General features: G+C 44.9%; 1 protein-coding gene across 1 annotated transcript; it reads left to right on the top strand.

Moving 5' to 3' along the window:
- Window positions 1-39,578: 39,578 nt before the first annotated feature.
- Window positions 39,579-120,435, top strand: LOC138580012 (olfactory receptor 51G2-like). Its single transcript, XM_069650244.1, has 4 exons — window positions 39,579-39,633; window positions 47,547-47,610; window positions 118,806-119,763; window positions 120,388-120,435. The coding sequence occupies exons 1-4, from the start codon at window positions 39,579-39,581 to the stop codon at window positions 120,433-120,435; spliced, it is 1,125 nt and encodes a 374-aa protein (XP_069506345.1).
- Window positions 120,436-144,179: the final 23,744 nt, after the last annotated feature.

Here is a 144,179-nt window from a genome sequence, read left to right as displayed (position 1 = left end):
TGAGTGGGGGCCTGGTGGAGGCTGCCCCTGCACTGCTGGGGGGTGGGGGCAATAGGGGACATGAGTGGGGGCCTGGTGGAGGCTGCCCCTGCACTGCCGGGGGATGGGGGTGGTGGTAGACATGGGTGGGGCCCTGGTGGAGGCTGCCCCTGCACTGCTGGGGGGTGGGGGTGCAGGGAGACAGGAGTGGGGGCCTGGTGGAGGCTGCCCCTGCACTGCTGGGGGGTGGGGGTGATGGGAGACATGAGTGGGGGCCTGGTGGAGGCTGCCCCTGCACTGCTGGGGGGTGGGGGTGGTGGTAGACATGGGTGGGGCCCTGGTGGAGGCTGCCCCTGGTGGCTGGGGGGTGGGGTGATGGTAGACATGAGTGGGGGCCTGGTGGAGGCTGCCCCTGCACTGCTGGGGGGTGGGGGTAATAGGGGACATGAGTGGGGGCCTGGTGGAGGCTGCCCCTGGTGGCTTGGGGGGTGGGGGCGCTGGGAGACAGGAGTGGGAGCGTGGTGGAGGGTGCCCCTGACTGCTGGGGGGTAGGGGGTGCAGGGAGACAGGAGTGGGGGCCTGGTGGAGGGTGCCCCTGACTGCTGGGGGGTGGGGGTGGTGGGAGACATGAGTGGGGGCCTGGTGGAGGCTGCCCCTGGTGGCTGGGGGGTGGGGGTGGTGGGAGACATGAGTGGGGGCCTGGTGGAGGCTGCCCCTGGTGGCTGGGGGGTGAGGGTGGTGGGAGACATGAGTTGGACATGAGTCGGGGCCTGGTGGAGGCTGCCCCTGCACTGCTGGGGGGTGGGGGTAATAGGGGACATGAGTGGGGGCCTGGTGGAGGCTGCCTCTGCACTGCTGGGGGGTGGGGGTGGTGGTAGACATGGGTGGGGCCCTGGTGGAGGCTGCCCCTGCACTGCTGGGGGGTGGGGGTGCAGGGAGACAGGAGTGGGGGCCTGGTGGAGGCTGCCCCTGCACTGCTGGGGGGTGGGGGTGATGGGAGACATGAGTGGGGGCCTGGTGGAGGCTGCCCCTGCACTGCTGGGGGATGGGGGTGGTGGTAGACATGGGTGGGGCCCTGGTGGAGGCTGCCCCTGCACTGCTGGGGGTGGGGGTGGTGGGAGACATGAGTGGGGGCCTGGTGGAGGCTGCCCCTGGTGGCTGGGGGGTGGGGGTGGTGGGAGACATGAGTTGGACATGAGTGGGGGCCTGGTGGAGGGTGCCCCTGACTGCTGGGGGGTGGGGGGTGCAGGGAGACAGGAGTGGGGGCCAGGTGCCTGGTGGAGGGTGCCCCTGACTGCTGGGGGGTGGGGGTGCTGGGAGACATGCATTGTTGATCAGTAGTGCAAGGTGACATGTGGGTTGGCTGGGGGGCATGCCCATGGTGGATGGGCTGCCTGCGAGACATGAGCAGGGGTGCAGGGTAGTCCCCCGTGGTGTGGGCTGCCTGCAGGGGCCGTGGAGGTTGTAGAGCGAACACCTGGGAGGACCCACACGGCCAATTCACGGGTAGTACTCCCCAGAACCCCTGAAATACACGTACCCTACTGAAATCTCGTGTGGAACTTCCTGCGCACCCCTGAAATACACGTACCCTGCTGAAATCGCGTGTGGAACTTCCCACGCACCCCTGGAATACACGTACCCTGCTCGCACTGGGCCAATCGCGTGTGGAACTTCCCGCGCACCCCTGAAATACACGTACCCTGCTCGCACGGGGCCAATCGCGTGTGGAACTTCCCGCGCTCCCCTGAAATACACGTACCCTGCTGAAATCGCGTGTGGAACTTCCCGCGCACCCCTGAAATACACGTACCCTGCTGAAATCGCGTGTGGAACTTCCCGCGCACCCCTGAAATACACATACCCTGCTGAAACCGCGTGTGGAACTTCCCGCACACCCCTGAAATACACGTACCCTGCTCGCGCGGGGCCAATCGCGTGTGGAACTTCCCGTGCACCCCTGCAATACACGTACCCTGCTGAAATCGTGTGTGGAACTTCCCGCGCACCCCTGGAATACACGTACCCTGCTCGCACGGGGCCAATCGCGTGTGGAACTTCCCGCGCACCCCTGAAATACACGTACCCTGCTCGCACGGGGCCAATCACGTGTGGAACTTCCAGCGCACCCCTGCAATACACGTACCCTGCTGAAATCGCATGTGGAACTTCCTGCGCACCCCTGGAATACACGTACCCTGCTCGCACGGGGCCAATCGCGTGTGGAACTTCCCGCGCACCCCTGAAATACACGTACCCTGCTGAAATCGCGTGTGGAATTTCCCGCGCACCCCTGAAATACACGTACCCTGCTCGCACAGGGCCAATCGCGTGTGGAACTTCCCGCGCACCCCTGCAATACACGTACCCTGCTGAAATCGCGTGTGGAACTTCCCGCGCACCCCTGGAATACACATACCCTGCTCGCACGGGGCCAATCGCGTGTGGAACTTCCCGCGCACCCCTGAAATACATGTACCCTGCTCGCACGGGGCCAATCGCGTGTGGAAATTCCCGCGCACCCCTGAAATACACGTACCCTGCTGAAATCGCATGTGGAACTTCACGCGCACCCCTGTAATACACGTAACCTGCTGGAATCGCGTGTGATACTTCCCGCGCACCCCTGAAATACACGTACCCTGCTGGAATCGCGTGTGATACTTCCCGCGCACCCCTGAAATACACGTACCCTGCTGATTTTGCGTGTGATACTTCCCGCGCACCCCTGATGCACACGTACACAGGACAATCGCGTGTGGAACTTCCCGCGAACCACTGAAATACACGTTCCCCGCTTGGCGTTTGCTCTTTGCCAGCCCTGTGAACTGGTCCAGGGTTAGCGCAGCCCTTTGCAATTATTTGGGGATTTTGAAGGCTTTTCCTTGCGCGAGGGCGTTCTTGGGGGCGTAACTGGCGCTGCTGAAGGGTCGCTGCGCCACGCTGCGCCACGGCTGGTTTTGGATGCGAAAATCCATGAATACGCTGTGCGCGGAAATCGATTTAAGCGCACGCGGCTGGCGCAGACATTCGCACGGGCACGCTGTGCGCCAGTCGCGTGCGCCACTTTTGTGCGAATTTCTATGAATTACCCTGCCAATATCACAGTTGATTCACAAATTTGACCGGGAGAAATCACCAGACTGGATTGTAAAACAGGGGAATAAACTGTATGAGGTAATATATTGTCAGAGTGAAGAGGGAGCTAGAAATAAAGAGACAAAATCAAAATCTAGAGAGTCCACCCCATCGGTAATGGAGATAAAATCTGCAAAAATACCACTTGAATCGGCCCACATGCCGGTCTGGAATAATATGACATCTGATCAAAGGGGCGCGCCACAGAGGATGCCACCCCAAACACCTATGTTCCAGTCACATGATCTGAGCAATAGATAAAATGATATTAGTGCTAGATACATGGGGGACAGACCTAGGGTAGAATATGTCAGGCATGAATAACAATCAAAATCAAAAACAAAATCAGAATCAAAATCAAAGACACAATGGGCCTCATTCCGAGTACGGCGCTAACCAATGGCGCTATTAACACCTTGGTTGACGCCGTACCCGGACCGGCAGCGTCTTGGTGGATGGCGGAATTACCGCCCCATTCCAAGGTTGGCGGGGCGGTAATTCCCCAATCCCCATTTACCCTTCCCCATTCCCACTCTTGCCCCATAGGGCATAATGGGAGTGGGGAAGGCGTTAATTACGCCACCGTAAATTACGGTGGCGTAATTAACATCAAGGTCCCTTAGCGCCATGGATTTTAACACCTGCTAAAAGCAGGTGTTAAAACCTCCATGGCGCAAAGGGAACTCGGAGTATGGCGGTAAGGGATTACCGCCACCGCTCTCGTTAGCGGTGGCCGCTATCCCTTACCGCCATACTCGGAATGAGGCCCAATGGTCCATACCAGACGCTGGGGGCACAGAGCAGATTTGACCCCAACACTATGGTGTATCGCAATCAAGACAGACCACAATATGTGGATCGGTTAATTGAAAATGGAAATCAGCATAGGGGACAGTTCCCACAAATGAAAGAGAAAGCATGAACTATGTCCTGTGCCATTATAATCAGTCACCACCACCAGTCGACCACTGTAAAAGGATGGCACCTCTGCGCTCTCCACCTCCTATGAACCAAGAGTTCAGAAACTCAAATAGAAATCAATCTCCTGAGAGATACCAGAACAGATCCAACTAGGGTGAATTTAACCAGTACCGGCATAGTCCGCAAAGAGAAGATTCCAGGGAAATTGACAGATTACAATGCCTTGAGGCCCAAGTTAAAATGTTGTCTGAGCAAATAGGAAAACGTTGTGCAGTTCAAAAGCAGCCACAAAGTGAGGGTGCAGAATTTCAAAGGAGTGATCTTGTGCGCTCTGACAATAGGTGACTATATGTAGTAGTCTTTGCAATGTTATAAGTACAGAATCCCATGAACCAGTTTTGTGCAACGGTCCTGAATTGCTTGCTGATTCAAACATGAGAATACCTATCAATGAAAGTGAAATAAACAGTACACAAACAAACAAAAAGGAAGTGTGGTTCAATTTGGAGTTGAACCAGACCATCGGAGTGTGCGCAAATGAAAGGCAGAAAGGAGGAAATAAACAAGAAATTCCAAAGGAGCAGAGAGACAGAGTCAAAAAGGCCATCATATACCATGATAAAACACCAGATAATGAGGTAGGATTAGTTGTTAAAACACCCTCCCTTGATAGCCAGAATACTGATGAAATGCAAACAGGAAAAATAAGTGCTCAAAAGGAGTGTACAGGCCAGTCAACTGAAGAATATTTTGAGCCACACATGTTCCAAGAGGGCAAGAAAACAGGGACTATACAAGATACAAATGGGTGTTCTAAGCCAGAAAATGGCAAGCTACCACATGATTTTTGTGATGATGTTCAGTCAAGAAACTGCAGTTTGAACGCTGATGGTCCCCGATCAGAGGGGCGAACAGTGGCTACACTCCAGATGGCTTCTGAACATGGAAAAATAGACAAAGATTCCCAAAATGAAATGTGCGATAAGGAGAGTAAGGTATCCTTTCACTTGCCCCTGTGTTTGACAAAAAGTGAAAAGGGTCTGAGAAAAGTGAGTCCTGAAATCAGTAAGAGCTCGCACTTTTTGTATGTCCTGGAAGAAGTTGAGGACAGATATTATGCTCCTACCACTGTCAAAGAGAAGTGCAATGCATTTGCAATAATTGACACGGGTGCACAGGCCACGATCATGTCCGAAGAGTTGGTAGAAAGTATCAACAAAGGGAGATCCCCACAAAATCATATCAGGGTGACATAAAATGAAGGCCCAGTGCATCATTTCAATGGTGAGGAGATACCTATCTAAAGTGTCGCTGAGGTTGACATAAAGATAGGAAAACACAGGATGAGACAGGAAGTGTTGATCACATCTCTCCGTAAAATTCCATTCTTGATGGGAACAGATTGCCTGAAGAGGTTGGTGCCCCTCACTGATGGGATACATGATTTTATGGTACCTAGCCAAAAAGCCATTGAGGGCTAAAAAAGTGAGGTCACAAAACAACAGTATAAAAGAATGCCATATTGTGGCTAAATCAGATGATGCAGTGGAGGTGTACCTTCAAAATGGCTGTGTGCCTAGTGTCACTGTCACCCTGATGTGTCAGGGTGAAATGCGAGGTGAGGAAGAGAAACAATCTCTAGAGATTTGTTTGGACCCCAAGACAAAATGGCAAACCGAAATAGATGAGTAAACATTACGCTTTTTCTTAAAAGAAGAAAAATGCAAGCCACCTGTCATTTCAGAAATGAACCCAGAAAAACACATTTCAACCCTTTCTGAAATGCACATGGGAGATGGGCAGCAACGGATCACTGTTGGTGTAAGTGGTCATTCTGAAGTGATAAAAGCCACATTAATACTTGAACAAGAAAGAAGTTTTATTAATGAGAAAATACTTCAGCGAATAATTGAAAGGGAGGAGATCCCAAAATTCAGAATTAACAACCAACAGGTTTTCGGATTAGATGAGCCGGACTTAGGGAATAGAATTGTAGGTAGATGCATCCTAAAAATTACCATTGGCCCGAAAACTATCTGTCACAATATGTGGATAGTGAGTGGGAAACAGAATGATTTTTATTTGGGAAATGACATTATGCACAGAATGTGTATGGTGTTGGACTTCATTGTTAAAAAAAGTGTGGTCCCGGCAAGGGGGACCTGCGCCTGAGTTTGAAGACAAGAGACAGGCTTATCATTGTGCGCAGTTGGTGCCATATGCAATTGAGCTACAGCTGAAAAAGGATGTTACCATTCCTGCATTCACCAAACAAGTTAATATGACATTAAAACACAGAAATGGGCAGCAGATGAAGGACGTTGATGCATTTGTGTGCATAAATGAATGCATGAGTCAGCAAGGAATAGAGTGTGAATATACACCACTGGTGGAGATTGGGGATGGGCCCATTAAGATACTGGTGGATAATAAATGATGTCAGAATATTCATTTAGAAGAGAATTCAGCATTAGGTATGGCGATACAAAAATCACATTACACTGCAGATTTCAACAATACAGTGATTGGGAACATCCCTGAGAGATGTGCGAATGCACAGGGTGAGTTGCCAGAGTCTCTGGATTCCCAACTTAAAGGGATATTTAAAATTTAGTCTGTGTACCCTTATGACTCAAGTGAGACGGTGTGCTGTCACCAAGAGAACTGCATATTATTTGATTTAAACAAAAGTGAAATAGAGAAACGTGTATTGAAATGGAAGCGGATGTTCCAAAACATTTAAAAGTGGCAACCCTACAAAGAGATACAGCCACACGGTTAGAGGAGATCACCGAGGTTCCTCCATTGGAGGATTTCCCAGAATCCTCAAAAATGGTGGAGGAACAGGTTCAGACTGCAGAGAATGCACAAATGAAGAGTAAAGAAAGGAGTTGAGAAAAATATTCATGGATTTTAATGAGGTTTTTGCCAAAGATGCATATGATTGTGGCCTAACTGATTTGCATGTTGCCACTTTGCCAGAGGGACATGGTAGGGAACCAGTAATTGTGCGTCAATATCGGTTGCCATTAGCATGCTTTGAATCATTAGCTGAGATAATAAAAGAAATAGCCGATCCCATACCAGTACCCATAGGTGTCCCGCCTGGCTCCTGCTTATCCCCTACCCTTTACAATGCTTATACTAAGATACTCTTCGCAGCATTGGATGCCATGGGTGTCATCTACACTAACTTTGCAGATGACACCCAGATCCTCATTCCACTGTCAGGCAACCACGAGCAAGATTATCTGCTTATTAATAAAATGTATTCACTAATCCAAAACTCGATGTCTAACAATAGCTTATGCCTCCATGATGACAAAACAGAGCTACACATAATAGGATCTTCCTCCAAAATGGACTCACGACAGACCGCCTACACATCTTTCACCATTGATGGCACCACTATCCCAGTGCTCAAACAAGTCAAGACGCTCGGTGTGTACTTAGAAGCCACCCTTACCATGTCTAAACAAGTCAATACCTTAGCTTTATCCACATCCCACACATCCAAACTCATCTCCCTAAGCCGTAAATTCCTCAATCCAAAAAACTGTGTTACACTAGCAAGAGCGCTAATACTCTTCAAGCTCAATTACTGCAACATCCTCTTCCTTGGTACGTCCAACACTAACCTAGCCAAACTCCAACTCATGCAAAACAAAGCCCTCCGAGCTGCACTAGGATTAAAAAAGTATGATCACATTTCCAATGTCAGGAGAGACAACCACTGGCTCCCCATCAAAGCTAGGATTATCTTCAAAACTCTCAGCATCACTCACAACTGCATTAATAATAAAGCCCCCAAATACCTTATCAACACCATCATGAAGAAATCCCACACCAGAACCCTTAGATCCAATAACAATGCACACCTTGATATCCCAAGATACAAAAGAGAAAAAGCGGGGCACAGCAGTTTCAAAGTACTCGCCCCAAGACACTGGAATGCCTACCTACCAATATCAAGAACGAGCCATCCTACCCACAATTCCAAAAAACGTTCAAAACTTGGTTATTCAACCAATTCTAACCTATACCTATCCCCCACTTACAACTATCTGATCTCCACCTTCACTTGCATATAAATTGTATGTAATTTCACTTATATTCTTTATTATTGTCCATTTTTAATTCAAGATTGCATTACCCATTGTCTGTAACTACACCGTGATACCTCCGGGTCTGGGCGTACAATAAATGTAATAAATAAATAAATAAATAAATAAATAAATAAATAATAAAAATGTAGATTCCCGAGGAATTATTAGGCCCATTAACTGTACCTCAAACACTCCCATTTTGGGCGTGTTAAAACCAAATGGTCAATGGTGTTTGTGTGCAGATTTAAGAGAGTTAAATACAAGGGTGCCTGTTTCTAGGTGGCCACTTCCATTTATTGACCAAGATCTCGCACTGGTCCATGGGTCAAAGGTGTATACCACATTGGATCTTACAGCTGGATACTGGTGTATGCCACTGACTGAAGACATACAAAATTTGATTGCATTTTCTTTTGATAAAACCCAATTAGGCATGGTCCAGAACACCCTTTGGGTATGTTAATAGTGGAAGTTTATGTGGATGATGTTCTAATTAAAAATGAAAACCTAAAGAGTCCTTTTAATGAGATTAGACATGTGCGTGGCCAGTTACAGAAGGCGGCAGCCAAAGTATCATTGCAGAAAGCAAAATGGTGCAAAAAGAAAGTGCATTTTTTAAGCCATGAAGTGACTGAGCATCGATTGAGGAGCTTGTTAGGGATGACAGGAGATAACAGGAAGTTTATTGAGAATTACGCAGAGATCACTCAACCCTTAACCAAATTGCTGAAGCAGGGTGTACCCTGAATATGGGAAAAAGAGCAATGTGAAGCAGTGGCTAAATTGAAAGAATGTCTCATGAAGGCGCCGTGTTTGGCCTATCCCATAAAAAAACTGTATTTCTTTGGAGAAATAGGGTTCACTGACCAATGCATGTCAGCTGTGTTATCTCAGAGGCATGATTTAAATCACAAAAATATTGCCTATGCAAGCAAGGCGTTATCTCAGGTTGAAACTAAATTCAGTGAATGTGAGAAAGCACTTCTGACCACTGTTTGGGCGTTACAGCATTTCAGTACCATCATTCAAGGAGAAAAAGTAATTATTGAAACAAATCACCAACCTCTACAATTTTTGCAAAGTAAAAGAATTAGGTCAGGTAATTTGGCACAGTCCAGAATTACTTCTTGGACATTGGCATTACAGGGGTTCCCTGTGGAGGTAAAATATGGTCAGAATAAAAAGAGCCTGGTTGCTCAAGGACTAGCGGATCTGCATGATTGCACAGCTAAATGCATGCCTAATGAAACAGAAATAGAAACCAATTTGAATGCATTTGAACAATCTCCACACAAAGCTTTTAATGAGGAGGTGTGTGGAGGTTTGCCAACAGTGTATGTGGATGGATGCGCATATCATGTGGAAAATAATGAAGAAAGGCAACTCGTGGCAGGAATAGGAAATATTTGGTTCAAATGTGACAATATTCCAAGAGCGAGTCTGAGAATTGGAGCTAGGAGTAGCCAAATAGCAGAGCTGGCTATCATTTATAAGGCAATTGCTACTGCCGTTGAAAATAAATTCAAAGAGATAGTGTTAATGACTGATTCTGATAATGTGCAAAATAGTTTTGTAGAGTATTTACCTGGCTGGAAGGCAAAAGGGATGCTCACATATAATAACAAACCCCTTAAACGTGGTAAGATGATTCAAGCCATAGATAAACTAGTATCAGAAAATGATTTAATAGTACACTGGAGAAATATCTATGGCCATTTAAAGGCACCAGGTGAGGACAAGGAGGGAAATGACAAAGCAGATAAATTGGCCAAAATTGGTGCAGTCATGGGAGAGTTGTTTCCCATCAAACACCTACTTGGTGAAATACAGGTAGATGCAACCACACACTCCAAATCTCCAAAAGAAATTGAACAGCCTGTAGTGCAATGGAGTTATGATACCCAGGATGAGGATATGATCAAAGCACAAAAGAAGATCCAATTTTAGGCATGTTTTATAGTCATTTGATAAATCCAAAACAAAATCCTCTGTCTGAAAATGATTCCAAAGGAAAAGAAGAATTGAGGGTACTATTTAAGAACAAAAAGAGAATTAGACTTCAAGATGGTTTGATGATTAGGGAGTCTGTAACAGGTCAGATTCAGTGGGTAGTGCCTTTGTCGTTTAGGGTACTGATGTTACACCATGCGCATGATGCAATAACTGTAGGACATAGGGGTTCACAAAAAACTTTGTAAATATTGAAAGTCTATGCGTACTGGCCACATATGTCCCAAGATATTGAAGTGTACACCAAAGGGTGTCTGGTATGTGCACAATTTGAAACCTGCTTCACATGTGCATAGGGCTCCATTAAGAAAAAGAGGTTTGACCCTTCCATGGTCAGATTTGCAAATCGACTATGTTGGGCCTGTAAAAAGATCAGCCACAGGAAATAAATATTTATTAACTGTCGTATGTCTGATGTCCAAGTGGGTGAAATGTATTCCTGCACCGGATTGCAGTGCACAAACAGCAGCCACATTATTAGTGAATCATATATTTTCAAGATTTGGGTTACCTCAAAGGATAGAATTAGACCGGGGGAAGTAATTTCACTAGCGCATTAATGTGTAAAATTTGGCAGATAATTGGTGTGAAAAGGAAACTGCACATTGCCTATCAGCCATCTTCCTCAGGGGGTGTAGAGAGAAGCAACAGGTCTATAGTAGACATACTAAAAATGTTTGTAGCTGAGGCAGGATCTAGTTAGGATTTTCGGTTGCCCATCAATAGGCCATTAGATCAACTCCCGCTAAGGCGACAGGTATCAGCCCTCATGAGATATTGACAGGAAGAAAAATGGTATTCCCACATTTGCTGTACAGGACGCATGAGCAAACACGTGTGAATGCCTCCACGATTCATGAATATGTATAAAAATTAAAGAAGCACTTACAACACGCATTTGCATTTGTGCCGTGAAATCCGGAGATAGCTGCTGATAGTGCAAAGACATATTATGATAGGAAGACATCTGTAAGAGAATACAAGATAGGTGATCAGGTGTATAAATACCACTTTGGGAAAAGCAGGCATAAAAACCCAAAATGTCTTGCAGCATAGCAAGGGCCGTTTGAAATTATAAACAAAGTATCCCCTGTGGTATATAAAATTGTCAAAAAGGAGGGCGAAGTGGCCACAGAGCACTTTGTACATGTAAACCAAATAAAGCCTTGCCACCCAAAGCACGAGGTGAAAAGGCTTGAGCAAGTTGAGACTGGATGAATGAAAATAGTAGATGCAGTGAATATAGAGCTAACAGAGGAATTAGGGTAAGCATGCCTTATAATGATATAATGAGATCATGAAAACACATAGTAGTTTGGTTTGCTAGCATGCCCATTAAACAGAGAATGATTCATAGTACATGTAACACAGTGATATAAGAGCGAGTGTGATATATATACATGAGGTTTCACACCATAAGTAAAGAAACGCAAGGCCTGTTGAGCAAGAAGTGAATAAAGCCACATGTAACATTTAAAAATTATCCTTTCTGTTCATGAAGAGGCGCTGAACCAAACTGGGCTTTCCTAATATTGTGTAGTAGGATCTTTTTGCATGGGTTTCAAGCAATTGATGGGAAATGGTAAGCGATGTTAGAAATTTGAAATATTATGGAGCTGTGTGTATTTTAAAAAATTATTTTGAGTGCATGGTGTGAAATATTGTTTGTTTTTATATAACTATGAATTTAATTTCAGGTGTTCCAGACAGGCAAATCCAGGGAGCCACTGTGTTTTAATCAGAATTCCAATTTTATTTTCAGGCCTTGCAGCAGAAGAGGCAGAGAAAATAGTTGCATGCTAAGTACTTAAGCTGTTATTTTTCTATTCACTCTAGAGATTACTAAACTCTTACCCCAGCAGGGCCGGATCCATGGAGCGCTGGACCCTTGGAGGATACCACGGGAAAGGAGCCCCTGGCCAAGCCCCCGGCCAGAAGAATGGGGGTGAAGATAAGGCGCCTGAAATGCCAAAAAAATTACATCCATGGGAAAGATTCTATGGAGTGCCAAACTGGAAGAGTTCTGATAATGACAGAGTTATGTGCAGTGTTGGGGCGGAGACTGATAGGCAGGATATCCTGGAGGCGTGATCCTGTGTATTCTGGGTACCAGGAACTGAAATTACATAATCTTCATTTTGTCTTGTTCATCTTCACTTTTGTTAATTTTTCATTTATTGCTTATGGAGCATACTACTGTGCTGTGTTCCACCAAAATGGACTTGAACTGTGGACAAAAGATGTTGTTTATTTAAAAAAAATGAAAATAGAAAAAAAAGGGGGTTTTGTACATACATACTGATATTGATATTATATTCTGTGGGAGAGACTGCTTATTCCATGGAATGCGTACATATGTGATGACTATGTGATTCGAAGTCTATGGTGTTTATTTTGGAATATTAACTTTCCATTTCTTCATGGATATGCATATATGGACTTCAGTTTGGAGTGCACGTTTTATTTTATTTTTTGTTCTTTCCATTTACATATGGACATTTAAATATGGACGTTTCAGTCGCGAGTGCACATATATTTTATTTTATTACATGTGGACATTTCAGATGTGGACACTTAAATGGAAGGTACACATATTTTTGTTTTTATTACTGTATTATTATTTTCAACTGTTGTTTTTATTATGGTCTATGGAAAAGGAGGGTGAAAATATTTGAATTCTCCCTAAGAGATTCATTTTTATTGGGACACATGCATTCTGGTAAATTTGGTTGTTGTTCCTCATGTAGTGGTTGTCGCAAGCTTTCCATAAATGAGCAAAAGGAGGGAGATGTAGAATAATGCATGACAACACAAAGATCCTATGTGGAGTAGTACATGACATTACATTATTTCAATGGAGACAGTCAGTAGAAATAAGTGCAAATAGAGACAGTGAATTAGTTAGTGCAAGTGGAGACAGTATATTAAAAGGTAATGCAGTGGGCCCATGGGTGCTGTGAACTAGGCTTCAATGGAATCAGCAAAATGGATGCAAAGACAGCAGATTTAAATGCCGAAGCATGTGTAAGAATGATTCATATTACAAGTGAATTCTCCATCTGTGTAGCTGCATTGAACAAACTAACCCAGATTAATCAATTAACAAGTCCCTATTAAATAAGAGTGAACCCTATTTAATTAGTACTCCTTTTAACATTGAAATGCAAAGTGACTCAGATGGAAAATTCTGTTGTTCATTTGGCAGAAGTAAAACGTGCAAGAGGATGCATTTGCTGTTTTCCATTCAGAAAAGGCTATTGTCCTGTGCAGGAAGCAAAGTTGATACATGTAAGCTCTCGCTGGGTGATTGGACAGAGAAATGCTATGGTTCTAGAAACTTACTGGGGTGATAGAAGACGTCAGAAAAAAGGCAGGACATAGTTTTGATTGACAGGGCTGATCTATAAATGTAGGGGGTAGAAAGGGTGTGAGGTACTTTTTACTTCTGGGTGTCCGGAGAAGAGAGGGAAAGCAGCAGACCGACAGAGGGAGCCAAGCTGTCCAGGCCTTAGATGCAGCTGGGGCTGTTTGTTGACCTTTGGGGGTAGCGAAAGCAGCATGGAATCTGCAATACTTTTTGTGCTGATAATACACAGCAGAGAGGGGGCTTTCCAGATAAAGAGCAGGGACTTCACAGATTAATGTGAGTATCTGTGGAAATTGAGGAGCGCGAACGATTGCATGTGCGTTTCCATCAGATAGTCAGGACAAATGTTTATTTTTAACAAAGTGTTTGCTGTTTTTCTCTCACATGTTTAATGGTCTTACAAAATCTGATGAAAGAAATATGTCCATGTATTGTGCTGTGTTTCATATCTCTTCTCTTAGATAACTGCATCAGTTTCGAAGCGTTGGTAAGAACAAACAAATGCTTTCATTGTAAACCGAAATAAGATGTTTTATTGTAACTAGTGTTATTTTAACACATGAATAAAAACGGCAAAAGCTGAGCTGGTGGGATTGTTTTATTGTGTCTCTGGTGATTATTTTTAAATAAGGGGAAGTAACAAGGAAGTTCCTTAGTGCATGTACCACAGTGGTAAAATATTTACCGCAGATGATAGAGTAAAAAGTATAAATTGGAGAACTATATAGCAAGCTAGAAAGTCTGTGATGCACGTGTGTGTGTGTGTGTGTTAACCTATGCATGCTGGAAGCTGAACAGAAACGTTAAATATGGTAGGCTGATGTTGTATATAAGTCATCAGCATAACAGATGGTAATGTTATGTTCCCATAAGTGTAAGGTTTGGTGATTTGTACTTACAGTCAACCCTAAAACAGAATACAAATACAAAAGAGGGAAGGGTTTGTCTCATCATATAGGGCAGTTCTATAAATATGCTCACCACCATACCACAATACTAAATTACCACCAATTTACTGCCAATTCACCACAAAACTAAAATATCTTCAAAGTTATGTAATAGCTCTTAACAAACCCCCTAACATTGTGTAACACCTTCTAATGAACAGCTAGTTTTTGTTCTGTTAAAATAATCTATGCATAATGGACACTAGGATGGCATGGCACTTATGTTTGTTGCAAGAACAAGTGTGTAGCACCAATTCTTTTTCTATTCCTGATCAAATGTAACATGCACTTTGACTTCACGATGTTTAAAAATGAAACCTTGCTAATTACAATCTAATAGCAGCCTGATGAAGCCCCGGCAGCGGTGGAACGCACACGGTTTTGCTCAAGGAGTTTTTGTTGACCTTGCCATGGTTTTGTGATTCAATACAAAAATAATCTGATACACCCTTCATTTTTTTAAAGATCAGTGGAGTGCTGTGTGGTTTGGACTTGTAAGTATGCCTTGCGTTGTCTGGACGGAATTCGTCACTATGTATAGCAGGAAAGGCTCCTCTACTTATCTTACCGTACCGGCTTGAATTGCAGGATGAGGGGCTTTCATCTGGAGTCGAAAAGGATTTGTGATATATATATTGATACACTTTGATACATTTTATTTTATTTTCCCTGTATTGGAGGGTTTCAGCAGACATCCTGTGCATAGTAGACAGATAGGGTACTACAGCAAATAGAACAAATCGCAATGGAATAGAAAAGAAGGGATTTGGAAAGTCGCCTGCCAGGCTTCAATAAGCGCTCGTTCTGGGTTTAGGGATAGTGGTCTGCAATTTTATTGCAGACCACAATCCTACAAAAACATGTGGCACACTGGCGCAAGAACACGAATTATGAAAGATTTTAAAAAACGTAACAGCAAGCCACCGTAGCGAGGCAAATTCATCCACTATACCAGTCATTATTTTATAGCAGATGCATTAGCTCTGCATATATCTAGACGTGGATAATGCGATGACCATTCTATAGACAATCCAATAATTCCAATATGTATGATGAATTAGTAGGTATTTTGCCGACGCGTAGCGATCACGTGCTTTGAGGCTGAGCAGAGGAGCGTGCCGCGATTGGTGGCTTGACTGTTTACATATATCTGTGAGTGGTTTATGCAGATGTGGATGTTTAACAGCCTGATGAAGCCCAGGAATTGGGCACAACGCGTGGCGCTAGTCCACCCAGGAGGGTGAGTGACTTATATGGACTTTGTCTGTCATGTGAGTTAGAGTATATTGCTTCTGCTGACTTTATTGTGTTTTGCATGTTATTGTTCAAATAAAGATTTGAATTTTAACAAATAGATTGCAGGGTCGTGTGCTTGGACATTTTAATGCACTATTTTCTATGGTTTTTTGCAGTGCAACAACCAGTGAAAGAGTGTATTTTTTTTTGTATTTTAAGAAAGCAAGCCAGCTTTCAGAATTTCAGAACCTTAAGCACCAGCTACATGCAGGCAGAGCAGCAAAAGGCTAACTACGTTTTTTACATTTTTAGTCACGAGTTGCCACCTCCCATGACTAGGAATATCTGCTTTTCTGGATGGATATCTATTCATAGATGAATGCAAATTAGGTATGGTGTAGCCCCCTATAATTCACACATAGCAATTGTATTGCAGTATATCACTTTCTTTTTTGAGAGTGGATTGAAGAGACAAACAAGGTTTTTGTTTAAATGGGTGGATAGGGGAGACCAACTGAGCACAGTACACCGCAGCCACAACTGTGGAGTGAGAGTGTGCTGTATAGTCGAGTGATATATTGGTCAGCTTCTCACCTCAGTTTTCCGCTACCTCAAATAGTGCATACACATAAGGAAACTCTTCCTGGACCTTCTATTTTGAAGGACAGAGAAGGTGACAGACCAAGTTGAAGCTAAGAGACGGGCGGCGGCCCAGATCCTTTTGAATCAAGACAAGACAGCATTGGAAACAGTGGCAGAGAATAGCTTACCAGCCAGCTTGACAATACAACACAAATTGGACAAACTGGAGAGAATAAAGAAGAAAGAAATTGCAAAATGGAGGGAAGCTATGACCTTGCAAACATATGTGGAAGTGCAACGTATTCCGAGGGGATTGACAATTTTAACAATCCCGACATTTGAGGATATAGACCCCAGACTCATTGAAGAGTGGATAGATCATACGAACACATGCTCTTTTAAGGTGATTGAGAGTTTGATCAAATTTGCCAAACTGGATAGAATAAAACTAATCAAAGACATTGAAGACATGGAAAAGCAACTGTTCAGCTCAGAGGACAGTGATGAATGTATAAGAAGAATGACCAGAGTAGAAGAAAATCTGGAAAGATATGAAGGATAAAGTAGAACAAGAAAACAACACAAATTTAAACGGAATCATCTAGACTATGATCAAGGGAGAATATACACCTTTGCAAAATGCTTTGATGCTCCTATAAAAACAGAATGGAACAGATGGTGAGTGAACAGCAAAAAATATATTCCACAACGGAATAAGCAAGCAGTTCAGAGTTGGATACATCTGAGGGGGAAACATACCCTGCTAAAAAACTCAACTTTTTAGAGGAGTTCAAGCTGTTACATCAGCAGGATGGACAAAAAGGGAAGAGGGCAATATGCTGGACAAGGAAGAGGAACCGCAGGAAAAGCCGGAAACCAAAAACGAGGTGGGGACGCCAGCATAAGCAACTAGTCCTACATGACCACGTGATCTGGCAGCAACCAGAGGGGGATACCAAGAGGGGGGAAGACCTCCAATTAAAGATCTTCAATATTTCGACCAGAAATTTTACTGAAGTTGAAACTTCTTTCCTTTCCTTAGGTTTGTCTTTCAGCACGACATATACATATGACTACACATCCACAAGAGTGGATTTATTTAAATTCACCAGGTAACTGAAACTGATGAAATTCTATGCTACTAAAGTTAAAGAAGGAACAGTTAAGAAAACACAAAAGGAAAATATGTCTCCAATAACTGAAAAAGATCCTACAGGACTAATGTATCTAACCAATATGGATCAAATGCCCACATTAGATCAGGAAGAAATTAAGGCAGTAGACAATGAAACACTTAAGGAACAATATGGAATACAGACTGACATAAATTGCCCTAGTCACTTCAAACCTAAATCCATATTCTACCCCAATATAATGTGTGGCTCTTTATAAGAGTTGGCCATGAAAGACTTAAAATAATTATCTACCAGTATCCCATCCTCTGAAAGGAACTTGAAATGTATGCAATTTAAGGCCATGGAGGCACTGAAGAATGACAGCACCATCACCATTCGTCCATCTGATAAAGGGGGAGGTATAGGGGTAATGGACAGTGCCAAATATGAAGAAAAATCAAAGAGACAGCTGAGTGACATCAACAACTATATAATGGTAGAGGAAACAGTGTTGAAAGATACTAATATACTCTTCCACCAAATGCTTCGCAAATAGTGTGATCTAGATTTGATCAGTGATGATGAGTATTTTTTTCTTAAGAACAAATATCCAGTCACACCATTAATTTAGTTCAACCCGAAAATACACAAAAGCCTTACAAACCCTCCGGGTCGCCCCATAGTCTCCTCCATTGGCAGTTTATTAGAAAACACCTACAAATATTTAGATTTCTTTCTTCAACCATTTGTCTCTAGTTTAAGTTCATTTTTACGAGACACATCAGATTTACTGACTAAGATAAATAACATCAATTGGGAACCTAATTACATTCTGGTATCCCTAGATGTTGTCTCACTTTACACTTCAATCAGGCATACAGCATGCATTGCTGCCTGACGGTTTTTCTTAGAGAGTAGATCGATTAGCTTTCGGGAACACAATGCAATGCTTTTGGATATGTTAACATTTTGTTTAGAGCATAACCATTTTCTCTATGGTGATCAGATGTATACACAAACCCAGGGAACTGCGATAGGGTCATGTATGGCCCCAACGTATGCACATCTCTATATGGGGTGGTGGGAGACTCAAAAAGCATGGACAGAAGAGATGGAATCTTTTTTACACAACATATTGTAGTATAGTACCATTTCATTGACAATTTATTTATTATATGGGACGATACTATGACAGAGCTCAATGAATATGTTGAAATTTTGAATATTAATTAATTGAATCTGGAGCTTACAATCATCTCCAGTAAAACAGAGCTAGTCTTTCATGATGTCAACTTTAAGATAGTAAACAATGTATTAACATCGAAATTATATAGAAAGACCACTAGCTCCAACTCAACTCTCCATGCTAAGAGCCACCGCCCCAAACCCTTCATTAACTCCTGTAAGAGATTTAGGGCCTCATTACACGGATGGCGGTAAAGGATTACCGGCACCGGTAAGGGCACCGGTGCCGGTAATCCCCTACTGACTTACTACGAGGTCCCTCAGTGGGTCCCGTCCTTAACGTGTGGTCAGACCACACGTTAAGGAAGGGACCCTCTGAGGGACTTCAGAGCAAATAACGGTACCGCAAATTGCGGTACCGTTATTAGCTCTTTCCCCATTCCCATTAAGCCCTGAGGGGGCTCAAATGGGAATGGGGAATGGTATTTGGCATGGGGACTTACTGGGTCCCCAAGGGTCGGAATGACCCGGTAAGTCCCCATACCGCCAACCCGGACCAAGAAGGCAGTAAGGGGTAGCCATGGTGCTAATAGCACCATGGCTACCACCTACCGTGTAATGAGGCCCTTAGTCTTTAGGGCTATTGCCTAACTTGGCAGTCTTTTAGTATTGTGGTATTTTGGTGGTAAATTGGTATTGTGGTATTTTGGCAGTAAATTGGCCTTACCTCATTTTGGTGATAATTTGGTATCATGGTATTTAAGCGGCAAATTGGCCTTACCTCATTTTGGTGATAATTTAGTGCTGAGTGTACCTTCTATAACACTGCCCTATGATAAGACAAACATATTTTTTTTAATGTATTCGTTATTTAAACAAACAATACACACCAAACTTGCAGTGCATACAATAACATTTAAATTATACATCACTTGATTGTGTTCACTGCTTCCAATATCCCACCCCCCGTTATGAGCCCACTTCCTCTAATGCTCTGTTCCCACGTCTTGTGCCAGGGTGTTCTCTTCCATGGGTTCCGTTGGGTCACGCATTGACTCAAATAACTCTGCTATTAATAATTTCCATGCCATCAGGGTCTCAGTCTCCTCCTCCCCCCCTACATTGCTAGCTTCCTGCCATACCATAGTTTCTGCCTCCGCCCATTTCTGCAAATCCTTCCACCATACCTCCACTCGTGGTTTGTGGCATGTCTTCCATCCCATAGCAATTCTTCTCTTTACAAGTGCATATGCCAGGTCCTTTAGTTTGCTCACATGCTTAAGTTTCTGTGGCCTAGGGAACCCCCCTAACAAGCAGGCCCACACTGTATCCACCACGATCTTAATACCTCTTTCTGCTAGCTTGTGTGCCACTTCGCTCCAGAAGCGCTCGATAACCGGGCATGACCAAAACATATGCACCATGCCCACATTCTCTTCATCACATTTAGGGCATGCTTGCCGTCCTGCATTTTAAAACCTAGATATCCTTTGGGGTGTCATATGCGCTCTGTGCATGATATACATCTGTATCTGCTTTAGTCTAGCATTCCTCGACACCTTCCTATGATACCCTTTGGCTCGTTCCCACATCCCATCATCCATCGGGGCTCCCACTTCTCCTTCCCAGTCTTTGCTCAATTGTACTACCTCCTTCCCCACTTTAGACATCACCATCTCGTATATTCTAGATATCTCGTGTCCCCCCTCTGCTATGTCATATATTAAGTCTATAGTAGCATCTGGTTCTTCCTCCAGTACCAGTTCAGGCCACGTTTTCTTAATTCTCCGCACCAGTCTATGATACGTGATATGCTGGCCTGTATGTAGCCCGGTTTCCTCCCTCAACACCTCAAAATCTATTATGGTCCCCTCTTGCCAAATATCTCCCATGGTCGCTATCCCAACCGGTTCCCAATGGTTTCTGATTATCATCCGAAATTGCTTTTCTCCACCCGCTAGTGCAACCAGAGGGGAACACGGGGATGGGTTCTCCATCATCTGGCAGGCCCTGCGCCACATCCTCCATCCAAGTACCATCATCTTGGGACACCCTTCCACTTCTGCTTTGGGCAGCCACATAATTTCTCTTAAGTAAAATGGGGCACAATCTTGTCTGAACAACCTGGATTCCGAGTACTCTCCTCTGAGAGCCATTTGGCCACGTATTGCAGCTGGCCTGCTACATAGTAGACTTCATAATTAGGCAGTTTAATACCCCCTCTCTCATAGAAATTCTGTAGCTTCCAGAGGTCCTCTCTGTTCCGTGGTCCATGCCACAGGAAGTCCCTACACATGCTGTCCAATCTAGTGAAGAACTTCTTTGGTATCCAGTACGTGATGTTCCCAAAGTAGTGTAGAAGCCTAGGCAGGACCACCATCTTCAACATTGCTCCATGCCCCATCATTGCTCAAGGCAGCTTTACCCAGAACCTCATGCAATTTTTGATTTTCTTAATAGCTACCTCTGTGTTGTACCTATGCTCCTCTTCCACCGTGTGGTATATATCTATCAGTAGATAGCGAAATGTGCTAACCACCCATGGTATCTATAACACCGGTAGTTGTTTCAAGGGGATCCCTTTATATCCGCCTAATGGGAACATGCTGGACTTCTGAGGGTTCACTGCTATACCAGACATCCCCGCATATGTTTCCATTACTTCCAAAATATATTGGAGGTTTTCCTCCGGGTGTCGCAGATACAACAGCACATCATCTGCATATAAGGATATCAGATGTTGTTCACCCCCCACAGTGATGCCTATCGTGTCATATTGTTGCCTCAAGTAGATCACTAAGGCTTCCAGGGCCAATATATAGAGCATAGGGGACCACGGGCAGCCTTGTCTGGTGCCCCTACGGAGTTGCCACCTTTCCGATATCACTGCTCCAGTTTTAACTCTGGCTAGCGGTTCACTGTATAACATTTTAGCCCACTGTAAGTATCTAGGACCCATCCCATAGCCAGCCAGGGCCGCCAACAACCATGGCCATTTGACCGAATCAAAGGCCTTTGTTGCGTCCAGTGACACAATTGCCAGATCACCTTCATTTTCGTTTCCATATTCAATGACTCTGTGGAGCTGTCTAAGATTGTTGGATATATTCCTATTAGGGACATAGCCTGCTGGTCAGGATGTATTAATTTACCAATGACCCTCCTCAATCTATTTGCCAGAACGGCCGTCAGTATTTTACTGTCTTGGTTTGACATTGATAGGGGTCTGTATGAACCGCAGCTTTGCCCGGGCTTATTAGGTTTAGTTAGTAGTATTATAATCGATTCTCTGAGTGACTCTGGCAGTCTGCCCAGCTCATATGCCTCATTCAACATATCCAAAAGCGGGGGAAGCACCTCTGCTTTTAATGTTTTATAGAATTCACTTGGGAGTCCATCAGCCCCCGGGGTCTCAACTAGCGTCTGTAGCAGCTGAAATGGGACGTGTGGCGCCACCCAGATAATCACTCCCCTAGCATACGCCGAATATGACGAACCCACCACTGTCCCCTTCCATTTCTTCCCAATCATCTCCATCTTGTCTCGCGTCAGATGCATCTCTTGCAGTAAGGCTATATCTATCTTCTGTCAATGTAGGTATAGCATGACCGTATTCCTCTTCAAATAACTGTTGAGCCCCCTGACGTTCCAGGAAACTACTTTAAGGTCCCCCATGGCATGGTAGAGTCCCACTCCTCCTTTCTCCTGTATAGTCCCAAACCAATTGCTTAACTCGTCTATATAGGCTTGTTTCCCAACTTAAACTCCCCTTAACTAAAAACACAACAAATCCCCCGCCCTCCCTCCCCACTCCCTTCCCTGTCCTAACAACACCCTCCCCAACTGTTGCCTAGCTCCATCCCTGGATCTCAGGCACCCCCGCATCTAGCCCTTTCTGGCAATAGCCTGTACTCGCAGCTCAGCAGGGTGAAGTCACCCTAATGGCCGCCTTACTACTAATTCCTGGGGGTAGGTTGCCTTAATCCTGCTGCTCTGCTTACTTCAAATTCGCTACGCCTAGTGCCACATAGTTCACTGGTGCATTTTGTTCACTATATTCCAGTCCAACAGGGTCAGTGAGTCCAAAAGTTCCATAATGCAGTTACTGGGATTCCCCTCCCATTGTATCCCCATAATATTCACAATACATCCTCCTCACTTATCATGCTCCTGATGGTCCTGCTCTTCATCTCGCTCCGGACAGCCCTGCAAGTCTAGGAATGCCGCTGCTTCCTCTGGGGTATCATAAAAGAACGCTCTACTTTTATGCAAGACTTTTAGCTTCGCAGGGTATTGATACCAGCCGTGCGCAGTCTCCTCTTGACCGCAACATAGCTGTACCGCAATCTTTGCACCAACATGGTGTAGTCAGGGTACACCATGATGTTAGTAGATGCCCTTTCTATCGTTCCACCTTTGCGAAAGTACTCCAGGATCTTCTCTCTGTCTTTGTAATTCAGGATCTTCGCAATTATCGCCCACGGTGAGGCCCCAGGTTGTGGCTTCCTCATCATGGCCTGATGTGCACGTTCAACCGTAAACCCCTGTGAAAGCTTGTCTGCTCCTATTTCTCGCAGGATCATATTCTCCACATTATCCGTGGGGTCCTGGCCTTCTTCTCCCTCTGGCAGGCCGACCAACCGGATGTTGTTTCGTCTTGCCCTGCCTTCTGCTTCTTCTGCTCGGTTCTCAAGATTAGCCAGCTGCTGCTTTAGTATGTGGACCTCCTTCGCATTACTTGTGCTGACATCTGTATTGGTCTTTAGCGCACTCTCCAAGCCACTTGTCCTTTCTACCAGCGCTCGGGCGTCTTGTCGCAGCAGTGTGACTTCAATTCCAACTGCATCTATTTTATTCTCCAGGGCCGTCTGTAAATCTGCCATTGCTGTCCCCCATGTGGCCCTCAGCTCTGTTATAGCTGCTAGGACCAGGTGGTTTTCTCCTACTGGGGTATCATCCGCAGAGGCCGCCGCTGTGCTATGAGCCGAGGCAGTTGTAGTCTGCTGTGTCTTGGCGAAGTTCTCCTTTGTAGGTTGCTTGCTCTTGGCCCTCACTCCCTTAACCGACATCATGCAATCCTGCATGCGTATCCAGTTCCAGCTCCTCTGCGTCGTGCTAGTTTTATTCCTGGTTTTACTGTAACTCCCCCAGGGCACTCAGGCCCAGGAGCGTTGTCCTCAGGGGGCTGCGATATGTTGTGGCGTGCAAAGTTACATTTCGAGTGGGCTGTGTCCTCCCACGTACCTTTCTGCCTTTTGTGATCACTACTCCATTCGCATGTCCTCGAGGATCTGTAGATGCACCTTCCACTCCGCTGCGACTATGCCGCAGGCCTATATGGCACTTAGTGTTGTGTAATCACCCTAATGGGAACTTTTCTGCAGCGCCGGCATTCAGCCTGCTTGGCGCCTTCCTTCATGTTATGCCGTCATATCGCGACAGTCCAGGATAAATTGGGTTCTTGCTCCTTTTAGGTGAAGTGATGCTAATGTCGTCCTATGCTTCGATTTGCATAGCAGCGTGTCCCACTTCGTTGTATCAGTCCCATCTACTCCTAAGGATGGCCACTTCAGCTCCTGTCTCTGAGCCTATGCCTCCCAACCAGAACAGAAGAACGCCCCCTCTGCCAAACCCAATGTCTTTTATGCACCAGTAAATCACTTTGTGATGTAGAGCAGCTCTCCTGCTATTATGAGCCCATGCTGCTCATCATGTGGGGAGCGAGCGGGGACAAATCCTAGGTTCCACACAAGTGTTAAAAGTCAGGCCTTTGAATCATCCTCCGAGGCACGGATCCGTTGCCTCTATTGTCAATGCTGCAGGCCCTTTGTTGTCCACCATATTGTATTTCGGTGTGTATGCAGCCGTGTACTTAGAAGTTCCTCTTATCTTCCAACTTTCGTTCGCTCCTCCCGTTTCACCCCGGCATCACAGAACACTGCTTCAGGCGACTTTATTTGCAATTACGGTGCACTTTGATCAATATCCCAGCATACCGTTTCTATGCGAGCCGCGCTGACTGCATCACTCAGTGTGGCTCCTTTGCCAGTGTTCGTTGGGGATAGCAGTCCGCAACAATGTATCCTTTCATTCAATCCATGGCTGCCACTGCGCGTACAGGCGCACGGAACACTACAGCCGTGCCTGCAACTGTAACTCTATTGTAGCGGGCATCCGCTGTACACGTCTGCCGTGCCTGCCTCACGGTGCACTCCACCGCCCCAAGCGCCGCGGGTGCCCTCAAATTGCGGGATGCTGTGCTCATCAGGCACAAGAACCAAGCGCCACCTGGGCGTCGAGCGCCGGTCCACTTCCCAGTTTCCCGGGCACGGCTCAGTTTCCTCCTCGGTCACGGGAATGATTTCTTTGTTGTCCGCCATCTTGCCTGCCCACTCGTACATGCGGCCGCATGATTAAAAGTTCCTTTTCTCCGTGGGACTTCGCTCCGCTTCCTAGTTTCTTGTAGCAATTACTGGCCACCAGTTACAACACCTTTGCTGCTATTTGTGAAGTGCGCAGGTTACTTTTACAGCGTATTATTCCGGATCAATTGTCGGATCTTCAGGATCTGCCTCACAAGACGCGTCCTACTCCATGGCTGGTTAGCCATGCCCCCCATAAGACAAACGTTCCCCCTTTATACGTATGACACACTTCGGGCTGACTATAAGTAAGTCAGGATTAGTACATTCAAAAGAGAACACCACTTGTAAAAAATGCATATGAGTTGTCAATGACTTATCTAGGTCAATGACCTACACCCTTAAAGGGCTCTATTCCCCCTTTTAGCAAGCAGGGTAGAACACATTCATACCCACACACAAACTTTCTAACTTGCATATATATATTTCTCTTTTTCTCTGACTTTGTCCCTTGCGGTAAATAAAGTGGTGAATATTTTATCACTGTAGTGCAAACACCAACGCCCCCTAGTTACTTTCCCCACTGAAAAAATGACCATCAGATGTGCAAAGTGAAAAAGGAAACACTAACACCAGCATTGTTTCTGATATGGCAGTTATTATTATTTTTTTTTTTAAAGGCAGCGATATGTAACAAGAAACAAAACATTACATTTCATGATAACACATTTATAATCTCTTACCAACAGGCTGGCACATCTGAGATTCTCTGAGAAACAAAACACAAATGCATTGCAAGAAAAGAAAAAATGTTAGTCCCTGTGTATGAAACAACCCACAACAACCTATTTAAAAATAATGCCCTATTCTTATCTAAACAGTCATAGTGAAAATTGGCAGTCATCCACGCTCTCCTCAATTCCACAGATACTTACATACAGACTTGAAGTAGCTGTAATTTATCATCTCAACCTCTCCGTGCTCCTGCCTGCCCTGAAGTTTTTCCCAGTCACACGATCTCTGGAATGGCCTTGAACTTCCAGGCAGATAGGGCTGCAACTTCTCTGCAGCCAGCAGGAGCACCTCCAGCACCCAGCAGCGGCGCAGGAAAAACACCAAAAGCCCAGCCTTTCGGTTCAAGCCTCTATTTAATCTTTCTGTCTGTCCATCAAGAATAACTTTGCCTTTCGCTTGACGTGTCTGACTTCTGACTCTACTATCCAATCACATCACGAGGCCTTCATGTAACTCCTTATTTCCTGTGCGAACAAAAGGAGATTTCAGAATACACAAGAAGGCAGCTCATTTTTTTTTTATTACTGTGCAAATTTCTATTTCATGGAATTTCCGTCCGTGTTTACTGAACTGCATTGCAATGTTAACCAGGAGAATGAATTAGTTACTGGGGTTTATTTTTAATGGGAAAGTTAGTTTGTTATATAATGCAGTTCTTCACTGATAGAAATGCACCTAATTTGTATATGTGTACAGCACATTGAATCCCTGTCTTTTTTTGCATTCTGTTTTGTCATTGAAGGCCTAATTCACTGTCCAACTGTTCTAATGACCCAATGTGACATTTCACCTGCTTCATATAATTCCCCATGCCTTTTCTGAATTTAGACCAATTCCACCAACCTGCCGGCCTGTATCCCTAACCTGCTCCCACTTGCACCCATTTGCATTTTAACATGACTGCATATTTTGTTGGGTGTTTCTTAAAGTGAGCACCTATTTTACTGGCTACTATTGAAAACATTGTCATCTGCACACATTTTGCAGTGGCTGCTTTTAAAACACTACCAGTTTAAAACACTGCTATTGAAAGCATTGTCATCTGCACACATTTTGCAGTGGCTGCTTTCAAAACACTGCACCAGCATTTACACCCATTTTGTTGCTTCCATTGAAAACACTATCATCTGCTTTTGCATGAATTAATGCCATATATCCCTACATATATTCCCTCCTTTTCGGACAATTATGATCACTCGCAAAATCATAATTGGATGTACTGCACATCAATGTCTAAAATGTATGTATCACATGATATCTCTCCTTCCCCATTGTTGTCAGATGAATAATGTTTGAAATAACACCATATTAATGAAAATGAACATATAAATATTCCACAATGAATAATTGCTTAAGTGTAAAGCAAAAATGAAACAGAATAAATATAGTGCGCATACCAGTCCTCACATGTCCATGGATTGTTCAAACTCCATTACATTTCTGAATTATAGTCTCTGTCTATGTATTTTATGGAGTGACCATCTTTTTAGCACGTATGCACAAAAATAAAATAATAAAATAAAACAACAAAATAAATTTAAAATAAAATAAACAATTTCCATTGTCCCCAGTTCAAGTCCCAACGGGTAGAATACAGCACAATAATATACTCCACCAGCAATAACTGTGAAAACAAAATTACTTGCACCAGATGTCAATAATGTTCTATTTCTGGCACCCACAATCCTCAGGATCACACCTCTGAGATGTCCTGTCCACCAGACTTCCATAACAGTATCCTTCTCAGCTGAATCTCTCCGGCTTGGCACTCCATGGATTTTCCTTCTCAGAAGCCATCTCTCTTGGCATCCCGGGCTGTTTATCTTCACCCCCATACTTCGGTCCAGAGGCTTTCCTGGGATTTCCTCCCATGGACTCCGATCCCGTGGACTCCAACCCCATGGCCTCCAGGAACCAGCCCTACCAGGACAATAGGTTATTGATATCTAAATTGAATAGAAAAGAAACAGGTTAAGTACATAGCATAGAACAATTGTCTATCCCTCTTCCATGACAAGATTTTTTTTAAACGTGGCCCAAAACAGTTTCCAGGACTTGCCCTTTAAGACACCTGCAATTAAATACACATTATAGACAAACAGACAATATTTAAAACGTTACATCACTATACATTACAATAATTCGCAACCAAATATACCCATTTACAGTATTTTATATTTCCATCCTTTCCACCATATTTCTTTGTCTATCCCATGCAGAAGAATCTTACCACACAGTATTAGAATAACTTAGCCTGATTCAGCGTCTTTGATGAAACCATGGTACCGTTTTTTTAAAGGCTAAATATGACCGTTTTGCTTTTGCTTACTCACCTGAACATATTTCTGATTATTCATAGAATTAAATATATACCAACTTGTACCTGCTCTCATGTCATTAGGTTATACACATCATGAAACAGTCACTCATCAATGCATACGCCAACAAATACATTTACCATGCTCTCATCATGATTCCCTACTTTCATCTTTATTTTCATTGCAATCAATATATTTAGCTGATCTCCACTTGCTCAAGTCTCCTGATTTTATGCTTTGGGTGGCAGGGCTTAATTTGGTTGACATGAACAAATTGCTCTGTCACTATTTCACCCTCGGTCCTCATTATTTTATATACCACAGGGGATATTTTATCTACAATCTCAAATGGCCCTTGCCATGCCGCAAGAAATTTTGAATTTTTATGTCTATTCTTTCCAAAGTCATATTTACGATAAATGTTGTGGCAGCACCATTTTTCTGCCTGTCAATACCTCATGAGGACTGATGTCTGTTGCTTTAGCAGGAGTCAACCTAATGGCCATTAATACTAAAGGTAACCATAGATCCCAACTAGAACCTGCCTCTGGTACAAATTTCTTTAGTATCTCTATGACAAACCTGTTACTTCTCTCTACATTTCCAGAAGAAGCCAGTCTATGGGAGATATGCAATTTCCTTTTACCCCCAATATCTGCTACACCTTGCTCATCAAGGCGCTTGTGAAATGACTTCCTCTATCTGATTCTATCCTTTGGGGTAACCCGAACCTTGAAAATATGTGATTTACCAACAAGGTGGCTGCTGTCTGTGCACTACAGTCTGGTGCAGGCATGCACTCCACCCACTTCGACATCAGACATACCACCGTTAATAAATACCTATTTTCCCCAGGCTTATCTTTTCACGGGCCCAACATAGTCGATTTGCAAATCTGACCATGGAAGGGTTAAACCTCTTTTCATCAATGGAGCTCCATGCAGTGGTGAAGCAGGTTTAAACTGTGCACATACCAGACACCCCCTGGTGTATAGTTCTACATCCTGGGGCATATGTGGCCAGTAAGCATAGTCCTTCAATATTTCTAATTTTTTTGTGAACCACTATGTCCTGCAGTTATTGCGTCATACGCGTGGTGCAACATTAACCCTCTGAATGAAAGAGGCACCACCCACTGTCTGACCTGTTACAGACTCCCTAATCATCAGACCATCCTGTAGTTTAATTCTTTTGTTGTTCTTTAACAACACTCTCATTTCTTCCTTTCCTTTGCAATCGTTTTCAGTTAAGGGATTTTTGTTTGGGGTCTACCAAATGATTATAAAAAACACCTACTACTAGGTCCTCTTTTTGTGCCTTTATCAGATCCTGGTCTGGCATATTATAACTCCATTGTACTATAGATTGTTCAACTTCTTTTGGAGATTTGGAGCGTGTAACTGCATCGACCTGTATTTCATCAATTAAGTGTTCAATAGGCAATAACTCCCCCATGACAGCCCAATTTTGGCTAATTGATCTGCTTTATCATTTCCCTCCTTCTCCTCTCCTGGTGGTGCCTTTATGTGCCCACAAATTATCCTCCAGTGTATTATCAAATCCTTCTCTGACACTAATTTATCGGTTCTATGTGATTTCATCGACAGATTTTTCATCGCAGGGTTTTTTGACGTGGATTTTTTTTTTGAAAAATAAAATTGTTTTTTTTTGGGGGGGTTACCCCTCCAAACCCACAACCCGTTTAATTATTTAAATATTACCGTAGACACACACCAAATGTATTTAATTTTTAACCCCCAAAAAAAATCGTTTTTTTTCCAAAAAAAATCACAGCAAAAAACCCTCCGATGAAAGGCCCGTCGATGAAATGACGGTATACCAATTTATCTATAGCTTGAATAATTTTCCCATGTTTGAGAGGCTTTGTATTATATGTGAACATACCCTCTGCATTCCAGCCAGGTAAATACTCTACAAAGCTGTTTTGGGCATAATCAGAATCAGTTACTAGGACAATGAGCCTCATTACGACCCTGGCGCTAAGGGGTTAACGGCGCCGTAAAAGGCTGCAGCGCCGTTAACCCCTTAGCGCCTAATTACGAGGTCCCTTTGCGGCTCCCGACCTTAACAGCTGGTCTGGACCAGCCGTTAAAGTAGGGACCCGCAAAGGGACCTTGAAGGTAATTACGGTACCGCAATTTGCGGTACCGTAATTACCACCTTCCCCATTTGCATTGAGCCCTATGGGGAAAAAATGGGAATGGGGAAGGGCGAATGGTGCATGGGGAATTACCGGCCCGCCAACCTTGGAATGAGGTGGTAATTCCCCATTGCACCATGGCAGACTCGTTACAATACCGGCAGCAACCATGGTGCTAATAGCGCCATTGGTTACCGCCGGTGTTGTAATGAGGGCCAATTTCTTTGAATTTGTTTTCAACTGCAGAAGCAACTGCCTTATAAATGGCAGCTAACTCTGCTATTTGGCTACTCCTGGCTCCAATTCTCATCCCTATACTAGGAATGTATTCACAGTTTATCCAGACATTCCCTATCCCTGCCACCAGCTGTTTATCACTATCACTTTCAATATGATAAGCACATCCATCTACATACACAGTTGGCAAATCTTTGCACACATTTTCATTAAAAGCTTTGTGTGGTGATTGTTCAAATTCATTCAAACTGGTCTCTACTTCTATTTCATCTGAAACACATTCAGCTGCACAGTCATGCAGATCTGCTATTCCTTGAACAATTGGGCTCTTTTTGTTCTGTCCATATCTTAATTCTATAGTGAATCCCAGTAAAGCTAAAGTCCATGAAGTGATTCTAGATTGCGCCAGATTACCTGATCTAATTCTTTTACTCTGTAAAGATTGCATAGGGTGATGGTTCGTTTCAATGATTACTTTTTCTCGCTGAATAATGGGACGGAAGTACTGCAACGCCCAGACAGTGATCAGAAGAGCCTTTTCACATTCACTGAACTTAGTTTCAATTTAAGACATTCTTTCAATTTCTCCACTGTTCAGACTGCTCTTATTCCCATTTCCAGGGTACATTCTGCTTCAATAATTTAGTCAAGGGTTGAATGATTTCGGTGTAATTCTCAATAAACTTCCTGTTATATCCTGTCATCCATAGTAGACTTTTTAGACCTTTCATATAAGTGGGATTTTTCAGTTTCTGTATTGCTTCTACCTTTTTCTTTTGTGGATTTAACCCATGTTCAGTCACTTCATGACCTATGAAATTCACTTTCTTTTTGCACCATTGGGCCTTCTGCAGGGATACTTTGGCACCTGTTTTCTGTAATTGACCAAGCACATGTCTAATTTCTTCAACATGCCTTTTTAGGCTTTCATTTTTAATCAGAACACCATCCACATAGTCTATGGTTCCCCTTTCTGACGCATCTGGAAGTGCTGTTCTCAAAAATATGCCAAATTCACTCCCACTATTGACATACCCAAACAGTGTTCTAGACCAAGCGTATTGCGTTTTATCAAATGAGAATGCAAACAAATTTTGATGTCTTCAGCCAATGGCACACACCAGTACCCAAATGTAAGATCTAACGTGGTAAACACCTTTGACCCATGTACCTGAACAAGACCTTGATCAATAAAGGGGCATGGCCTTCTAGACACTGGTACCCTTTTATTCAGTTCTCTCAAGTCTGTCCATTTGGCTTCAATATGCCTAAAATGGGAGTGTTTTAGGTACTCTGAATGGGTCTGATAATTCCTCTGGATTCTAAATTCTTAATTACCTCTGCCAGTTACTCCAAGCATGCCAGTGGCAACCGATATTGGCACAAATATACTGGATTTCTACCACATCCCTCTGGTAATGTGGCAACATGCAAATCAGTTAGGCCGCAATCATATGCATCCTTGGCAAAAACCTCTTTAAATTCCATAAATATTGTTCTCAATACACTCCTGTCCTCTTCACTGTCACATACATCTGCTGACAGAATCTGCTCCTCTACCATTTTTGAAAATTGTGGCAAATCCTCCAATGGAGGAACCTCTGTCCTTTCTTCTAATTGTGTGGCTGTATCTCTTTGCAGAGTTGCCCCTTTTACATTTTTTGGAACATCAGCCTCCACTTCAATAGGCTGATTTTCTGTTTCACCTTCCTTTAAATCAAATAGTATGCAATTCTCCTGGTGACAGCACACTGTCTCATTGGAATCATAAGGATACACAGATTGAATTTTGAATATCCCTTTAGGTTGGGAGTCCATTGACACTGGCAACACGTCCTGTGCATCTACATACCTCTCAGGGATGTTCCCAATCACTGTATTGCTGAAATCGGTGGTGTAATGTGATTTTTTTATTGCCATTCCTAACACGTAATTCTCTTCCAAATAAAAAAACCCTTTCCAAATAAATATCTTGACACCCTTTGTTTTTCACCATGATTTTGATGGGCCCATCCCCAATATCTACCAATGGTGTATATTCACATTCCAGCTCCTGCTGCTTCATGGATTAATTTAAGCACACAAATGCATCAGAATCTTTCATCTGCTGTCCATTTCTATGCTTTAATGTTATAGTGACCTGTCTGGTAAATGCAGGAATGGTAACCTCCTTTGTCACTTGTAACTCAATTACATACGGCACCAATTGCGCACAATGATAAGCCTGTCTCTTGTCTTCAAATTCAGGTGCAGGTCCTCCTAGCCGGGACCACACTTTTTGGTTAAGGAGATCCAACACCATACACATTGTGTGCATAATGTTATTTCCCAAATAAAAATAATTTTGTGTCCCACTCACTATCCACTTCTGGCCAATGGTAATTTTTATCATGCACCTTCCTGCAGTTCTATTTTCAAAGTCTGGATTGTCCAACCCAGAAATGTACTGGTTTTTAATCCTGAATTTTGGGATCTCCTCTCTTTCCATTATTCTCTGGAGTAGTTTCTCATTAATACAATTCCTTTCCTGTTCAAGTGCTAACATGGCTTTTATCATTTCAGAATGACCATTTACACCAATATGGATCCATGGCTGCCCATCTCCCATATGTATTTCAGCAAGGGTTGTGATATGTTTTTCTGTGGTTACCTCAGGGATAGTATTCTGCTTGTCCTTCTCCTCCTTTTGGTAAAAGCTCAATGTATTTTCATCTATTTCAGTTTGCCATTCTTTCCTAGGTTCCAAATAAATCTGAATGGCTTGTTTCTCCTTTGCACTTTGCTTTTCACCCTGACACATCAGGATGACAGTGTCACTAGGCACACAACCATTTTAAGATAAGCCTCCACTGCATCATTTAATTTAGCAACGGTATGGCATTCATTTACACTGATGCTTTGTGACTTTACTCTCTTAGGCCTTAATGTTTTTTTTTCAGAGACCACAAAACACCATTTACTCCATCAATGAGGGGCAACAACCTTTTCAGGCAATCTGTTCCCATCATGAATGGAATTTCACTGATAGATGTGATCAATCCTTCCTGTCTCATTCTGTGTTTTCCTCTCTTTATGTCAACCTCAGTGACACTTTCAATAGGTACCTCCTCATCATTAAAATTATGTATCGGGCCTTCATTTTGTTTCACTCTGATCTGATTTTGTGGGGATCTCCCTTCATTGATACTTTTTACCAACTCTTTGGACATAATCATGGCCTGTTCACCTGTATCGATCATTGCAAACGTATTGCACTTTTCTTCCACAGTAATGGGAGCACAATACCTGTCCTTAACTTCTTCCAATACACACAGAAAGTGTGAATTTCTGTTAATTTCATGACTCACTTTTCTTGGGTCCTTCTCACTTTTTGCCAAGCACAGGGGTAAATGAAAGGATATCTTTCCCTCCTTTTTGCCTATCTCATCTCGGGAATCTTGGTCCGTCTTGTCACGTTCAGAAGTCAACTGTAGTGTAGCCACTGTTCGCCCCTCTGTTGGGGACCATCAGCATTCACACGGCAGTCCTTCAACTGAACATGCTCATATACATCACATGGTAACTTGTCATTTTCTGACTCTGAGAACCTATTTGCATCTGGCACAGCATCAGCCTTTTTAGCCTGTTGAAAAATATGTGGCTCAAAGAACTCTTGAGGTGACTGGATTGTACCCTCCTTTTTAGTACCCATTTTTCATGTTCGCATTTTATAGGTATTTTGAGTATCTACAGAGAATGTTTCAACAGTCAAACCTACTTCTCCATCACTGGTTTTATCAGGGCATGTGATGTCTTTTTTTTAATCTGTTTCTTTGCTCTTTTGGAACTTCGCGTTTATTTTCTCCTTTCTCTTTTTCATCTGCACGTACTTCAGTATTTTGATTCAACGCTAGATTAAACCATACTTCCTTTTTGTGCGTGGTTGCAATCCCTGCCTCATTCTCATTTGCAGGCATCTTCATGTTTAAATCAGCAAGCAACTCAGAACCATTTACACAATACTGGTTTATGGGATTCTGTATTTTTATCATTGCAGGTGCCATTAGCATTTAGTCACTTGTTATCAGAAGCCACCAGATCGCTTCTGCGACCTTCCGCCCCCTCATTTGATGACTGTTTTTCAACTGCACAGAATTTCCCTATCTGTTCAGACAACATTTTTACTTGGGCCTCAAGACATTGGAATTTGTCAATTTCTTTAGAATCTTCTCTTTGTGGTCTAGATCGGCACTGTTTACTTTCACCCTGATTAAATCTGTTCTGGTATTTCTCAGGAGATTGATTTCTATTTGAATTGTTTCTGAACTCTTAATTCATGGGAGTTGGAGAACGTGGTGTGATCATTCTTTGGTTGTGATCCACTGGTGGTGGTGATTGATTTTAGTCACGCAGGGCATAGTTCATGTTTTGTCTTTCATTTTGTGGGAACTGTACCCTATGCTGATTTCTGTTTTCAATGAATCAATCCACTTATCGTGGTCTGTCCTGGTTGCCATACACCACAGTGTTGCGGTCAAATCTGCTCTGTGCCCTCAATTTCCGGTAAGGACTATTGTTTCTTTGATCTTGATTTTGTCTCTGATTGTTATTCATGCCTGACATTTTGGGACGGTATCCCACCTTGAGTATGTCTCCCATGTACATAGGACTAATGTAACTCTCTCTATTGCTTGGATCATATGACTGAAACATTGGCGTCTGGGGTGGCGGCCTCTGTGGTACACCCCTCTGATCGGATGTCATATTATTTCTGACTGGAGTTTGGGCTGATTCAAGTGACATTTTAGCAGATCTTATCTCCATTGAGGAGTCTTTAGATCTTGATTTTGTTTCTTTAATTCTGTCGCCCTCTGCATTTTGACAATATATGACTTCATATAGTTTGGTACCTTAATCCACAATCCATTCAAGGGACTTCTCGTGATGAAACTCGCAAATTAACTGTAATATAATATCTTTTTGCAAGCCATAAAAATAGGCAGTCTTAAACTCAGTTGAATTAGGTCTAAAGGACACGTCAAAGCGAGAGAATGCTCTTTTTAATTCTTGGAGGAATTGGCGAGGTGACACATTTGGCCTGGCTATCATTGTATATGCAGTTTTCTTTGTATACTGCAATAACTGATATGGTGAAAAGTGATGTCTAACCTCCTTTTCAAATTCTGCCCATGACATGTTTTCCTGTTCATTCAATCCCCTAATGATGCTCGCTGTGGCAGCATCCAGAGTTAAATGAAAGTATTGTCTATATTGTTCCTTTGGTATTTTTAGGGCTTTAAATATATTGATATTGATATTCATATTTTATTTCTATCACGCTCATATACAAGTGTTTCAGAGCACGACAAGGCAAGGGAAGGGGAACGGGAGAACAAAAACAACAATCTTACTAGGCGCAGTGACATTGAGAACGTGCAAGTGCAGGGTAGAGGGGGAAGGGGGAGAAGTGCACGGAGGGGGGAACAAAAGGAGAGTGCGGAGCGAGAAGGAAAAAATAAAAATAATAATAAAATAATAAATAAAAAGGCAACAAACAATGGGAGTGCAGCCAGCAAGTGGCAAGCGCTGGGTTTATGGCAGCAGGCCATGTAGGTGTGAAAGTGCAGGAAGAAAAGAGGAGGGCTTTATGGGTACAGATACAGACCCCAGTGCAGGGGGTGACCCGGAGGCAGTGCGTGAGGGTGGCAAGATGAGCAGGTACCTGGGCCCAGAGGACAGAGGGTGGCCAGGTGCATGGTGCCGAGGGAGAGTAGAATCAACAGGGGAGAAGAGAGGAAAAGGCAGAAGCAAAGAGGAAGGTTTTGAGGTGTTCCGGAACCGGAAATGGTTCTCCTCAAGTTTTAGAATGGCAGGGAGGCTGTTCCAGAGGGAGGCACCAGCCGAACACAGAGATCTACCCCCAGCTCGTTTCTTTGAGAAATGACTGACCCTGAGGGAGTTAGAGGTAGAGGAGCGGAGTGCTCGAGATATATCATGAACTGCTTCCAGGTGATCCTCTATACAAAACTCACCCCCTTTTTTGAATGGTTTAATTAGGGCCTTGGTTGATTTCATTATTTTGATAGGGCTACTTGGCGCGATATTTGGAGTTGCATTATTCTGTTGTTCATTCCTCTTCTCAGGTGTATGCCATTGGTGGCAACCACTAGTGGGTGAGTCAAACCCCCAACTGCGTTAAAACCAGGCCCAGCCATCGGTACAGCCTTTGGGATATTATTCTCCCGTGTAGAAATGGGGCTAACCTCAATTCCATTGAATGTGGTGCCTTGTTGTTTTTCCGGAGATTTAAATGACATATTTTCTGTTTCAAATGTTTGCACTTTTTATGAAGTCGGTCTGCTTCCTGACTGACACAAATAAGTATTCTCATCACCCATCTTATTTATTACATTCTGCATCTCACTCATCTGTATTTGACATTGATCAAACTCTTTGTCCCACTTGTCCTTTTCTTGGAACATTTTAGCTATTTCTTGTTCAATAGCTTGGAGCTCACCTTCTTTCTCTATATTATCCCTCTGGAGAGTTTGCATCTCTAATATAACCTCCTCTTTGTCTTGTCTGATGTCGCTTACCAACCCTTTTAGGTGTTTTAATTCTTGCTCACTCTCTTCAAAATTCTTCCTTCTTTAAGATAGTTGGGTGTCGATTGCATTGCATTTTGATTGCATTTCTTCAACTCAAGTTCTGATTTAAATTTTTTCGCCTGCTAATTAGCTCCATCTAATTCGATTTTTAGTCTGTTAATTAACTCAGCATCATTTTCCTGCACTCATAGAGATCTATTCAGAATTAACCAAATCTTGGCACAGAGCCTTATCAAGCAGTCTCTCTCAGTAGCTCTAAATAACCTCAGAAGACACACTTGGTTTATACTGCCCTCTTCAAAAATGCTGTCCAGTGATTCTTTCTGCACTTCTCCACAAATGCGGTCATGCCACTGTACAGCATTGTCTGATGACCACACCGCATGTGCATATAATTTTGCCATTAGGTATTTTACCAGCTCAGGAAATGTGGCTTCAATTTGAGATATATTGGAATTCAATTTACAGCGCCACACTAAATTCACAAAATTAGTTCCCTTGAATAAATGGATGGCAGTGTGGAACACTTTTTCTTTAGGACTATTACCTAACTTGGCGGTATTTTAGTATCATGGTATTTCGGCGGTAAATTGGCCTTTCCTCATTTTGGTGGTAATTTGGTATCATGGTATTTTGGCGGTCAATTTGCCTTACCTCATTTTGGTGATAATTTGGAATCGTGGCATTTTGGCGGTAAATTGGCCTTACCTCATTTCGGTGATAATTTAGTGGTGAGCATACCTACTATTACACTGCCCTATGATAAAACAAACTTTCCTCCTTCATAAGTATGACACACTTCGGGCTGACTATATGCAAGTACCCAGGCTTAGTACATTCAAAAGAGAACATCACTTACAAACATCGCATATGAGTTGTCAATGACTTATCTACGTCAATGACCTAAACCCTTGAAGGGCTTTGTTCCCCCTTTTAGCATGCAGGGTAGAACACATTCATACCCACAAAAACTTTCTGACTTGCATATATATATTTCCCTTTTTCTCTGACTTTGTCCCTTGCGGTAAATAAAGTGGTAAATATTTTATCACTGTAGTGCAAACACCAACACCCCCTAGTTACTTTCCCCACTGAAAAAATGACCATCAGATGTGCAAAGTGAAAAAGGAAACACTAACACCAGCATTGTTTCTGCTATGGCAGTTATTATATTTTTTTCTTTAAAAGGCAGCGATATGTATCAAGAAACACATTTATAATCTCTTACTAACAGGCTAGCACATCTGCGATTCTCTGAGAAACAAAACACAAATGCATTACAAGAACGTTTTTTTTTTAGTCCCCCGTGTATGAAACAACCCAAAACAACCTGTTTAAAAATAATGCCCTATTCTTATCTAAACAGTCACAGAGAAAATTGGCAGTCATCCACGCTCTCCTCAATTCCACAGATACTTACATACGAACTTGAAGTAGCTGTAATTTATGATTGCAACCTCTCCGTGCTCCTGCCTGCCCTGAAGTTTTTCCCAGTCACACGATCTCTGGAATGGCCTGGGACTTCCAGGCAGATAGGGCTGCAACTTCTCTGCAGCCGGCCAGTGCACCTCCAGCACCCAGCAGTGGCGCTGGAAAAACAGCAAAAGCCCAGGCTCTCGGTTCAAGCCTCTATTTAATCTTTCTGTCCGTCCATCAAGAATAGCCCTGCCTTTTGCTTGACGTGTCTGACTTCTGACTCCGCTATTCAATCACATCACGAGAGCCTTCATGTAACTATTTATTTCCTGAGTGAACAAAAAGAGATTTCAGAATGTACAAGAAGACAGCTCATTTCCATGGAATTTCCGTCCGTGTTTCCTGAACTGCATTGCAATGTTAACCAGGAGAATTAATTAGTTACTGTTTTTTTTTGTTAATGAGAAAGTTAGTTTGTTGTATATGTTATTTTCCCAATGCAATTCTTTGCAGATAGAAATGCACCTAATGTGTATATGTGTACTGCACATTGAATCTCTGTCTTTTTCTGCATTCTGTTTTGTCATGGAAGGGCTAATTCACTGTCCCACTGTTCTAATGACCCAATGTGGCGTTTCACCTGCTTCATAATTCCCCATGTCTTTTCTGCATTTAGACCAATGCCACCAACCTGCTGGCCTGTATCCCTAACTTGCTCCCACTTGCACCCATTTGCATTTTAACATGACTGCATATTTTGTTGGGTGATTCTTAAAATGAGCACCCATTTTACTGGCTAGTATTGAAAACATTGTCATCTGCACACATTTTGCAGTGGCTGCTTTTAAAACACTACCATTTTAAAACACTGCTATTGAAAGCATTATCATCTGTACACATTATGCAGTGGCTTCTTTCACAACACTGTACCAGCATTTACACCCATTTTGTTGCTTCCACTGTCATCTGCATTTGCATGAATTAATGCCATATGTCCCTACACTCCATTCCTTATGGTGAATTTTTAAGAGCTAAGAAAGCATGCAGCAATAATTCTGATTATCAGGCAGAAGCCATACATATTGGGCAGAGGTTCATCGCTAGAGGAACCTAGCGATGAACCTAGCGAATAGGAGCACTGTGACAGAAAACTCTGAGAAAGCTGCGAAAGGTGAGAGACAAAGTTTATTTAAGTCATTAGATTTATTACTGGATTTAATCATCAAGCTAAGAACATCCAATCAATAATGAGAAAACATTGCAAAGTATTGCTTACTGACTCTGACTTATCACAGGTAGGATCAAAAACCTAGTATAACCTATCGGAAAGCTCCAACCTTGAAAACCTGAAAACCTCATTATCCCCCAGTATGGTCATCACTGAGAAAGTTTCTCCACAAAAGTTCTTGATAAAAGTACCAAAACCACGTTTCCGAAAGTGTGCTAGTTGTAAAATGTGCAGCTTCAAATCTAGAAAACCATTTGTGAGCTGTAATGGTTTGACATGGAAATATAAAAACAACATTACATGTCTAACTAAATTTGTTGTATATGTTATGTGTACATGTGACTTACATTACATAGGTTCTACTGTAGGACACCTGAAGTTGCGCATTTTGCAACACTATAGGGCAATCAAAAATGGAGATCTAACCTATCCTCTAACAGGACACTTTTTAGAGAAGCATCAAGGCAACATTAATGAAATGTCATTTCTGGGCTTAGCTCATGTGCCCCAACACAAGAGATTGGAAAATAGAGAATTGAAGTTGCAGCAACTGGAAGCCTCTTTGATTTGCAAATTTGATACCTTAAGACCACAGGGTCTCAATATTGACTCAGAGATGTGTGTGTTTCTTCAATAGAATGTAACATACGATCTACAGAGTAGTAAACAATGGGAGGATCTTCACACACATAGGACAATGCGTTTTCACTTTAGTAATGTAATATGTGTTTGCTATGATATTCTATATATTTGAGAAGGGGTTAATGTTAGGCCATCAAATATCTAATATTATCCACATATTGCATGACACTTTAAAGCACTAGCACTTTGAAATAGAAATAATTTGCACTTGCACTTTATTATTACATATGCATTAGCACCTTAATGTCCTAGTGTGTTGCCTCCCAAGAATAAAAGCATACATCATGCTCATATTTGCATTCTGTGAGATGTGGGAGCCTCATGTACCTTCTTGGTTGTACTGTTATTGCCTTATATATGTGACTATCATTTGCTTTCAGGCTATGGACAAAGGCATGCTGGTTTGAAGTTCTCTGTTACTGATTTTAGAAATATGTTTGACACTGGTGCACAATGCTGTCTGTTGATCTAGAATGCACTAGCACTTTGATACATTTTAATTTGTTTTTCCTATATTAGAAGGTTTCAGCAGACATCCTGTGCGTAGTGGACAGATATGGTACTACACCAAATAGAACAAATCGCAATGGAATAGAAAAGAAGGGATATGGAAAGTCGACTGTCAGGCTTCAATAAGCGCTGCTTCTAGGTTTAGGGATAGTGGTCTGCAATTTTATTGCAGAACACAATCCTACAAAAACATGTGGGGCACTGGCGCAAGAACATGAATTATGAAAGATTTTAAAATGTGTAACAGCAAGCCACTGCAGCGAGACAAATTCATCCAATATGCCAGTCATTATTTCATAGCAGATGCATTAGCATTGCATATATCTAGACATGGATTATGCGATGACCAGTCTATAGATGATCCAATCATTCCAATATGGATGATGAATTAGTAGGTATTTTGCCGATGCATAGCGATCACGTGATCGTGTTGCTTTGAGGCTGAGCGGAGGAGCGTGCCACGCTTGGTGGCTTGACTGTTTACATATATCTGTGAGTGTTTTATGGAGATGTGGAGGTTTAGCAACCTGACGAAGCCCAGGAATTGGGCAGAACGCGTGGCGCTAGTCCACCCAGAAGGGTGAGTGACTTATATGGACTTTGTCTGTCATGTGAGTATGAATATATTGCTTCTGCTCACTTTATTGTGGTTTGCACGTTATTGTTAAAATAAAGATTTGAATTTTAACATGAGATAGCAGGGTCATGTGTGCTTGGACATTTTTATGCACTATTTTCTATGGTTTTTTGCAGTGCTACAACCAGAGAAAGAGTGTATGTTTTTTTGTATATATATATATATATATATATATATATATATATATATATATATATATATATATATATATATATATATATATATATATATATTACATGGCCTGCGGTAGCAGTCATGTAGTTATGGTTAAGTTGCTAAACCCATAGGAGGATTACTTTTTGGGCGGCTTATAACTTCTCTCTGCCTGGACGAATCCTCACCAAACTTTGCAAAAGAAGTATATGGCCCACTCCGAACTTCTTTGCAAAGTTTGGTAAAGTTTGGTCAAGGGGGGCAAAGTTTTAGGGGGAGTCCCAAAATTCATTTTTTTCCTATAGACATAATGGGGAAAAAATGTGCTCACGCCTACAGCCCAAACCGATGGATGGATTTTCACCAAATTTGCGGCAGGAGCGGCGGCTTGGTCCCAAAAGCATGCTTTTGTTAATTTGGTGTAAATCTGTCCAGTAGTTCCTTTTAAAACAACTTAAAAGTAGGTCCCAAAAAATTAGTGATATCTATATCCGCTCCACAGACACACTCCCCGTTTTGGTCCGCGAACAGGACTCCGATTGGCTTAGAGGGCAACGTGGTGTCCGCGGACATCGGACGTGTCTGCTGATTGGATGGTGAAAAGCGTGAAGTGCGTCAGATTTTTGGAAACGCCCGCCATCTTGGATTCGCAGACAGAGGCCGGTGTCCCCGGACATCTTGGTAAAGCATGGTAACAAACACAACATTGCACTTGTCAAATGTATCAAATAATCTCTGGGGAGGTGAGGGGTGACGAGGATGGGATGGGATATGGCTGCAAGAAGCAAAAAAACAGGTGTTTTTTGCCGTGAAAGTCTGCAAACAGTTCAGATGTTCGCGAACAGTCCTGAGAATTTCGGGGACACTTCAGATGTTTGGGGGCAGTTGTTGGATGGCATATATCTTTGGCACCAGGCAATGTAACTGCATTAAATTTTGCAATTATATTACTGACCTGATTCCGAATAAGTTTGGTGGATTCTGTTTAGAGGGGGCAAAATTAGAGGGGGGTCCCAAAATAATGTAAAGGTTTATGCATGATGTGCCATTTGACGAATCTACACTTAATTTCGCAAACTGATAATAGATTAGATATTTTTTCGATGTTTGGGGGGATTCTGTCAAGAGGGGGCAAAATTAGAGGGGGGTCCCAAAATATTGTAAGTGCTTATAAATGTGGTGCCATTGACAAATCTACACAAAGGTTTGGAAAAAGATTATAGATCTAGATATAAATGTTTTCGTAAAGTCTGAATGGATTTTGTCAAGTGGGGGCTAGGTTATATGATGATTGTATGTGCATACATTTGACACTTTTGAAAAAATAAAACATGGGTGGATTTCCAGCAAACTTGTGTAAGGAGAATTGGCAAGGACCTGAAAACATGGTTTTTCAAATGTGCCTGTGTTTTAAGTGTCATAATGTAGGTACAAAAAATAGTGATATATCTTTGGTGACTGAGCTGTAGCCTGTGGCCATGGGCAGTGGCCAGATTGTCCAGGTCATGGAATAAGGTCATGATCTGGACAATCTGGCTACTGGCCATGACCACGAGGGACAACACATGGGGTTAAAGTGGCGATGTCCACATGGGAGTGGCTTTGTGGTAAAGTTATTAGAAATTGGGAAAGATTTGAAAGGGAAGAAAAATGTGCTTGTGGTAATAAGGTCATAGGGTTCTCTTTTTGCCTTCTACAGGCTTCCATGGAAAATGAAGAGAGGGCCTCTATGAAACCCCACCTTCCCTTTCCATGGTGGCCATCTTGGAAAAGGATTTTCCTTCCTACACCAGGACACCGCAGGCTGCAGGCGTCCTGGTGTAGGTAGAAAAATCCTTGCTTTTAGCACCTCGGGTTCCCGCTTTGGGAACCTAGGGTGCTAATGGCCTTCATCCCCCATTACAGTGGCTGGAATGGGGGGATAATGGTCCAGTGACCTCGTTATCCACCCTCGCTTCACTTGGGCTGATAACTTGGGCTGCCGGCCCGTTATCCACTGTTCCAGTCCCTGGAACGGAGGATGAACGTCACAATATTGCCATTAGCATAACACAAAATGCAAATGGAAATGTGGGAAAATCTTATTGAGTTTATGAACTTAACTGAGAAATATAAAGTAGATGGAGTCTATATGTTTTTTTAGTTCTATTTTTTAACTGTGAAAGGTGGTTCCTAAAGGAACATTTCTTTTGTTATTTTTGGATGTATTCTTTTTTGGCAGGAGAGCTAAGAACGAAAGGTGGGGAGGAAATGAGGGAAGAGCCACCAAACACTAATATGGAGGCGTAGGTGGACAGGGGAAAATGTTGCGTGTGTGTTATTTCTAAGGTAGGGGGCAGTGTTTCTCATGCTCCTTGATTATATAGTGTTGGTGGTGGCATTTGGGAATAAGGGATGGCACTAGCTGATGCCATTTTAAGATAAATAGTAGTTTTGCTAAAAGTATGTACTGTGTACTGGATTGTTAATGGATAATGAGTAGGAATAGGTGTTGGAGCTGTGCAAGGGAAATTTTGAAGTTGAAAGTTCCTAGATCAGTAGAAAAAATACAGTTCCAAAATATCTGCGTAGCACGGATCTTATCATGAAGCGCGGATGGGTTCTCGGACACGTCATCATGCCACGCGCCAGCGTATGGTCATGTGGCACTGACCGGAAGGTCCGCAATGAATTCAAATGTTCGTAGACGTCTACAGATGCAAAACTAGTTGAAATAGTTGCAAAAAGTGTATAGAAGTGTTAAAAATGATTCTAGAATGTGGGAAATGGTAGAGTTTTAAGGTGACACTTTGTAAATTGGACACAAATATTGCTATATTGGATAAGTATGATATTAGTAAGTTGTAGAAAAATAGCACACACTGGTAAAGCCCATGTAATTCACTGAAAAAGCGTTGTTAAGGGGATGTTATGGTTAAGTTGCACTAATAAAAACCTTTGCAATTCACTGAAAAACTTTGTTAAAGGGACGTTATGGTTAAGTTCAACTAATAAAAACCTATGTAATTCACTGAAAAAACTTTGTTAAACAGATGTTATGGTTAAGTTGGACTAATAAAAACCTATGATTTTCAATGAAAAAACTTTGTTAAAGGGACGTTATGGTTAAGTTGCACTAATAAAAACCTATGAAATTCAATGACAAAAAATTGTTTAGGGGACGATATGGTTAAGTTGCACTAATAAAAACCTACGAAATTTAATGAAAAAACTTTGTTAAGGGGACGTTATGGTTAAGTTGCACTAATAAAAACCTATGACTAACACCCAGGACATCAAAGATGACATCAAAAATGTCATTGATGACATCACTGATGACATCAGGTGTGAAATACATTTTGATGAAAAGTCCCAATGTTTATATTGTTGGTACCAAGATGTCAGGGGTGATCGGGAGACCTATCGTGAACTACTTAATCTATTAAAGAATGTACTCATCTAAAATCATTGTATTGGAGTGTTGTTGTTAATACAGAAACCTAATCATATATAAACATAGGCAATGACTGCAGCATGCACCATAGAAGTACACTATTTATAATCTTGTAATTTTGGATAGTACAATAATGAATGCTACCTTATGAGTAATGTTAAACATGTAATAATTAGCTAACAATTCAAGACTTACAACACTTGTGCTGGTGCAAACAATACATATGAATGATATGATATATGATGACATGATATGATATGGCATTTATGATGTGCCTATACAAAATGTTTCAAGGCGCGACGAGGCAAGGGAGGGGAACAAAGGGAGGACAGACAACGATCCTACTAGTCCAGTTGTCATTCAGCTTGCGCAAGTGCGTGGGAAGGGGGCAGGGACAGATGGGAATAGATAAAACAATTAACAATAGATAAGTAACGGCCAGCATGTGGCAAGTGCATGGGCAAGTGCATACATCAGGTGTCAAGGGCTGGTAGGGGGACTGTAGGGATACAGAAACAGTCCCCAAGTGCGGGGGTAGCCAGGTGGGCAGTGCAGGTGTGTGACGCTGGCGGGGGAGGGACCTGGGCCCGAGATCAGAGGATATCCAGGTAGCCAGTGCAGTTCCGGTTACAGCCAGGAGGTCAGCAGAGCAGAGGAGGAGAAAAAGCAAAAGCAAAGAGAGAGGTTTTGAGATGCTTCCGAAACCAGAGATGGTTCTCCTCGAGTTTAAGGGAGGCAGGGAGGCTGTTCCAGAGGGAGGCACTAGCCGAAGAAAGAGATCTACTACCAACTCGTTGCTTGGAGAAGCGACTGACCCTGAGGGAGTTGGAGGCGGATGAGCGGAGAGCTCGAGAAGGAAGATATTTAGGGAGAGAGAGTTGAAGGTATTGAGGCCCCAGGCCCCAGAAGGCCTTGTGAACGATGCAGAGGGATTTGACCTTAATCCTCGCAGCCACTGGGAGCCAGTGCAGAGATCTCAGTCCTGGAGGGATACGATCCCTGGGCTTGAGGGCAAGGACAAGTCTCGCAGTCCTGTTCTGGAAAAGTTGCAGAGGGCGGAGAGTAGAGGCAGGCAGGTTTAGAAAGAGGCTGTTGCAATAGTCAAGCCTAGAGAGAACCAGAGCTCTGGAGACAGTGAGCTTCTGTGGGAAGGAGAGGAAAGGAAGACCACAATGCATACAAATCAGAGGCACATACAGGGAAACTAAAGTAAGGAAGAAAGAAACAGCATCATCATAAAATGTTAATGACATTAAAGTTTATCTTCATGTATACAAATGAATTGTGTGTTTGAGGCCTGCTCATTTCCCCATTTAGTTGCACCATGAGCTGAGACCAAACCCTAACGTCTAGATATATAGCACCTTTTTCAATTTTAATATTATGACTGTTAGTGAACAAAACCACCTGGCAGTGCACGGTGGTGGCACGAGTTATGGTTGCTTAGCTTACCATAACTGGTGAATTTCAGGGGGTTTTCGGTTTTACTTGTAACCATAACGTCCCTTTAACAAAGTGTTTTCATTGATATATATATATATATATATACATATATATATATAGACACACACACACACACACACACACACATCTATACATATATATTACAGGGCCTGCGGTAGCGGCCTTGTAGTTATGGTTAAGTTACTCAACCCATAGGAATAGCACTTTTTGGGCAGGTTATAACGGTCGGCCCCCTTGGTCCAATCCACATGAAACTTTGCAAAAAAGGATATGGCCCAGTCAGATTGATTCTGCGAAGTTTGGTGAGGTTTAGTGCAGGGGGGCAACGTTATAGGGGGGTCCCAATATGTGTGGATTTTCCCATAGATGCAATGGAAAACAAATTTTGCTCACGCTTACAGCTTAAACTGCTGGATGGATTTTCACCAAATTTGCGGCAGGTGTGGCAGCTTGTTCCTGAAAGAATGCTTTTGTACATTTGTAGTCCTTTTTAAAACAGGCAACAAGTAGGTAAAAAAAAGTTTGTGGTATCTGGGTTCGGTACCTGTTACGCTCATCTGGTCTCTGCGGGGGCATTGGGGCACGGTTGGAGCCCTCCCCGGAGTTGGCTCCCTCAGGTCGCTTCTCTCCCCCCCAACTGCTGTCTTTCTGTGGGTCCGGAAGGCTGGGCCTGTTCCTGCTATAAGATGAGAGGCAGTGAGGATAGCGTGTTGGAGTCTCAGTTACCCTGCCCTTTCGTGCCAAAATGTAGTGCGTAGAAGTTTACCCATGCAGGCTCACCTGTTTGTACGTAAGGATGAGCTCTCCGTCCTGCTTTCCTTCAGCAGGGCTGCTGCGGATGGACCTAGTTGCGTCACTGGTCCAAATTGTGGAGGTCCAGACCATCTGCGACCATTCCGTCTTGACGGTAAGTTTTTATGACTATGATTGTGACTATGATTGTTGTCCGTATTCTTGTAACAATACTGTCCCAAGGAATATTGTTCGTAACGGTATATTGTTCTCTCTCCCCTGTAGTGATGAAGATGACCCAGGAGCGCGTGATGGAGAAAAGAGTCTACTCCGGATGCCCCCACCACTGGTAAGTAGTCAGTTTCAGAAGCTGCACCTTGTGTCTCTTATTTTCTTCGCAGGCGCGGCATGTCAGCAATGGCTGGTGAGTGGTGTCCGATTCCTACTGTCTGCCGGAGATGAAGATCCATGTGGAGGCTGCACCCGATGAAGGCCCCGTGTTGGTGGAATTCGGAACAGGTAAGTATGCTGGGCGGTACCTGCAGAGGATTCCGGAAGGCAGTTAAAATGAATGTGGCTTCGGCAGAGTCGTGAGCAGATGGCAGCGCTTCCAGTGATAGTGTGGCCTCAGGTAAGGCGTGCTTAGTGACTGCAGAGTGGGAAGCAGATGGCGGTGCTTCCGACAATGGTGTGACTTCAGGTAAGGCGTGCGCAGCGACTGCAGAGTGGAAAGCAGATGGCAGTGTTTACGGCGATGGTGTGACTGAATCCAGGTAAGATGGTCGAGGTAACCGGAGACTGGAGATGCACGTGTTGAACCAGATAGGTGCTGGAGCGTTACGGAGACTGAAGGTGCACGTGCTGAATCAGGTAAGAGTAATCTGAATGGCAGTAAGCATTACGCTGCTCTCAGCAAACTAACGCGAATCACCAGTATGCGGGTGGGACCGATTTATATAGCCTGGCCCCAGCCACTCCCCTTAGGCCCCGCCTTGTGGCCCCACCTTGCTCCTCCTTCTGTCTTCTGCATGTGCCTTCCCTGTGATAATAGGGCCCCACCCGGCCTTGCTGCACGTGCCTTTGGTGTTCTGTGTGCCATGCACACTTTGAAATGAGCTTGGTGCCATAGGCGCCAAGACTGGGTCCATTGGGACCCTGCATGAAGTGAAGCACTGGGCTCCTGCCCAGTGGGCATGACGGTACCGCAGACCCACTTCCCTGTTCGGTCCACGGACGGACCTCTGATTGGTCCAGAGGGCAGCATGATGTCCGTGGACATGGGGCACGCCCACTGATTGGATGGTGAAAAGCATAAGTTGCATCTGATTTTTTTAAGCACCCTCCATGTTGGATTTGTGGACAGCGCCCATTGTCCGCGAACATCGCAGTAAAAACATACTAAAAAACACAACATTTCACCTGTTAAACTAATGAAACAATCTCTTGGGAGTTGAGGGGTGATGACAATGGGATATGGCCTTAAAAAGCCCAAAAAATTGGTGGCTTTTCATCTCTGATGTCCATGAACAGTCTGCATGTCCGGGGCAGTCCTGTGATGACCACAAACATGTCAGATGGTCGGGTGCATCTATGCTTATTTCTGAATTACAGGGTAGGTGAAAAGCAGTTTTTGGATGACTTTAAACTTTGGCGCCACTCAATGAAACTGCATGAATTTTTGGAATTGTATTCTAGACCTGTCTGGAAATGGTTTTGGAAAGTGTGGTGCTGTTTTGCCAAGAGGGAACAAACTTAGAAGGGGTTCCCAAAATATTTTAAAGGCTTATAAATTAGGTGCCATTTGATGAATCCGGACAAAAGTTTGCAAAATGATTTTAGACCGAGATATAAATGTTTGGTGGGATTTTGTCAAGAGGGGGCAACATTAGAAGGGGAGTCTCAACATTCTGAGATGGCTTATAACTTTGTTGCCATTTGATGAATGTGGACAAAGGTTTTCAGAAAGATTATAGATCCAACCTTGAATGTTTGTTCAAAGTCTGAATGGATTTTGTCAAGTGGGGACTAAGTTATATGACTATTTTATGTACAAATTTTGACACTTTTCAAAAAGTACAACGTGTGCAGATTTGCAGCAAACTTGTGGAAGGAACATTGGCAAGGACCTGAAATTATGGTTTTGCAAATGTGCCTGTGTTTTACTTTTTGAAAAGCGTCATGATGTAGGTACATACATAGTGATTTACCTTTGGTGAGTGAGGTATAGCCTGTGACATTGGGCAGTGGCCAGATTGTCCGGATCATTGGGAAAGGCCATGACCGGGACAATCTGGTTCCTGGCCATGACGACGAGGGACCGACAATGGGGTTAAAGTGGCCAGGGCCACCAGAGACCGGCTATGTGGTAATGTTTTTCGAATTTGGGATAGGCTTGGATGGGAAAAGAAATTCTGCTCATGGGTACAGGTTGAAATGCTCAAAGGGATTGTAGCAAATATACAAAAGGAGGGTCAGCAAGAACTTGCAAGCATGGTTTTGCAAAAATGTGCTGTATTTTATTTTTGGGAAACTGTGAAAGTGCAAGCACACAACACAGTGATATAACATTGGGGCCTGGGCAATGGGCCTGACCATCAGCAAGAATAAATGTGTACTGTAATTTGCTCATTGGGGCATGCTGCATGGCCGAAGGGGTAGGTGTGAATGGGAGAAAATGATCGGTTTGCTGTTACAGCCTGCAGTGGTGGACTAGATTACAACAAACCTGCGTGACGAGCATTAGCAAGGACCTGAAAGCATGTTTTTGGAAATATGTCTTGTATTTTATTTTTCTAAAGTGTAGAAAAAATAGTGATATACTTTCGTGTCTGGGTAGTAGGCCTGGCCCTCGGCAAATGCAAATTTGTACTCTGATTTGCTTATTGGGGAATGCGTCCAAAGCCCATGCCCCATGGATTTGGAGAATGACCATGGCTGCTAGCCATGAGCACTGGCCATTGGTTACACTATTAGTGTAGAGTGGATACTGAGCTAGGATGCAAGGTAGGTGGAGTGAATAATAGGGGTGGTTTTGTTGGGCTGGGCTCATGGTTGAGCCTGATGCCGTAGGCAATTGGACAATGATTTGCATAGCTAGCATGCGCTGCTGATAACAACAAACATAAGTATGTGTTGCAAAAAATATGTTAAAGGAGGTTTATAGTTCTTTCATAAATATGAAAAGAGGAATTACTAATAACTTATACATACAGTGATGTAACACCATGAAACATTTTCACTTATAAAAACCTATTGAATTGACAGAAAAAACATTGTTAAAGGGATGTTACGGTTAAGATGCATTTCACCCTTGGGACTCCTCTGCTCCAGTAGTTAGCCAGTGGCTTCCTACCTTGGCATCCCTTGGGATTTCCCTCCTGGGTTCTCATGAGCACTTGCCCATCTGTACTGCCCTTTCTATTTATGCCTTCTCTCGCTGCACAATGCATATGTGGATTTATAGGAGCACTGTGTATTATTTGTTTGTATTAATAAGGGAAATGCAGATGCTAAAGATTTGTAGAAGATTGTTAAGTGGCAGTTTCTGTGTGGAACCTTAATATGGTGATAGGGTTATATGTACAGTTTTTGGAAGTGATTGGTGTATGGATGTGTGACTTTTTGAAAGCAGGCATTGAGGGAGTGTTACAAATATAAAATTAAAAAGGCACCATCCCTGCCCTGTGTGATGGTGTGCATGTGCCTTCCAGGTCTTTTAACGATCCAAGGTGTGGAAAATGTACTGTCGAGACCGCAGATAGTTTTAAAGGTCCATCGATTATGGTCCTTAGTGTATGCTAGAGAAAAGTATTTGGGACAGAAAATTGTTTCTGTCCTTTTATATTTTTCTCTAGTATACAATTGTCTATTATTTCCATTATCATCTCACAAAATGCTATTGCAAATGTTGGAGAATCTTATTGAGTTTAACTACTTTACTGAGAAATGTAAAGTAGATGGAGTGTATAAGATTATTCTTTTTAGTTCTATTTTGTAACTGTGATTTTTTTTGCAGGAGAGGTCAGAGGTTAAGGTGGGGAGGGAAATGAGGGAAGAGGCACCAACCACAAATATGTAGGGGCAGGTGGACTGGGGAAGACATTGCGCATGTGTTACATTTAAGGTAGGGGCAGTGTTTGTCATGCTCCCTGATTACCGCTTCAAAAGCACTTCAAAATTGCTCGCCCCTGCAGAGTGGTGTGTGGTAGTATATACAGACTACTGTTGTTTTCAAAAGATATGGATCAATAGCGTATTTTATCGCTTGCGAGGTAACTGGTGGGATTTTGTGTCCCACAGAAGTAGGCTGTGTGGTTACAGTATTGGTTGAGGAAGATGAGGTGGGGGAAGACAGGCTACTACTTCCTAAGAAAGGAACAACCTTTCTGAGAGCATTGTGGTGGTTAGATTTGGTTTGGCGGCGCATGGAGGTGGTCTCGTAGGAGTACTGTCCAGGTAGTCTGCGACTGAGTACATTGCACTCAGTGCATTTCACTTTGGTAACTTTAGCCTTTGGTACATTCCCAATAGTGGTGAAGAACTGCCACACACATGATCCTCTCTGGGTGCTAGAGGTAGGCACTTCCCCTACCTCATCTTCTTGGTCCTATCCATTGTCTTTTGAAGTACTGCGCTTCTTTTGTTGTGTAGGTTCTGCAGCGTGGTGGTGGCTCTTGGGGAGGAGGAATAACAATAGCAGATGCCATTTTAAAGATAAATAGCAGTTTTGCTAATATTCTTCCAAGTATGTGCTGTGTGTTAGATTGTTAATGGATTATGAGGAAGAATAGGTGTAGGAGCTTTGCAAGGGTACATTTTCAGCTTCAAAGTTCCTAGGTGAGCTGAAAATGCAGTTCCGAACTTTTCACAAAGCACACACCCGCAAATAGGACAATCATAGTCAAATGCTTGTGACTAGGGGTGGAACTGTCTGTGGGGTGTGGGCCCAGATGTGAAAATATTTGATGCATAGAACACTAGAACATTATGAATAATTATGCGCAACAACCCAAAACATCCCGCAGCTGGGCCATTCATGGAAAGCCAGGGCCTTCATTTTACAGAACCACTGAGTGCGCAGAGCTTAATACCACTAAAATGGTCTGGGGGCAGTGCAAGTTTAGCTTTAGCATGTTCACATTAATGGTCTGTTGTTTAGTATGTGCTAGGCCATCACTTATGAACCGTGATGTGAATAAGGTGAAGTGGGTGTTGCACACAAAACACTGGATAGAGGCAGGCAAGGGCTTGCAGGAATGTTCTTCAATGGAAAAACTATCACACTTGAATGTTTCAACACACAGGGGACACCAGCATAGTAAACCACAGCCCACACATCTGGTCAAAGTCCATATCTGGGAGACAAAACATAATTCACCTGAAGATGACCTAGACAACACAAACAACATAAGCACAGTTCCCAACAACAGTCTAAACCCATCAATCTGCCCCTATCTGAACAGGAGTTTTATTGAAGGATTCACATCTTCTCAGATCCGAAGGCATAGCATTCCAACTTTCCGGAGCAGCCACCCATTTTTTCACCAAGGCCAACTTGACTCACAGCACCTCAAGTGAATTGGAATTACTTGATCTCAGGTTCTTCACTTCTTTTTTCTTAGTAAGCCTCTCTGCCAAGTAGTCCTGATACGACCCTTCCAGGCATTTATAGGTGATAGTAAGTGATCGGAACTCAATTCTTGCCTTTATAGGTAGCCAATGAAGGCTCCTCCTGACTTCAGAAACATGCTGAAATGTGTTAAGCCCAACTATGGCACGAATAGTACTGTTCTGGATTACTTGCAAATAAGCCACATCTCCTTTCCCAATCCCAGTCAATAAGCTAACACAATAATCTATTTTAGCTCCCATGATCGCTATTGCTGCCATCTCACGACATTTTGGTGATAGATAAGAGCCAATATGAGAGAGGAGACTTATAAAGTAGGCCAATGAGGATACCAGGCTGCTAACCTGTGCCTCCATATTACGATGTTGTTCCAAGATGACCCCCAACATCTTAATCTTGTCCTTTGTTGCTATTTTACAATCCGCAATCTGAAATTGTTTTAAATCTACACTAACATGTTTCAGTCTGGGGCTGGTGCCTATAACCATGAGTTCCGTTTTATCATGATTCAGCGCCAACCCACTGTCCCGCATCCAATCCTGGATGAGACTGTAGATCTCATTGACTGCTCTTGTGTCTTCCAGATAATTCCCTGTCAATGGAAGTAGACACTGGTTGTCATCAGTGTAATTAGATAAGCAGATTTCCTCTCCTCTAACATCTGGAATAGTGGAGCTCTAAAGCTGTTATACAAGGATGGCGACAGGCACGCACCCTGTGGCACCCCATATGGCAATGGGACTGGACTGGCCTCAGCTATACCACTACACGCCCTAATCGTTCTATGTTCCAGAAAAGAGTGCATCCAGGACACCGCCTGGTCACTTTGTGTAATCTTTTTAATAGAAGAGGGTTTTCAACTAAATTAAATGCAGCCAAGGGGTCCAACACCCTCAGTAACATGGTTTGACCGTCACTTATCATTTTCATCATGTTGGACTTCAGATCTAAAAGAGCTGATTCTGTACCGAATCCTGACATTTAACCTTATTGCCAGCTATTAAGAATACTATGATTCTTAAGGTGGTCTAACACTTGCTAACATTGCCTTTGGGTAATGGCCCACCTGTTCTATGCCACAGGTATCATAAAACTACGCACCAATATGCATAACAACCCAAATACACTCAGCTATGCCATTCATGGAGATCCATAGCCTTCATTTCTCAGGACTCTTACTGAGATGCCAAACCAAAATCCAATTGAAATGGTCTTGGTGTAGCTTAAGAGTTAGTTGCATCATGTTCACTATGTAATGAATAAGACTGGGCTATTCTAAGGCATCACAATGTTCTGTCCCAAGGCACTTTCAGAGAACTTTTGCTATGGTGGTGATGTGAAAATGGCCCTTCCTGTGATCATTCTACAGAATGAGGCTTATGCGAACATGTGAGCCTGAATACCCATGAATGTATTCAGTCTACACATATTTGATTCCAATAATTGTTTGCCAAATCAATAAAACAATAAATACAACATCAGGTTGATTCTTCAGTCAGTATTATAGGACCATGCAGTGCTTCCTGTTGTCATTAAACATTCCCTGACACCCGCATAGTACAAGCAGTGCCATAATATAAATGTGATGCAGTAGTAATTACCTCCCATCATCTTGCAATGTACACATTATGCTGTGTAAATGTTGTCTACACTCTTGTCTTAACTTTCACAGCTCTTCACTGATATTGTACCACTATGACACCCGGGCCCTCATTACAACACCAGCGCTAAACCATGGCCCTATTAGCACCATGGTTGCTGCCGGTATTGTAACAAGTCCGCCATGGTGAAATGGGGAAGTACCACCCCATTCCAAGGTTGGCGGGGCGGTACTTCCCCATTTCACCATGGCCCTTCCCCATTCCCATTTTTGCCCCATAGGGCATAATGGGAATGGGGAAGGCGGTAATTACAGTACCGCAAATTGCGGTACCGTAATTAGCACCAAGGTCCCTTTGCGGGTCCATTCCTTAACGGTTGGTAAAACCAGCCGTTAAGGTGGGAACCCGCAAAGGGACCTCGTAATCAGGCGCTAAGGGATTACCAGGTCCAGTACCCTTACCGGTACCGGTAATCCCTTAGCGCCAGGGTCGTAATGAGGCCCCACATCCACTTTGACAAACCTATCATTACATACTGTGTAAGAAATCGCAAATGTCCCTTCTATGTGATAATGTAGTTGAAGAGCACTCTCAAACTGAACGACACAGTTTATTCCTTTTTCCAGATTGCCTATAATGTGACGTTAGCATGTACTAACATGTACAACTGGCAATGGTATACATATTAGTCATCCTCACTTTGGATGCATAACTATCAAACTACCCATGAGCTGGCCTGATTGGCAACCAGTGTATTCTGCCATTATGAATAGATAGCACTAAATGTAGATAGTTGGTCTATAATAGCTTTCTTTTATAGCGGCTACAGAGAGCTGAAATGTTGGGTGGTATCTCAGAGCAATGTTAGTGTGGCAGTGGAGGATTCAATATGTATGTCATGTTTTACTCAATGGTTGTATGAGGACAGGGTTAAGGGGAAGTCCCCTCCACTGTATCTTTCAATGTCTATTGATTCTGTACAATTAACTGTGTTTTAGGTAGGGGATGTCAGAAGTGGTAGTGGGATCTCAGAGCTTCATGAGTCTCGGTTTGGAAGATAGTACACTAAGAATGGTTTACTAGACAGAACGGGCAGACAGCTTTTGCTTGCTACATGTTTTAGCCAACAATTTCCATGTTTCCGTACCCTTGACTATGCTGGCTAGGTCTAATGGAAGCTATAGATCAGAACATTTGGGTAGCTGAAGGGTGTCTACCCCTGTGTACTGAGGATGCTGCACATGGGAGCAGATGTATTCTGCTCTTCTCTATGGCATTGTGTCTTTAGATATTTATCAGTGTCAAGTGGATTGCCCTTTTTTGGATTTTTCACAGAACTGCCCAGCACCTGTGCTTAAATGCATTAAGAGAACACATAAGGCTGTACTGTTTGTTTTATGTTTTAGTTACATCTATTGGCTCAAAATGAATTTCATTATAAATAGGTAAATAGAAAAATAAATACATGATTTACCATCTATCTGATGAGTGGTAAGTCGGGGAGAATACTATTTTGTGACCTAATAATAGCGTTGGGGATGTGCTAATGGAGCCCTTCATGTATATTTGATGGAAGTGAAGACACAGGTTTGCCTCATTAAGTGGAGGGGCGTGAGCTTCTCACATGGGGAGCGGTCGAATGGTAGCCAAGTATTATATCTTATTCTTGTAGTGCTGATCATGATCCCCTATCAACCTTAGGGGGACAAAGAACAGACATGTGGTGATCAAATGAAGATGCAGTGATGCCTATTGGCCAACAAAAATATCTATATTGAACCATTCCTTATACCCTTGTACACTCACCAAATATTTTAATAGAATACAGACCATCTCACCCAGGTAGTGTTTGTAGATTCTATCAGTAACTTTCTCATTCTACACAGTAATGTCCTCAGTGGGTAGCCAGTGATGTATGTCTGGTGCTCTTCATCCTCAGAATTCTGGGTGAGCGTCAGAAATATCTGCTATCTTGGCCAGCAATAGGGATAGGGAGGTAGAAGGAACATTCAAAGTAACGAGTGTGCCTATGCCTGGTACACAGGACAGTGGTGGTGTACAGGAAATAGTTATTGGAAATATTGTCAAGGGGGATTATGCATTTATGTCAGGTGGCCAGTGTGTTGAGAGGAGGAAGGGGGAACTGTAAGGGTGGCATATACTCATTTTGAGAAGTGATACTGGTAAGTACTGGCACGGATGATATGGAAGGCCTGAATAGCGGCCAGGGGTTGTTGCTCCTCCAGTTCCTCACCAGAGGGCAGGGTCGGATTGGGTCGTCGGCCCATCGGCCCGTGGCCGATGCAAAATCATGGATGGAGACCTGGGGGCCGGTTCCTGAAGACCATGTGGGCCGGTTTCGGCCCAGGCATGGGCTTCATTGTGAAGCCTTCACACTTCAGGAACCAGCCCCCAGGGCCTCAGCCTCGCCGGACGGATGGATGCAAGTTGCAAAGGATCTGTAAGTAAGCAACTTACAGATCCTTTGCAATTGCAGCCCTGCGCCCGCCGCCGCCAGCCCGCCGCAGATGCAGAGAAAGGTAACACTGAAGTGTTACCTTTCTTTGATAAATGCGGCGGGCCGGCGGCCAACTGCCGCGGCCCGGCCGCGACACCCTGGCGCCAGCAGCAGTCAGTGTTACAAAACACTGGGAGGGAGCGGCAATGCTGGGCGGAGCTGCCTTAGCCCGGCCTGATCCCTCCCAGTGTTTTGTATTACACTGGAGCCTGCCGTTGCTGGAACCCAAGGACAGCCCGGCACCATTGGCGATCCTTCGACTGCAGGCAAGCAGGAGTTCCTTTCGTTAGAGGAAGGGCCCTCTTAACGCTCTTTGCGTGGCGACGCACATGGAACCTTACAGTAAAGAAGAAGTGACAGGCGTAAGAGGCGTACTCGAGAAGAGGCTTCCCTGGAGTTCGGGATACCTTTGGAGATTAAAGAAAAAGAAAATGTTTTTGCGCTGTCCTTGGAGAATTGGTTTCTACTGGCGCCAAGAGGTACTGTGATTGATGCTATGCCGCGGCCGGCAGCCCCATGTTAGTAAGGTGTGCAAGGGACCTTGCTTGTTCAAAATTTGCAGAATATAAAAAGCATCTTTATACAAGCTAAGCAGAGAACTGTCTGTAAAATGTAAGAAATGTATACCAGTTTGAACAGCTGCAAAACTGTGTGAGGCTTTGTCAGTATCACCAAATAATAATTGCTCATTTTACTATATCCGATATGATAGCTCAGTGGGTTGAGCGCTCGCTACTGCGATGTGTGTTCGATCTGCAGGTGTGAATCCCAGCAAGTACATCTCAGCCTTTCATCCTTCTTAGGTCGATAAATGAGTACCAACACAGGTTGGGTGATATTGTATGCAAATTTGTTCTATAAAAAAGAGCTTAAGCGTAAGTGCTATACAATAACATATTATCATTTGGCCTTGGACGATTGCTTGCATTCACAGTAATTTGACAATATGGATCTATACACACAGATATTAATGATACATATCGTGATCCATTCTTGTATGCAAAGTTACGATATTTTATGAGCTGTGATGTAATGTGGGAAACTCATGAACGCTCCATAAGTAGCATTTTCTGTAAAGTCGTGAATTGACACGATTCACAGATGATGGCTTGAGGGCCACTTTTTTTGAGGCGAGGGGTGGGCCACTTTTGTGAGGCGAGGGGTGGGCCACTTTTTTTTCAGTGTCCGGGCCTATTTCTTATCCCAGTCCGACCCTGCCAGAGGGGACCCCTGTATTCATCTATATTGCTTTCATTGTGCAGCCAGCTCCCCATATCCCTTCTCTATAGAAAGGGACAGAGGTTGTTTAGAGATGCAAATGCCACCGCTGGCTGCACAATGTATGGACATTCCTCTGCATCCTGCAGTGTGGGAGACAGGGACATCACTGCGGCTAAATGGCTCTTTTGCAGGCTCCCAAAAATCCTGCTACATCATGCAAAGTACTTGCACACTGAAATGATGGACCTCTTACACGTCCTGCTACTTTGTTCAATCACTGAATTCATGAGCAGGTTGTTCAGGGCCTAGCTCCTTGTCCCTCTTGACAGTGACATCCAGTGGCATAGTCTTCTATGCCTTGGGATAAGAGTTGCATGGCCTTTTCTCATGTGAGGTCTATACCTGGTGCGGGCAGCTGAGGGGTTGGCACTAAGGAACACAAGAATAAAGCATGTTAATGTAATGGGAATGTTATCACGATTGGTACAGTACACAGAGTAAGAGAAGACTGGAGAGTGTGGTCAAATTGTTTTGGGTGGTGATGGTAGGGGTCCCATATTTTAGCTGGAAGTCGATTCCACTGAAAGGTATGGGGATTTTTGGGACAGGGGAGTTTAAAACAAGGTAGAGGACACCATCAATAATGATGATGACTTCTGAAGTATAGTCCTTGGTGGATATGCAAAACAAAATTGGGCTCACCCTGCATACAGAACACATACATACAGTACTGTACCCGGTATTAATGTCTTCCAACTTTTATAGAAACGTCACAGTAAAATACACTCAGTGACACAGGGGACCTTAATCTTCTTCTAAGGAAGGGAAGCTTTCATGGACTTTCTGGGGATGTTCTCCTTATCCATATGAAATATGTTATTTTTTCATGGTAGGTACCTCACATCCCAGACTCACTCTATAAATTACCCAGACCTATTTGCGTTGCATGTTCCACCCAGTGTAGAACTTCTCGGTCTGCATTTAGAGATCAGTGCCATTAACAGATCAGATCTTGGCAAACACTGTGTTCAGCCTTGAACCTGCAGAAAGTTGCAATCTCTTCCTCAGTTGTAAGCATTAAGAGGGCCATTGTTATGCAAGCAATTGTTATACCATGCAAATTCATGACTGTTTTCTTTTTAAAACACTCCCATGTTAAGGAGTTGAAATTGAGGGGATTGGTTCACCCCGGCAGTGGAGGGATTGCTACCAACTTGGGCTGCAATGCAGGCACAAAGTAGCATTGTTGACACTGATACTGCGGCTGTGTTCCAAAATCCCAGCAGTGTCTATTGTGCGAGGGAAGGTTAAGGGTGAGTTCAAGATGAGTGGGACCTTTATTCAATTTAGTACTAAGCAGTGATTATTAAAGACACCCATCCAGTCACAGAATGCTGCGGGCGTTCACCTTGGAGGCATAGATTACCTCTTCCAGGCAGCCATTCCAGTGTATTTCCGGATGGAACACAGAGCAAAGTACCCTTCATGGTTGCTGTGGGGTAAGGGGGGAAGAGAAGCTTCTGGGCACACTGCTGCTAGGTGGCGCAGGAGATAGGCGGTGGGAGATAAGGACATATAAAATCAAGAGATTGTCAGATGCACCCTCAAATCACCTTACAACTTACATGCACATATTGGGCCTCATTACGACCCGTGCGGTAACCATGGCGCTACTAGCGCCATGGTTGCCGCCGGTATTTTACCGATTCCGCCATGGTGAATGGCGGAATTACTGCCCCATTCCAAGGTTGGCGGGGCGGTAATTCCCCATTCACCATTGGCCCTTCCTCATTCCCATTTTTGCCCCCATAGGGCTCAATGGAAATGGGGAAGGCGGTAGTTATGGTACTGCAAATTGCGGTACCGTAATCACCTCCAAGGTCCCTTTGCGGGTCCAATCCTTAACGGCTGGTAAAACCAGCCGTTAAGGTAGGGACCCGCAAAGGGACCTCGTAATTAGGCGGTAAGGGGTTAACGGCGCTGTTAACCCCTTACCGCCTGGGTCGTAATGAGGCCCATTGTCACATAAATGCCAACATGGCCCATGCACACAAACCTGCTCTGAAGTGTTTATTCAATGGAGGCATACTGAAAAGGTAACACTTCAGAGAGACTGGCAGAGGTATTGTACAGAAGCCAGCAGAAATACTATCCCCCATTCTTAAAGTGTTATTATAATTATTACGTCGGAAAGGGAGAGCAAAAGAAAATACATTGATCACCCCCTCTTTAAACGGTGGAATCCTGTCACCTAGAGAGGGTGTGAGACCTGGAAAGATGCCTCTGGCAGCTCTCCTCTGTACGGCGGTTGCCTTGGACGGATTGAACTGGGTACTGGGTAAATATGCAAGCTAGGCCCTAGACTAATGAGATCCTTCCTAACTTTGAACATTACATTTTAAGTAACTGCTATATACGTATAGTTTATAACAGGAAAAACATGGAATTAATGTAAAAGCATGCATTTCCTGTCAGGTGAAACGCCGCATGTACAGGAGAAGACAGAGTTCTATCACACATGTTCATGTTTTTGCAGAGGTATTCCAGGGGTGTTTTCTTGGCCAATCATCATTTTAGAAATAATTACTGAAGAAGCAAAAGGCTGCTTGTATTGCACAATGAATCATTATTATTAATAACAGGTGAAGGAAAATAATAATATGAGATTATTGGTGTGGAGGATCCAACACACAGCTCCACAAGATACTGGTTTCTGAGTGTTCTTACCTCTGGCCCAGCACATCTCTAGCAATGACGTGTGCTTGATCGTATAGGGACCAAAGTGTAGCCCAAGACTCTTGGACTGAATGTGGAGTGAGATTGCACGAGCAGGCCTGGCTGGATAGCAAGGAATCTTCTTGAATAACAAGGAGACACAACGTCTCAATAGGCCCTGTATTAGTGATATTTTAAGGGCAAGATATTGACTATACGTTACACTGACTTGATCATCAATAAAAGAAAGCAATATGTAGAAATGTCACTCCCACGTACAGTATTACATGAATATTAATAGAGTCATTATTATTAATCATAGAATACTGTACTTGATAGCAACATTTCTATACGTTGCTCTATTCTATCACCCACATTAATTATGTGTATCATTACTAGTATTGTTATTGGTAGTAATAGTATTTATAGTAATAATAGTAGTATTGGTATTATCATTGCTGTTATCATTTTCTTTACCGTCATCATTAATGCACCTGTTCCTACCCAACAAAAAAATTATGAAAAGATTGTGTTAGCTCCAGTATTCTTTAGTGAAGTCAACCTGTTGTTTATTCTAAGAGTTACAACTGTTGTCAAACTATTTACTCTATCAGAGTGTTTTCTGCATCTTAATTTATACAGTGACCTGTTGTGAATTTCCGTTCCAGGTGCATTGCAGCCTCCCTGCGGATTGCTAATAATCACTGAAGTGAATATTGTGTGCTTTGTTAATAAGCTATTCATGAACAAATGAGTAATTAAACCATGCATGTATCAGTTCCAAAAGGTATCATTAAATTGAGGTTCCCATGGATCCTCGAGAACAACACGTTTAATTGGCTTTGGTACAATGTATGAGCAATGCACTGAAACCGTACAGTAAGAATACATCCCACCTTCGAGAGTCTCCTTATACGACATTCATGCCCAATTAGTTCAGGAAGAAAGGTTAATCCCAGAGGAAATCAGTGGCTGATCACATAATCTCACTAAGACCTACTAGGGGACCAGAAGGCAAAACTGCTCAACATGTCCTTGATGCAACTCATCATTAAAATAAGGTTTCTTACTGCCAGTTTGTTCATAGTTGATTGATACCTGATGTTTCAGATTGAAAAATACCTATTGTTTAGGCCATGATGCTTATTTCTTTACGACGTCGCAACATTTTTCGAGCACCTTCAAACACTATCCAAAGGAATTGTGTTCCTCGGTTGTTCGAAGCGTCAGACCTTGATCCTAACATACATGTTGATACACCCTTTTGCACCTCAGACTCTTGTGGTTTTTGTTTCTTCACATAAAGACAGCCACTCCTTCACTTTGGATAAAGATAATTCATTCTTCAGATCCTCTCCCAAACATGTACGATTCAATTTCCAACCTCGTTTAAGATATCGCTAATTCACCACAATGTGCTATTCTTCAAGGAAAAAATACATGTTAGCAGAATCGTTATATGGAGAAATTAAATTATACCACCACTATTAAATGTAATGGTATATCTTCATAGGCGATAACGGGCCTCCAGCTCAAGCTAAAACAGGCCCGAGCAAAGCGAGGACCTGAGCTCAGGCTAGACGGCGTTACCTGCTGTATCTGCCCTCCTGAGCTGACATGAAAACCATTTGCAACCTAGGGTTCTTTGAGGGTGTAAATGGCTTTCATTATTTTTCCTCGGGTGATTCGCGCTGAGAATAAAAGAAGAAAAAAAGACACCCACCGCCAGACTGCAAAGGGACCCTTTTCCATGGCTATGGCGGCCAGAAGAGAGTCTCCCTGTTGCCTCCCCACATTAACAAAGAAAAACAAATGGCGCCATCCGGGGAAGGACCTCAGGTGGCTGGGGCGGCGGATGGGGAATATGTATTCTCGCCTGCTGTTCCAGCCACCGTGTTGGCTGAGTGCCCTTCCCGGGTGCAAATATCCTTTCATTACTCAGTAATGTGCTCTGAGATGGCTACTCCAATCTTCCAAATTGCCACATTGAAAACAACTGCTAAATTTGACACGAAACTAGTTTGGTAATAAATCGCACACATTAGAGACCACTTATGAATAAGGTCTTTGCGCTTAAGAGGTGCTGGCACAAAACAATCTAAGATTAATAACAGTTGGGGTGCAAAGCAGAGCACAATGTTTATTATAGTCTAGCAGAAACATTAAAAGCGAAAGCACATTTCGATGAATGAGAAAGTTAATGAGAACATGTGTGCACTATTCAAAAAAATAAAAGTATGATTAAATGAAAATAAAATTCTGCAATATCGGTTTCAATGTAGAATACCAGCTGTTTAAACTTCTCAGTACCTCCACTGAAGCGCAAGTCATTGAAGATACTGCACTTTGACTCATTGAACTGAAAATGAGACAAAACAACAGCAATACATTTTTAAAGTAATGGCAACTATGTTTACAAATGTTGAATGCATCAAGAAACAACCATTTAGGTGAATAATGGGTTATTATCAGCTCTAAAAAACATCTTCACTGTCGGCCTACTTTTTCTAAACAAAGGCGTGTTTCATTTCTGATTGTTCTATTTTTGACAATAGAGATTGACAATGGAGAGCAATTTAGGTTTACTGTACCACGTACAGTACAATATTCAATGAGAAGCAGAAGAAGTGCTAAGAAAAACATCCTGCGAGACAGTTCTTTAAGTTAAGTACTTGCTTCACAGAGCTGCATGCAACCTGAAGGAAGCAAGACCACGCAGAATAACAGAGGTTTGAGTAGAAACTGAACTCTGTGATTAGAAACCAAACTCAGGTACGGTATTAGGTGCGTTATAAAAAAAAAACAATAAAAGAAAATTCAATAAAATGAAATAAAAAGGCACAGATACAAATCTTGACAGTGCCAACTCACACCATTCAGAATTTGAGGTCGGTAAATTGAGTACAAATGAGCCCTTTGAGTACTGTGTGGCGTGTATATTGACAGGAAATGGTTGAAGTACTGGCATTCTGTTACTGAAACATGTTAGCTCTAGTGCAGGCATCTTCCACAATGGTGGCTTTATTAGCTGGTATTGCTCCTGCATTCCGAGTATTCAAATGACTGCCTCTCCCTACTCCAATCCCATTCATCCCCCCTATCCCAGTATAATGCAAACCTTAACGTGGTGTGATAAACAGGTTTGCATATCCCGCGCTAACCTCTTTACTCAAGGAAATTGGCAGCAGCTTTCCAGATGATTTGTACAACCTTCTTTATTGCCAAATACAGAAGTGTGACCCGGGCTCTCCCAGCCCCTCCTCTTCCTACCTCCCTTCGTCCTTGCCTCTTTCTGCATCCCTTAAGGTGGTTCTCTCGTTAAGGTGGGCTGGCTGCCATCTATGTCACAACACCAGGCTAGTTGTAACATCCAGAAATGGCATTGCTCTGTAATTGGTTATAATGCTACAGCTGAGATGTTACAATGGTTCTATGTCATATTTCCGCATTTTAAAGGACAAACACAAAAAATACCGTTTTTTTTCCTGCCATTTTTGTGTGGCCCTTAAAATGCGGAAATATCCTATTCTCTCCCTCCCCTCCTGCCTCCATCTGCCCTCATAAGCCAATCTTCTGCCCACACCCACCCTCGCCCTCTGCCTTTCTATTAAATCTGGGGTTTAACCCCCACAATCGTCCCATATCCTAAGCCAACACCCCCAACCCTCCCTAATACACACTCAGTCCCAAAACACACACACGTACACACACGCATAGAAAGCAGACAGTCCACACTTACCTCTCAGGATGCTCCTTTCTTCTCTTGCCCCCTGCATGCGCTTGACAGTGCAGTCACAGAGCAGTCTTTCTAAATTGATATATTTTGTCACCCTTATTAAAACTATATTTTACCCTATTATCGTTTCAATGCCTACTGCATGACAAAGCACAGAGCAGATTTTCAGCTGCCACTTAGACATTTAAAGCCGTGACAAGTTTTTCAAATTCCTTTCTTGTAAAATAGCTTCCTGTGACACTTAACAGCAATTGACTGACAAGTAAACGTTTATAGCAAAATGTTTAATTTGGGCTCTGCTGGAGCAAGAGTCACCTGCATGTTATTGCTTAATTGAAAGCACCAAACGTAAACGTTTTTTGATGCATTTTATGGAATTCCATACATACTTTTTCTGCAACATATTGGCACCTGCATGTTAGTTGTTTTAAAAACCCAAACAGATTGCACATTGATTATATGTACAAGCAACTGGTCGATCTATTGCATTAGATTAAACCATTATAGTGTGAGGCCATGTATTATGAGCATTAAAATATACCCTACTGTACGTGAAAAGGATATTGCAAGTGCCTTTGGCCTCACTCATAGATTTGGTTACCAAACTCCTCAGTGACTTCTAATATTCTTATAAAGTACAGACGGGGTACTGTATCCTATATATGCTGTGCTAAATGCCAAGATGTTGGACAAACCAGCCAGTATTGTCCACAGTTTATAAACTGAGAAATGGGTTTTCTTCAGAGACTGGGAGAGACTAGCAGTCTCGGGATGGAGCAGGTGCTATTTAGAGATCCGTGTGGCTTTTATCTGAATTGATCCTGAGACTTGTGCTGCTATAAATGTTCAGGTGAATGTCCCTTAAAGGAACAGACTTCGATATCGGACATCTACAGTTTGACAATATGTGTTACATATTTATAAGAATTGCCCACTAGCCGAAGCAAGGAAGAAACAGACAATCACTGGCATTGCTTTATATCTTGCGTACATGTTGTCACTGGTCATCCTGGCCTGCTGCTGGTTGCATGTTGGTGCATGTCGATGAATGAAAGCTCAGAGAATATGGGGTAAATGTGATGTGTGTATGTTTCCCTGAATGTCAGTTAGACCTGAGCTGTAAGTGCCAGAGGTTGGACAGTTGAGTGGCCCCCCAACATGCCTGCAAGAGTAACATACATTACAACAGAAATATTTAACAGCAGAGGGTGGAAGTGACAAACCTACTATCTATGCCTTGTGAGTGTTCAGAACGTGCAAGTGCAGAAAAGAAGAGGGAAGAGGGGGTAAGTGTTGGGGGGTCCGGGCTCGTGGTTGAGCCATAGTCGAAGTGCTAGTAATGTTGAGTGCTACATGGCCTGGGCCACAGGAGGTGTAAGTGTGAGCCTCCAGAGCGGAGGGTGTGAAATGCAAGTGCTGTGTATAGACAGTAGCTGGCAAGAATTGGTGTGGGAGGTGAAGGCCCTGAGGATGCATAAGGGCCAAGGACACCAATTCAGCAACTGTGGGATTAGCAGAGGAGAGAAGGAGGGAAGGAGAAGGAAAAGAGGAAAGTCTTAAGGAGCTTCCGGAATTTGAGAAGATCTTGCTCAAGAGGAAAGTGAGCGACCCCCTGCCCTCTGTTTAGCAAAACACTTTACACACAAAGAGTTGGTGCCAGAGCAATTAAGTGATCTAAAGGGAAAGTATTCAGTGAGATAAAGTTGAAGATAGTGTGGTCTCCGGGCCCAGACAGCCTTGTGGATGATGCAGAGGGATTTGAATTTTATCCGTGCAGCAACCGTGAGCCATTGAATACTTTTTAGTGCAGGAGAGATGAGGTCCCTGAGCTTAAGGCCAAGGATAAGTCTTGCTGCCCTATTCTGGATAAGCTGGAGGGGTCGCAGAGTGGAAGAAGGAAGATTCAGGAGGCGGCTGTTACAGTAGTCAAGTCTAGAGAGAACCAGGGCTTGAGTCACATTGTGCCTCTGATGGAAAGTGAGAAAAGGTAAAATTCCATTGAGAAGGAAGAGCTGATAGTTGGACTTCTTGGCAATGTCCTGAGTGTGAGGGAGGAAGGAAATAGATGAGTCGAAGATGACTCCAAGGTTCCTGGCTTCAGTTGAAGGTGCAGGGGGAGTGCCCAAGGAGGAAGGCCAGAGTGAAGGGAAGAAGGGAAGAAGGCAAGGTTCACCTTAAGTATTGATGATTCCAGGCAACCTTACATTTAATTATGCTTGTGCTCTCCTGCTGACTGAGGTTTCGCCTCCTGCCAACATGGTTTCACTAGGGAGCCAGTTGCAAATAATTTTAGTTTGTAGGCATATCAATATGATGTCAGTTTTGTCCCATATTTCAGCACCATTCATCTGAATTCTGTTCTAACAGGAGCCTCACGGCATTGGTGCAATCCCAAGAGAAGTCTCCAAAGGGTCCCTTCAAGGGTTCAACTTTATTTTCATCTCTATACATAAAGGGTGTACAACACTGAATTCCATAGACTTTGAGTATTGCCTCCGTTGGAGACCCACCAACATTCTCATTGAACCTCTGCAGTGTGGAAAACACTGTTCTCTTTAGAACACATGCAGGATAGGTGTGGATTCCAGGGCAACCTATTGGGAAAGGTATTCTATGGTTGAGCATCCAATACTATATCATACATATTAGCATCTGTGCTCCTTATGGACTCCTACTCACCTTTGTTGTGCTTCATGCATGGTGACTTTGCTCACTTTGTAGTTTGAAAGAACTACACTTCCCATCTTCACAGCAGTACTTAAAAATGTCAGCAGCGTGTTAGTGCCAGTGCAACGGGAGAGGGCGGTTTTCACCAGTTCGTGCCAGGAGAGAGCAGAGGAGCAACACATCACTGGTTCCCTGGGAATACACTTCATTCCAGGTATCTGGTTTACATGATTGTATTTACATTATATCCGGGTCACAAGATGTCCTCTGTTCTCCATATGCTCAAGGAATTTTGCAACCGTACCGGGGTAACATCGACCCATGACACAGAGCCATACCACTCTAAACATGTAGAGATAGTAGCACGCTACTAATCCCTCCAATCTGCATTTCTTATCATCTGAAAGTATCATCCCCATACAGAAGGTGTGAGGTGCACAACAAAATGCTGAAAAGAATGTTACAATATACAATTCTAGCTACCCGCTCATTTGAGTTTATTATAATTTCAGGTGCAGCTGGGTATCATTCCCCGGTCAAGGAGAACACAATCAATTAAACCAAAAAAGGCCTGCTTTAGCCGGCAGGTAATCCAAATGCACTCCTATGGGAGTAACCCCCCTCAATCTTCCATGAAATCAATCTTTGTCGGCCCCCTCCAAAATGTCACTTTTGAAAAATAAATCACATTATCAACCCACCAATACAGTCCTCGTCAGGCCGCAAAAACGGATGAGTGGCAAAAATAAAAATGGAATTATAATTAATTATGCTAATAATCACCTACAGTTGGCTAAGTCCAAGAAACACCCATAAGGTAAGAGTGAGCAGGAGGTGAAAGTGGATGTATGGTACCAAGACCTATATGATATGATATGATATATGTGTGAAGGACCGGAGGGGGGTGTCTGTACTCCTACTCTCTATACGGCAGAGGAGAGGCACAGAGGACCGCAGCCAAGATTCTCCTATTGTTGGTAGCAATCGACGAGCAATCAAGCCCTAGCTTCTCAGGTGGTGATGCGGGCTGGTTCTTAAGTACAGTGTAGTCATCAAGCAGCCATAAAGGAATGTCTACACGTTATGTTAGTTAAAACAGAGTCTTTATATAAATAAGGTTCAAGGTTATGTACACAATCACGATAATACACTTTGTGCTCCGACAATACTAAAATGGTAAATATATACAGTTCTAGGTGGTACCACGATTACTCTGATTCCATTAAAATGCATCAACTGTACTCAGTTCAAATAGTATACGAATCAACACAGCAAAACGATATCAACCATAGACTTAGGAGGAAAACAAGTTGTTTAGACAATTGTCAGAATAATGAGCCTCTACCAATAGGCACAGTTCCGTATGAGGATCCCCCCACCTGGGCAACCTGTAAATGAAGATGCACTACAAGCCCAGTCCATATATTGTCTATTAAAGTCTTCATCGGGGAATCGACAGGCCCCTCTCTAGTGCGTTCCCTTTCAGGCAGGAGCCATGGGTTGTCGAACTTCCGAGATGAAGATAAAGGTGAACAGTGGTCGTTGAGGGAGCAGCTTCGATTTTCGCAGTGCACGTTGACGAAAGCTTGTGAGCGTCCTGTGAAGGAGATGCGTGCGGTGCACCTCGACGACGAGTGTTCGTTGCTGCAAAGAACAAATGAAGAACTTTGGCCCAGCAAGGGCATTGGGTCATCGGCGTCTGGTGTCGGCGAATGGGACGTGGCCACGGCTGGCTTTTCTAGCTTCGTCGGCAACTCTGAGGTCTTCGGACGGCAGGAAACCCACTGGTGGATTCTCCTCGGTCGTCAACGGCCTTGACTTTCTCCAGCAAGACGAAAGTGGTCGACGAGGATGAGCAAGGGAGTCCTTGTATCAAATGTTCTTAGGCAAAGGAGCACGGAGGCTCCGGTCGGCGACGGCAGTTGTCGACGGTGGATGGCTGTCCAGGGCTTCTCTTCGTTCTTAGCAAAGGCCAGAAACAGCAGTTCTTCTTCCAGTGGGCTTCAAAGTCAAGCATCAGTTTCAACTTCAGCATCTGAACAGCGTCAGTTTTGATGTCAGTTTCTACTTCAGCTTCTGAATGATTTCTAGCAGTGAGAGGCCCCCAGATATACTAGTTGATCTCCCATTCACTCTGCTGGGTCACACTCGGGCAACCAATCATTCAGAAGGGCATTCAGGCAGTCAGTCAGCCAATCAGGCACACCGTGCTTTAAGGCCATTCCTCTCCATCCAGACAAGCAACACAGAATGTGAATTCGGACAAGTACTTTGCCATTCAGCACTACACACTGCATTCATACCAGTTTCGGGCAGGGCTGTCTCAGTCATTCTGTCAACCACCAGATACAAGACACCCATAACCCAGAATGCGTATTCGTCACACACTCAATTCACCGAGGTCCCACCCCATGGGCGTACCCACAACATACAGTCATTGGGAAGGCTCCAGCCACTCTGGCCTGGACTTTCCCACAACACCATGTTTGGAACTTCCACCCAACAGCCAGTCAGGGGGAAGGGACACAGTCAGCGCTTCCCGGGACCTCAAGAAAAGTAAGGTAACAGGCAATAGAAAGCAAGAGGCCACAGGGGCCATCTTGTTTCCTATCAGCGATCAACTGATTCCAATGACAGGGCCTAGGCATCCCAAAATGGAGGATGCTCAGGGCACCAGTCAAATCAGCACGGAGCAGCCACCAGCCCGTACCCTGCTCTGTGGGCCACAGACAGGTGCCCAAAAATATACACTAGGAGTACAGGGTTGTACTCCCACCTATGGGTGCCATAAGGGTATCCCAAGGGTCTGTTAACCAAACCAAATACAGGAAGAGCCACACCACCAGGAGTCCCATGTGAACTCCTGCGCGAAAAACAAGTCAGAACATACATGATAGGGCATTAAAAGGCAAGGATTCAGAGGCCCTGTTCCTCAGATGCATTTCCAGCATCACAATATGAAATGGCATTCATAACGCGCCTATACACAAGTGTTTCAAGGGGCGACGAGGCAAGGGAGGGAAGACAGAGATAGCGTTCTTACTAGGCCAGGTGACATTGAGATTGTGCAAGTGTAGGGGAGGGGGAAGGGGAAAGGGGAGAGGGCAGTGCATAGGATAAACAGTAAATAAATAAGACACTAAATAAATAAAAGTGTGGCCAGCTGGCGTCAAGTGCAAGGGAAAGTGCAGACATCAAGTGGCAACTGCTGGTAGGGGGATGTAGGGATACAGAAACAGTCCCCGAGTGCAAGGGTTGCCCGGGGGCAGTGCAGGTGTGCAACTGGTGGGGAGGGGACCTGGGCCCGAGATCAGAGGATAGCCAGGTAACTAGTGCATCTTCAGGTACAGCCAGGAGATCAGCAGGGGAGAAGAGGAGAGAAAGCAGAAGCAAAGAAGAAGGTCTTGAGGTGCTTCCAGAACCGGAGATGGTTCTCCTCAAGTTTTAGAGTGGCAGGGAGGCTGTTTCAGAGGGAGGCCCCAGCAGAAGAAGGAGATCTACCACTAACTCGTTGCTTGGAGAAGCGACTGACCCTGAGGCAGTTGGAGGCAGATGAGCGAAGAGCTCGAGAAGGAAGATATTTAGGAAGAGAGAGTTGGAGGTATTGAGGCCTCAAGCCCCAGAAGGCCCTGTGGACAATGCAGAGGGTTTTGAACTTAATCCTCGCAGTCACTGGGGAGAAATGGTCCCTGGGCTTGAGGCCAAGGACAAGTCTCGCAGTCCTGTTCTGAATTAGTTGCAGTGGGCAGAGGGCAGAGAGTAGAGGCAGTTAGATTAAGAAAGGGGCTGTTGCAATAGTCCAGCCTAGAGGGAACCAGAGCTCTGGGGACAGTGAGCTTCTGGGGGAAGGAGAGGAAAGGCAGAGTACCTCTGAGGAGGTGCAGTAGGAAGTTTGACTTTTTAGAGACATAAGAGATGTGGGCAGAGAAGAAAAGTGTGGAATCAAAGATGACCCCAAGGTTCTTAGCCTTGCAGGTGGGGGTAGGAGGAGGGCCAGGGGAGCCGGGCCAGAGAGTGAGGGGAAAGGATGGTGAAGATGTGCCGATGAGGAGGATCTCTTCTTGCTGGCATTCAGACAAACATCTTTGGCGGCACACCAATCTTGAATGGCAGTTAGGCAATCAGAGATGAGAGCGGGAGAGGAGGTGGCCGAGGGAAGCCTGAAAATGAGTTGAGCGTCGTCAGCATAGCACTGGAAATTGGAGCAGAAAATGGAAATGCAGTGGGCAAGAGTTGCCAGGTGTTAGGGAGAATTTTCAAAATGTGCTAATTTCCCTTTCATTTTGAGACCACTCAGCAACTTTGCTGGATTTCTATGATTTGATTTTTAAACCTGGGAAGAGTGTGAACCTTTTTTCGGACTCTTCCATGTATTTTGATGTGTGTTTTACTATTGTGATCTTCGGTTATGAAGTTTTAAACCAACTCCATAGGCATCATCTTTTTCTGTGTGTCACACAACACCTTCAGTGCAGTGACACAGGGATGTCTTTCAGACTTCTCAAGATTTAAATACCTTCTCTGGGACTAACTACTGTCTCCCAGAGCATGTAAAGTTAAATTGACTTTACTAGTCTCTTTAAATTTACTGACCCTGCACACACTATCTTCCTAAAGAGTGATGGAGGGGTTGCCTAGTATCCCCTGAGTCAAAATACTCATGTAACAGTAAAATGTTACCCTTTCCTACTTTAAATGGCTGGTGGCAGTGGTTTAGATCAAACTACCATGATTTTTCCCGACCGGGAACAACAGTAGCTAAAAATCGGTTTACCCATGTTTTTCAATATGGCGCCCAAGATCTAGCTGTAAAAACAGACTCTGGTCAACTTTTTTCACCATTTCCTTTAGGAAAGGTCCTTCTTGTGTTTGTCTCTGCACGCCAAACCAGGTTTGGTCCCTTTGTTCGTTGGCCTTTGGCGGGCTTCAGTGCTGAAGCCCTAATCTGGTGCCTGAGTGTCTGGGGTGGAGAGGGTGTGAGGGAGGTGCCCGAAACTCCCTGTGCTTAGTCTGCTAGGAGAGCTTAATGCACTCTGGCGTGATTAGCCAGCTGGCTGTCCAGCAAGGACAGCCAGCCTGCTGTGTGAGCGACAGCCAGGCTGTAATGAATGGGGGAAAACTATTTAAAAGCAGGTCTCTGGGACTTGGAAAGCAGAGTCGACCACTGGAATGAAAGAACCAAAGACGAGCTGGAGGAAGAGGACTGCTACAACTCCTGGACAACCGGTGAAGCCCTGCTGCAGGTCCGAATTGCCTGAAACTCCATCGACAGAGAAGCCCTTCAAGGTTAACTTCTTCCCTTGCTGTGCTATTTTATACAAAGGCTCTGAACCATTGACTTTGGCCCAGGCCTATGAACTGAATTGCTGGTTGTAGTTCACTGAAACCCTTTGCCCTGCCTATCCAAGTATTTGTGCTGTCTATTCTTATAACCTTGTCTTTTTACACCTTTTAAAAGTATCTGAAGTGCCATTTTGCTTCCACTTCAGGGGAGCTAAATTTGTTCATTTACTTACCGGTTGTGTATTTGTGGTTTATTAGTTAGTGATATTGAGCTGCTCTTGCTAGTGTAATGTTTTCAAACAGACTGTGTAAATAAATGTATATTCTTTTACCAAGAAACCTTGAGTAAGTGGCCCTCATCACAAGGTTGGCGCTCCGGTAAGAACGGCACCGGTAAGGCAATACCGGCATCCATTACCGGGCTGGTGTATCATGACCCTAGATGCCGTTGCTACCAGCATCGTCAAGGACCCGCTGTGGCCGTGCACTACTGTAACGGCATGTGGGCACGCGCGCAGATGGGGAGGCCTTAATACCGGCATGCCGCAAAGAAGGGGACACCACGAGTCACACGTACAGGTACATACCGTCATCGAGATGCCGGTAAGAAGGGCCACCATGATGCCAGCAATACCGGCATCGCGGACCACCCATAAACAGCAAACTGCTGTGTAACCAAGTGCCACAGGTGCACGCAATCAGCACAGGTGGAGGCAATGGAGTCAGGGTCAGCACAAAAGGAGCACACCCACACACCACACCCCCTTCCAAGCCAAAATGCTACCACTTGTACTTGCCATACTGGGCCTGGAGGACATGCCTGCACTGCTACTCCTTGAGCAGGCAGTGCAGCAGGAAACACAGAGGAGATGCAGGAGGAGAAGGAGGGTGAGACATGCCCATCAAATCCCACCAGTGCAGGCAGTCACTCCCCGCATACAGCCAACAATCCCACGTATAAGGGCCAATCCATTGGACTTAACCCCAGCACAGATCCACACCCTGTACCGCCTGGACAGAGACACCATCACCAACATAGTGGAAATAATACAGGATGACTTGGTCAGCCTGATCAACATCCGCACAGCCATCCCCCCTTTGCTGAAGGTGGTATCTGTGCTCCACTTCCTGGCCACAGGCACCTACCAACACACAGTGGGTCAAATGCATGGCATGTCCCAATCATGCTTCTCTGTTGTGTTAAACCAAGTGTTGGATGCACTACTGAAGCACGCAAGTGCCTACATATCCTTACCAAGGACACCACAGGAGTCAAATGCCACCAAAATAGCATTCCATGCACTGGCAGGCATGCCCAATGTAATTGGTGCCCTCGACTGTACCCATGGAGAGTTGGTAGTCCCACATGCTGTGGAGGTGGTGTACCGCAATCGGAAGCTATACCATTCCATCAATGTGCAGATGGTGTGTGATGCCAGCCAGATAATAACACATTGCTGTGCCAGATACCCAGGATCCACGCATGATGCCATGGTGCTGCGGAACTCCTCACTACCCCGCTACATGGAAGGAGACGTTGTACGAAGTGGCTGGCTGTTGGGTGAGTCTGCCCTCTGGGCCATGGGGGCAGATGGATTGGGGAGGTACATGCATATGCAAGGGGAATGCCCTCTGGGCTATGGAGGCAGATGGATTGGGGGGGGTACATGCATATGCAAGGGGAATGCCCTCTGGGCCATGGGGCAGATGGATTGGGGGGTACATGCATATGCAAGGGGAATGCCCTCTGGGCCATGGGGGCAGATGGATTGGGGGAATGGAAGTTTCTTAAGTCATCCGCCGACACACAGCCCTCACATGTGCATGCAAAATGCCCCTAGCCAAGACATACATTGGGTGGCCTGGTGGTTTAAAATCCTAGGACCCTAGGTTGTGTATGTCACACAAGGCTCCCTCTATTGATTGGCATGCACTGTACAGGGCTGACAGTCATGTGGATGTGGCTGCCAATAACGAGATTGTGCATATGAACTTGAATGATGTACAGGCTGAGCACACCTGTCAACTGAGCCTCATCCTCACACATACCTCCTTCTGCTCCCATGTAGGTGATGCTGGATATCCTCTGAAGCCGTGGCTACTCACCCCTGTCAGGAACCCGCAGAACAGGCACAAGGAGGACTTCAATCGTGCACATACACGTACAGGTGTGGTCATTGAGCAGACGTTTGGCCTTTTGAAGGCACGGTTTCGCTGCATCAGCAGGTCGGGAGGGGCACTCATATACGGGCCTGAGAAGGTGGGCAAGATCATAACGGCATGTGCAATGCTGCATAACATGTGCATCCAGCGGAACATACCCCTGCCACCTGACGTGGAGCTGCCACCACCTGGTGAAGTAGAAGGAGAGGAAGGAGTAGAAGTAGGACATAGGCCAGGACGCGAAACACGTGAGGGTCGCGCAGTGCGCAAAATGGTCATAGACCAATCATTCTGATGTACTTTGATGCAGAGGGTGCCATGTGTTGTGAACTGTAGGCACTGGTTGTGTGGGCACATGTGCACGAATCACCATGAAGCAATAAATGGACATACAAAAAATCAGCAATGTCCACTCATGTGATGTTTGTTACACAACTGGTGTATTCGTGAGAAATTAAGTACAACATGATTCAACAATCCACGCCCCCACCACCCCTCCACCTCCCCCACCCTACTCCCATGCCCCCAAACACCCCAGTACTACACACTACACCCACCACCCCACCACCTCCCCCACCCTACTCCCATGCCCCCAAACACCCCAGTACTACACACTACACCCACCACCCCTCCACCTCCCCCACCCTACTCCCATGCCCCCAAACACCCCAGTACTACACACTACACCCACCACCACCCTCCACCCACCCCCTAACACTCAAAGTCAACTATGGCACGACATGTGTCTGGATGTATACCCAAAGAGGTTATGCAGGGTGGCCCTGCTACTGTTGAGTACCCTTCGGAGGTGGGGGTTGGATCTCTGAGCAGCGGGAACTCCGCAGGGACATGCGCACGGGGCTGGTCTGCCTCGAGCTCGCTGCCGTGGATGATGCGGATGACCCAGATGGTTGTGATCCCAGGGGCAGGGTTTGCCGTTGGTCCATGCGGTCAGCAATCCTGGTGAGGATCTGACCCAAGGCATTGAAGCCATCACACACTTGCTGTGCACTTGAGTTAATGGCCTGGATAACGGCCGCAGTGGTATCGCGGATAATACAGCGTGTTGTCTCCCCTTCTGCAAGGTACTGCTGCACATAGCCTTGCATCGCCTCCTGCCGGGACTCCATCCTGGAGAGACGTCCCTCAAGGTCCCGTATGGCAGTGTGGGTTGTGGTCGGTGGGCGATGTGGTGGCACAGCATGAATCATGGGGCTTTGCATGGGCGGAGACCACTCTCCATGGCTGCCCTGGACGGATGAGTCCCGCAGAGGTGTGTCCTGTGGGGTGGCCTGCGGGCTTGGTGTGTGCACTACAGGCTCTGAGTGGACAAGTCCTGCATCGCCCTCATTGTCCGGCTCAGCTACCTCATCAACACTATGATCTGCCGATGCAGCCATCTCCCCAATTGTGCTGGCAGCAGCAGAATGTGTGCCTTCCTCCATGCCTGCTGTGTCCTCAGCCAGTGTGGATGGTGTGACCATGGATGCAGGTGCAGGTGTCAGCTCGTCCTGTGTGCTTGTCTGTGGTGCTGTTTTTGCACCGGTTCTTGGCCCGCTTCCCGCTTGACCCATCCTTGGTCCAATTGAGGTTGATGGACCTCTGCCATCAGATTGCCTCCTAAGCCTTTTGGCTGGTGTTGTGCATTGTGCACTCCCTTGCGCTTCGTCACTGTCAGCATCCGTACCTTTGGGGGACAGAGAGTGGCAGGACATCAGTGATTGTTCCGCTTGCAATGTGCATGCATTAGTCATTGGACATGTGGCGCCATCTGATCAGTTGCATTCGTGGCGTTGTAGGGGACTGTGTACATGCAATGTTGAAGAGTGGATTTTGATAGCGTAGTCGTGTCCACATGTACGCATTGTTGGGTGCAGTTGGATATTGATGTGTTTTGGGAGGGTTGTCCTGGGTGGCACATGCCCATAAAATGTGTCTTGTGTGTGTATTTGTGTATGACCGCAACATGCATTGGGATGGGATGGTGGTAGACCCAGAATGTGTACATGGATATGTGTAGGTGTGCATGATGGCCCGTTTGTTGGCTGGTGTAGCAGCCACATTTGGGGGAGGATGATTTTGATTATTTTTACTGTTTCAGTAGGGACACTCAGCATCTGCCGATGTTGGCACGCCAAACTCTGCTTCACCGACTCCTTCGATGGACTCCACGTCTATGATGGAGGTGCAGGTCTCCTCCCATCTGGCCAATTTCAGTGGGGAGTGTGGCCCTTCCCCTGTTGCCAGCCCCTGGCTCCGATTAGCCGACAATATGTGCCGGATTCTCAGCCTGAGGTCGTCCCAACATTTTTTGCAATCACGCACTGTGCGTGCGGTGGTGCCGACTGCACTTACTTTCTGGGCAGCTTCTTCCCAGGTGGCCTTTTTCTTGAGCTGGGCTGGACACCTGAGGTTGTTGCAGAACACCACTACAGCATTTGCCACAAGGGTGTCGGCCAACATGTTCAGCTCATCGTCCGTAAAACGTAGTTTGCGCAGGCGGGCCGTGCCTCTCCGGGTGCTCTTCGATATGTTGTCCGTGGTGGCCTGGGAGTTGGGGTCTAGAGGGTCCTGTAGGTGGAGGATGGCAATGGATTGTGTTTTTAAAGATGGCCGCCATGGCATTTCCCGTTCCGGCGCAATGACGTTACTTCCGGGTCCGGTATTAACGCACCTGTTATTTGCACTATGTTAATAACGGTAACAGTATTTAGGGGTTGCCGAGGGCAGAGCCGTTCTGTGTGTATTGGTCGATGCCGCTGTCTGGAGGTTTGGGGGTCGTTACCGGCATGCCGGTACGCCCGTTACCGGCATGCAGGGATGCGCGCGTTCGCGGACTCTTGATCGTCCACTATTTGCGGGTTGGTGCCAAGCCGGACATGTTATTACCGCCATGCCAGTACGGCCAGATTTTTAGCGCCAACCTTGTGATGAGGCCCAGTGTATATTTAAATCACTGGGCCTCATTACAAGGTTGGCGGTAAGACAGAAATGATGCCGGTATGGTAATACCAGCATCGTTTACCGCTCCAGTGTATTCTAACCTGGCAACCCGGTATTAGCGCCACCCTAAATAACGGTGCCGCTAATAGCGGCATCGGTGCGTAAACGCGCCCCTTCGGGGAGCTAATACTGGCATGCCGGTAATAGGGGGACATCCCAACCCACGTGGACATGCAAATACCAGCATCACAAAGCCGGTAATCACGGGCTGCACGATGCTGGCCATACAGGCATCGCGGACCACCCGCAAACAGCAATCAGGATACAAGGCAACTGCCACAGGTGCACACAATCCCCACAGGTGGAGTCAATGGAGGCTGGCCCAGTATAAAATGAGCACACCCACACACCACACCCCTTCCAACACCAAAATGCTACCATTAGCTGTTGCAATCATGGCGCTGGAGGACATGCCCATTCTGCTACTACTACAGCAACAAGAGCAACAACAACAACTACAGCAGCAACAACAGGCAGCACAGAGGAGACGCTGGAGAAGAAGGAGGGTGAGACAGGCCCAGCAATTACCACCAGCGCAGCCAGCAGTGCCTTGTAGGCAACCACCAATCCCTCGCACCAGACCTAGTCCTTGTAACCTAACCCCTGAGCAGATCCACACCCTGTACCGGTTGGACCGTGACACCATCACCACCATAGTGGATATGTTACAGAACGACATTGCCAGCCCCATAGTAATACGCACTGCCATCCGCCCGCTACTAAAGGTGGTTTCTGTGCTACATTTCCTGGCCACAGGCACCTACCAACACACAGTGGGCCAGCTGCATGGCATTTCACAGCCACTATTTTCACGCATGTTGAACCAAGTGCTGGATGTCCTCCTGAAGAACGCAAGCAGCCACATATCCCTACCACGGACTGCCCAGGAGATAGCCAACACCAAAGTAGGCTTCCATGCACTGGCAGGCATGCCCAATTGTGTTGGTGCCCTCAACTGCACCCATGTGGAATTGGTAGTCCCCCATGCCATAGAGGTGGTGTACCGCAATCGCAAGCAATACCACTCCATCAATGTGCAAATGGTATGTGACTCCAGCAAGATCATCACACATTGCTGCGCCCGATTTCCCGGATCAACACATGATGCCATGGTACTGCGTAACTCCACGCTACCCTGTCACATGGAACGACATGCTGCGCCACGTGCCTGGCTGCTTGGTGAGTTCCACAACTGTCCCATGGCAGTGCTTTGGGGTACTGATGTGTAGGGATGCATAAGGGGGGGCATACAGCACCTGGGTGGGAAAGGGGTGGGCATACTGCACCTGGATGGGAAAGGGGGGGGGGCATACTGCACCTGGATGGCAATAGCCGGTGATTGGACAATGCAGGCAGAGCTAAACACTCCTGACCTGAACCGGCCAAACGGAACATGACACATCACTGGGCCACATATCACAAATAATGCATATCGATGACAACAAGTAAGAGGCACAACCAGGCCACCATGGTAATGGCAAGCAATGCATGAATGAACAGGATGGCAACTGTGGCAATGTGGTCAGTGTGACCATGCATAGTGAAGAATGAACAGCATGAATTGGAGGCTAAACATTGTTGCACTACCACAGCACATCTGCCTCAGCATTCATGATTACACACTGCATCATCTATTGAACACCATCCAGACTACCACATCTCATGACAGTATAGATTGCATCTAGGTGACATTTTTGCATGCGTACAGGGACATGTGCATGCCCACACCAAATAGCTGCCGCCATGACTGTGCTCCCTGAAGGTGGCAGTTCAGAGTGACACACACCTATTTGTATCTGCTTGCAGATGACGTAGGATATCCCTTGAGGCCGTGGCTACTTACCCCTGTGCGGAACCCGCAGAACAGCCATGAAGAGGAGTACAATTGTGTGCACACCCGTACCCGTGTTGTGATTGAGCAGACCTTTGGCCTGTTGAAGGCACGGTTCCACTGCCTAAGCATGTCTGGTGGGGCACTCCTATATAGGCCTGCAAAGGTGGCAAAGATCACCATGGCCTGTGTCATGCTGCACAACATGTGCGTCCATAGAAATGTACCACTGGCACCTGACATTGACATGCATGGCCCGGGTGAGGATGATGAGGATGGAGACGGAGGTGAAGTAGCCCCCCTGCTAGTACATGATGCATGGGATGGCCATGCAGTACGCCAAGCACAGATTCACGAATACTCCTGACCCACAGGGACTATGAACATGTGTCAGTCAGACACTGGGCCATTGTGGACATGCACACAGGGAATGTTGGGAGTTGGGCACTGAACACCGTAACACATTAAATGGATGTACACGAAAATAACAATGTCCAGCCATGGATTTTTCTTATCACAACGTGTGTATTATTTACAACAGCAATAATGTGCCCACTCCCTCTTCCCTAACCCCCCAATAAATTCCCAGACCCCCCAACAAACTCCTAGACCCCCAAACAAACTCCTAGACCCCCCCGACAAACTCCAAAACCCCCCCAACCAACACCAATACCCCCAATAGACTCCACAAGATGCACCCCTTCACCCCCAACCTTGTGCCCTAATCCCATTGTCCGCCCACACTACTTCCGGAACTTCTTCCTGTCCGGAGGCGGCATTTCAGTGTGCCTTGCACTCCTGCGTGTCTGGCGCACTGGGCTGGTGGGGACAGATGAAGCTGGTGTGGAGGTAGTAGGTGAGTCGCTGCCAGGGTCCACACCTCCTGCAAGCCGTGGCCACTGCCATGGAGCAGCATTGAAGTCAGCACCTGTGTCACCGCCCCCAGGCAGTCCCGCAGTTATCCAAGCCGATGGATTAACAGCGGCTGTGTTGGCTTCGATGGCCGCTGTGGTACCCGCAATTGCTGTGGCAATACCCCGCCTGGTTTCCTCCGCGTCCGCTATGTACTGGCGGAGTAGGTCTAACATGGCCTCCTATTGGGCCTCCACCATCGACAATCATGTCTCAAGGGTTTTTGAGGGGGCTGGAGTGGTGGGTTGTGCAGTCACGTGGACGGCATTTTCGGGAATGTACTCCTCAGAGGTGGGTAGGTCACAGTCACGGAGGCAGGGATCAGCTTCACTGCAGGTGGGTGACTGCAGGTGTTGGGGCGAGGGGGTGGGCACGGGGCTCGGGGTGGGCGGGCATGTCACCTCAGTGTCTCCCTCAGGCTCCACACTGGCATCAAGTTCTTCCCCAGTGTTAGCAGGTGCTTCCAGGGACTCCCCTTGGACAGGTGTGGGTGTGACCTGCTGGGTCAGTAGTGTGTCAGGCACACTGGCAGCAGGTGTTGCTGGCTGTGTCCCAGCTCGCACAGGCACACTGGCAGTGGCTGTGGCCTGCTTGCCTCCAGCGGAGGTGGTAGTGGTGGTGGTTGCCCTCTTCTTAGGGTGTGAGGTGGATGCCCTCATGGTGGTCTCCTGGGTTGCTTCTTCCTCATCGGTGCCTGGGGGGGTAGAATAGATGCAGGGCATCAGTGATGGTGTGACATGGTAGAGGCATAAGATGGTGCTGTTCATTATTCATTTGATGTCTTACAGGTGTGTCACGCAGGGTATTCAGTGGGGGCATGTTAGCATTCACTGCATGGCAGGTGGCATGCCGTTGATTTGGGGTTTGTGTGATGTATCACATGGGCAAGGTCCAGGTGTGTTGGCTGTGTGTAGGTTATGGGATTGGCACTCAGCATGCATTTCAGTGTGGCAACGTTTGGCCCGCCATCTGGACTTGGATATGGTCATGTGGGTGTTGGGACATGCATTGCCTTGCCTAGACTCTCTACCACTTCACTTGTACTACGTCATGGTCTCCCCTATAGGGATCTGCAGGGTCACTCACCTCCTTCCACGGTTGATGCTGCACCCGTCTCCATCTTGCATAATCCCTCGATGGACTCAGGACTGATGAATCTGCTAGCCGTCTCCTCCCAGGGCATCAATTTGGCAGGGTGGTGGGCTCCTCCGCCTGTGGACATGGCCCCCCTCCAATTGCTGGCCATGATATTGCATACCCTCAACCGGAGGTCATCCCACCGCTTCCTGCAGTCCCTCACACTGCGCGGGGTGGTACCTACGGCTGATACCTTGCGGGCTACCTCCTGCCAGATTTGCCTCTTTTGTTGCTGCACCTCCCGCTTCTTGTCGTGGGATTGGATTATGTCTGCATGTGCAGCTCGAGTGTCTGCTAACATGGTCAGCTCTGCGTCTGAGTAACGCTGTTTCCGCAGCCGGGTGGTGGTCTTCCTGGTAGCCTTTGACGTTCTCTATGGATTTCCACTGTGCTCTCCAAATATCGACTGGTGGTTCGGGAGGATTGAAATGGATTGTGTTTTTAAAGATGGCCGCCGGCCCATTTCCCGTTCCTGCGCGATGACGTTATTTCCGGGTCCGGTTTTGCAAACCCAGTATTAGCATGCTGGTATTACCGGGCCGGTATTTAGGGGTTGCTCCAAGGCGGTGCCAGTATCGGCGGGTCCCGCGATGCCGCTATCGGGGGGTTGGAGGGCCTTTAGCGGCATGCCGGTATTTCCATTACCGGCATGGGGGTTCACACGTGCTCGCGCACTCATAATCACCTGCTATTAGCGGGTTCATACGAGCACGGACCCGCTCTTACCGGCATGCCGGTAATGAACCCGTTTTTACCGGGCTACTCGTAATGATGCCCACTGTATTTGTTGGTCCTTAGTGTCACTTGTTCTACTGCTCACTCAACTCTTGAGATAAGTCTGGCTGCTCAGCCACTGATACCACATAACTGTGTCATACAGGCTTGTACCAAAGGTGAAATTGTACTGACACTTGTAGTCTTAACTGCATGTAATGTTCCCAAAGGGTACTGCATGTGATTCTGCCTAACACCTGGTACTGGTTGAAAAGCCAGGGCGAGAGGTTAGACCCCTGGGGAACACCACAGGTAGAGATGGAGATAGATGGTAGGAAGGACCCAAGTTGGACCTGGGAGGGTCGATCAGAGAGAAAAGAGGTCAACCAGGCCAGAGTCTGATCAGTGATACCCAGGTTATCACGGGGATGGTTGAACAGGATGGTATGGTAGACTGTGTCGAAGGCAGAAGAGAGATCGAGTAGGATGAGGACACAGGGATGTTAGAGTCAAGGTTGGAGAGCAGATCTTCATGGATTTTCAGGAGAGCAGTTTTCGTGCTTCTGGCAGCCCTGAAGCCAGACTGGTGGTCATGGAGATAGCCAACAGAATCGGAATGAAGGTTAAGCTGAGGGATGGCCAGCTTTTCCAGTAGTTTGTCCAGAAAGGAAGTATTGGATATTAGGCGATAGTTAGCCAGACAAGAAGGATCCGCTGAGGGTTTCTTGAGAAGAGAATGCACAAGTGAGTGCTTCAGAGGGAGGGGAAGGATCCTGAGGCAAAGGAGTGGTTGCAAAAACCGTCAAGGGCTGGAGCGAGGATATCAATGTGGTCCTTGATGGTTTTAGAGCAACAGGGATGAACCTGTTTGGACGAAGCTTTCATAGATCAGACTTGTCTGGCAACCTCATCAGGGGAGAAAAGAGGAAAGGACGAGAAGGAGGGTGTGGGGTGGCTGAAGGAGGGTCAGCAGCACAGACAGAGAGGGGAGAGGACGGTGATGGGAGGAGAGGCTGGACAGGATGTCCTGGTTTTTTTAGATGAAGTGAGAGGCAAGGGCATTAAAAAGAGCCTGGGAGGCAACAGGAGGGGTAGAGACTGCAGAAAGGTTGGCCAGGTCCTTGAAGATTTTAAATAGAACGTCCGAGTTGTTAGATGCCGCAGAGACACAGGCTTGAATGTGGACTCTCTTCTTGGTGAGGACAGAGAGTCTGTATTGCCTTTGGAGCAGGTAACAGGCCAGTTTGTCAGAGGATGAACAAGAAGCCCTCCATTTCCTCTCAGCCGCCCTACACTTACGTTTAAGTGTAGCTAGGTCGAAGTCATACCAGGAATTGCACTTGACTTTGGACTTCAAACAGATCCTCATGACAGGGGCAAGAGCATCAAGAGTATCGTAAATGGAAGGGTAGATCAGAGACAGGGCTGTGTCAGGATGTGAGTCAGCCAGAGGTGGAGGGGGCGAGAAGGTGGCAGCAAAAGCCTCAACTGACACACGCTTCATTGGGCGGATGTTCGAGAAGGTAGGTGGCAATGTTGGGGTAGGCTTGGCTTGGGAGAAGAGAGGAAGAGATGAGAAGAGAGGAGGGAATGTTCACTCCAGGAGAGAGGAGTGGTCAGAGGGATGGAGAGGGAGAGGTCAGAGGAGATCAAGACATCGAGGGGGTGCCCTGCAGAGTGAGTCATGCCAGAGGGGAGGATGGAGGGAGAGGGAGTCACAGAGGTCACTGAAGAGTAAAGAGGAGGAACAAGGAGAGTCTAAATGGATAGTGAGGTCGCCAAGGAGGAGGAGTCGAGTGGTAGAGGCAAGGAGGGAGGAGGAGAGGTCCGTCCACTCAAAAAGAAATAAGGGGATTTGACCAGGAGACCGGTAGATGGTAGCCACAGTAAGAGAATGGGTAGGAGACAGAGAGAGCCTGCAGACAAGGCATTCAAAAGAGGAGTAGGTCTGAGTGGGAATGATAGAGGCAGGAATTTACTCAGGAAATATCAGGGCTACCCCCCCCCCCCCACCAGACCGGGAGTATCTGGGTGCAGAGAGGATCTTGTAGCCATCAGGGAGGAGAGTGTCAAAGCTTGTGACAGAGCTGGCCATGAACCATATTTCAGTTAGACCAAGGACATCAAGATCTAGTTCTTCAAGGAGGTGGCAGATGTCACAGGAGTGTTTGACAGCAGAGCGAGAGTTGAGAGTGTCAAGATGAAGAAGGTTGCCAGCCTTAAAGACCTTCAGGGGAGCAGTACAAATCAGAGGTACGCCCTGCAGAGGAGAAAGAGCCCTAGGAGGGGCAGAGGAGGAGGAGAGAGAGGGCAAGGTAGGCAAGGGGGGAGAGGAGGGGATAGCAGGAGATGAGAGGAAATTGATGAGGTGAGGGAAGCACCTATCAAAGAGGAGGAGATTGGCCTGAGGGCCTTGGAACATGACAGTGCCATTAAGGTAGACATTAATGATGACTTTAGAGGAGTCGAAGGAAGCCATGAGAACTTCCCAGTGAGTGCCACCATTAATGGGAGAGGAGGAGATAGGACAGAGCACAGAGATCATATGAAGAGTCCATAGATCTGGCAAAGGAATGACAAAGAGGATGTCAGTGAGGGTCTGTCTTGAGGAAGCATTGGAGTAGGTGTCGGCAATAGAAAGACCAGGGTTAAAGGCCGAGATATCCTTTTTGAACTTCTTCCTGCTAGACTTAGTGAGAAGGGAAGGATAGTGATTGGAGAAGCAGTTGGAAAAGATAGGAGAAACAGAAAGTGCTATGGGGGTAGCGAGTAGACGAGGGAGAAGCTCGGGGGGCTTAGGCAGGTAGGTGTGGGACAAAAGAGAGTGGTGAGGTCTACAAGCAAAGTACAGATAATTTAGCAATGGGGAGCAAGCTTTGATGTTCTAGCAAAAAGTAAAAACAGCAAGATTTTACTTTCTAGCAAAAAGCAAAAAACAGCAAGCTTTGACATTCTAGCAAAAAGCAAAAACAGCAAGATTTGACTTTCTAGCAAAAAGGAAAAACAGCAGGATCTGACTTTCTAGCAAAAGCAAAAACAGAAAGATTTGACTTTCTAGCAAAAAGCAAAAACAGCAACATTTGACTTTCTAGCAAAAAGCTAAAATATCAAGCTTTGACTTTCCAATCAGGCATAGAGATGTTAGCAAAGGATTTTAAAAGCACTGCACATCAGAATGACAACATGAGAGAAACAAGCAAAAAGAACAGTGATAGTCAAAGGTGGTAGGAGTGAGCACAGAAAGAGGGAACTAACCATAGTTCCGGAGGTGACAATGTCAAGGCAGTCCTTAGTGGAGTGAGGTGGCAGCATCATTGTGGTTAAGGTGCAGAAGTCGGCCTTTGTTGAGGGGGCTGGCTAAAGCCTGCCAGTCCCCGGTTGGATGGAAGAAGACACCCAGCAACCAATGTGAGTGGTGCACAGGGAAAGGCAGCTCAGCCAGCCTGCCTTCACAACAAAGAAAACAATGGCAGACATCTTGGAAGTGCCAAAAATCAGTCAAATAAGCAGGCAATAGTGGGAAAGCTTGCACTTTCAAAATAGCAAGCCAGCTTCAGATATTAAAAAGCTCACAAAACGGCAGCACGATGTAAATGCACAATAAAACAGTGCTTTTCCAACAATTTCAAGCAAATTTAATTTTTTCTTCTTTGTTAAATTTTTTTAGGTTCAATAATTCCCCTGGAGGTGCAGAAACGCACAGAAAGTGCACCTACCTAATGGAGGGGGCAGCAGCCAGGCACAAACTCCACATGTGCAGAAAACAACAGATGGCCAGGTGGGTGGAACAGGACCTCACTCTCAGTGAACAGCAGATGAAAGAAACCAGATCCAGGCATTGGGCCTTGCTGAGGGGGCTGGCTAAAGATTGCCAGTCTCTGGTTGGATGGAACAAAATACTCAGCAACCAATGGGATTGCCGCACAGGGAAAGGCAGCTCAGCCAGCCTGCCTTCACAACAAAGAAAAAAATGGCGGCCATCTTGGAAGTGCCAAAACTCTGTCAAATAAGCACACATTAGTGGGAAAACTCGTGCTTTCTAAATAGCAAGCCAGCTTCATGTATTAAAAAGCTCACAAAATGGCAGCACGCTGAAAATGCACAACAACACTGTGCTTTCACAACAATTTCAAGCAAATTCATAGAGAATAACAAATTCATAGAGAATAACAATATTCTGGGCCCCCAACAATCGGGTTTTCATAGCCATGCATGGGACGGAAACAGCCCTGCTGGATCTCAAGTCTGATCTTATAGCCATAGTGCAAAGAGGTCATCCAGCTTTTGCTGATGGTATTAGAACTTTAAGCGGCCTTCGATCTTGTCAACCATACCCTCCTTGTGGACAGATTAAAAGGCATGGCCTGCTGTGCCGACATAGCCGCACAATGGAGCATCTCCTTCATTGGACCTCCGACATCTAGAGTGGCAATAGAGAATGCTCAATCAATACTGAGCATCATCATGGGATGGCTTCAGACTCCCTGGCATTCAACAATGGAACAACTGAGCTACTCATTGTTGCTTCAGGTCCTCGGTTAAAGAAACTGGATCCTGCATATGAAAGTTGCAGGAAGTAAGATCACTGTGGTCAGATGTGTTAAGACTCGGGATGTGTGGTTGGACGCAGATCTAGCCAGGCAGCCTCAGGTCTCGCATATTCGATCTTCCTGTGGTGTCATCAAGCTACTTAGTGAAACCAGGCCCTATTTACCCATCAGTAATAGGTCACTCCTGGCCACCACCCTAGTTAATATGAGAATTGATTACTGAAACAGCGTCCTTATTGGAACTTTGAAAGCCAACATCCACTCCCTTCAAGTCACTCAAAATGGCACTGTACGCATCATTCATGGACAATCCAAATGAAATCATATAACGACCTACAGAAGGGCTTTACACTGGCTGCCAGTCAAGCATAGGAATACGCACAAGCTCCTGTCACTCTTTTATAAATGCTGGACTTCCATTGCCCCCCAATATCTCACAGACTGTGTGACTGTGAATCAGCCAAACCAGAACCTGCACTCTAATGACAACTGCAAACTGGTGCAACTGTGTTTCAAGTTGACCAAATTTGGTGGAGTCAGCTTTGACATACAGGCATCAAAAGTGTGGAATGCTTTACCGATTGCAGTGAGAGCATCCCGATCTCTGACAGAATTCAAGAGATCTGCTAAAAGCCACCTGTTCAACCTCAAACCAGGCTGAGGATAATCAGATTGTGCAGCCTATCCCCCCCTGCTCTAACGTACTGATCATCCCATGTCTTCGTCTTGTCTCCACCCTTTATTGTTATATGTGCACCCTGAGGCCAATGGGCATCTGGCCCTTTACAAAAAATAAATAATAAAAATAACATGTTGATGCCAAATTTAAGGAATCGGCCAACTGGCTTGAGCGGCACATTAATCAAAGACTTCAAAATATGAAATAGTGAAGGTCCCAGAACAACCTGGTCAAGGGATGTCACTTAGACATGCAATGTATTCCTTAAACGAATGCTTAGGTCACCCTATGGTGTGTTGGGCAAACTCAGTCTGTTTCTTGTGAAGGAAAAACTAATCTTTGGATAGCAATACAGTCAAAGTATGAAATATGTATGTCCCAAACCAAGACGTCAGGATACAAGGACACAGATACTGGAGAAAAACTGATGTAACCATTCTAATGAACATCATTGGGGATTACTTTTTTTGGCCATCAATGTAAAGTCTCTCGAAAAAGGAAACATTTAAGGAAAATGACAAATGCTACTGAGTCCATGACTGCCATCCTTTCTTCAACCTTTATTTCCCTGACAAAATCTTTGAGCGTGTGGTACCTTTAGAGCAACAATTTGTCTTTGGGCCCCATTGCTTCTCTATTGCCAGCAATCTGCATTTTGTACTGCCGGATGCCCAAGTCGAGTCCCCCTACATTTGCCAAATGTTTGACTCCTGGATCACCTTGCACTGTTTGACACCATGGACCACTGTAACCATGCCATACTCATCGCCTGATGACTGTTTTCCCGATTTATCTAAGGAAACACCCGGATGTCCTTCCCTCGTGTCCACTACAGCCCTTTTACCTGTGTTGCTATTTCTGTTTGACTTTCTTCTTCAACATCTAGGCCGCCCTGTGTCCCTAGTCTGATCATTTGCCCCCCCCCCTCTACTTCCGTGCCGTGAGCGCTCAATTGGCCTGATTCACAAAGTGTTTTTAATGTCTCATCTACCTTGAAGATGACTTCTCTTTGACATCTGCATCGTTGTTATGGTTGATGGAAACTATTCACGGCGGGATGCCTTTCAATTGAGTGAAAGTTCATGCAGACAATACTGACACAGCACCCTGTGGTGCCCCTTCCCCAGGCACTCCATTCTTGTGCACACTACTCACTCTCTCATCTGAGGGAAAGATCAGTGGCTACCTCTATTGTGCCCTTTGAGCCACAAATGATGCTCTTTAAGGTAATTGGAAAAGGTCTGTCTTCCCTCCCCTTCCTTGACACCCGTCAATGCCTTCACATCGTCTAGGCTCAGTATTGCAACAGCCTTCACCTCAAACTTTCTCTTTCTGTACTTCCATCTTCACAACACAAGTAATGCAAATCGCTACTGTCTGCCTCTGTCTGGGGCTCTGGCAATGTTATCACATCACTAACCTACTCTTCTTGCTCCAGTGGCTGTTAGTTGCCAACGAAATACAGTGGCTGTTCCTTTGGCTTGTCCAATGAGCTTTTCATAAAGCGGAGACCCCATTTCCTACTCTACAGAGTCAAACCTTGCTTGCAAAACAGATCCTTCTGAACGTCCTCCTCTGCTCACCTCCAAATCCTGCATCACAACAGATGGCGGCTGTGTTTACTCAACCAAGCACAAGTCTAGGAAATTCTCATCTGGCTCCCTCCTCCCTGAGCCATCAGCAATATTCTTGACAACCTGGACTTTCTGAAAGACTATCAAGACGTGGCTCTTCCTGCTTTAATCTAACCTTCACATCCCCAGAATCTTGGTTTGCCCTTAAAAGACCTACTTGCTGTTGCATGTAGCACTCCAAAAATGTTTCTCTGAATACATTGATGTAAATGCTGTGTTCACTTATGGCATTTTTGCTTTCTAGCGAGTTCACATTGTAACAATTTACACTCATGACTTTTAACAATCTAAATATGAGAAAACCCCTCTATTCACATACAACACTATCACGCTGAGACCCTTACAAGGTAAGATATCACCCTTCAGTCTTACCAGCGAACACAAAGGTGTTCATTGTATTTCTGCAAATCATTTGCAGGTTTTTACCACTTAGGATACTAACAGTTCCTGATATGCGGCACTCATTGGATGTACGTCGGGCCTTCCTTCCATCCAACGCAGATGTTATTGCACTTACACTTGCGCCATTCGCGAAGGGGCAGCACAAACACGGCATCTTCGCCTTGAAGGCGCTAATGGCTTCAGTCTCTTCGGGGTCCCTGAGCTGCGGAAGGTTTCAGTATGAAAGCTAAGGGGGATTCCATTATACCAAGCTCCCTCAACTCTTGAGTCTGAAAGCCCAGAGGGCCCTAACGCACCACGATATTCAGAACCTACATTTTTCTCCTACGGGAGAGTCATTTTTTCGTTCCTTCTGATAGTCCAATGGGAGCACCATGAAGATCGTATAAATATGGCTGCATTCTAGCATTGCTGGATCTCATTCACATTTCTCCACTTTTTCGTTGGTGGTGGAAACTGTTCTCAAGATATCTTTTGATGTTGTAGTGGTAAGTCCTTTGACTGTTTCTGTTTTATTGGGGTACGGAAAAAGCCCATTTATGGCGCGTAACAGTGGAAGATGCAGTACTCAGTACTTTTTTTTTAGTAAACAGAAGTCGTTTTGATAGTCATTCAGCCCTGATTTTAATGTATTTCATTAGGCATGTTTTCTTCCACCTTGCCAAGCTTCTGGTTGTGAGGCCTTTACTTCTCTTCTGCATGAGCGGCCATTTTGTGTTCAGGAATCTGCAGGACAGCACCGAATGCATAGCGCTTGCCCTACACAATAGCAGATGTTTGGCATTATTTTTCATTATTTTATTCAAGAAGCCGCACAAGTGGTCACAGCACGCCCAATCAAATATTTTAAAAACATTTAAAAAGATGAATTATGCTTAATGAATTAGGATTTGAGCCTAATAAATCCCAATGTTGTGCGTGTGATTTTCAACATGAATTCATGATGTCACAGGGGTTCCAAACACTGCAGAATTTTCCCGGAAAACAGTTGGCATTTCTTAATTCATATCAGAATTGTCTCTGATGCTGCCTGTTTTGTTTATAATAAAAAAGCGTCATGCAATTCTTACATTTCATTTATAAAAAAAACATATGAAATTGGCACTTAGTGATCGAGTTTGATTCTTATATATATTTTTTGAACCACTCTCTTTTGATCTCGAGTTTGTAGTGAGATGGAAATATGTGCAAGACAAGGCAGCCTTTTCGAAGTCCTATTTACAGCTACTTTAAGTTTGGACATGTCTAATATGTAATAATAATGCTTATTAAAGAACAATGTAATACTCTTAGCACTACATGTAACAAATGATGGTTTCTCAGGTAGGTTATGTACTTACCGAAACAGGCACTTTTCAAAGATGGCGAAATGGATGAAAGGGGTGCCTCTGGTTGGAGAAAGCGAGGAACATGCAAAGATGACATGCCAGCTAAAGAAGGAAAACACTGACAAGTGAAATGTTTGCCTTCTACGCAGTACCTGTGGGTTTAGGAAAGTGTTTTTTCGTAAGCAATGGATTACAGGGAAGGCAGAAAGAAAAGCCAGGATGCGAGCATGGGAATAAAATAGCACGGCTGATCCAGAGAGAAGGCGACATGTGGTTCAGCAAGAAGTGCAGGGGCTGGTGGAAATACAAAATAGGGAAAGTGGGAACTATGTGGACGGTGCTTTGAAAACGCAGTAGCTTCCTGCCATCAGTTCTGAAAGATATTCACAATGCAGCCATTCAAGTTAAGAGGGTGGTTTTAAAACCATTGATGAAACACAGAGTAAGGCTTGAGATAATACACTATTACCGGCAAATGAGGCAACAACTCCCTGGTCTCCAGATCCTGTTTCTTTCGTTTAGGTTCTTTAAAAAGATGTCTGGTGTATTCCACTGTTTCTCACAAAATCCAGCCGCTAAACACGTTTCTTTCTAGTCTACTGGATTCCTACATGGCAGCCTTCATGGGACTACCTGAATCTGCTCTACACACGTTGCTCATTGTCTGCAGAGCCGCTGCTAGATTCATTTTTCATCTGGGTCGCAGGTCCAATGCTTGCCAGGTTCTGCGGATGGTCCTCTGGCGCCCAGAGCCGCAACAGGTTCACGTTAAGGCTGTGTGCCTGGTGCACGCGTCCATAATCCCGCTCTCTTGTTTGTTAGCACGAGGCTCTGTCAATATCCACCTCCTCGCGTGTTACGCTCGGCTCCGTAAATATATTCACCTCCTCGCGTGTTACACACGGCTCGGTAAATATATCCACCTCCTCGCGTGTTACGCTCGGCTCGGTAAATATAACCACCTCCTCGCGTGTTAGCTCGGCTCGGTAAATATAACTACCTCCTCGCGTGTTAGCTCGGCTCGGTAAATATAACCACCTCCTCGCGTGTTACACACGGCTCGGTAAATATAACCACCTCCTCGCGTGTTAGCTCGGCTCGGTAAATATAACCACCTCCTCGCGTGTTACGCTCAGCATGCGTAGGACTCCTCACAGCTCCTAAATGTAGATATGTTAGGTGGGGTGGTCGCTCCTTGTCGGTTCAGGCTCCGAAGCTCTGTAATGCTTTGCCAGTGTCTCTCTGTTTTACTGTTAATCATTTGGAAGTTAGGATCGGTTTAAATACCTTTTTGACCCCGCACTAATTTCTGCACTAGTTCTCACAATTGCTCTAGGACCCGGGGGAGGTATCTCCGAGTCTTGTTTAGCGGCAAGTTGTACTCCTAAAGTGATAGGCTGGGCTCTATACGCTCTTTTCACAATACCATAGCTTGAGGGTGGGTTCAAGAATGGCGGAGTGAATTGTCAGGAGATGGAATGCGCCTGTAGAGTGTTAAAAAGGATTAGGCCAAAGAACCAACCAACCCACCACGCCAATCAAGCCTTTCTCAGCATCCTTGAAGAAGCAGCGGGTGTGCCTTTTTGCACATGCCACCAGGATCTGCAACACAGGAAGTCCTGAGCTTGTTCTTCTTCTTGCTGATAGATTTGTATCCATCAGAGGTGATTTTTGGATACCGAGGCTTGGGCCTCATTACTCCATCTTCTCAGGTTGAGCATGTAGTCGTGGGTTAGGATTCTTCTTGGTCTTCAGGAAGTGACCAGTTAGGAGGCATATGGACAAATGAGTGGGGTAGCTGGAGAGGAGGCAGACAGCAGCCAATGGCCTTCACACAATCAAAGCAGCTGACTTCCATGGGCAACTTGACAGTATAAACATGGTTTTGGTAGCCATTTAAGACTTACGAACGTCCGTGGAAGAGCTGCCACCATGGCTCCGTTTCTGCATCATCACCCCATATAAAAGGAAGTATTGGAATTTGCACCACCTGGAACATAGGTGCTCAGAAGAATGTCGAACTCACACCTTCAAATATGCAATTAGCACAACTTCTGCACATCACACACATTATGCCAATTGCAGCCTCGTGTGTGTGCTTTGATCACCTGGAAGAACAGAAAAAAGAGGGTTTTAGCGTGTACCTCCTTCCCTATAATGCCTTTAACTCTTAATGTTACTACTCCCTCATGTATCTCATATTCAACTGTAGATGTTGCAGCCTCCCCCTCTTCCAGTAACACTGCCTCCTCTTTGCCATCTTTGACTACCTTAATACTTCCTTCACCACATGTGATATCCACATTCTCCTGACCACCACACGCACACCTGTTATTGCTACCTCTTTCAAAGTACACCCTTGAAGGCACCACCTCCTCCTTAATACTGCCTTTACTAACTGCGCTACCACCGTCTACTCTGTACCATCTTCTCCACCTGCTGTTACCACCTCCTCCAAAATACATCCTTAACCCTCCCAACCCTCACTCACCAAGTTTGTACCCCCCTACTCCTGTCTCTCTAAGCACTGCACTCTACAATCTTCTCTGCTTACCAAAACCTTTCCAACAATCCACACCAACTGACTAGGGTGTACAGCTTTTATAGCGATATCCTTCCTCCTCCTTGGTTGGCCTCCTGGTGATTGTTTGCACCTGTGTTCTGTAATTGGGGAAGGGATGGGACTGGTGTCTGCTCTTGTGCTTACTTTGAAATTCCGGAACAGCCCCAGGACTTTATCTTGTCTGCCTGCTCTCTTGGAATCCACTTTCGCACTCTTTGTTAGTGCTTAGTACTAGCTGGGAATGATGCAACACTTCTGCTTTCTCAGCAAGTGACTCTGAAGCTGATAAAACGTCTACATTTCTCTTTAGCTCGCCTGAAGGTAAGAGAATGACTGCTTAACAGTAGCATTGTGGCTGGGTATCCTCGTCGAGTGAGCGCTCAGATGGTGTGCAATGGATTGACACAGTTGAATCACCTGTGGTGCTTTACAGGTCTTCAAAGCACCAGGAATATTTCCTAAAACCTTTGAAGTGACTTTCCATCTATCATGCAACGTTTTACTCAAGCAGCAGAATGCATCTCTGTTTCTAGCTTTGAAATGGACTCTCACTGCACTCTGAAGGGTATGACGGGCAACAGGCATCTATTTATTGAATTGCATACATGGTTTCTCTTTCACTGCTGGGGTTTTCAATCAGCAGCATCATGAGTATTATGAGTTTTGTGGGGCCAGGGCTGCCTGTTAAAAACTGCACCTCTGGGGGCCAGTTCTTTTCTGGAGTGTCTTTCAGATTCTGTCAGCTGTGGAAGCGTCTGTAGCCCTCCAACATCTCTTTGTCCCCAGCCACATTCTAGGAATGACCGGAGAGAGACAAGGGCTTCAACCATACACCCCCTCAGCGCCGACTGAGTAGCTCCCGTACCTCGTAATACTTCCTACTAATACTTCCTTGTAATCCTTGCTACTGGAATACTGCTGGTGCCCATCCTTGTGATGCACTGGCAGTTTCTGTGTGTAATCAACATCCTGAAGGGGCCGGCCAAGGAAATGATACCTCATATGTGGGACTGCTTGGAGGTTTGGATTTCTTTGAAACTGTGCACACATATCTCAGCATCTCCGTGTTAGTTAGCCAGGTTTAGGTTGTTCAGCTTCCCCTCCTGGCGGTTGAGTGTGGATAAAATCTTGGGTGAGGTTATGTTCCTCATTTCGGATGCGTCCTCCCTGTTGGGATTCGCCTGCAGTAGGTCCTGAACATCCTGCTGTAGTGCTCCCTTGTCTCCTGGGTTCCTGCCACCTGGATCTCTTGGGAAAGTCAGCTTTCCAAATACTGGATGGGTTTTCCTGTAGAACTTGGAGATTAGACTGTCTGTAAGGGAGCTACGGGTCAGGATGGTTTTGCCCTCACTCTGCCCTTTTCCTCCACTGGAAGTTGCCCAATCGCTTTAATGGAGTGGAAGCAATTTACAGTGCTACAGGTATCTTTCTGTTTCGGTCTGATCTGTTGGTTTACTTCGTGAGCAAAGACTTTGACGAGGAAGAGGGACATGGAGGTAAAGTTCCAATTACTTACGTGTACTCTTTGTTACTTTTAGTCCTATTCTTCCATGTCCCAGTAGTGGCAGCCTGCACTCCCTCTCTGGTGGTAATATCATCAGGGCTCTTTTGGTATGAACAAGAGGATTCGGAATCAACTCTTTATATCCTAGATGCGTAGGGATGGTCTATAAATAAAAAATATAGAAGATGTTTGGGAAAGGCGCATCCTCTACATGTCTGGATATGCATCAGTGCCACTCCTTCTCTGGGCATTTGGCCTTGTTTAACATTGTTTCACTTTCATTGAGTGCACATGTTTTTTAAGTCACAATGCCATGCCCTCACCTGCTGCATGCTATTCTAATAGGTCTGTAAGCTGTAGTGTGCCTGATAATGGTTACAATTCTCAAAAATGAATTAAAAAAAACAAGCACAGAGGATGCACTTTTTAAATTTGCGTTAATTGTAGAAAGGTGCAGATAACTTTATCTACAAAGGTGACCGGCACATTTCCTGGAGTCTGTATGGCAGCGCAAAAGATGTGCAAGCCAGCCCCCTTGCACCACGTGGGTGCTGGGAGCACATTCCAGATTGATGTGCCGGTTGAAATCCTAAGAAAAGCATTTCTATCCCCGATTTACAGATGGAAATGAAAATAGTGTTGCAGTGGTTTTATACCCTGCTCTTCCAGTTAAAAAAAATGCATAGCGAGGTCAGGATTGACCCTGTCTTGCAATGGACCGCCACCTCCCCATGCAACTGTTCTAAACAAGCGCAGAGAGATGTCTTTGACAAAATTCTCAAAACGGTTTTGGCACAAGTGATGAGATGCACTAATGTACTCATCATTTGTGTCAAAACACATGTGCTCCTTCCTCAAAGTCATTTGCATGTTTGCATGATAGATGTGTACATTCACTTTAATAACTATATCGCCTTTGCGCATTTCTGCAAATTAAGGGACATTTCTGAGCTTTTTAAAGTGCATGCCGTAGCCTTTTAAAATGCTCAGAAAACAAAGACATCCTCCTCAGACCAGGTACAGGTGGGTGTGCATAGCATAAAAGGGTGCATCTCGACCTTGTTATGCATTTAATTTAAGTGTAACAGCAGCCATACATTTGCATCCCTCAATCAGGAAAAGAAATGCAGTTTTTTTGTTTGCATTTTACATTGATGGTTTGGATCCCGTCACTGCGAAATGTGCTTCGATCACCAATGTGGCTGCTGGGAAACTCTCACACATTTGTGTTGGACAAGAGGGCTGACCAGAACATCTTTTTTTGCTGCCACACTGCTGCCAGGAAATGTGCAGGTCACCTTCTTTTTATCATTGTTATTTTGTTAATTAACAATCAGCCTTTAACATATCTCTAAGAAAATAAAAAATAAAATAATGTATATAAATTCAAACATTATATAAAACAAATACATTGAAAATGAATTGCATGACATTTCACAAGATTTAAAACACATACAAAACAGACAAACAATTATGAAACAGATAAAAACAGATTAAGCATAACATCACTAAAAATAAAAGAGTTATAATAATCATGATGTTAGTCAAATATATTAAGATCAATTCAGCATAAGATCTAATTTCAGTGATTTAAAAAAAAACAGTAACCACAATAACTTTGGAGGTAGTGCGACCAGCTGAACATTTGGTCCATATCATGTCTGCTTCAATCCAGGAAAAACATCCCCTTACACTTTTCTTAATAGTTCTCTCTGGAGTCCTGCATCACAGAACAGCACAACAACAGATGTCTAAGAGTTTCACGTTGATCATCCACATTACAAAAACGCCAAGTCATTCGCTCCACTGATAACATTCCATATCTCACTAGAATCTATTTGATTAAAATTATGTTCAAACGAAATCGCAAAAAAATCACCTAGTTAATTTGTTTGAATAGATAATAAGAAATGGAGCAAGAACACCCACTGTCTTGTAATCTCCTTGCAGATGACCTAATGAAGGGTACTTATGCATTGTCTCAATAGTGGTAGTCCAATCATGATTAAATAAAGACTGTTTGACATGAGGCGGGCGTTTAACTAATTCAACAAATGAACTACTCACTTTCTCCAGGAGATTGCACAAACTGTATGCACATCACTGATGCAAGTACTTCCCTTTTCCCTTAACACTCAACTTAAGATCAACACACAGAGAATACTCCACTGGGCACAAAATCTTACACAAAAGTGACAGCACTTTCCAATGTGCTCAAGCCTTTAAAGACACAATCCCTAATTTGTATCTAATAGCATAAATAGGGACTGAATTGGATAGTCGCAAAATTCTTCTCCAAATCACAGCTTCAATCATGGGTAGATAATCTAAAATAGAAAGACATAGCATGCTATCCCGTATAATAATTTGGGCACTATTTTACCAAGACAATATCGTATTACCGGCCATAAGGAGAATTTCTCATATCTCGAGTCAACCCTAAACAGTTGATTAGCCATAGTGGAGGCTTGAGCCTTCAACCACATAGGTAGTTTAGCTAGTATAGGTCTTGATGTAACCAAGAATCCAAGATATATTGAGGAATGAGCATTAACCACTGATTCAGTGCCAATCCGCCAACAAAAGTTACTCTCTCTCTTTCCCTTGGTGAATTGTATAACTTTCATTTTAATCCAATTCAAAGAGTGTCTGGCAGCGTAGGTGGAAAAGGCACTGATTAGACATTGAAGGCCTTGAGGGGCACAATCATAGATAAGGAAATCATCTGCATAGGATAGCCAGAATGGTCTCAGATTGTGTAATTTGGGAGTAACAAAAGTTGCTGATTTCAAGTGTTCTCCCATGTCTGCCATATATAAATGAAACAGTCAAGGAGCCACAATGCATCCTTGCCTGATGCCATGAAAAGTTGGAATAGTGTGGGACACATGGGCAGAGTAATTCTTTGAATAAAGAATAATTGCCTCAAAAGGCCTGCAGGAATTCCTCATGGATTAAGTTTATTCCACAATAAATTATGGTCAGCTGCATCAAAAGGGGCAGAGAGGTCCACTGATGCAACAAATATGGAATCATATCCCCCCCAAACTAGATGCTGAATACAATTCAACATAAGATCATTCAGGGAAGTACTCATGTTCCACATAAAAGCGGTTTGCCATTTTTCCAACCTATGTGCCTCCTTAGCCCAATTCTCTAGATGTAACAACAAAATTGAAGCAAAAACCTTGTTATCAGTGTGAAGGGTGGCTATGGGCCGCAATTCAAATTGACATCCCCTCTGCTTTTTTTATATATTGGTACAATATATGCAGTCGACCAAGGGGGCGGGAAGCTATTGGTTTCAAGTATATTCTTAAACAAGTGTCATAATGTTCGTGCCCAAACTTCAGGTTGATTTTTAAACAAAAAATGTGAGAGCCCATTTGTGCTGGGTGTATGAGAGGCACTAATCTTAGTTATCACATCAAGCACCTCATGGAACTCGAAATCACAATAATTCAGGATACCAACATTCATCAGGTTCATAGCAAACCTGGTTGGAACCTCTTTTGGCTGTGCATATACTGAAAGAAAATGAGATACCCAATTCACTTCATGAACAGCATTAATTTGCGTGCTAGCCTGTGACAAATCAACCCCATTAATAAGTCACCAAAAACGCTGTGAGTTTTTATTTTTAAAAGTTGTGAGTTTTTATTTTTAAAAGTATACAGCATGGCCTCTGCGTCCTCCTGGAGGCTTTTCACACAATTTTGATGAAGCCAATTCTTACAAGCATGCTGAATTCCTCTGGACAAACTAGCGCTTTGCCCAAATGATAAATCGTTACTGTACATCAGTTTCCTAAGAGCACGTCTCTTCTGCCTTTTCCTTGATACCACCTCTTCATTATATACGTGAGGATACTTTTAATTCTGGATCACATTCCTCTGTATTCTCAGAACTTTAATGGACTAGAGAGCCCACAAAGTTACCAACATTATTTACACTAAAGGTGCAAAATCTCCAGTCATTTGAAGAATATTGCAACAGATGTGTCAGATGATTATTCACAGATGATGCACTCCAGCTTATTCTATTACCTGCTACATTTGTCCTCATGCCTGATAAGCCCTGTACCTGCGAGCCCTTCAGCCCAAGAGATATGTCAAATCGGCTCTCAAGCATGCAATGATCACTATAACGCGACCAGATAATATCAAAGGCAAGACATTACAAAAGCATCCAACTATGAACAAAAATATAGTTAAAAGTTGATTGGACGGATCCGTTTGTCCAAGTTGGAACATTAGGCAATTGGCCACAGGTAATGTTATTCGGAGGGGACAATCCAAGTCCACCCAATCCCCCCAACCAACGTCTACTGTTTCCATGTATACAATTATTCCCCGCCTTAAACAAAGCAGCGTCTTCCCCTAGGATAACATTAATGCAGTCAGAATTCGGATCACCCAAAATCACTACAAGGCCACCTGGAATCTATCCAGTTGTTCACATAATTACTAAGAATTTCTATGGTCTCAATCAGGTCCTTAATATCATCATGCCAATAAATGTTTACAATTAAAAGAACATGACAGTTCTCATATGTCATTCTGCCTATGGGTGGCTAAAATACCAAAACTCAAGTCAGCACTCCACATAACTAAAAGATTTGACCTAATACAAGAGACCACCAGAAGGGCGCCCCACACAGCCCTTCTTAGCTGACTGGAATATTACAGCATAACCATCAAACATTGGAGAACAAGTCAACAATATTTCTTGCAAAACAATAATCGTATAGGACTTGAGTTTCATAACTAATGCCGGATTAGAGAATGAATGCGAGTGACCCCATGACAATATTATATGATATGATATGGCATTTATAACGCGCCTACAGAATTGATTATTCTGGAAGGCAACGGGTGCGGCCACTTGGTCAACTTTATTGTTGTATCACATAACCAGGACAGTCGTTAGTCTCCTCAGAAACCTTCCTTTTCTGGTTTAGGCATTGAGTCTCATCCCCACATATTTGTTCAGTTTCTGACCTTCTTGTTATAGTCACTGAACTAGATAGTTCCTTATGGTGAGAGAGATCAAAACCACAAACTCTGAGCTTTTCTCTTACACTCACTACTGCATTAAACACCATTCAAGAATCGAAATATTCAATGGATCGATCAGTTCTATACTGATCAATTAAATAAACTATTTCCAGATCTCCGGATGAAATCCCCAATAAATTCAGAATCTCCGAAAGTAAACGCAATATGGCTGAGCATGCAAGTACCACAAACCTATTTTCTGGAAGTATACTTTCAAATAAAATCACATAAGGGTTTCACAATACATATCTTCCAAGTGAGCAGTTTTAGCCTGAAGTTGGGAACTAAAAGTAGGCTTAGAGACCTGCCCACTTGCACCGAAAAGTGCCTCTGGGAACATTGGCTAACGATCATTAGATTCACCATCAATCTGTTCTCGTGTACCCTGAAACAATGAGCAGTTGGATGGCCCGATTAAAGCCATCGTGTTAAATCAATTACTCTCCAAATTACTAAGGGTATTCACACCATTCCCACCAGAAGTTGAGGGAATGCCTGCTCCAAACTGTGTATAGATAGTTGGCTGAAACCCTATTAATTGAGTAGATTGAGTATGTCTACCATCATTGTACTGTTCACCAACATGTCTACCTGGGGTAAGCCCCAACCCAACTCGAAAGAATTCTGGTATACATTAATTGGAATTCCCAAATTAACAATTGTTTGGGAAGGGGAGTACTGAGTGGAACTATGAACCTGTTCAACTGCAGAACGAACTGCAGAGGTAAAACTCGACTTGTTAGACACTTGATGATTACCATCCTGAAAGTTACACTGTGCATTAACACCCAAAGTAGAGCCCACAGATGGAAATGAAGAAGACGACCCAATAAGGGGCTTTGTCGATAATGCTTTAACAGATGGCTGCGAAAACAGGTTCCTTAAGAAACACATAACAGACTGATTATCTTTAATACTTTTCAATTCTTTAACCTCTGGACCTCTTTTTTACCAATCCGACTTAGCCCAGTTCTCACAATCTGGGGCAGCTCCTCCTTCACTAAAATAACATCAGGGAGTGAACAACAATTTGCAAGCTCTGAAACAATCATCCCATTTTTTGAACCTTGATCAGATGGCGAAGATCAGAGCCAGCAGTGGGCAGAATGATACAATCGTCCGCTAAGTTCTGCAGTTTGTATTAGCAGGAATAAACCCTGGTATGTTGCCATTGAGGTTTAAATCGACATCAGGGTTAGGCGACTGTTTAATGTTTCCTTCATTGATAAGAGCCACACAATTTTTAATGAGCCCCCCACAGTTGTTGTCAGTTGGTTTGTTCTTAGGTTTAACTAATTCTTTGAGTTCTGATTAAATAAAAATTCTTTAGCAGCCACATGTAACTTCATGTTTTCAAATTTAAATAATAAGGATTCAAGAAGAACTGAATTTGATTTAACTTCCACTTTCAGATTCTCATACAGAGAAAGTAATATACAAAGAACCTGATTTATTTCTGTAATTGTTTTGTCTGATGAGTTATCTTTGTTACGGTTTATTTCAGGCACATAAGAGGAAAACCTTCTCGGTGGTACAAAAGATGGAGAGGATCCTATTGAGGACGAAGAAGAGTCAAAGTCTGAAGCATATTTTTTACCGATGGCTGGTGGAGTGTCCATGAACTGTCCTCGTTTAAAGTTGTATTAGACGAACAGGGAATGGTGGGCACGGGAGCCAGATTTGGGTTGTTTGACCAAGGTAGAATTGTTCGAGGCGGAATTGACTGTGGTCATTTTCGTTTCTAATACGATTTTACCATGGCCAGGCCAAACTAAACCCATGTCCCCCTATTTCCCCAGTGCATCCCCCTCACCCTGCTACTTACCTATCCTCCGTCCACCGCCTCTCCTTTACCCTGCGGCGTCAGTTCTGTCCCTCTAACACGGGTTGGACCCGATGCCACATCTCCCTGCGCCAGCCTCCTACCCACTTTAAAAATGTAGATATTAAATAAGGCTGGCGCAAGGACAGAGCCCTGTCTTAAACCTCTAAAAGAGGTGCCATTTTTATCCCTAATTTATTAGAGGAGAGCAAGGATATATCAAGCTTCGGCAAAGAATACATATCCTCGAAATAGGGTCTCCATGCATGTTCCTCCATTACTCTGTGCGTAAGCTTGCCACAGACCTCTCTCCTTTATCAGGCCGCAAAAAAAATCCTGCTTGACACAGAGGATTAGCAGCATACTTTCACCTTTTCTTTAAGCTATTATCTATTTATAGTCCTTTTTTGATTATGTTTGCTTTTCAAAGGCATCTCAGGAATCAATTCTCCTCAGGCATCTCAAACTTAGCTTTGGCGCCCGTTTTTTGACATGTACCTCTTCCTCATATCTTTGCTTGATTGACTAATCTTTCCTTCCAGTTCTTTAGGTTTATAGAATAGATCTGGGTTGTGTCTTAGGCAACTTTCAATGTTATTGTTGTACTTTTTGATTGCAGATTTAGTCCAAATTATCCTAGACCCTTGATGATTAATTTTCAGATCATCAATACATGATTTCTTAGGAGCATATATCACCCTGAGTATAATGTTTAACAGGGTGTGATCACTCTCCTCGTTTTTGTCCACAATGAGGTCAAGACACATAGCAAACAACTTTGGGTTCACAAAAACATAATCTAACAATGAGGCAGCTGGGCCCCTATGCCTGGTGGACCATGCTGGGGTATCAGATTGCATACTCCCATTTAACATGATACACCCCAAGGTGCAGAGGATTTTGACCATAGCCGTTCCTCTATCCAATGAGTCCTTGCTACCAACCGATAAACATCTTGTATATCTACTCGTACATGTTGCATTGAAATCCGCTGCAATTAAGGTATCTCCATTTGAGGACAGAAACCAGACTGATAATACATCATTAAGCAAAACACAAAAACCATCTCTGAGGATATCACAAGGAATCCTGCAGATATTTACCGGCAGAATCATATAGACCCCCTTCATATTGTTTTGGCACCATTCAGTTACTGTTCCCTGAATGTTATTCCACACCACTGGCCACAGATTACAATTACAAGGCAAATTACTTTTAATGTTAATGAGAAGACCACCATTGGGTCTTCCCCAAACAACTCTTGTAGCCAGGATATTCAAAATAGTGAATCTGTCAAGAATGGGCTTGTCCAACATCCACACCTCTTGTAAAAAGCATATATCGTACTGCGTAAAAGTCACAATTGAGAAGGAAGCGCTGACGAGATGGCATGATACCATGGGTAAATTGTCCCACCATGGCGATCAAGACAGAGATCCATATCATTTCTTGTCCAGTAAACATGATTTGCCACTCGTTTGTGTGTTTCTATGGTGGTGGGTTCCCTCAATGGGTACCACCACCCTGTTATCCGGATAGTTCTTTGCAAAAGTTGCAGCCAAGGCCGGATATTTTCATCTTGCATTTTATGTGATCATCTGGCCTTTTTAACAACTAGTATTCATTAAGGTTTCCTTTTTTGGAATATAAATTTCATATCCAAGGGACAAAAATGCTGGTGCGTCTTCCAGCACATTGGAGGCAATTAGCTTTGTCGTGAAGAGAACAATGGATCTGTCGTTTCTGAACTCCGAACAAAGTCCACTTGCTGGATGTGTTTAGAGATAATCATCAATCAAAAACAACTTTATCCAGCTGTAACAATGACAAAGAATGACAAGGTTTTACAAATAAGTCACAAAATAAATTGTGGGCAGTACTACCTCCCACCAATAGGGAATCTCAGTTCCATTTGGCCCAGAATACCCAATCCCAATCACGGTCCCAGCAGCGGCCAACTTCCATCAATCTTATGTATGTCTTTTGTCCCTGTTCTGTTGCAACTCCTCTGGGGTGTCTCCCCAATGGCAACACATTTTGCCGAGGTAACACAGAATTAAGGGGCCTAGCTACAATCTAGGAATCTATTTTGAAATCAAAGTGAGGGTTGATTCGAATTGAACTGTTGATTGATGAAGCACTTTTCATATGGATGCCCAGGATGCTGCAGGCTGTACCATGGTTCCAAAAGTCTTCCCGGATGAAATCATGAACATTCTCCTCTGGTAATAAAGTATGGTGCAGTTTGAGATACTCTCCCGGGATACAAAAAAACAGCCACGTGTGGTGTGCAACCAATTCAGGCATTTATTTACAGTGCCTCCCTGGATTCATGCTGATTGTTAGAAATTTTGGGAACTTGTTGTAAATACCCTGTGCCTCTCCTTGATCCCTGCCCAGGATATATTCTGCGGGCCCTATGATAATTTACATAAATGGGATTGTTTTGCGCCACAAGGTCAGCTCCAACCCGTGGCTTGATAATTAATGGGTTCTTGGAGCCGGGCTATTTCCTTACGCATAGGCTGCTCTGACCTTTGTAACTCTTTCATCTGTGTTTGTAGGGCCAACCCAGGGCACTCATTCTTGTGTGGGTCCACAGCCTGCTTAGTCATAGCCCTAGCAGGCCCAAACAATTCTCCACTTGCACAGCCTGTCCCCATGCCCAAGATCGTGACACTTTTATCAATGACCGAGTCAGACAATGGGGGCACCCCCGTTGGACAATTGGTCCCCTTACCATCCCTGCTGCTTTCTTTTCCCCTAGAAGGCCCCCACAAGGCCCACCCCCTCTCTCTCTCCTGGGCCTGCATAAGGATCAGAAATAGCCTCTGTACTTCACATAGTTCCAACAAAACAGTTCGACAGACACAAGCACAGGATTTACATAATGCCTCATCAGGTGGGCCATTAGTATGCAGAGTCGATGAGTCGAATATCATTGGTGTGCATGAATGGCTAAGGCACTGGGGTAGGATGTTTTCAGAGTAATCCATACTTTGGCCAGAGACTGTGGGCTGGGAACTGATTTTGGGCGCTATGCCATTTGCCTTGTTCTGTTTAGCCTCCTCAATTTAAAGAATTTCGGGGACAAGAAGTATGTTCCTTTTGGGCAGGACACGCTGTGGGTCCAGGGGAACCAACAAGTTCGTATATAAGCTGGATCTCATTGTAGATGGAATCATAATATCATTAGCCTTTAGGGTAATTTGATCTTCCAAATCAATCATACAAGCATTCCCGGGCAACGCCCTGACCCCGAAAACTAGGTTTAAAATTGGGGTAGTAGTTCAGGTGGTAATAAAGCTTTGGTCCAGAGTGCCTAATTCTACAACATGTTCTCATTCAGTCTCAGGCCCCAAAATGATTGTGTCCATTATATGCATTGTAGTTTTGCCCGCAGAAGTTTTGTTATTCACGTGATCCATGCCCAGAAATTGACTGATTTCCTTAATCAAAGAATATGTTTCCCCTGTGATTTCCGTAGAGCCCGGGAGATGTTTCTTGCCAGTACATGCATCTGGACCTGCCACCAGCTTACGTTTAACTGTCAGTATCTTACTTTTGTGGCCTGCTTGATTACCCCCCATAGCAATGCTGCTGCATTGTGAAACAGGGACATTTAAGATGATCATCGTGCAGCATGGGGTTGGCACTTCTCACCTATGAATCCATTTCTCGAAGTACAGCCTCCATTGTTGAGCACACGCCAGACCAATGGAATGGGCTCCTCCTTGATCCACCGAACTCCCTTCAGGATGCCAAACTCCTGCACCTTTTCCCCCACGAGCTTCACCCTGCGGGGGAGGACGGGAGGGTTGTAGAGTAGGTGGCATAGCCTAAACAAGCTTCCTGCTGGAGTGAGAATGGAGCAGCAAAGTCCCACTCCCTTTCCTGTGGGGGTTCCACCATGCAGGGGGAGGCCAGGATAGTTGTAGAGTAGGGGTTGGGGCCTCAAGGATCTTCCTGCTGCAGCAGAAATGGAGCATAATATTAGAGATAATATATCTGTGCCTCTGGACCTCAAATAGTAGATTTAACATATGAGTACAAAGTGGTTTGAACGTTTTTATGTGTTCCACAGTGATGAGTATATCTCACTCACTTCTTAGATCTAGAAATCTATATCACTCACAGTGAACTACATACAAAAAGTACAGAAAAAGCACAGATGTCAATTCCATCCTGCAGTTGCCACTGTAATAGTAACATTGAAAATATACTGACAGGAGAATTCATACGCGCTTGTAGAAACTGTAGTTAAGATCATGAAAGATCAAAGGAATTTAATTTGATAGCATAACGATTCAGCAAAAGAGGCTACAAATCCACCTACATCTCGAAGGCACGAATCAAAGCACTGACCAAGATCATAAAAGATGTACTAATTCCAAAACAGAAAAAAAAACACAAAACGGACATTACCAACCATTTCATATGTATTGCACAATACAGTCAAGACAATAAAACAGTATACCAGGTTGTACCCAAGCATTGGCATTTGATGAAACTAGACAAAGATATAGCGGAATATACTGATCTGAAACCAGCATAGTATATTCTATGGCACCCTCACTACATATGCTGCTCAGTCCCAGTCACATGGACAACAACAAATCCAGGGTTGCAAACTGTTTAAATAACGACAATAAGCTTGTGGGTTTTTATAAAGTGGAAATTGTATTATTGGCAAATATCCCCCAGTGGTCCAGAAATCTGGATTAACACATTCGTCATTTGCAAGAGTAAGTTTGTAATGTACATATTTAATTGCATGTGTGAGAAAATGTATATAGGCAGCACTAGACGGGATTTGCAGCAATAGATCAAGTACCTGCATAAATCCGAGGTGGAAACAGGGAACATGAATTAAGAAGATTTAAGAATTAAGAATTAAGAAGATTTCACGCAAGATATATATGTCAGCAATGGGCAGTTTATAGAGATCTCAAATTGGATCACGAAATGCCTGTCTTTCTTTGAATATATGAACCAGTGAAATGTTTGGTACTTGCCAACAAGCCACCAGGATAGACTTTATTGTCACAAAAAGGGAAAATCTATGTAAGGATGCCCGTGGGGTATAACATTTTGCTTCATGGATATCGTTCCATATGTGGTATAAACTGTAAGAATAAAAAACATTTGTTATCATCACACATGAAGCGTGGATCATTGCCGAACTGTTTTATAGGTTAGGTTCCTCCATATTCACAAGATATTGCATTTTGCTACATTTAGGAACGGACAATTAGATTTTGAAAGCCATTTATTCTTGTCATGGCAATTTATTTACATCATATTGTTTTCAAAAGGCATCATGTAGAAAATGACGTCATAGCTGTGACCTCATACTTATGACACCACATGCTGATTTGACTCTCATATTCGTAGAGGATGGTATGTAACACATGGCAGACGCCATTTTACATAATAGCTGCCACTGATATCTGATGAACCGGAAAACCCGATCACTTTAGGTAAGTAGAGTGCACAACGCTTTTTGCCTATGTAAATTGCTATGAGACCATCACTAATATGTTGTTAGGATCTCACACAGACACTATACTTTTCACCATAGTTTCTTCACGTGAAAGAATACTTCTTATATCCACAAGACGTTACCATGTTCTTTAAAGAAACTTAAGGATCAGAGAGTTATGTTGTATCTTTGCAAGAATACTGAGTTAGCTAAGTGCTTATACCTGATACTTTTCATACCTGATTAATCACACATCATTTTATAGATATTGGAATACTATGACATATATTATTTGGAGGATTATACTACTGAGCGCAGGCACATTTATGAGCCTAACAGGATTTCTTGAAAGTAATTATAAAATTCATTTTTATATTTGAAATAATGAAACAAGGCTTGATTTATCAGTCAGATATTAAAACACATTTGTTTTCTTTTTCTCTCTATGATTTCACCCTCCTGTGGAGATATCCTCAATCAATAATTAGATTAGCAAAATAGTTAATTCTTTCCTGCAACAAATAGTTGATTGTTCACAGTTTTTTTAATTTGAAATACCAAGGTCTCATACCAATGTAATCTATTATAGAAATATGAACTTATAATTGTTGTATTATCTAAAAGAGGACAAGACACATAATCACTACAGCCTTGAAAAAGCAGAGTCAGGTGAAACACGTGTTGGCAATAATAATTATTAACTTGTACAAGTCAATTTATAATTTACTAGGGCAGTGCTAGTTATTTACAAAGGGTACCAGTCACTGATTTAACCAGAACAGTAGATGATTCAATGGATGGTGCATAATGCAGTCTCGGGAGGGTAGCTCAGCAGCAACGTGCTCGCCTTGGAAGCAAGACGACACAGAGCAACACAGGTTCGATCCTCGGGTCCGTGCTTAGAAACCTCTGCATATTAACCGCGTATAAATAACTTATCATATCATATCATAAGTAAGGTCCAAACAAAGGGTGTATTTATGACAGAATCCTCCACTGTTTAAATCAGACAGAAATGAATCGCAAATTGTTGTGATGGTACCATGGGATCACCAATAGGTTCCACATGGAAAAAAAATAATAAAAAAGCGCGATTAATGTTAACTCATTTCAAGGATCACCAATTAAATCCAAATGGGAAAAAATAACAAAAAAGTATGATTAATGCTAACACATTTCAAGGATAACCTGATAATGTAATAAGTACATTTGGAACTACTGGTTCCTCTTGACCAAACAACTGTTCCACACAAATACGCTTGTATCCTCTTTTTTCATAAGCTGATTATCCTGCTATAGGAAACTTCTAGTATTGTATTAGAGGTACAGAGACCCATTCTTTTCTCCTCCAGGGTATAGAATCTCAAGTCTTGTATGGGTGAAGGTATGACTATGCCTTCATGCATGTTCTAGCCAGACAAGATATTTGGCTGTTCGTCTGAGTATGTAGACAGGGAACCTCTATGCAAAATGCTCTGTTCATCCAATTAATGTAAAATTTAATGTAGCCTTTGTTCTCTGCAGTCATGTGCGTCTGTTCCATTTTAGCTAGATCCATAGGAGTACGTCCAACGAGTTTCTTAGGGACCTTTTTATTTAATCTCAGCGTTTAATTTCCTAGGCATTTCTTTAGACTGCAGGGCAGCCGGGAATCTCTCGTTTGCTTCCCAGAGAGACACTTTCAATTTCCCCAAAAGTCCTTGATCCCCTGTTTTTACATACTGGAATATTCTTCATATTTTTAGACTTCTTTTTCTGTTGGATCCAATTTGAGGATGCCTCTGCGTGGAACTTAAGAGTCGGAACTACAGACTAATGTCAGGATAGGATTGTACTCCCCTTCTTTGTTGGATGTTGTTTCTACTGTCACATAAAGCCAAGGAAGAATAGAAAGAAAGGACCTATTACTGAGCGACCTTCACTGAGTCTGAGAGCAAATCAGGGTGGACCTTCCTCTTTGCGTGCTTTGCTGCTTGGCTCATATAAAGCCCTCAAGATAGTTCACCTTGCCATTTATTTTATGTAGAATCCCTTTTTGGACCGTGAACTTATTGTTTTTATTTTCATAAAGTTTTACTAAGAGTTAAGAATAAAGTTGAGCACCAACATTGAGAAAGGAGCAAATGTTAAAGGGCATTATTTTTGGAACAAATCCAGTGGTCAGGTTTTGTGAATCAGGATTTTTGTGCACCTTTGCTCATTTTCTGTGTTCACTCCCCCTTTGCTTGCTTAATTTGATTTGATTGCATGCTTTGCACCATCTTGGAGCATCTTTTACACACATTTTGCCCTCCTTTTCTAAAGTGACGCATCCCTGAGAATCGCACTTTGGTGAATGAGGCTCATTTATTTCTGGTCATTTGCATTTCTTGAGAATCTCAGATTACCCACTTTTTTTTTTTTGGGAGAATCTGGCCCATTGTCTTTAACCTGGAATTTTGCCTTGCAAATATCTCTTATTCCTTCACATTGCTCGGCACTACATCCACTGGTTATTCCCTCATCACGTCCATTTCTCTGTGTTGCACCTGTCACTGTTTCTTTCTCCTCTGAGGTCTGTCTTACAGCTTCCCTCTTTACTTCTGCCTGTTGACATATATCTGCCTGTGAACACTGCATAGCTTCTTCCACTTCTAACATCTTGCTAATCTGTGAAGTCCAAAGTGGCTCAAAATGCCAACATTATCCATTTCGTTCGTAAGACTCTTGTATTGTACTCCTGGATTTCCCCATTATGAACCCAGGACTTCAAATCAAAGTTAAAACCAGGACTGCACTAGTGCCTCCCGATTAAATAAATAATCTTGGCATGTATGTGCAGTTGAAAAGGAGTAAGCACACTAGGGGATCAATTCTTTTTTTTAATTCTTTTTTTTATTGAAACACTTTATTTATAATTTCCACAAAATATATTACAACCATGCATTGATTCTGAAGAATGAATGATTACAGTAAAAATACAAAAAGAAAACAAAACACATGCAACAACAAAGCAAAGTAAAGATCCAACATATCAATTTGAAATCACATAAAAAAACCAAGCTTAGATTCACTAAAGTATCATCGATCAATACAGATCAACAAGAGAACAAGACAAATCAGGACAAAGGACAATACATAAAACACACTCCCCCATCCCAACCCTCTTACTTAAAAGAAAAAATAAAGCCATTAATCTCATACTATGACATAAAATCATCCACTCCCATAAAAATCATTGAAGGGTCCCCCAATGTCTTCATATACTGGACCTTTTTGCTGCCTAGAAAATAAGCATTTCTCATACCTTGAAAGAATCTTCACATCACACAACCAACCCTCCACAAGGGTCTGGAAAAATAGGGCATCAATTCTTAAAACTTAAAAGATCAGGCATGTAATAAGAACACAGAGGAGGAGCTTTTTTTAGAAACCCGATTTTGAGAAATGCACAGGCCCCCCTTCTGTTCACAGGTCACCTGTGTATTTCCAGAATATTGTGCACCCATTCAAGTGATGTGCTGGCAAACTCACTTGAACACATTCATGTGGGGACTGGACTCCCAACACTAATGCATAACATGCTTTCCGCACTCACGTGCCACACCCCCTAATGTAAGTGCTTGTCATTGTGAAATATCACGAAAAAAAGAAAGACAGGCATTTAATCCACGTTTGCGGGACAACAATGCAAGTAGTAAAGCAATGGTTTATACTGCTTCTGCCCCACTTAAAAAATATGCATAAAAGGGTCAAAAATCACCCTGTCATGCATAGGGCGCCCTGCTCCTCTTCAAAACAGGCGCGGGGAAATTTGTTTATTTTTTGTGCTTTCCATTTGTGAATTTCAGATTGGCTTTAAAATTACCAGAAATTGCCCCTTATTTGCACAAAAGCCCAAATGGCCTAAATGGCACTGGAGCATCTCATTACTTACACACACTAAGGGGGTAATTCATAGAATCCAGCGCACAAGTGGCGCACGCGGCTGGCGCACAGTGTGCGCGTGCGAATCCCTGCGCCAGCCGCGTGCGCTAAAATCCAATTCCGCGCACTCATGCGTATTCATGGATTCCAGCCACCAAAACCAGCCGTGGCGCACAGTGACGCAGCGACCCTGCAGCAGCGCCAGTTACGCCCCCAAGAACGCCTCTCGCGCAGGGAAAAGCTATCAATATACCCAATCCAGCGCAAAGGGCTGCGCTAACCCTGTACCAGCACAGCAAGCGGGCTACGTGTATCACTGGGGTGCGTGGGAAGTACCTCACGCGATTCCATCAGGGTACGTGTATTTCGGGGTGCGCGTGAAGTTCCACATGCGATATCAGCAGGGTACGTGTATTTCGAGGTGCGGGGGAAGTTTCACACGTGAAATCAGCAGGGTACGTGTATTCCAGGGGTGCGCGGGAAGTTCCACACGCGATTCCATCAGGGTACGTGTATTTCGGGGTGCGCGTGAAGTTCCACACGCGATATCAGAAGGGTACGTGTATTTCAGGGTGCAGGGGAAGTTACACACGCGATTTCCGCAGGGTACGTGTATTTCAGGGGTGCGCGTGAAGTTCCACACGCGATTCCATCAGGGTACGTGTATTTCAGGGGTGCGCGGGAATTTCCACACGCGATTGGGCCCGTGCGCGAGCAGGGTACGCGTATCTCAGGGGTGCGCGGGAAGTTCCACATGCGATTCCATCAGGGTACGTGTATTTTGGGGTGCGGGGGAAGTTTCACACGCGAAATCAGCAGGGTACGTGTATTCCAGGGGTGCGCGGGAAGTTCCACACGCGATTCCATCAGGTTACGTGTATTTCGGGGTGCGCGTGAAGTTCCACACGCGATATCAGCAGGGTAAGTGTATTTCAGGGTGCAGGGGAAGTTACACACGCGATTTCCGCAAGGTACGTGTATTTCAGGGGTGCGCGTGAAGTTCCACACGCGATTACAGCAGGGTACGTGTATTTCAGGGGTGCGCGGGGAGCACCACACGTGAATTGCACGTGTGGGTCCTCCCAGGTGTTCCCTCTACACCCTCCACGGCCCCTGCAGGTGGTTCACACCACAGGGGCCTACCCTGCACATGTCCTGCAGGCACCCCATCCACCATGGCCATGCCCCCCAGCCAACCCACATGTCAACTTGCACTACTGCCCACCAACGCATGTCCCCCTGCACCCCCAGCCACCAGGGGCACCCTCCACAGGCCCCCACCCATGTCTCCCACCACCCCCACCCCCAGCCACCAGGGGCAGCCTCCACCAGGCCCCCACCCATGTCTCCCAGCACCCCCACCCCCCAGCAGTCCAGGGGCACCCACCTCAAGGCCCCCACCCATGTCTCCCACCACCCCCACCCCCCAGCCACCAGGGGCAGCCTCCACCAGGCCCCCACCCATGTCTCCCAGCACCCCCACCCCCAGCACTGTGGGGCACCTGCCAGCAGGCCCCCACCCATGTCCAACTCATGTTATCCACCCACCCTCCCCCCAGCACTGTGGGGCACCTGCCAGCAGGCCCCCACCCATGTCTCCCAGCACCCCCACCCCCCAGCACTGTGGGGTACCTGCCAGCAGGCCCCCACCCATGTCCAACTCATGTCTCCCACCACCCCCACCCCCCAGCACTGTGGGGCACCTGCCAGCAGGCCCCCACCCATGTCCAACTCATGTTCCCCACCACCCCCACCCCCCAGCACTGTGGGGCACCTGCCAGCAGGCCCCCACCCATGTCCAATTCATGTTCCCCACCCCCCCCACCCCCCAGCACTGTGGGGCACCTGCCAGCAGGCCCCCACCCATGTCTCCCAGCACTCCCACCCCCCAGCACTGTGGGGCACCTGCCAGAGGGCCCCACCCATGTCCAACTCATGTTCCCCACCCCCCCACCCCCCAGCACTGTGGGGCACCTGCCAGCAGGCCCCCACCCATGTCTCCCACCACCCCACCCCCCAGCACTGTGGGGCACCCACCACCAGGCCCCCACCCATGTCCCATCCATGCCCCCCTGCACCTGGGTCCCACCAATCCCCAATCATGTCCGTAATGGCCATCCTCCCCTGCCAAAAGGCCCAACCAACTATCACATCCACCCACATATCAAAGGCAATGACATGTTACACACCCAATGTAAATAATGCAAATGAACACATGTCTGTCACACACAATGGCTGCAAGTGAATGTTAAAACACACAACATGACATGCATGAAAGCAATGAGATGATACGACACATTGAAGGATAAAAATAAAAATGTATTTAAAATCAACTTGAATGGAAATAAAATGAGAAAAACCACAAAGCAAAACAACCAAAAGAAGAAGAATGTCCAAGGAAAAAAATCAAAAACACACAGCACAATCCAGAAAAATGGTGTCCAAAGTCACAGTCAGAAAAGTAATCCAAGTGTAAATGATAAACAAAAACCATTGCTCCATGGCGATGAAAAAAATCCAAAAAATAGAAAAATCCATTGAAGAACTATTTACAAGATAATCCCGGGTCCATGAGCCCAACCAAATGAAACCTAACTATGACAACTAACTAAAAACTGAACTACATACAAAAATGTGGCGCATTGTCCAATCGCAACCAAATAAAGAATATAAATAAAGGAAACCTAACACTAACTATATAACTATATACAAAGGCGGCGGGCAAGTCCAGCGGCTCACTCCGTGGTGTTCCGGGCCAGGGCATCATCGAACTCCTGTTCGATGTCCCGGAGGCGGTCCTGTTCCATGGCCCCGGGGGTCCGCAGGGACGACGCCGTCTCCTCCTCCAACCCCCTGCGGATTGCCTCGAGGCACTCGGCCCGCCTCAGGGCCCTCCGCATGGAGTTCTCCGCCCTGACCATTGTGAGCCGTGCCTCTTCCGCCCGCCGCCGCTCCGCACCTATCTGCTGGCCCAACCGCTGCCACACGGAAGACACTTCCCGTCCTGGGTCCTCCTGCCCTCCGGCCGATGCCTGCCCCTCCGATGTTGATGGCCCCGAGCCATGATGCCTCCCACGTTGACTCCGCTGCTGCCTCCGACGCCACTGCCTCTGCCAGCACGACGGCATCCAGGCTGATGGAATCCACCGACGCCGTCGTGCACGTGCCCTGCCTGATGATGCCGGCACATCCTCCATCTGCTGGGGTACAGTTGCTGTGGTGTCCACCCCTGCTGGACCTCTGACTCCCGACTGTGGCAGGGATGGGATCCCCACCGAGCTGGCTGCATTGGTCAGGGCAGGTCCACAGGGGGCCCTGGTGGCATCTGTGCCGGAAGACGGCAAGGAGAACGACTGGCGTATAGTCTCCACAGAGGAGGAGAGGGCCGCCAGATTGGCCGACACATGCAGGAATCCCCCGAACATGGACGATCCCAATTGGGCCACGTCGGCACGGTGCTCTTCGTGATGACGTGCGTGCTCCTCCTGGGAAGCACGCACGGCATCACGAATCACAGCCGTGCGCATCGCGACCCCAATCAGGACCTTCTCCATACGGCCAGGGGTCCCCTCGTCCGCAGGTGGAGGGGAGTCAGATGACATGGACATCCCCTCTACCTGCGGACGGGCCTGGGACGGGGCATCCCTGCTGGTGCATGGTGGTGCACCCACAGGGTCAGGGACAGCGACATGCACCGGCCCCTCCACGGTGACCTGTGCTGCCTCCTGCCCCTGCCCCTGGACTGCACCACTTGCACCAGCAGGGATGCCCCCACCAGGCCCCATGTGCGCCTCAGTGGCGGCCTCCTCCTCCTCTGTGGAAACCACCAACCTGGATGGCTCCTCACCGTCTTCCGCCATAGCAGGCTCCTGTGGGGGCTCACCCACCCCTTCCGCTGCAGCCGTGGGGGCATCCCCGCCGCCTTGCTCCACAGTGCCGTCTCCGCCCTCTTCTTCACTAGCCGCTGCGTAGAGGGAGACATAGAACACAAGCATCAGGGTACTGTACAATGGTCCCCTAGACAGGAAGCAATAGCAGATGAGTGCCACTGTCAAAGTACACTTCCATCATGTCCCTCCACAACACATGTGTCAGTCCAGGCAAAACACACACAGTGACAGTCATGGTGCATGCCATGGACATTTCCATACATGTCCAATGGACTCTCGAAACATACAATGTAATGGTACTCACATGCATCATGGGTCATGCCTATCACATGCACACACTTCACCTCAGTCACATCCATCTGGCCCCGTACACCCCAATCACAGTGGATACAAGGATGACTAGGCTGCATCAGTGAATCGTACATTGTCACAGACATGTGTCATGCATCCTTGGCATTCACAAGTCAGAGACACGCAGGTCAGGCACACAGACATGGATACCATATATGTACCTGGCATCAGCACCCATCCCTCACCCCCACCCATGTCCAGGAACAGAGACTGCCATGCTCTCATGTGTACTATCTGCATAGGGCTCCCCATGTCGCATTTAAACACATGCAACAACCGTGCGGTTCACACATTACTGGTCGCACATGCATTACCATGATGTCCCTGCGCACATACATGCGTACATGGCCTATGTCACACATACAGGCAAGTATCAGACAACCAGCACACTGCAACATGCCCTGTCTCACACAGCAATGCTTGGCCACTTACCGCTCAACTCCAGACGGGTCTCCCTCTCAAGGACCTGGGCGTGGAGCGCTGGGTGTACGCGTTCCAGGACCCTCATCTGGATGGAACTCATGCAGCCCCGGCCCCCCTCCACGAGGCGCCGGGCCTTTATGAGGGTCCTGGACCTCAAGTCTTCCCAGCGCTTCTTGACCTTCTGGATGGTGCGGGTTGCCACCCCCTCCGCGTTGATGGCAACCACACAGTCGGCCCAGATCCTCTCCCGTCCTTCCTTGTTGGCGCGGGACGATCCGAAGAGGGCATCATACTGCCCCAGGACTTGCTCCACCAGGACACCAACTTCGGTGGCAGTGAAGCTGGTGCCCCTCTGCCCCTCTGGCCGGGGGTTGCCACTGGTGCCAGATGTGGATGTGCCCGACATGGCAACCCTAGGGGCAGGAGTGGGTGGGCAACTGGGTCCTGGGGCTGGGCTGTGGAGCGATGTTATCTGAGTCGGGAGTCTTCTGTTCCAGCAGGGGTGGACACAGCAACTGGACCCCTGCAGATGGCTGATGTGCAGGCACCAAATGGCAGGGCACGGTGGCAGCAGGCAGGCAGGCAGGCAGGCAGCAGCAGATGGCACGTGGGAGGCTGCTCGGGGCACTGGGGGGCAGTAATTCGGCCTTCTGGGCAGGAGCGTGGTCTTCCGTGTGTTTTCGCGTGGCCAGCTTGATACGGAGTGATTTGGCACGTGAAAATCCTGCACGTCAGCGTGAAAATCGAGGAAAGGCCCTTAGCGCGGAAGCGCGTCAGCACACGTACGCGATTTCATTGGACCAAAGGCCCTTACAGCGTAAGCGCGTCTGTGATGTTTTGCGCACGGGCGTTGCCCTGGCAGGGCTTGGAGATCCTGCGTGCCTTTACACTGTTCTGTATGTGCTTTTCGTGCGGTGCGTGTGTTTTCCATCCGTTGGGGTTCACACGCTATTACTTCACAGCGGGTGTTGGCTACGCGTTCTTCTACACGCAAGGCAGACGGTGAGTGGTACCCCGCTCCCCAAGGCCCGATCGCTTGAAGAAGTTCACGCGAACCACTGAAATACACGTAGCCCGCTCCCCCAGGCCCGATCGCGTGAAGAAGTTCACGCGAACCCCTGAAATACACCTAGCCCGCTCCCCCAGGACCGATCGTGTGAAAATGTTCACGCGAACCCCTGAAATACACGTAGCCCGCTCCCCCAGGCCCGATCGCGTGAAGAAGTTCACGCGAACCCCTGAAATACACGTAGCCCGCTCCCCCAGGCCCGATCGCGTGAAGAAGTTCACACGAACCCCTGAAATACACGTGCCCGCTCCCCCAGGCCCGATCGCGTGAAAATGTTCACGCGAACCCCTGAAATACACGTAGCCCGCTCCCCCAGGCCCGATCGCGTGAAGAAGTTCACGCAAACCCCTGAAATACACGTAGCCCGCTCCCCCAGGCCCGATCGCGTGAAAATGTTCATGCGAACCCCTGAAATACACGTAGCCCACTCCCCCAGGCCCGATCGCGTGAAAATGTTCATGCGAACCCCTGAAATACACATAGCCCGCTCCCCCAGGCCCGATCGCGTGAACCCTGAAATACACGTAGCCCGCTCCCCTAGGCCCGATCGCGTGAAAATGTTCACACGAACCCCTGAAATACACGTAGCCCGCTCCCCCAGGCCCGATCGCGTGAAAATGTTCACGCGAACCCCTGAAATACACGTAGCCCGCTCCCCCAGGCCCGATCGCGTGAAGAAGTTCACGCGAACCCCTGAAATACACGTAGCCCGCTCCCCCAGGCCAGATCGCGTGTGTGACTTCCCGCGAACCCCCGGAATACACGTACCCCGCTCAATCGCGTGTGTAACTTCCCGCGCAACCCCGATATACACGTGCCCCACTCGCACAGGCACAATTGCTGTATGTTGCCACTTTTGTAATGCACAGGGACGCTACAGCCTGCCTTCGTGTGGCGGACGTGTTTCGGCTTGTGCGTGTCTTTCGCTGTGCGTGGCTTTGCCCTATTCGATTCCATGAATACGTGTGGTTCGGGTGCGTGTGGGCGTTCTGTCTGCTTCCCTGCAGTACATCCCCAGTTACGCCCTTGTTTTCGCGAGTTGTTCCCCATTCCGCGCGTTACGCCCCGTGTTCCGCCCACTTTCTAGTGTATGCGCCGAGGTTGTGCGCTTTCACTGTGCGCGTCGCGCACGTCTTTCGGGATGTTGCAGTGATGTGTGCGCCATGCACGGGTTTGGCGCACATCCCGGGGAAAACACGCGCAGGGACTTCCATGAATCGCACACGTGCGCGTGCGCCTGTTTTTTTGCGCTTGCGCCTGCTTGCGCGAAGATTTTCGGCGCACGTTTGTTCCATGAATCGGCCCCTAAATGTTGAATTGGCCCCTAGTGGATCACTGTGCACTACTGGAACTCACTGGAGATGATGACAGCTACTTAACATAACCCATGACCTTGAACACACAATTTCCAGGTGGAGAGGCAATTCTTTCTCACTGGGGAAGGGTGGACAGACTGGACCCATGCTTGCTGAGTGCTAACATGCTATCAGCATGATATGAACGTTGGTGACATGTTACTTTGAGAAAACACTAGCCCACGAGCAATTTTGATTTCTGTTTGAATCATCCTATGTGCAAAATACCGCCTAACAGAAACAGGATCCATTTGAGAGTGTGTTCACCGGCAGAGGAAAAATACACTTTCTTTTGTTTTGCATATATTTTAATGTACAGCTAATTTGTTTTGTCCAACAGTGAGCAGAAGATAAACCTAATGTTGACCCTGAACATCTCATGTCCATTTTCTCTTCCAGTGTTTTTGCCATAGGGAACACATTTAAAAAAGAACACCAGCAAGAGATGATGTTACACCCAAACACCACGCACTCCAACCACTCATCTTCCTTTGCCCTAGTTAGGATTCCAGGAACTAAGGCTCTGCACATTTGGATTTCAGTCCCTCTGGTTCTGATGTACATGATCACTCTTTTGGGGAACTCAGCTCTGGTCTTCATTATAAAAACAGAAGAAAGCCTGCATAAACCCATGTATATCTTCCTTTGCATGCTAGCAGTAACTGACATTGGGCTGTCGCTGGCTACCATGCCCACGGTGCTGGGTGCCATTTGGTTTGAGCTGCAAGAGATTGCCGAAGATGCCTGCCTTCTCCAGATGTTCTTTATCCATGCCTTCTCAGTTATGGAGTCTTCGGTGCTACTGGCCATGGCCTTTGACCGCTTTGTTGCCATCTGCATTCCTCTGAGGTATTCCTCAATTCTAACTATAAAACTCATAACAACGATAGGAATCATGATAGTAATCAGAGGGACAATAATTCTACTTCCGATCCCCATCTTAGTAAAAAACTTTCCCAAATGCAGGCCTGCTGTTCTTTCCCATCCTTTCTGTTTACATCCAGATCTGATGAAGGAGATATGTCCAGCAAGCCCAGCGAACAGTGCCTACAGTTTGTTTGCTGTCCTCTCCACAATGGGGTTGGACGCCATGTTTATTCTCCTGTCCTATATCATGATTCTAAAGACTGTCTTTGGTTTCGCCTCAGCTGAGGAACAATTGAAGTCTTTCAATGCCTGTGCAACCCACATGTGTGTTGTCTTGGTGTTTTATAGTCCAATGATTGCAGTGTCCATGGTTCACCGGTATGGCCATCATGTGTCCCCAATTCTTCAAATTCTGCTGACTTTTATTCACTTTCTGCTCCCACCTACTGTCAACCCAATTGTATATGGAATAAAAACCAAGCAAATTCAGGCAAAGATATTCAAAAAGGTCCATGATCCAGCCAGCCAAAACAGGGATAGTTCAATGTAAGATTGCTCAACTGGAATTGAAAGCAGTGGAACATAGCTTTGCATTTGTATATTATAATTGTTTTCCTAATTTATCATAATGGCTCTGCTTCAGCTGAATTTAACACAGCAAAACAATGCAAGTATCATTTTTGGGTGACGTCTGTCTGAGGTTTTACACATAAGAGTGGCTTCAGATCCACATTTCAATTGCCGGAAACTGAGATACAATATGTCTGAAGATTAAGGGGAATGTTGGTGAATACCTAGTTTCTTTCAAAAGAATCACACTTCACATATACAAACAAAATGTAACCAAGTGATATTAACACTAGTAACATCAATATAGAGGTCTCTATGAATGAAATGGATAAGAATGTTACCTCTTCAAAAAGTCAAACTTGAAGGTAAACAAAGAGGCACATACAAATATAAGAACTTGAGAAATTTACAAAATAATTTGAAAACTTTGAAAATGATCATTCATTTTTGCTACTTTAAGTTTATTGTTGTAGTGTTAAAGATTTTGATTTATGGGATTAGTCGATTAGGTGGATGAAAACATGTGTTTCTTTATGATAAGGAGTTAGGTTTAGTTCACAAAACAGTCCTAATGTATTTAATGTATGCATAAACATAGAGGATTAGATTTACACCTAAGGAAAACATATGTTTCAGAGTTTTGCTTTAGTTTAAGAACTGGGGGCAAGATTTCTAATTAGGCAGGCCCATTCAAAACTAGAAGTTTCATTTTGTTTGTTAAGTTTTAGGTGATACAGTTTAGATTTTGAGGTCAGGTTTGGTTTAGGGCTTTTGCCTAATGTTTTAGGGTTTAGGATATTCGGCTTAAGTCCTAGATCTTTTTACGCTTAGTATTTTTAGTGTAGGTTCTATGTTTTGGAGTCAGGATTACGTTTAGCATTTTGGAATTTCTTTTAGAGGTTTTCATTTAATTTAGGACTCAAACTGTAGAAGCTTTTACTTAACGTGTAAGTATATACAAAGAAGAATTTGATTTGAGATATAGGTTCAGGCTTTGCATTTTGTCTTGCGTCTGAATCTCACAATTGGTGTGGTGAATTAACCTTGGGGTCAATTTAATAGAGGTCTAAATAGTCATTTGCAGGGTTAGGAGGTAAGGCTTTGGAGTATGACCTTCATTAAAGGTTTTAAATTAAGGTTTTATGTGAATATGCTTGATTTTAGCAGCATAGGCTTAAGGTTATGGGTCCCTCAAGGTCAACGTAAATTACCAAAAGATGTTGGAGTTTGATGTATAAATGCCAAACTGCAGGTCAGGGAAACCATGCATAGAATGATACACCGGAATTCTTGATATCCCTACAAAATCATATTCAAAGTATAATAATTAAATTTGGTACACAAGTTATACTTGGATAGGAATTCAACAACCAAATGTGCAGCAACAAGAGTAATCAACACTGGAGATGATAATGTAAGAACCTGGCTGGTTAGATTTATAGATATCTAGAAAATGATGTTTATGTTTAAAGCTGTCATGCGTTTCCAAAACTCTTACTCATTAATTATCTATTATTTGGTTTGAAGTCAACTTGTACAGTAGATTAAAGGCGTATTGGTTGTCAATAGTCATTTATCACAATGTTCTAATGTAGACAAGACACAGTTTCTTACATAAATAATGTTCACTGTGGTTGAATACTGTGTTATTGAAAGATAACCACTGTACAGGTAAACTGAAAGGGCAGAATATGGAACCTCTACACGGAACAAATAATCAAAACCAGAAGGTAAGAGGTAGAAGTGAACAGAGAAACTGCTGTAATAGCTAGGTGTTGGGCTCCCAAATACTCCTAGGTTCATCCTGAAGTACAAATCATGTCACCACATCACAGAAGCATTGAAATCTGGCACTGGCTCTCTATGGAGAAAATAAGACAATGTTAAATGCTTTGCATATTAGATAGGGCATCAAATCGAGGGGGTTCTCCTTATCTCAAAAGTTACAGCAAGAGATACATCCACCCCAACCCCCTGCCCCCCATGAGAGTAAAGTTCTATGATGCCCGGAAGACTCAAATTTCAGAAAAAAGAGACTACGATATTGTTTGACTGGATCTGGGGTACACCGCTTAGAAGCCATCTTCGCCTAACATTAAGAAACCTATCTGAAATTCATACAACTATTCCATCAACCATTTTTTCAAGAATGTCACACCCGACAGATTTCCTTCTCTTAGTGATATGTGCTGTACTCCAGATGCCCAAACTATGCTTGCTGCAACCTAAAGAATATTGAAAATTATTTTCGACCAGAAAAAAATATAGTAAATTCTCAAACACGTGGAATGTGTATTACTTACATAAAATGTGATGTGCTGGGATAGTAAACCACATTGCAGATTTTTGCTGAAGCAAACATTTGCTATTTGCTGTCGCTACTCCACAGGTGTAATAGATGTTCATATTCATTAACATCTAGCTTAGTTCATGGGAATGGGATATGTGTTACTTTAGTATTACTTTGTGTTTAAGTTGATACATTTAGATTTGCATGCATGCAGAAGGATAAATGTCAAAACCTGCAGATGAAATTTAAACAAAATATAGGTATGGCGTGCCATGTAAGTGCCTAGAAACTGGTATACAGTCTTTTCATCTACAGATGTTTCATCGAGGTAATGTTTCATCGGAAAATGTTTATTGAAACATTTTTTCATCGAAAAAATCTTTCACATAACAATTGTTTTTTAAATAGGTGTATGGATGTTTGGGCGGGGGAAAGGGTTCAAATCTGAAAACGGGTGTTTGGCGGGGGACCCCCCCCCAATAAAAAGTAAACACTACACAAGTTAGAGGGAGCTTTCCAGTGCTGAAATTCCTTGTAACTGTATGGAATCGATTTCAGCAATGGACAGCTCCCTCTCACTTGTGTAGTATTAGAGAGTAATTTCAAGACTGGGGATTTTTATTTTATTGGAAAATGAAAATCTCACGTGGACACGCTGACACTACACACGTTAAAGGGAGCTGTCCAGTGCTGGATTAGATTGTTACCTTTTGCAATCGATTTCTGCCCTGGACAGCTCCCTGAAACGTTTTAATGTTGTGCATGTTTCAGTGATTTTCCATTCAAAAAATGAAAAGTGTTTATATAACGAAACACTATTCGATGAAAGTGTTTCGATGTATAAACACTTTCCACTTTATGTATGGAAATTCCTTGAAACATCTTTCACTAAAAAAGATTTGATGTTACATCACCTCCATTTACATTTTTCGATGTAAAGACGTGTAACCCTAGAAAATGGGCAACAAGGAGCTTCACAATGCGCATGTGAGAAAGGAGATTTGTCATGAAGATATCACTGTAAAGAGGACATGGTAGTTTTAAACATACATGCACTGATATACAAACATGGGGAAATGTACACATCTGAATCTCATGTTATCTTTTATAATTTGGTTGGGCTCTGCAGCCAGTGCTCGCAAGGTGAACTCTTTGTGACATGGGAAAACTGGTTTGGCAAGTATTGAAGGATCAAGGAAGGGCAGCGGCAACAATAATCAGATGGTCACATACAGGCAGGGCCCATGTTTTTTATGGATTGGCGGTATCCCAGAAAGGAGATATTTATTGTTCAGGGAAATCTGACCATTTTCTTTTGACCATTAGTAAACCTGGGATGAAGGGACACAAGCAAGTCTGGGAGGGTGAGATAGTTATCACCAGTTCAAAGGAAACGTGTTCTTCCCCTCCTCATATTGTTTGAAGTGTCCTTGCAAACCATGTGTAAATCATGTGTGGTGTTAGAAGGTCCCAGGCCAGATGGAACTTGTAATGATTTAAGTTTATGGTTAAATGTGTAATGTCACGACTTACCACGGACAAATCCTAAAAGGAGGTGTGCTGTACATGAGCTGAGATGGTAGTTAAGATAAAATGTGACCAACGAGAATAGGGGGAATTGGAGAACATTGCATTTCTTTTGTATAGGTTTTGACCAATCATGTGTGGGCGGTGGTTTGTAATATAAAATGGGGGAGTTTTTTAACTGTTACAAAAATATATTTAATGTTTCAACTTGTGTGGTTCAGGGAGACTTGGGTTAGTTTGACTCTATAGTGTCATCTAGCTCCTCCTGGCCAATTTTTACAATAAACTTGCTTTACGTACAAACGTGCACTCGCTTAAGTGGTGGGCCTACTTCGGGTTAAGGTGTCTGGAGGCCCATCTGCACAACCTCAAAACTCCTGCTCTATCCCCACTATACCACCTCAGTCTTTTCCAATCCCATGATTGGAATTAAGACTGGACGACACCTTAAAGCACAAGGAAAACACTGGCCATTGAAGCAATCGGTACGCCAAGTTTGCTTTATATTACTGGGGATGGATAAATGGATGGATGCAAGTAACCTTTACGCTGCGCTGTCGGTCATCCATATAGAGCAACTCTAAACTGTACTCTCAGTGATGCATTGTGGATAAATGATAGTAAAGGGAAATCTTTTTTGAAGCCCCATACAATTCAATTTGCATTCAATGTTAATTATTCAAGACCTTTCATTAAAAAAAATACAGACAATAGTGACACATGAACATTATTGTGCGATAAGGCAAAACATTTGAATAAAGAATTTAAACTCTAAGAGGTCAGGGAAGCTGCTGTAATAACATAATGGAAAAGGAAAGATGCCAGAGACAGACCCTTATCTAAAATATATACATATTGGTATTGAAACTCAACCAGATGTTTTATTAACAATAAGTGTAAAGCCCTGTGTACACGGCTAAGGTGGACAAAGGAAGACATTTTCTGAGTGTAAATATATTATGTGGCATATTTTAATGTAATTTATGTAAATAGAAAACACATTTTGTAAAGGATCAGCTCCTTTTACGTGGAGGAGTAGTAATCTCAAACTAAATCTCTCAGAATCAATTGAAAGACCAACATAGTACATATGAACAATTATTGTATCTGCTTCTCCTTGTCTTGGATTCCACTTACAGGTTTTGGACTCAAATATATAATGTTGATGGACATCAGGGTAATACAATTCACGTGCAGCGCGATTCTCTTCATGATAATTGAAGTATACTGTTAAAGTGGTACCCCTGTCTTGGGCCTTTTCTGCAGCTAATTGTATGTTATCATTGTTGAAATATACATTTTATCATGTAGGGACACTGAGAGCAATGAAGTACAGGGGTCACAAATAAGCAGTGTTAGGGGGGTCATGTAGAAAATACAAACATCAGAAATGGCCGGTGCACATTATAAATGAAATGCACACATTCTGGCAGTGGGCACATATTTTAAAATGGTCTAGTTCAGGGTAAATAGATCATCTGTCCGGTTTGCACTATGTACATAAATACTAACACGAGTTAATCAACTAACAACCCCTTCTCAATAACTTGTAAACTGTGATTAATAAGAAGTGCAAAATGGGCTCAGATGAGATGGACTGAAAATTAGTGCTCTTCTGCAATGGGGTTAAAATGTGCAAGCAGAATGGCTGTGTGATTTCATTCAGCATGGCACAAATTGTGTGTGAAGATGGAATCTGCCCTGCTGAAAAACACTATTGTTAAGTCAGGAAGCCAAAGGAAGGGAAATGTATCATTTTGCTGTCCAACAGTAATACCACATGGGGTTCAGTGGCATGATCTAGTCAAAGGGGAAGGATTCTGTTTGAGTGGCAGGAGGAGGCTTTAAAAGTAAGAGAGAGAGGCAGTGAGGGTCAGACATACAATGCAGAGGTTCAGAAACTTCCTGACAGACGGCAGGCTGAGTTCGCGGAGACGGGATGCAGACTGGAGAAGCAGAGATCCTGGCGTCCAAGAAGGTTCCTTCTTGTGGGCTGCTCAGGTTTGTTGAGGTTGCGATATCTCTCATCGGTAGCAAAGCCCAGCAAAGAGGGTTGTTCCAGAGAGAGCAGCACAGGAATCTCACCAACTTCGAAGGTTAATATAAATCAGTCATAAGTGAAGTGGATGTCTGAATTTATGCATTTTATAGTTAGTTTGGGTCGGCAGGGATCTTTCATGTGTAATGTTTTTTTGATGTAAAGTGAACACAGCTTTGAAAGTTCAGGAAAAAGGGTTTTTTGCTGTCATTTTCTTTTCTTCCCTTTCTTTCTCAAACTGCATCTGCTGCCAAGTGTATCAAGTACAAGGTCGGTAGTAAGATAAAAAACTGAGGGTGTCTATAATGAATGCAAACTGTGTCATGAAATATAATGTAGATGTTCTCTTTTGTACCCAAGTGTAAATTGCATGACCTGTTAGATACAAATCACAGTTTATAAAAAAAAAAGCTAAATGGAGGGAGAAGGGTGGGACTAGAAGTAGCTATGCGCTATATTTTCCACTTAGATATAGTAGTTGTAACCAAGGCCTGCTGCGTGTACACTCCCACAAAGCCTACCCTACCAAGGCTCGAAATCAATATAGAAATATAAAATTGGCTTGGGAATGTGGTCAAACGCGCAATGCCATCCACATTTGTAACACAAAATAATATTTTCTCAAATCTGTAGTCATCAAAACACATATATCATTAGCACAGGTGTGTTTAATCAATTTCTGTACAGCCGACATGTGTTTCAACCAAACTGGTCGTTTTCAAGACTGTTAACATAGGGTGTCATATGCAATGTGATTAACAAAGAGTAAAAAGCGAAACAATAGGGACAAGTGGAAAATTATTGAGCAATACGTTAAAATAGCATACCGTTAACCAGGTGTTGGAATCAGTGTTGGGCGAGAAACAAAGCAGAAGAACACAAAATGGGGGAATATATTAGATTACAAAGTCATGAGAGATTCAACTCCCTGTCATCAAAGTATCTGAGGGAATTGTGCTAGCACCTCACTTGTTCCGGTGTCTCCATACCATGAGAATTCCAATATACAAACCCCAATAGGGTCTACTAGTTCAACTTTTGAAAAAGTCATAGATCCACAAAAGTGATATTCTAAAATCATGTTAGACTATATCAGTGTAAACATTGAAAGCCCACTAATGCCAAGTGTGGCCTATTAGTTACAGCCATGCAAAGTGTAACATGCACCCAGTGCTATGGCTTCAAAGACTTACCCTGATATCTTGATTAGGTCGTGCAAAAGACTAACGAGTAGAACAAAATAGGAATGAAGAATCAAACCCTGAACAATTGATACAGAGGTTTTAAAGATAACATAAGATGTCTAAAATGAAGTCAAAGCAAAGGGGAAGCAACACTTACCAGTATAAAGTTGCTGTTGCAAATAAAAGAGTTCTGCATCAGTGTAGTTTAAGAAGAGTTGCCTTGGGTCAGTGTTATACCATATGGAAAGTCACATCAGGAACAATCAAAAATGCGAGAGCAGACTGGCCACCAGGGGGCGCGCAGATGAGCTTTGACTCTGCGTGAGCTCTGCACCCCGTGGTCCGAATGGTGTATTGAGCCACCACTGACGGACTCCGCCACCCAAGAGATCACGGTGAATTAGTTATATAAACCGATTCCCCCCCTAGCGACCCAACAACGGAGGAAATCCATGTAGAATTCGAGGAGATACACTGTGTAGAAGCGACGTCCCCCCGCCTGAAGGCCGAACCGAGGACGCATGCAAGAAGTTAAACAGGGGTCCGCCAGCATGCCCGGGGACTGCCTGCCCCTCCAGTGGTGTACAGATGGAAAGATAACGAAATCCGATCCGAGGAAGGACGTTCCTGTAAGAGCCGATCTCTCTGCAACAGACCCAGCATTTATGAGGGATGCTGCCCCTCACCGGTGGAAAAGAAGACAAATAGGTCCACGGGCGGCTCCTGGTCTTGTAGTAACGCTCCAGTGAGAACTAGGAGGTGCACAACGGAACACACGTGACTGGCACTTCTCCCTGATGCCCCCGTCCACCCCCACCAATGCTAGGACTTGCAACGCAGCAACTGGGGCCCAGAGGTGACAGAAGCAGCAAATAATACTGCGGGAGAAGCCGCAGCTCATCAGGGATTCCAACCAAGGTTTGGAAACTTGCGCGCAGCCATGGAGTGATGTACATAGGTCATTAGAGACTGCCCACACTGATCCCCACCACCACAAGGATATATGAGCCCAGATAGTGAAGGTCTCTCCCAACACAGGTTGACGCACTCCCGCAAGATCCGAAAAGTTGGGTATGAAGAACCCTGTCTTTTGAGGCACACACACCATCACTGTAGCAGAGGTTGCCCCTGACTCCCTTGCTAACGTGGACCCTTCTTCCACGCGGACTGGGACACTGGCAGGGAGAGAAAACAGACATGAAAGCATCCTATCATCACTGACTCCTTCATATGTCCACTAGTCAAAAACGTTTGCCACCCATACAAATGCCCATGATGTGAAGAGAGCCTTACCCTGAATAAGGATCCATCAATTCTTTCCATTTGTTAAACCTCAGGCAAAACCTGCTACTTCTCGCGGAGAACATTCTGACGACTGCTTGGGCCTGAATTAGTGTGGAACAAAGGGTATCCTCCACAAGGACTCACAATGGACCAGGGGATCCCTAGACATAAGATTGCCTGACTAGTGCTGACCTGAACGGGCACCTTGGAGTTGAAAAGTGCGAAGTGGAATGAATCGGAAGAGAAAACAAGTGATGCGAGTTGACAGAATGTATTAAGATCCACTCCTGTAACCATTTTGGAATCACATGACTCTGACCCGTTGGACCTTGTAGGACACATTGAGGAGTAAATAAAAGGACCACCCATCAAAACATAGAAGGCAAATGGGGCCCCGCATGAAGTAAAGTAATTAGAGAAGCGGGCTCCAGGAGAATATGCCCCCCCTCAACGTGGTGGCCTCCCCGAAGTGAGCATTGCCACGCACAGGCTAAGCAAAAGCCCTCAGACATTACATAAAATCAGCACTAGGTAAGTGCTCACTCACCCCCATCTTGCGACCACGTCAAGGCCCCACTGAGACCACACTCACCATTCACACATGACGGATATGAGCCCGCACATTTCCTGAAGGGTTGGGCCCCCGGAAATGGGGCGTGTGCCCTCCTTCCACCGACTGGTGGCATTGAAATCCACTTGTTTACCCTCATTGGACTTTGGGATCCCTTTTCAGAACCCCGGATCCCAAACTCCTAGTGGACACCCTACCAACCCCCTTAGGTGACATTGCTGGATTTAGATTGCTGCCTCCTTGTGCACTAAAGACTACAGATCCTATTTGCGCCTCATTATAGAGCACAAGGACAACTCCTCTCCCTACGGAACAACATAACTGAGAGAACAGGGGAAGAACCGCCTCTGTGTATATGGACATAAAACTGAAGTTAGCAAAGTTTGCTTACTCTCCGTTCCCTCCTGTTGGTGAGAACACTGGTACCCCGATCATGGAGTCCTCTGGAATGGAATTGGCAGCCACCAAAGGAGACATTGCTGCACTCATGAGCGAGATAAAGAACATAGGAGCCAACGTAGGTGGGAAAATTGATAAGATCACAAAGCGAATGGATAAGATTGAGGAGAGACTCAATGCAGTAGGGAATAATGAAGCCTCCATAGGCACTCTTGAAGCTCAAATGGAACTCCAAATAGCTGTTATAGAGCAGAGGTAGGAAGAGTTTTGTCTCAAAATGGACGATTTGAAAAATCGCGAGAGGCAAAACAATTCATGCTTTTTTGGCATCCCAGAACGAGAAGGTGAAACAAAGGGAGTCCTCAGGAAGACGATCCATGATATAATTAAGCTACTGGTTGCCGATGAGGAGATCGATGTGTCAGAAGCTCCCTTCTTTCGCACCTTTTTATCCTTGTTGGCGTTCTTCCGGGATGTGGCTTCTTTCTTTTTCACCGACCGTGACTTGTATAAGCTGGAACGCGAGTCCTTGGGTTCCAGCGTGGAAGCGGCTGCCAAGCCAGTAGCGTTCGAATATCCAGGAACAACATCAATTAATCCAGGAAGGCAGATAACGAAAGGTAAGGAATAGAAGGGGGGGTTCCAGGAGTGAAGGAAGGTAGAATGCACGATAAACAGAGAGCGAACTCGAACACATCTAGTAACTCGTAGGGGTAGAGTTGAGACGCGTAGAGCCGCGGGGGCGTGCCAGTTTTCTAGGAAGCTGACGAGTGCACGCAAAGGCTAGACCGCCGCAGTTCTGTGTCGGTGGCCATTTTGGATGGGTTGCAGAGTTAATGCCGCGGTGCATCAAGGACCATGAAGTCCAGACAGGTCGAACCCGGCCATTCATGACAGCATGCCTCCTCCTGAGCCCGGACCCACCTGGTTTGCCTGGGTGTATTCGATGAAACCTTTGTAGTAGACGAGGAACATTCATGTTAGAAACTGGTTCCCATGTATGCTCACTGGGGGATAGCCTTTCCACTCCACCAAGTATTGTAGTTGGCCTCGTCTATACCTGGAATCACATTTCCTGGAGACCTCAAATTCGACCTGATCGTTGATGAGCACAGGATTAGGTCTAGGAACTGTTTGATTGGACTGTACATATGGCCTCAATAAGGAGGTGTGAAAGACCGGATGAATTAGTTTCCAGGAGTCTGGGAGCTGAAGTCGATATGCCACTGGGTTAATGATTTCTTTGATGGTGAAGGGTCTGTAATACTTGGGAGCCAGTTTGTTAGGCCGTAGATGTCGAGGAAGGAGTCTGGAGGATAGCCAGACATCGTCCCCTATTGAATAAGAAGGGCTAGATCTTTGCTTAGCGTCTGCATATCATTTAACAGCTATCCTGGCCTTTTCCAAGTGTTCTTTAGCATCCTTGTGGCCGTTCACCAATTTTTCATTCCAGGAATCAACTGCAGGTACCGGGGTAGGATGTGGCAAAATTGATGGTAAAACCGAAGGATGGAATCCTTGACTGCAGAAAAAAGGACTTGTCTTGATGGCCAAATGATCTGAATTGTTGTAAGCGAATTCAGCTACCGGAATCAATAGTGACCAATCATACTGGACCTTGCTAGCAAAACAGCGGAGATATTGCTCTAAAGTCTGGTTGGTTCTTTCTGTGATCCTGTTGGTTTGAGGATGATATCCTGAAGACAATGCTCGCTGAATACCTAGTATTTGACAGAGGTGTTTCCAGAACTGGCATATGTACTGGGGACCTCTGTCAGAGATGATCTTGGATCGTAATCCATGAAGTCTGAATATGTGTTCAATAAATATCCCGGCAAGTTCAAGTGAAGAGGGCAATTTAAACAGTGGTGTGAAATGAGCTGTATGGGTAAACAAGTCAATCGTAACCATTATGGTTGTGTATCCCCGAGATGGTGGTAATTCCACAATAAAATCTGTAGCGATGAACTCTCAAGGACCTGTTGGTAATGTAAGTTGATGAAGAAGACCGGCAGGATTTCTATTGTCATATTTGTTTTGATTGCACACAGCACAGGATTAAATGTATGCCTTTATGTCAGTGATCATTCTTGGCCACCAAAATTGTCTCTGTGTGAACTGAAGGGTAGTAGCGGTGCCTCGATGTCCTGAATGAAAGGTATCATGACAGAGATTCATGACTTTATTTCTTAGTCCTTGTGTAGGGATGACCAGTCCTTGATCCTTGAAGAAATAACCATCCTTATTATTCAAGTTCCAATGATTATTCTGGGTGTATTCCTTCCAGAGATCTGAGGAAGGCGTATGGGCATGGATGTCTTCCAGGAGGCAATTAGCTTGTGCCACAAACACAGTTTTTGGAAACATCTTGGGAACAGCCCTGACCTCCACAAATTCGTAGTCAGGGCATCTGGACAAGGCGTCAGCAACGATGTTATTGGTTTCCGGAAGGTGGTTGATCTGAAACTGGTACTGCAAAAAAAAGACGGTCCAACGGGCCTGGCAACTGTTTCTGCACTGCAGGGATTGTAATACTTGTAAGTTCCGATGATCTGTTCGTACTTGCACTGGATATTTAGCTCCCAGGAGTAAATGACGCCAATCAGTGAATGCTTGTCGGATGGCCAAAAGCTCTTTCTCCAGGACCGAGAAATGACATTCACTTGGGGTCAAAGTACGGGATAGATAGGCAATTGGATGTTCCATCTTGTCCTCAAATTCTTGTTTTAGGACTGCCCCAATAGCATAGTCAGAAGCATCGGTTTCCACCAGGAAGATATGATCTATGTCGGGTTGGGCTAGGATAGGACCTTCAGTGAACTTTCTTTTTAGATGTTGAAAGGCCTTCTCTTGTTCTTTAGACCAAACAAACGGTGTATCCTTCTTTAAAAGAGCCACGATCGGTTGTACAATTGCAGAAAATGTAGGAATACATTTTCTGTAAAAGTTTGCAAGTCCCAAAAGGATTGTATTTGCTTCACAGTGGTAGGCGCCAGCCACGAGAGTATGGAATCTATCTTGCCAGGGTCCATTCCAATTCCTTTAGGACTGAGCACAAAACCCAGGTAGTGAACGGTTTGAGTATGGAATAAACATTTTTCAGGTTTGGCCAGGAGCTTGTTTTCTCGTAATCGCTGTAGAACTGCCTTAACATGCTCTTCATGAATCTGAGGGTCTTTAGAATAAATCAATATGTCATCCAGGTATACGATAATAAAAAGGAACAACACATCCGAGAAAACTCTGCCTATGAATCGTTGGAATACCGCAGGAGCGTTGGCCAGACCGAAGGGCAAGACCAAATACTCGAAGTGGCCGAAGGGAGTTCTAAAGGCCGTCTTCCATTCATCACCCTCCTTAATTCTAATGAGATGGTAAGCACCCCTAAGGTCGAGTTTGGTGAATATAACGCTCCTCGAACGGCCTCCAGAATATCTGAAATGAGTGGTAATGGATAACGGTCCTTGAGGGTACATTGATTAAGACCACGGTAATCCAAACAAGGTCGTAACTCCCTTGTGTTTTTCTTTGGAACAAAAAACAAGGACGCACCTGCGGGAGACTTTAAAGTCCGGATGGTTCCATTTGCTAAATTGGTATCCAGGTACTCACATAGGGCCTTCTTTTCAGGCTTGGATCATATAAACATTCTCTCAAATGGAATCACAGTGGAAGACTCTGTTTCAATGGCGCAATCCGCAGGTCTGTGGGGCGGAAGAGCTTGAACAATGTCTGTTGAAAACACATCAGAAAATGCCTGGTAAGTTTCTGGTACTTGGATAATGTTGGACACGCTCAAGGAGGATGGTTCATGGTTCTGAGAGTTTACTAGAGGGATCCGGGATGTGTCCTGACATAAACAGTGTGACATACAAAACTCAGAGCCAAGGAACAAGGAACCTGCTGTCCAATTGATGTAAGGGTTGTGCTTCTGTAACCAGGGCATGCCTAGTACCATGGGATAGTGGGCAGCCTTTATGATGTCAAACCGTATTCTTTTGGTGGTTGTTTATTGACAATTGTAGTTCCCTTGTTTGATGAGTAATAGGACCTGAAGACAAAGGTCTTCCATCGATTCCTTCCAGGGGTTGTATCACTTCTTTGAGCTCTCTCGGAATCCCATGAGCGGTGGCCCATTCATGATCAATAAAGATCCCCATGGCACCGCAGTCCACGAGAGCCAGGATGGGAAAGGATTCATTCTCTGTAGTTGTCAGTACAGTTTGTAGAAGAACTAAGGTGTTCTGTCCAGGAGTATTCAAGGAAGGAATGGATGCGGAGGAGGCATCTCTCTCCGAAGCTGTGCTCCGTTTAGGATCGGGAGCTGGTGTTTCCCGAACGCCAGGGTGGTGCTATAGGACATTCTCTAACCAAATGTTTGTCAGAGGAACAGTACATGCAGAGACCAGTATCGATTCTGCAGAGCCTTTCTTGTGGAGAAATTGGTCCCCTAAAGGCACCTAGTTGCATGGGTTCCGGAACAGGGGTCCGTGGAGCAACGATCTCTTTGGCAGTTAAGTATTCAGTAGCTGTATTTGGGGAGGTTTTTGCCTTTCTTTTCTCAGCCTTTCTCTCCTGGATCCTGAAATCTATCTGCAAGGAAAGATCCATAAAGGCCTGGAAGGTTCCCGGACGAGCCACTCTGGCTAGCTCATCCTTAACTTCATTGTTTAAACCTCTTCTGAAGAGAGTGAAACTGGCTTCTTGCAACCAATCTGCTTCTTTGGCTAGCTGCTTGAAGCGAGTGACGTAAGAGAGCATGTCCTGACTCCCTTGTTTAAATTCAAGAAGTCTTTCTTGTGCGCTGTAGACGAGCTTAGGTCGATCGAACATGGCTTTTAGGGCATCCACAAATCCTTCATAGTCATCCAAAAGCTGATCTCCAGAATTAACTAAGGGAGTAGCCCAGGTTAATGCATTACCCGTTAAGTGGGATATCATGAATCCAACCTTTGCTCATGGTGTAGAAAAATAGTAGGGTTTGAAAGTGAAGTGCACTAAGCATGAATCAAGGAAGGAACGTAGGGACCTAGAAGATCCATCATACTTATCCACAACTCCGCCAAGCAGAACGGTTTCCTTGACTGTGGAATCCCGGGATAGGACCAGCTGTTTTAAGGCTGAATTTTCGGCTTTAAGATTTTGAACCTCTGTAGTTAATTCTTGCAGGTCTTGGACTGCCGCTTCCATATCCGTTTCCGTATCAGGTTCCTGTCTCAATCTGTCAGAAGCTCCCTTCTTTCTCACCTTTTTATCCTGCCTCCATACTCGTAATGAGGCCCGTAGTCTTAATTGTGTGTGGTGTTCCCAAGGGGTACTGCATATGATTCTGCCTAACACTGGTGTACAGTGGTGAGGATAAAGTATACACTAAGAGTGCTGCTTTTACCTTGGCTCAATATAACCACAAGGCTAAACACCACTAAAAGCAATTTTAATCATGTCTGATGTGGAAAGCTACAGTCAGGAGACCATCCTTACTTACACTGTTGATCATTTGAAAAATCTGTGTAGAGATAGGAACCTCTCTGTTAAAGGCAAACAGTCAGAATTAATTGAAAAGTTGTTGGAGAACCAAAGTCTGGGCAGTGGGTCTGAAATGCATACCCCTCCAGCAAATGTGGGAAATGATGAGGAAGATAATGTGTCAAATATTAATGATGAGTTAGATGAGGCAGATGAGTCTCACAATGTAGGCCCTATTGTTCCTCTGCTTACTCAGCAACCTCAACCTTTGTCCACTGGGACGCCTACAGGTCCTACACTCAGTACTGAATTCATTGCTCTAGAAAAGATGAGGCTTGAATTGGAATTCAAACGTATTAATGCTCAAACTGAACAAAGGCAGCAAGAACTTAAGCTCAGAGAAATGGAGATGAACCATGCACTAGAAATGAAAAAGTTGTCTATTGAGAATGCTTCTCTCCCAGAGTCTTCTAGGTCTTCCAGTCCTAAGAGACCATGTATGCCTAAATAAATTGTTGGTATGTATGAAGCTAAACTTGATATTTTGGATTGGTTGGCAATGTTTGAGTATAACCATGAGATTCAAGACATTACAGGGAATCAGTTGCTTCCTTGGCTCTTCTCTAGGTTACCCACTGTTGCATCTGATGTTGTGATGGAGTTGGGGGAGGTGGATAGGATGGATTATGAGTGTGTGAAGCTAGCTTTAATTGCTAGATTTGGGAAGACCCCTTCCCATTACCTTAAGAGGTTTAGGACCCTCAAAAAACATGATGGTACCCCTTGGGCTACCAGGGTATGTGAATGAAAAACCTAGATGGTTGGGTTAAGGGTTACAGAGTTAACACTTATGAAGGTATGAGAAATCTTGTTATGTTGGAGTCAATGTATGATGCCTGCTCTCCTGAGCTCAGACAACACTTGGCTGATTCTAAGGAAATAGATCCAAAGAAGTTAGCTAAGGCTGCTGAATTGTGGGTTGCCAAAAGGGCTACTCACAAGGATTCTGGGGCAACTCAGAAGAAGGATGAGGGAAAGCAGCCAAAGAAAGATAACAAGGAGAATTCTAATACCATCCAACCAGAGGAGGCCCCCAAACATAACCAGGGTACGCTCCATGGGAAACCAAATAGGGCTAGTGAATTCTCCGGTGCCCAACCAGAGGGAGGTCAGCAGAAACCCCCATTCCAGAGAGCATTTCGTAAATGCTATATTGGTGGGTCAACTCACCATGTGAAAGGAGATTCCAGGGTCAAGGGTAAACTTGCAGTGATCAGCACTGCATCCTTGGCCTTCTCCCCAGAGGAAGAAGTACAAGAGGCTAGTGCACACTTTCATCTATTTTCTGGAGCACCCTTGGGTCTTCAGGCCACAGTATCCTTAGAGTCCATGGGTCTGGGTAAGAAACATAATATGGATGTGTACAACTCCATTCCAGAGAACTCTAGAGAATATTATATGGACCGTGTTCTTGTCAATGGCCAGGATACTCCTGCCAGGCAATACACTGGGGCCAGCAGAACATTAGTGGATGACAGTTTTCTCAAGCCTGAGGATGGTGTTGCTAAGGCACCCAAAGGTCCCACTAAATTCTCTGGAGGCCCTGTCCAGTTGGTTCCAATTCTACCAGCTCTCATTCAGTGTAATAATATGACAGTGAGGATCCCTGTCAGTGTCCAGAATGAGGTGCCTGGGAGAGTCCTGTTGGGGAATGATTTAAAAATCTCTGGAGTAGTATCCAGTCCCCCCAGGCCTCCCAGTGAGAGAAAACAGAACCAGACCAAATTGGCTAGTGAGGCAACCTTAAGAGACCACTCTGAGCCTGTAGGAACCTCTACAGAGAACCCCACTGCAAGCACTGGTGTTAGTAAGTGGACCTCTAACCCAGGCAAATCTGAGGCTAGTATAGTAGGGAAATGGGAGCCCCAACCAAGCTCCATCATTGCCCATCAAATTGTAGAGTATTTGACCCCCCCTGCTTCTGAGGAAGAAGTGGATAGACAAATTAGACCCCTCTCTAGGCCTGTGAGAACTGGTAATTCTCAAAGCTGGTTGAAAACCAGGAAAAATAAGTCTAAGGCTAAACACCTTAAGACTATTGGATCTTCTACTGAAGACTCCAATGTAAATCCTAGTCTTAGGAGGGAAACTTCTAAAATAGGTAAGGTCAGATCTCAGAGGAAGTGGCAGCATGTACCTTGCTTGACCACAGCCCCTCCAACCAAGACACCTGAGACCCAACCTGCTCTTGAGAGAGAGGTGGTGAGGAACCATGGAGGCCCCTCTAGATCTAAGGGAATCCTTTCTAAGGACCGCTTGAAAAAGCCTATTGTAGGTTCAGTGGTTGTTACAACTTCTGAGGGACTGTTAGGTCAGATCCCATGTACATTAAAAAAGAGAGATGTACCACAACAGGTTTGTAGGTCATATAGTTTACAAATGAAAACCACTGATAGAAAGTTTCATAGCAAGGGTTACAAAGGTTGCTGTGTACTCAGCAGGCCATTTAACCGACTTGCAACAGGAGATCCATCCTGGTGGGGATTAGATCCTCCTGTCCCTTAGTCTGGGGGGGGGGGGCAGTGTTAGGGAGAATTCTCCAGAATGGCTAATTTCTGTTACGCTCACCTGGTATCCACGGAGACACACTCTGCCCTGGGTGCTGGATTCACCCTGGAACATTCCTGATTCCGGATGGTGCCTTCGATGGAGGTCAGGCCTGTAAGCACAGGAGGACTGGAGTTAGTAACAGATTTTGTTTCCTCCCACCTGCCCCTGGACTCGACCTGATGGGCCACTCCTCACCTTGTTGTGATATCTGGCGTGCTCTCCGTCCTGCCTTCTGTGCAAGGGCGCATAGTTTTATGCGGGCTTGAGCGACCGAATTAACTTCACTGGCGCTAACCCATTCGAGTGTCTTTAAGGAGGCAAGTCTGATTACAGCAGTCTTTATATGTTCTTGCTTCCCTTTCTTGCGATTACTGTCTTTTCCTTATTTATTCCCCCTTAGGTGCACAGAGGTTCGGTGGATGCGCAGCTTGAATCGTGCTCCTACCAGAATAATGGACGCAGGAGCGTATGATGGATGGTAGGTAAGCGCGAAGTGCGGCGCGGTAATGTCTTTTTCTTGCTAACCTGTATTCTTTATTCCTTTTCAGGTCGCGATGGCGTTTCTGAGCGTGTGAAGATTTCCGGAGCGGAGCCGGCCAAGAAACGCCCAGCCAGGTGAGGTTCTCGTGATGACTGCAGTAAATGCCGTGAGTAACCTGTCTTAACGTTGTCCTTCTTTCTCTCTCCCACCAGGTGCTTCGTTCCAGTGAGTTTGTGGTGTCCCAATGATGCTGCCGACTGGATGGATGACCGCGAGCAGCAGGAAGACGGACAATCGACGGATGGAAAGTTGCAGTTAAGCAGGGGCTGCTAATGATGTTCTTTGTCTCCTCTGCAGGTCTGCTGTTCAAGGATCGCCGGTATCTGGTCTCGGGACACGATGAATGTCACGCTGCTGGCTGCAGAATAACGCAAAGCATGTTCTGTAACTTGGGTGTGGTTTATATAGCCCTCTAGTAAAGTAGTCCAGGTAAAGTAGTTTGGGCTACCACAACAAAAACACTGTACCACACAGTTTGGTTCTAGGAACTATACTGTGTGGGTGCCTCCATGTTGGCTGCAGGCCTCCAAGGAAAAAAGGTAGTCCCTTCCAGACAGTGTCCCAACCTGAACATGAGCCTGGCACCAAAGGCGCCAGGACTGACTCCAGGAGAGTCCATTAGCCCCAACTGAACCTTGAGTCTTAACCCTACCTGGCATGTGACCATGCCAGTGGGGTTTTGAGTTACGGGTCATGACAGCACTCCCCCCTAAGGCCCCTCCTAAGGTGATTCTCCTGCCTGGTCCAGGTTTGGCTGGAAAGTTTCGATGAAATGTTCTAATGAAACATGGTGCATGAATGTTCTCACTAGGATCCCAAGATCTGTCTTGAGGGCCGTAACCCTTCCAATCAACTAGATAGTATAGTTTGGACCTGTTATATTTGGAATCCAGGATTTATTTTACTTCAAATTCTGGTTCCCCATTGATCATTATGGATTCAGGTGGTGGTTTAACTCGTGTACCGGGTTGTACTGGTTTTAGAAGTGAGACGTGGAATACCGGGGGAATTTGTATGTTGGCTGGTAATGCTAGTTTAACAGCTGCTGGTTTGATAAGGCTTGGACAGAATAAGGTCCCAAACAGTGAGGACGAAAAGTCTGGGTTCCTTTTAGAGGTATATATTTTGTGGCTAGCCAAACCCTGTCTCATACTTGATAGTCAGGGTCCTTCTTCCGATGTTGGTCAGCAAAACTTTTTTGCTTGTTCTTGGCTTGGATTAAATGTTCTGTTGCCTTTTTAAAGGCCTGAGAGATGTTTGCATGAAGAGTCTTTACTGCTGGCATTTCTAGACTGGGAGGGCTGTCTAGTTCGGTACGTGGATGTCTGCGGTAGAGGGTGTAGAAAGGGGTTTGACCAGTACTGGAATGCAATGAATTGTTGTAAGCATATTCGGCTATCCATAATAGATCTCCTTCGACTTGGTGCAGCATGCACCGTAGGTATTGTTCGAGAGTCTGGTTGGTCCTCTCTGACCAGCCGTTTGGGGGTGATGGCTGGTGGACAGTCAGATGTCGATTTGAGCCATAGAGCAGCACTTTTTCCAGAAGTTGGATACGAATTGGCTGCCTCGATCAGAGACCAGGACTGAAGGGAAACCATGCAGTTTGATAATGTTTTCCAGGAACACTTTTGCTAGGTGGGATGCATCCGGGAGGCCTTTGAAAGGGATAAGGTTTGCCATTTTTGAAAATAAGTCTACTACTACTAAAATGGTGTTGAACCCTTGGCTGGGAGGTAAGTCTGTAATAAAGTCGAGAGAAAGTGTGTGCCATGGTGCAGGAGGACTTTCTAATGGTTGCAAAAGTCCAGCTGGTTTCTGTTTTAGTGACTTGTTTTGTGCACACACCCCACATGACTGAACATATTGGATGACATCTCGACACCAAGTAGGCCACCAATAATTGCATTTCACTTTGGCTAGGGTTTTGGCAATCCCGGTTGACCCTCTATCAGAGAATCATGATAGTCCAAAATTAGTTGTTGTTGTAGCTCTGTTTTAGGCACGTTTAGGCGTTCATCAAAATATGGCAGTTGATTTTTAACGGTATATTGTTTTCCTTTGGTATGCCATTCCAACAATTCGTTAGGGGATATTTCACATTTGATTGCGTTTCTTAGTTCAGTTTGTGTTAAAGCTGTGATGAGGCCTAAGAGCTTGTCCTTAGGGATAATGGCCATTGGATATGGGGTTGCATATATTTCCTCATCGATGCCCATGAAAGATAGTGCGTCAGCTTTTCTGTTTCTTACGCCTGGTCGATAAGAGATCACATAGTCATATTCAGCGAAGAAAAGGGCCCATCGTAATTGGCGTGAGGATTGTGCTTTTGCTGTTTTTAAATAATGTAGGTTCTGATGATCTGTGATTACTGTGACCGTATGCCTGGCCCTCAAGAGGTAATGTCGCCATGCCTTGAAGGCCGATTTGAAAGCAAGCAGTTCCTTATCGGTGATGGCATAATTGAGTTCAGGGGGTGAGAATTTTCACGACCAGAAGGCCACTGGGTGCAATTGGCCAGTTTCAGGGTCCTTCTGAGAAAGATCCGCCCCCATAGCCATGCTGGAGGCATCCGTTTCCACAATGTAAGGAAGATCCGAATGAGGGTGTTGTAAAATCGGGGCTGAGGTGAACCTTCTCTTAAGTTCTTGGAAGGCCTTTTCGGCATCTTCTGTCCACATGAATTTTGTATAGTTTTTTCGTAGAAGTAACGTGATCGGATGCACAATCTGAGAGAAGTCTAGAATGAACCGATGGTAGAAGTTTGCAAAGCCCAGCATGCTTTGGACCCCTTTTAACGAGGTCAGTGAAAGCCATTTAAGAATGGCATCCACGTTGTGTACATCCATTCTGATGCCTTTCAGAGTGAGAAAGAAACCAAGGAATTCTACTTCGGTTAAGTGAAAAAAGCATTTTTCAAGTTTTGCATATAGTCGATGTTGGCGAAGTTTGGCAAGGACGGCGCGGACATGCTTGACATGGTCTTGTTTCAAGGTTGAATGCACTAGGATGTCGTCTTTGTAGACCAGGGCACAAACATTGATCAATTCCCTTAGGACGTCGTTCATGAAGTATTGGAACGCCGCAGGGGCTTTGCAAAGTCCAAAAGGCGTTACCTGGTACTCAAACAACCCATATTTGGTACGGAAGGCTGTTTTCCATTCATTTCCTTTTTTAACTCGGACTAGGTGGTACGCTCCCCTGAGGTCTAACGTAGTATAAATCTGGGCATCTTTGACTTGATCCAGCATCTCGGGAATAAGTGGCATGGGGTAACAGTTCTTCACTGTGATCCGGTTTAATGCACGATAATCGATCCAGGTTCTCAAGTCCCCTTCCTTCTTCGGTACAAAGAATAGGGGACTGGCTGCCGGTGATTTAGATGGGTGAATGAACCCATTTGCCAAGTACTGGTCCAGTTAGGATTTTAGATGCTGGTTTTCTGGTTCTGTGAGCGCATAGATTCTGCCACAAGGGATTTCTGCACCAGGTATGAGGTCAATCTGACAGACATAGGACCTGTGCGGCGGTAGTGTATTAGCTTGTTCCTTCTGGAACACGTCCTGGAAATCTTGGTATTCTTCAGGGAGAGTGTTAGTTGGGCCAAGTGTAGATATGCCGATTCTAGGACTCATAGGAACGTTGAAACTGGATGTGTTTTCTTGGAAATAACAGGTGGAAGTGCAATCACGAGGAAAAGTCAATTTTCTTGCACGCCAATCTATTCGAGGGTTATGAGCAACTAACCATGGCATCCCTAATATTAGCTGAAACTGAGGTGCCTTGATGAGATCAAAGGAAATACATTCACGGTGTCCATCCTGGCACAGCAGGGTTATTCCTACTGTACATTGGGTTACTGGTCCGGAAGGAATTTCTGTCCCATCCACCGTGGTTACCTTTTCTGTGTTTGGCTTAAAACATAAGGGAAGCCCCATCTGTGCGGCCAGGTCTCGATCAATGTAATTCCCAACTGGTCCGCTGTCTACGTAAGCTTCAATGGTATGCATCCTTGATCGTTGTTGGTGATTGATTAGGATCACTGCTATTGCAAAATGTGAGGTCTGTGGCTCATTCTTCTCACTCGACAAACTGACCTCTACTTTTGTCGAGCTGTTATGCTCACCTGGTCTCCACGGGGTCGCCAAATGGAGCTGGACGATCCGGTGATGAGTGGTGTCTTGTGCTCCCCTCTGACTTCGTCACGAAAGCAGGCTTGCTTAGAATGTTAAATCACATGTTACCCAACCATATGGATGAGGGCAACTCCCGCCTCCAGTGGCATCCTCTTGCACCCCCCACTGCTATATCTCACCTTTGTGTTATGAATAGCAGGCTCTTCGTCCTGCGACTGTTTGCAGGGGTGCATAGTAGTTCAAGGATCTAGTTACTTCACTGATCCTACCAAGTTCCAGACAACTGTGACTCAATGGTAAGTCTTATTCCAATGGTATGGATTGCTTAAGAGTTCAAGTTGTTTAAGTTCGCTCCTATGCCCCCTTTCCTTATAGGTTTCCTCTTCGTGCTTAAGATCCAGTGAGGTCCTGTGATAACTGGCTTCCAGGTAAGATTTGCGCCAGCGCTATGCAAAATTCTTTCCACACGGTATAGTTCTCTGCATAACTAACCTGCTGCTCTTTATATTCTGCAGGGGCAGAACCTCCTGGACAGAGGTTGAGTGATGAAGTATTGCGAGTCCGTGAGGATTGCTGCCTTCAGGAGAGAGTGGCGTTCCGCAAAATTAAAAGTCTAAATGAGGCCTTCCCCACTGCACCGCTAACCTGATGTCTTTCTCTTTTTCTACAGATGTGGCAGCTCCGGAGTGGTGATCGGATGATGGAGCGGCGAACGTGTGATGGTGAGACAACTGGACGGGCGTGGCTGATGGCTGGCCTGGAGCTGCAGACACGGTGAGCGTTACACTGCAGGAGTGCAGAATAACACGAAGCTCGTTCTGTACCAAGGGTGTGGCTTATATAGTCTTCTGAAAGTAGTTCCCAGGCAAAGTAGTCCCAGCAACCACACCCAAGCAAATAGTTCCAAGGCAAATAATCCCTTAAACCTGCTTCAGATTGGTTTACACATGCTTCATTGGGTTTGAAACGTGCCATGTTGGTGATGGCAGTATGAGCCTGGCGCCAATGGCGCCAGGACCGAGTCCAGGAAGCCCCTTCGAGATCCTTTGGGGTCTTTAAGGCCCCCATGGAACCCAACGCCTTGGGCTGTTTCGTCTGTACCTGATGTTTGGGGGTATGGACCGTGACATGAGCTAGGCATTTTTCCGACTCCTTACTCTCATCCCTTTCTGTAGCTCCCACAATTCTCTTGGGGGTTTTATTGGACAGTCTTTTAGGAAGTGCCCTGATCGTCCGCAGTACAAACATAACTGCTGTTGCCTTCACTTGTCTCTTTCAGCTTTTGTTAACGGTGGTCATATGCCTCCGATCTGCATGGGCTCTGTGGTATTCTCTGACATGCATGGAGTAGCATCCTTGGTTCGTAGATACACAGCCCGTGTATCTGACCTGGACCGATCTGCCTTTCCGATCTTGTAGTCGGTGATCTAGTTGCACCACCAGGTTGATGAATTCACTACAGTCTCTAGGTGGATCAACCACCTGAGCCAAGACGTCCTTCAATTCCACTCGAAGGCCTCGGTGAAACAATGTGGTTCTCTTGTATTCAGGCCACCTAGTTTCAGCAACTAACCTATTGAAGATTGCTATGTAAGTTAATAAGTCCTGATTCCCCTGCCAGAGTGATACGAGTTTGTTGTCTACAGCTTGTTCATGGGTGTGTCAAGCAAAAAGCTTTTCCATTTCCCTTTGGAAACCCCCAAAGTCACGTAGTAAAGGATCATCATAGCTCACAAGCGGCACTGACCAGTCTGCTGCACTACCGCTCAGATAAGACAAAACAAATGCTACTCGTGCCTGATCGTTAGGGAATGCGCCCGGTCTTCAGAGGAAGTGAAGGTGACATTGATTCATAAATGCAGCATACTTCCTAGGGTCACCTGAAAACCGTTCGGGCAGTGCTAAAGGTATTGCTCCGGGTAAGGTGATTTGTACTGGAGGGGCAGATGAAGTGGTTGCCTGTGCCGGTGGATTATTCCCAGGTGATGGGGCTTGTCCAGCCTGTGATTGCAGTAATTGCCTGCTGATATCTTTGGTGCAATCCTTGGTGACGACCAGATCCCTTCGTAGGATATTAGCCTCTTGCCTAGCCGAATGCACTTCGGCACGTAATTGTCCTAATAGCTGGGCCAGTTGGTCCATTTCTGAAGTCTCCATGGCGCCCCGGTGGATAATGTTATGAAGGCTTCGCGTTCTGTTACGCTCACCTGTTATCCACGGGGACGCCCCTCTGCCCTGGTTGCCGGATTCACCCTGGACCCTTCCCGATTCTGGATGATGTCTACGATGG

Source organism: Ambystoma mexicanum, chromosome 3p, assembly GCF_040938575.1.
Source record: "Ambystoma mexicanum isolate Mex_15411 chromosome 3p, UKY_AmexF1_1, whole genome shotgun sequence".
NCBI classification, from domain to species: domain Eukaryota; kingdom Metazoa; phylum Chordata; class Amphibia; order Caudata; family Ambystomatidae; genus Ambystoma; species Ambystoma mexicanum.
This window is presented reverse-complemented; position numbering and strand designations above follow the sequence as displayed.

Bases quoted from the DNA above. Each gene is read 5' to 3' on its own strand.
- LOC138580012 (XM_069650244.1), top strand. From the start codon at position 39,579: ATGAACCTAGCGAATAGGAGCACTGTGACAGAAAACTCTGAGAAAGCT. The intron at 39,634-47,546 runs GTGAGAGACAAA...TCTCCCCTGTAG, and splicing joins CTCTGAGAAAGCTGCGAAAG to TGATGAAGATGACCCAGGAG. The intron at 47,611-118,805 runs GTAAGTAGTCAG...TTTCTCTTCCAG, and splicing joins TCCGGATGCCCCCACCACTG to TGTTTTTGCCATAGGGAACA.